The sequence below is a fragment of the Malaclemys terrapin genome, chromosome 5 (genome assembly GCF_027887155.1).
Source record: "Malaclemys terrapin pileata isolate rMalTer1 chromosome 5, rMalTer1.hap1, whole genome shotgun sequence".
NCBI classification, from domain to species: domain Eukaryota; kingdom Metazoa; phylum Chordata; order Testudines; family Emydidae; genus Malaclemys; species Malaclemys terrapin.
In genome coordinates this window covers 63,171,086-63,308,681 of record NC_071509.1, presented here as the reverse complement: position 1 = coordinate 63,308,681, position 137,596 = coordinate 63,171,086, and the positions used below count along the sequence as shown (strand labels likewise).

At 40.4% G+C, this 137,596-nt stretch overlaps 3 protein-coding genes across 12 annotated transcripts; 1 reads left to right on the top strand and 2 right to left on the bottom strand.

Annotated features, from left to right (window-relative positions):
* Nucleotides 1–50,217: 50,217 nt before the first annotated feature.
* Nucleotides 50,218–77,438, bottom strand: LOC128837670 (uncharacterized). Of its 5 annotated transcripts, none has more exons than XM_054028967.1 (9): nucleotides 70,551–71,009; nucleotides 70,351–70,464; nucleotides 69,954–70,044; nucleotides 66,619–68,768; nucleotides 65,925–66,364; nucleotides 65,058–65,212; nucleotides 61,193–61,332; nucleotides 60,203–60,316; nucleotides 50,218–51,287 (listed from the first exon to the last, which is right to left on the bottom strand). In XM_054028967.1, exons 4-7 carry the CDS (start codon nucleotides 66,883–66,885, stop codon nucleotides 61,319–61,321), a joined length of 876 nt encoding a protein of 291 aa, XP_053884942.1. In that variant the 5' UTR covers nucleotides 66,886–68,768; nucleotides 69,954–70,044; nucleotides 70,351–70,464; nucleotides 70,551–71,009; the 3' UTR covers nucleotides 50,218–51,287; nucleotides 60,203–60,316; nucleotides 61,193–61,318. The 5 variants fall into 5 exon arrangements, 1 of the variants encoding a protein (XP_053884942.1); XR_008445013.1 differs by lacking the exons at nucleotides 50,218–51,287; nucleotides 60,203–60,316; nucleotides 61,193–61,332; nucleotides 65,058–65,212; nucleotides 65,925–66,364 and adding exons at nucleotides 71,018–71,125; nucleotides 71,351–71,470; nucleotides 73,676–73,736; nucleotides 76,092–76,228; nucleotides 77,359–77,438 and having other exon boundaries at nucleotides 67,607–68,768; nucleotides 70,551–70,628; XR_008445014.1 differs by lacking the exons at nucleotides 50,218–51,287; nucleotides 60,203–60,316; nucleotides 61,193–61,332; nucleotides 65,058–65,212; nucleotides 65,925–66,364 and adding exons at nucleotides 71,018–71,125; nucleotides 71,351–71,467; nucleotides 73,676–73,736; nucleotides 76,092–76,228; nucleotides 77,359–77,438 and having other exon boundaries at nucleotides 67,607–68,768; nucleotides 70,551–70,628.
* Nucleotides 77,439–81,715: 4,277 nt separating this feature from the next.
* RWDD4 (RWD domain containing 4) lies at nucleotides 81,716–93,166 on the bottom strand. 2 transcript variants are annotated; one of them, XM_054030547.1, is made up of 7 exons: nucleotides 93,014–93,166; nucleotides 91,841–91,921; nucleotides 89,699–89,808; nucleotides 89,450–89,594; nucleotides 85,209–85,326; nucleotides 84,552–84,759; nucleotides 81,716–83,314 (listed from the first exon to the last, which is right to left on the bottom strand). In XM_054030547.1, exons 1-6 carry the CDS (start codon nucleotides 93,035–93,037, stop codon nucleotides 84,701–84,703), a joined length of 537 nt encoding a protein of 178 aa, XP_053886522.1. In that variant the 5' UTR covers nucleotides 93,038–93,166; the 3' UTR covers nucleotides 81,716–83,314; nucleotides 84,552–84,700. The 2 variants fall into 2 exon arrangements, with proteins under 2 accessions (XP_053886522.1, XP_053886523.1); XM_054030548.1 differs by lacking the exon at nucleotides 93,014–93,166 and adding an exon at nucleotides 92,514–93,001.
* A 222-nt stretch (nucleotides 93,167–93,388) lies between these two features.
* Nucleotides 93,389–134,318, top strand: TRAPPC11 (trafficking protein particle complex subunit 11). 5 transcript variants are annotated; one of them, XM_054029945.1, is made up of 30 exons: nucleotides 93,389–93,451; nucleotides 94,647–94,870; nucleotides 95,769–95,938; nucleotides 96,394–96,464; nucleotides 97,607–97,721; nucleotides 99,131–99,230; nucleotides 100,257–100,330; nucleotides 101,807–101,903; nucleotides 102,943–103,076; nucleotides 103,947–104,094; nucleotides 108,185–108,278; nucleotides 109,852–109,931; nucleotides 110,024–110,102; nucleotides 110,193–110,247; nucleotides 113,179–113,324; nucleotides 114,513–114,574; nucleotides 114,667–114,799; nucleotides 115,521–115,651; nucleotides 117,713–117,868; nucleotides 118,344–118,531; nucleotides 119,240–119,388; nucleotides 120,785–120,906; nucleotides 123,953–124,072; nucleotides 124,345–124,410; nucleotides 124,518–124,674; nucleotides 129,105–129,216; nucleotides 129,834–129,925; nucleotides 130,482–130,615; nucleotides 131,575–131,742; nucleotides 133,359–134,318. In XM_054029945.1, the coding sequence occupies exons 2-30, from the start codon at nucleotides 94,667–94,669 to the stop codon at nucleotides 133,401–133,403; spliced, it is 3,402 nt and encodes a 1,133-aa protein (XP_053885920.1). In that variant the 5' UTR covers nucleotides 93,389–93,451; nucleotides 94,647–94,666; the 3' UTR covers nucleotides 133,404–134,318. The 5 variants fall into 5 exon arrangements, with proteins under 5 accessions (XP_053885920.1, XP_053885922.1, XP_053885919.1 ...); XM_054029947.1 differs by having other exon boundaries at nucleotides 93,422–93,490; XM_054029944.1 differs by having other exon boundaries at nucleotides 93,431–93,487.
* The last annotated feature ends 3,278 nt before the right edge of the window (nucleotides 134,319–137,596 follow it).

The following is a 137,596-nucleotide window of genomic DNA, read 5'->3' as shown; positions in this document are numbered from 1 at the left end:
GACACATTGCAGTTTAAAACTTTAACTCTTATTGAAGGCCAGCCTTCTGATGCTTGGGCAATCATCTGGGGTGGAGTGACTGGGTGGCCGGAGGGGCCCCCCCCCACCGTGTTCTTGGGCGTCTGGGCGAGGAGGCTATGGAACTTGGGGAGGAGGGCTGTTGGTTACACAGGGGCTGTAGCGGCGGTCTCTGCTCCTGTTGCCTTTCCTGCAGCTCAGCCATATGCTGGAGCATATCAGTTTGATGCTCCAGCAGCCGGAGCATCGACTCTTGCCTTCTGTCTGCAAGCTGCCGCCACCTATCATCTTCAGCCCGCCACTTGCTCTGTTCATCCTGCGATTCAGCCCGCCACCTCTCCTCTCGTTCATACTGTGCTTTTCTGTAGTCTGATATTGACTGCCTCCACGCATTCTGCTGTGCTCTGTCACCGTGGGAGGACAGCTGGAGCTCTGAGAACATATCATCCCGAGTCCGCCGTTTTCTCCTTCTAATCTTTGCTAGTCTCTGTGAAGGAGAAACATTTGCAGCTGGTGGTGGAGAAGGGAGAGGTGGTCAAAAAAGACACATTTTAGAGAATGGGTACACTCTTTCACGTTAAATTTTGCTGTTCACATTACACAGCACGTGCTTTCGTTACAAGATCGCATTTTTCCTCTTATATTGAGGGCCTGCCGGTTTGGTGTGAGAGATCACTCACGCAGTGCCAGGCAACAGATTTCAGCTTGCAGGCAGCCATGGTAAACCACAGTCTTTTGGCTTTTTTAACCTTCTTAACATATGGGAATGGTTTCAAACAGTAGCGCCCTCATTTCCCATACCAAGCACCCCTTGGGTTGGCCATTTAAAATGGGTTTGCAATGTAAAAGGAGGGGCTGTAGTTTCCGGGTTAACATGCAGCACAAACCCAACTATTCCCCCCTCCCCCCACACACACACACCCAATTCTCTGGGATGATCACTTCACCCCTCCCCCCTACTGCGTGGCTAACAGCGGGGAACATTTCTGTTCAGCTGAGCAGGAACAGGCACCTCTGAATGTCCCCTTAATAAAATCACCCCATTTCAACCAGGTGACCGTGAATGATATCACCCTCCTGAGGATAACAAAGAGAGATAAGGAATGGATGTTGTCTGCTTGCCAGCAAACACCGGGACCATACGCTACCATGCTTTGTTATGCAATGATTCCAGACTACGTGCTACTGGCCTGGTGTGGTAAAGTGTCCTACCATGGCGGACGGGATAAGGCAGCCCTCCCCAGAAACCTTTTGCAAAGGCTTTGGGAGTACATGAAGGAGAGCTTTCTGGAGATGTCCCTGGAGGATTTCCGCTCCATCCCCATACACGTTAACAGACTTTTCCAGTAGCTGTACTGGCCGCGATTGCCAGGGCAAATTAATCATTAATCATTAAACATGCTTGCTTTTAAACCATGTGTAATATTTAGAAAGGTACACTCACCAGAGATCCCCTGTGTGCCCTCAGGGTCTGGGAGCACACCTTGGGTGTGTTCGGGGGTTACTGGTTCCAGGTCCAGGGTGATAAACATATCCTGGCTGTTGGGGAAACCGGTTTCTCCGCTTCCTTGCTGCTGTGAGCTATCTACATTATCTTCATCCTCATCTTCCTCGGTCCCTAGTCTGTAGCAGTGCATGGGATTCTTCCATCCGAAGTGCAGGACTCTGCACTTGTCCTTGTTGAACCACATCAGATTTATTTTGGCCCAATTCTTTAATTTGTCTAGGTCCCTCTGTATCCTACCCCTACCCTCCAGCGTATCTACCACTCCCAGATCATTAATGAAGATATTGTACAAAACCGGGCTCAGGACCGACACTTGGGGCCGTTTGATACCGGCTGCCAACTAGACATGGAGCTATTGATCACTACCTGTTGAGCCCAATGATCTAGCCAGCTTTCTATCCACCTTCTAGTCCATTCATCCAGCCCATACTTCTTTAACTTGGTGGCAAGAATACTGTGGGAGACCATATCAAAAGCTTTGCTAAAGTCAAGGAATAACACGTCTACTGCTTTCCCCTCATCTACAGAGCCAGTTATCTCATCATAGAAGTCAATTAGGTAGTCAGGCATGACTTGCCCTTGGTGAATCCATGCTGACTTTTCCTGATCACTTTCCTCTAAGTGCTTCAGAATTGATTCCGTGAGGACCTGCTCCATGATTTTTCCAGTGACTGAGGTAAGGCTGACTGGCCTGTAGTTCCCCAGATCATCCTCCTTCCCTTTTTTAAAGATAGGCACTACATTTGCCTTTTTCCAGTCATATAATTAATACATGCTACTTTCTAGATAAACATCATGACAGCAGTTTGTGAGGGGCAGTGAGTATGTCAGACCTGACAAGCGCTGACACAGTAGTAAACCACCAATGGGCCTCTCTGTCATCCTTACTCACAGGAGTAATTCTCTTTATTTCAGATATTGTCACATGTCTAAGGATTAATGGAGTGGGATATGTGTGACTACTATTGTTATGCAAGAATACATGAAACATTTGCTGAAGTGTGAAAGCCAGATGCATCCCTGGTGTAACTACCTACTTCAATTGACTGGTTTTAAAATGATGTGCATTGTACATAATTGGGGCAGCAACAACTTGTGGTCATTAGATGAATGTGGTTAAGTGTTGCATTATTAGTCTCAAAGGCAAAGACAAATTGGTTGAAATCCTGGCTCTACTAACCTCAGTGGAGCCAGGATTACACCCATTCTATGGGTGTAGATACCTCAGATATACTAAATCGGGGTGGCCAACCTGTGGCTCCAGAGCCACATGCAGATTTTCAGAAGTTAATATGCAGCTCCTTGTATAGGCACCAACTCCGGGGCTTGAGCTACAGGCACCAGCTTCCCAATGTGCGGGGGGGTGCTCACTGCTCAATCCCTGGCTCTGACACAGGCCCTGCCCCCACTCCACCCCTCCCCTGAACCTGCTATGCCCTCGTTCCTCCACCTCCGAGCCTCCTGCATGCCACAAAACAGCTGATTGGGAGGTGCGGCGAGGGAGGGGGAGGCGCTGATCGTCGGGGCTGCCGGTGGGTGGGAGAGCTCGTGGGGGTTGCTGATGTATTATTGTGGCTCTTTATCAATATACATTGGTAAATTCTGGCTCCTCAGACTCAGGTTGGCCACCCCTGTACTAAATGTTTAAGTATCAATATCTCTAGATTCCTTAATCGTTTGATATTCTCTAGTTTCCTTCAGATTCTTCTTCACTGCTAGTAGATTCTTCTCCAAATAAGTCTCTATCAGTAGAATTCACAGTGACTTTGGCACTTGATTTTTTCAAGATGATAAGAGCAGGGCTGTCACTCATACCTACAAGAATTGTCTTCCTGTCCAGCGCTACTGTTAGGCAGGAGATATTGCTATCAGGTGTAAAGACTGACATAACTGAACAGCTGTCCAAGTCCCACAGACTTACTTCACCTAAAAGAAATAAAGACGTCAGACCACTGTACATAATTTGTCCTAATTAAACCAAATGGACTGTTTCTGGCTGGACAGATATTGGTGGCTTCAAAACAAGCAGTTTTGATATTTGCATCGTGACTCTTGCTAGACTGCAGAGTTCATTAAGACTCTTATCTGAATACAGAATTCCACTAGAACTAGACAAACTCAATTCTGATTTGCAAAAACTTCTGCATAACAAAACCAAAACCTTGAGAATTTTTTCACAAAACTGAGTTGTCAAAACATCAGCTTTTAAATTAAAATGGTCATGTTTCTGAGCTTTGCAACCCTTGACCTGTCACCTGGATTGGCTGAAACTGATGTCTTCCCAAAACATTTTGGTTTTGACCAAAAAAAAATTTTTTTTTTTTTTTTTTAAATAAAAGTAAGGTCAAATTTTGTGCTTAGTCTTAAATTCCCCCTCTTCCTTCCTAGGAAGGGCAATTCCGTAAGGTCCTAGTCAGAGGGTACGTCCAGACTACCCGCCGATTCGGGGGGTAGTAATCGATCTATTGGGGATCGATATATTTCGTCTCATCTAGACATGATGTATCAATCCCTGAACGCGCTCCCGTCGATTCCGGAACTCCACCAGGGTGAGCGGCGGTAGCGGAGTCGACGGGGGAGCCGTGACTGTCGATTCCACACCATGAGGACCCGAGGTAAGTTGAAATAAGATATGTCAACTTCAGCTACGCTATTCCCGTAGCTGAAGTTGCGTATCTTACATAGACACACCCCCACCCCCCAGTGTAGACCATCCCAAAGATGCAAGTCTGCCTGTGAGCTCACAGTAAATATTTTCACATTGTGCTGCAAATGCCTAGGGTAAGCTGTCCTATTCATAACAACAGTGATGGCTGAACCATTACAGTACTCCCAAATGAGGCAGAACCTTTGAACAGCAGGTTGAAATCACTTATTTCCTACCTCCCTATCTTCTGAATCACAGGTTGAGAAAGAGGGGGAAAAATATATTTACAACTAACAACCTCCTCCTGTAATCTTATGGCTCAGACCAGACTCTTACTATTTTAGCTACTGGACTAGTTACATTAGTTGGTAGCAGAAGGCTGTGCTTTTTCTAGAGTAGGGGATGGATTGCTGGGTTGGGGTTAGTTTGGAAGGCGGGGGGGAGCCCAGTCTGGCTCTCATCTGGCCCAAGGGTGGGAAGTTCCTGTCTTGTTACCTTGAGAAGGGGGGATTGGCCATTGGCACCATGTTCACAGACCACCCCCCTTCCACCTGCTTCATGTGTCCCCCCCGGGGGAGGTGTAAAACGGGTTACTAGAGCCACATGCTGGGTTCAGGGGCTTACAATGGCCCTGCTCCCTTTTTACAACTCAGACCTCTCGTAATCTCACTAGCTTTACAAGAAGTTTTTGGCTTTAATACCACTAGAACAAATACAATTAAAGAGTTACAGTAAAGTCTCTCTTCATATTTATTATTCAGTCTTGATAGTACTTTTTGGAACAGGATGGAGAATAGAATTGTAGAAGGTTTAACTGCAGAATAGTAAGTTTCACAAACCGGCAGGTAGTACTGCTTTTGCCCCTCCTAATATATGCAGTTTGCTGTTTATAGTGAGTTGAAGACTTTCATAACCTGGAATAATCTTGTGCCTATGATGAAATGTATCCCAAACTTTAATCCTAGGAACGATCAACCCAAAAATATACTTGGTCAATTTTGTAAGAAAAGCCACTCATGAAATACAAGTGACAGTTTTCCAGTGACCTGATGTTACCAGGTGGGGAACACTTGCAGCTCCTATTGAAGTCAGTGACCAACAAGAGTTAGGCAGCACAGCTCAGTTACCAAATACAGGTTACTCCTCTTATCAAAATGGGTTGTGGGGCATCTCTGAAAATTGGAAAACTGAAATTTTGATTTTGGGGGGTTTCTGAATTTCAGAGATCCCAGAATTTAGATAACTGTGATTTCTCTGTATCTAGAGAGAACTGTTCATGATCATTCTATCTTTAAGATTGTAATGAGAAATAGAAATCTGAGAAATTCACAATCCATTCAGGACATTCTGTAAACAGATTAAATTTGGACATATTTGGTTTAATTTATTCCCTCATCTTCAATTGTCACCCACATGAAAGAGCAACTACATTTAGTTAGTGTTGACTGTATAAAAATAGTTTATTAAACATTAACTATTTTGAGGCTTTCCCCCGTAGTAACTAAACCACCCAACTCTTGCATTACAAATTTAATGACCTCTGGGAGATTATTGGTAAAGAACATAACACATCTTTGGTAAAACTGTATTTAGTAATTGTCATATTGTTGAATAATGGGACAGAACTGAGATCCCTCTGCTCTGAATGCTTCAGCTAAAAGAATCTATGTTAGCTGTCATGGCTCTGAATCATAAGGCCCATAAGTGATTCTGTCCAGCAAAGGGCAGGGTTACCAGGCACACAGCTAGTTTGTTACAAAAATAAGGAATTTAAAAATAGCTTTTCAAACCTCCTCCCTTCTGCCTTACTATGAATGTGCTACAGACTTTTGAAGCTTGCTTAGAAGATGAAATCTGACGCTTCAAAAGCGACACTTCAAGTGTTTCAGTTTCTCTGCAGATTAATTCAGAAGTGTTCTATTGCATACCTGTGGCTGCTGTCATGGAAACAATACCAGCTCAGGGAATTCAGGTCAGACAAAAGTCTATTAAATGATTCTAAAAGCTATCTGACCTGTTGTTAATGATCTGTCATTTGTGCTTGTTGGCATGAGCTATAGGGACAGTAGTGAGAACACGAGTAGATTTCTAAAGCTCTGCTCTGCAAAGAGCAAGAGAGTACAGTATTTGAACTACTGCTTTATTAACGCTTACTTTAAAAGGCTATTGAAATTTGCAGTGTTCATTAAACTGAAAACCTTTCCTAATCTAAGTCTCGCCATTCAACAAAAAAGGAACCTACTGAACATAGATAGTTTACTGAGGAAGGGATCTCTCGCCCCTTCCTGGCAAAGTTTGGGGTAATGCAGGATAACAAGACTGATGTTTTCAGATACATCCTTTATGTAGAAACTTCTACAGTAAAGTATTGATTGAGGAGTGAAACTACTGTTTGTATAATAATAGGACCTACAAGCCCCAATTAAGATCAGGCAGTATATAAACATATGATAAGACAGTCTCTGTCCCTAATATCTTACAACCTAAATAGATCAGTAGCGGCTAGTGTCACAGTAGTAACAGAGTCAGACCCAGGTCTCCAGTGACCAGGCCACCTCTAACTAAACAAATCACAGATTCTGAAATGGAATCATCTAGTAAAGAAGAAATTGACAGACATGCTTTCCTCAAACTGTATTCTCCCTAGAGACTGGTGGCACTGTTAAGTTTCCTACTTTCCTTTTTGATATAATCACAACTAGCTTCTTCTGATAATTTCAACTCTTTCCCCAGATTACTGCACAGACTTTGTTCCCTTCTTTTTCCTTGCTCTAGTGGCTTCATTAGGCACATCACTGAGTGCTCTATTTGTTGTTCATCATAGGTGGTTAAGACTGTGCTGTAACTAAATTTTAAATTAATTATATTTTGCCACAATTAGCTGTTTCTGCAGTATAGCTACTGGACATTAATATCTGCTTTTACTTAACAGCTAGCTTTATATTTAAAATTTTAATTCTAAAAACCCTCCACAAATAATCTTGTCCTGGATCCCCAAAGATACTTTGGCATTGCTGTGCCTAACCTTTAGGCACCTTGAAAAAATCACAGGAACATCACTGTGATCAACAAGGACTGAGTTAGGCACCTAGGCTCCCTATCCAATAAATGGGAAGATATCGTCCCCTCAAAATGCAATGGGCAAAAGCTAGCACCCTACCTTCAGCAACTCCCTAAACAATGGGGTATGCTAATGACAGGTGTGTGCTAACCCTGACCCCTCTTGGAGACAGGGGTCTATCTCTGCTTAGTGATCCACAAAGGGGAACCTGTCTCCTTAGGTGCCTAAGACGTTTCTTGCAGAAATTAGTTAGGTATCTGCCTTGCTCCATGCAAAATGGCCAGAGGAAGATAACTTTTAACCCTGTATGTAGAGCACTCCCCTGGGATATGGGAGACCAAGGTTCAATTCCTTCCTCCTCAGGCAGAAGGGGAGAGAAGGTTTGAACTGGGGTCTCCCAGTGCCCTAACCACTGAGAGATGGGCTATTCTGAGGAGGGGGCTTCCTCAGAGAACATAACAATGACGCTGTAGTGCAATGATTAGGGCACCCACCTGGGAGGTGCGCATAGGGTTGCTAACCCTCCAGGAATTAAAGATTTAATCTTTTTAATTAAAGAGTTCGTCATGTGACGAAACCTCCAGGAATATATCCAATCAAAACTGGCAACCCTAGGTGGAAGACCCAGGGTCTGGTCTCCCTGCTCCACTCACTCTTTCAATATTTATCCACAGTGGAATAGCTTCCACAGGAGAGACTGAGGAAGCCCCACATTAGAATAACCCATAACTCAGTGGTCAGAGCACTCCTGAGAGGTGGGAGACCCTTGCTCCTCTGCTCATAGACTCATAGACTTTAAGGTCAGAAGGGACCATTATGATCATCTAGTCTGACCTCCCGCATGATGCAGGCCACAAAAGCTGACCCACCCCCTTTCCCTTGACTCAGCTGTTGAAGTCCCCAAATCCTGTGATTTAAAGACTTCAAGTTGCAGAGAATCCTCCAGCTAGCGACCCCCGCCCCATGCTGCGGAGGAAGGCGAAAAACCTCCAGGGCCTCTGCCAATCTACCCTAGAGGAAAATTCCTTCCCGACCCCAAATATGGCGATCAGTAGAACCCCGAGCATGCAGGCAAGATTCTCCAGCCAGACCCTCATTGACCATTGATACTATTTACCAGCGATGGCACGCTGTTGATTAATTGACTAAAATCACGTTATCCCATCAAACCATTCCCTCCATAAACTTATCTAGCTTAATCTTAAAGCCAGAGAGGTCTTTCGCCCCCACTGTTTCCCTTGTTATACCAATAGAATAAAAACCAGCAGGATCTTATTAAGAGGGATAAGGCAAAGATGCCACATTTATTGTAAATATACTGATAAAGCAAAAGATAAAAGTAAACAACGTTGTTTGACTACTTATTTCTTATACATACACACATACATACATATATATATATAGAGAGAGAGAGATTCATTCACACAATCATTCATTCAAGTTCTGTATAGGTGTTATAGTTACCAGCCTAGAAGTTGCTCATGCCAAGTTACTGGCCAGGTATCTTGGTCATGAGGATGGAGCCGAGTCTGTGTCAGGTGCACCTGATGCTCCTGGAGGTTGGCAGCAGAACCAGAGACTCAAAGTCATCAGTCTTTAGAGTCCCTTCTTATAGGAATTAATTCCTATGTTAGTCTATGGGAGCTGTTTCATCCTGCTGTTGCTGACTCAATCAGCAGATGGCACACATTCCTGTCCAAAGTGGCACATTCCTGGTGTCTCCACACTGTCCAAAGTTTGTGTTTCTCATCCTTCCAGGTGATGGGGTGGGTCCCAGTTTACCCTCCGGGGGTTTCTGGTCATCCACTTGACACATTCTTCGGCCGATGGATACTCCTTTTCTAGGCTGGCACCTCCCTAACCATCCATGTATATCAAGCATTCATCAGCATACATTCCATCCCTTAACCATATTTTAATTTACTGTCTCCACCACTTTCAGAGTGTGTGCTAATTCATTTGAGACTCCCGGCCCTTTAATCACAGAGGGTGGGGGTCTGTCCTAGGAGCCATTGAATGAAGTGAAAGTCACTTAACAGCTTCTAGTGTTTGTTTACATTGTATAACAAAGTCAGTTAACTTGTTTGTAAGTTTTACATAGTAGTCACAGGATAGATATAATCAATGGTTTCTACAGACAGTAGCTTACAAGTTTTAACAGAAGACCCAAGAGATTTTTGTACTTGGTGAAACTGTTGGATTTTAAAGTGTGAGGGCCAAATTATGAGGGGGTCACTGTCTCTTGGGGGAATCACTGTTAGTACCTTCTTTAATATCCCTACACCCTTGGAAGGCTGTTCCAAAATTTCACCCCTCTGATGGTTAGAAACCTTCGTCTAATTTCAAGCCTAAACTTCCCCACGGCCAGTTTATATCCATTCGTTTTCATGTCCACATTAGTACTGAGCTGAAATAATCTCTCCCTCCCTGGTATTTATCCCTCTGATATATTTAAAGAGAGCAATCATATCCCCCCTCAGCCTTCTTTTGGTTAGGGTAAACAAACCGAGCTCCTCGAGTCTCCTTTCAAACGACAGGTTTTCCATTCCTCTGATCATCTTAGTGGCCCTTCTCTGTACCCGTTCCAGTTTGAGTTCATCCTTTTTAAACATGGAAGACCAGAACTGCACACAGTACTCCAAATGAAGTCTCACCAGTGCCTGGTATAACGGAAGCAGCACCTCCTTATCCCTACTAGATATACCTCGCCTAATGCATCCCAAGACCGCATTAGCTTTTTTCACGGCCACGTCACATTGCCGACTCATAGTCATCCTGCGGTCAACCAGGACTCCGAGGTCTTTCTCCTCCTCTGTTACTTCCAACCGATGCGTCCCCAGCTTATAACTAAAATTCTTGTTAGTCATCCCTAAATGCATCACCTTACACTTTTCACTATTAAATTTCATCCTATTTCTATTACTCCAATTTACAAGGTCATCTAAGTCTCCCTGTAGAATATCCCGATCCTTCTCCAAATTGGCAATACCTCCCAACTTTGTGTCATCCGCAAACTTTATCAGCCCACTCCTACATTTGGTTCTGAGGTCAGTAATAAATAGATTAAATAAAATGGGACCCTAAACCGAACCTTGAGGAACTCCACTGGTGACCTCCCTCCAACCTGACAGTTCACCTTTTAGTATGACCCGCTGCAGTCTCCCCTTTAACCAGTTCCTTATCCACTCTGGATTTTTATATCGATCCCCATCTTTTCCAATTTAACCAATAATTCCTTGTGCGGTACCGTATCAAACGCTTTACTGAAATCGAGGTATATTAGGTCCACCGCATTTCCCTTATCTAAAAAGTCTGTTACTTTCTCAAAGAAGGAGATCAGGTTGGTTTGGCACGATCTGCCTTTCGTAAAACCATGTTGTAATTTGTCACAATTGCCATTGACCTCAAGGTCCTTAACTACTTTCTCCTTCAAAATTTTTTCCAGGACCTTGCATACTACAGATGTTAAACTAACAGGCCTGTAGTTACCCAGGTCACTTTTTTTCCCTTTCTTGAAAATAGGAACCACATTAGCTATTCTCCAGTCCGATGGTACCACCCCCGAGTTTATAGATTCATTAAAAATTATCGCTAACGGGCTTGTGATTTCTCACGCCAGTTCCTTCAATATTCTCGGTTGAAGATCATCCGGTACGCCCGATTTAGTCCCGTTAAGGTGTTCAAGTTTGGCTTCTACCTCGGATACTGCTGCCTGAGAGGGGAATTGAACCTGGTTCTATCACAGTCCAAGTGAGTGCCCTAACCATTGGGCTAAAAGCTATAAAGGGGGTAGCATCACCTCCTGCTCCAGCCAGATTCTGAATGGGATCCAATCTGGTAGGTGCCCTTTGAGCATGCCAACTGGATCCAGCCCTACATGCGACTTAGGTGGCTGAATGCCTATCCTTCTCCTCTCCCCCGCACCTTTAACCTGGTTTGTGAATCACTCTGGGGCTTAGGTGGGAGATATGCACCCAGATGCCTAGAATGGGGCAACAGTGCACATGCCCAAAGGCAGAAACATTGGCGCCTAGGGAACTTTTTGCTTTGCCAAGTGAGTTTAGATGCCCACAGAATTTCACAATGGCCTGCAGGATCAGGCTGCTGGATTCTGAACAGCTGGAACCCTTTGCCAGGTCTCCTTATTTTATTCCTATTTTCTTGTCAGTGTTTCAAGTAGTGATGAACAGGAAGCAATTGAAGTGCTCATTACTGCTCTTTCCCAACAAAGATTTTCACCAGACAGTGCATTTCAGCTGAGTGCACGACTACTATAAACAAATCCAGACACTTTTGGATAGCAGATCTCTCCATTGAAATACAGCCTGCCAAATAAGCTTTTGGTTTGTGTGCTATGTTGAGACAAAAATACAAGCACTGGTTTTAATTTAAAATTTTTTAAAAACTAGAGCTGGAACTATTTGCTGCCACTTGTGAGGGGGGAAAAAAGAACAAAGTCGCATGTAGTAAAGCAGAATTCCCTTAACCAGGCACCGTGATAAACAAGAAGTGAGATGGTTGCACTGATGTTTTCCTCAGCAATGCATTTCACTTACTCTAAACAATCAAATGGCATACTTCGCTCTGTCTGAAAATCTATTCAAATGTAGGTTTCAGAGTAGCAGCCGTGTTAGTCTGTATCCGCAAAAAGAAGAACAGGAGTACTTGTGGCACCTTAGAGACTAACAAATTTATTAGAGCATAAGCTTTCGTGGACTACAGCCCACTTCTTCGGATGCATATAGAATGGAACATATATTGAGGAGATATATATACACACATACAGAGAGCATAAACAGGTGGGAGTTGAGCTCTCAGAACTGGATACTCTCATAAGAAACCAACCTTCCACACAAACTTCCTCATGGATAGACTTTACAAAAACTAGACAAGCCATTTACAAGACAAACTTTGCCTCTCTACAAAGGAAAAAGGACACTAAACTATCTAAACTGCTACATGCCACAAGCAGCCACAACAGTAGATCCCTTAACCCACCCAGGAATATTGTTAATCTTTCCAGCTATACTCTTAGCCCAGCAGAAGAGTCTGTCCTATCTCGGGGCCTCTCCTTTTGTCCCTCCAGACCCATGAATATGATACAGTTCTGCAGTGACCTAGAATCCTACTTTCGACGTCTCTGACTCAAAGAATATTTCCAACATACCTCTGAACAGCATACTAACCCACAGAATCCTCCCTACCAGCACTACAAAAAAAAGGATTCTGCGTGGACTCCTCCGGATGGTCGAAACAACAGACTGGATTTCTACATAGATTGCTTTCGTCGACGTGCAAAGGCTGAAATTGTGGAAAAGCAACATCACTTGCCACATAACCTCAGCCATGCAGAACACAACGCCATCTACAGCCTCAGAAACAACCCTGACATCATAATCAAAGAGGCTGACAAAGGAGGTGCTGTCGTCATCATGAATAAATTGGAATATGACCAGGAGGCTGCTAGACAGCTCTCTAACACCACATTCTACAGGCCATTATCCTCTGATCCCACTGAGGATTACCTAAAGAAACTACACCATCTGCTAAAAAAACTCCCTGACAAAGCACAGGAACAAATCTGTACAGACACATGCCTAGAACCCCGACCAGGGGTATTCTATTTGCTACCCAAGATCCATAAACCTGGATATTCTGGACGCCCCATCATCTCAGGCATTGGCACCCTAACATCAGGCTTGTCTGGTTATGTAGACTCTCTCCTCAGACCCTACGCTACCAGCACTCCCAGCTATCTTCGAGACACCACTGACTTCCTGAGGAAACTACAATCCATCGGTGATCTTCCAGAAAACACCATCCTGGCCACTATGGACGTAGAAGCCCTCTACACCAATATTCCACACAAAGATGGACTACAAGCTATCAGGAACAGTATCCCCGATAATGTCACAGCTAACCTGGTGGCTGAACTTTGTGATTTTGTCCTCACCCACAACTATTTCACATTTGGGGACAATATATACCTTCAAGTCAGCGGCACTGCTATGGGTATCCGCATGGCCCCACAATATGCCAACATTTTTATGGCTGACTTAGAACAACCGCTTCCTTAGCTCTCGTCCCCTAACGCCCCTACTCGCGCTACATTGATGACATCTTCATCATCTGGACCCATGGAAAAGAAGCCCTTGAGGAATTTCACCATGATTTCAATAATTTCCATCCCACCATCAACCTCAGCCTAGATCAATCCACACAAGCGGTCCATTTCCTGGATACTACTGTGCTAATAAGCGATGGTCACATAAATACCACCCTATACTGGAAACCTACTGACCGCTACACTTACCTACATGCCTCCAGCTTCCATCCAAGACACACCACACGATCCATTGTCTACAGCCAAGCTCTAAGATATAACCGCATTTGCTCCAATCCCTCGGATAGAGACAAGCACCTACAAGATCTCTATCAAGCATTCTTAAAACTACAATACCCACCTGCTGAAGTGAAAAAACAGATTGACAGAGCCAGACGAGTACCCAGAAGTCACCTCCTACAAGACAGGCCCAACAAAGAAAATAACAGAACACCACTAGCTGTCACCTTCAGCCCCCAACTAAAACCTCTCCAGCGCATCATCAGAGATCTACAACCTATCCTGAAAGATGATCCTTTACTCTCACAAATCTTGGGAGACAGACCTGTCCTCGCTTACAGACAACCCCCCAACCTAAAGCAAATACTCACCAGCAACCACACATCACTGAACAAAACCACTAACCCAGGAACCTATCCTTGTAACAAACCCCGATGCCAACTCTGTCCACATATCTATTCAAGTGACATCATCATAGGACCTAATCACATCAGCCATACCATCAGGGGCTCGTTCACCTGCACATCTACCAATGTGATATATGCCATCATGTGCCAGCAATGCCCCTCTGCCATGTACATTGGCCAAACCGGACAGTCTCTACGCAAAAGAATTAATGGACACAAATCTGACATCAGGAATCAAAATACTCAAAAACCAGTGGGAGAACACTTTAACCTGTCTGGTCATTCAGTGACAGACCTGCGGGTGGCTATATTACAACAGAAAAACTTCAAAAACAGACTCCAAAGAGAGACTGCTGAGCTAGAATTGATATGCAAACTAGACACAATCAACTCCGGTTTGAATAAGGACTGGGAATGGCTGAGCCATTACAAACATTGAATCTATCTCCCCTTGTAAGTATTCTCACACTTCTTATCAAACTGTCTGTAATGGGCTAGCTTGATTATCACTTAGTTTTTTTTCTCTTAATTAATTGGCCTCTCAGAGTTGGTAAGACAACTCCCACCTGTTTATGCTCTCTGTATGTGTATATATATATCTCCTCAATATATGTTCCATTCTATATGCATCCGAAGAAATGGGCTGTAGTCCACGAAAGCTTATGCTCTAATAAATTTGTTAGTCTCTAAGGTGCCACAAATACTCCTGTTCTTCTTTATTCAAATGTAATTTACTCCTCCTTAAAACTTTGACATTCCCCAGAGAAGAATATAAATAAATATAATGAGGGAGTTTTGTTCTCAGTGTTTTTTTTTTTTTTTTTGTGATTGTGGTCATAAATATTTGCACAGGAAGCTTGATTTGATCAGTTATGCTTATTCAATTAAGCAGAAACATGCCCTGTTACCGTTGTCTAATCCAACCAGCTTGAATATTGAATCATCACAATGCACACTGTTTATGGAAACTTGTGAACATCATAGAATGTGTTACTATTTATGTGCCCAATTCTATTATATAAAATAACTATCTGCATCAAGCCACTGCTTTAACCACTGAAAGGTTTCTGACATCTGTCTTATCACAAGGTACCTCTAAGCCTTGAGCATTGCTAAGGAATCAAATATAGAAATCCTGAAATTGGAAGAATACTGTTTGTATGACCAAACAAACAAATCACATGACAAATTAACTCTTCTCACTTGCTTATTACACAGTGATAATCTCCATCAAGAATGCCAACATAATATTCAGACTTGAAATGTTAGAGAGCCATAATTTTTTATTTTATAAAAAAGACCAGCTTCTCTCCTTGGAGAAATCATTCCATTTACTTTGATGTGATTAACATATTAGCCCACATATTAGCCCACTGAAATGTTACACTAATGGCTAAAGTAAAGTGGTTCTAACCTATTGCAATTTAACATCATCCCTGTCATTTTTATGGTATTCTAAGAATAGTAAGGTGAAAACATTGATTCGCAAGTCAAATTTAAGTGTACTACCATTTCAAGATTAGTAAGGAAATTTGTAATGGCAGATTTGTGAAACTAGTATCTACCATGGAACCACATTAAACAGGACATAATAAGTGATGCATGTGAGAACAGACTTCACTCCAGAACTAAATCAGCATCCTGTGTGCTGGTTATTTGTGATTAAATTCAATCTGAAATGTATTAAAAACGTTCATGATGATTAATTAGAGTAGGGTTACCATACGTCCTCTTTTTCCCGGACATGTCCGACTTTTTGGCACTCAACCCCCCGTCCGGGGGGAATTGCCAAAAAGCTGAACATGTCCGGGAAAATGCCGGCCGCATATAGGGTTACCATATCTAACAAATAAAAAAAGAGGACCCTCCATGGGCCCTGGCCCTGCCCATTTCCCCACCCCGGCCCCGCCCCTTCCCCGCCCTAACTCCGCCCCCTCCTCCCTTCCACCCCCAGACCCTGCGCCCCTGGCCGGTGCTTCCCAAGTGCAGCTGGAGCCCGGGAGGGGAAGCGCCCAGCCGGGGGCGCAGGGGCTGGAGGCTGCCCGGCAAACTGTGAACCCGGTAGCGCTTGGGCTTCGGGCAGCCCCCTTGCCTCCGGACCCTGCGCCCCCAGCCGGGCACTTCCCCTCCCGGGCTCCGGTAGCGCTCGGCTCTTAAACAGAGCCGAAGAGTCGGGGAGGAGCAGAGCCTCCACGGCCGGAGGCTCTGCTCCTCCCCTGACTCTTCGGCTCTGTTTAAAAGCCGGGCTGCCCGAGCGCTACCGGCTTCGGGCAGCCCCCATGCCTCCGGACCCTGTGCCGCCGGAGCCCAGGAGGGGAAGTGCCTGGCCGGCGGCTGGGGTCCGGAGGCAAGGGGGCTGCCCGAAGCCCATAGCGCTCGGGCAGCTCGGCTCTTAAACAGAGCTGAAGAGTCAGGGGAGGAGCAGAGCCGCCGCGGGAGGGGAAGTGCCTGGCCGGCATTTTCCCGGACATGTTCGGCTTTTTGGCAATTCCCCCCGGACGGGGGTTTGAGTGCCAAAAAGCCGGACATGTCCGGGAAAAAGTATGGTAACCCTAAGATATGGTAACCCTAAATTAGAGTATCATAGTATTGCAAACTCTTGCAATTTTATCATGAGACTTGAAATATTTGGTGGTTTTCTTACAGCCCCAGCTCTTGGAACTGAGTGAATAGAAAAGAATCTCCGCTTACATTTAAAAAAAATATATATATATAGCCCCTGTGATTGCAAAGAAAAATTTAAATGCATGAGCTGAGTATGGCCCAAGAGTTTAAAAACCAGAAGGCAAATAAAAAGGAAGCCATTTATTTAAAAAAAAAAATGATTTTGGGGAGCCTGACTTCTGATTTTTATTTATTTTTTTGAATGCCTTGGCTTGGCAATATTGCCATTGTCAGCATTTTTTCTTGGCGAGGAAGTTGTGATTTCTAGTGCATGATGCCAGCCCCACCAGCATTATCCATGCCTTTGTAACCTTCACATTGGATTACTGCAGTGGGGTTACAATGGAAGACCACTCAAAGTTTTAGGTAGTATAAAATACAGCTGGCTATATAGCTGTGTTTCATGATGTAGCATAATACACCTTTATTGCAGAGAATAGAGTGGTCTTATTAGTTTCCAGCTGCAATTCAAAGCATTGGCTGCCTGATTTTTTTTTAATAGTTTGGGGTCCTGTATATCTTTGAGGCCAACTTTCTCTGTGGTGTAGCTCAAACAAGTAAGCTCAGCTGAGACACTTGAACTGACTATGCCTAGAATTCAGCAGGGTGTTCTCATTTAAGACCGTTAAGTACTGGAAATTCCTTGGTCCAACAGCACTGGAATTTGATGCTGCAGGCATACTATGAAGCCTATATAATAAGCTTTTTCGGGAGGGAAGTGAGGACGTTGAAGAAGCAGAGGATTGTAGGATGGGGAGCCGTTTTAATGTTCTTCTTTACATTTTGTTAATTATCAGTTACTATTGTTCCATATCTGTTTGTTCTTTGAAGACACATTTTTTGGATGTGGACCTAGAGATGTAATAGGCACAACTATACAAGAACATTTTTTTTGAAGGGAGCTATTTACAAACTATGCAAATTGGACTTGTTTCAGGCGTTAAGTTTTTAATCATTAGTAATGTTGATTTGTAGTCACTGGGTATTAGAGGCTATAGGAGCTAAATGGCATTTAATAAACCTTTCTATTTCTACTGTCAGTTCAACAAGACTATTGAGATGTCCTATTGCAAATAGAAAATGCACTTTGTGTTTTTTCAGTTTGTGGTATCCTACTCCAGGATAATGAGAATGAAGAAATGGGTTTGATTTGGGATCTGCACACCAACTTCTATCACTGTAGACAGGGCCGGCTATACCTTTTTTGCCGCCCGAAGCAGCAAAAAAACGTGCCGCCCCGCCCTGCCGAACCCCCCCCCCACCGAGTGCTGCGCCGCCAAAACCCCCCTGGGCCAAGCCCCGCCCCGCCAAACCTCTCCCCCTCCCCCCCCCCGTGGAGCTCCGCACTGCTGAAGCCCCCCGCGCGGAGCGCCATGCTGCCGAACCCCTCCCCGTGGAGCGCCGTGCTGCCGAATACCCCCGCTGAGCGCCGCGCTGCCCCCCCCCCACCACAAGATTGGCCGCCCCTTACCGGGTGCCGCCCCAAGCACGAGCTTGGTTGGCTGGTGCCTGGAGCCGGCCCTGACTGCAGATCTTTGTAGGCAGAGGGCCTCCAGTAGCAGAGTCAGCCCAGCAGGGAGCTGTGGTAGTGAAAAATATCCGCAGACTCCTCTGGTACAGAAGAGTGGCAGGGGCCATCACAGTCACGCAAAGTAGGCATTATTGGGTGTGAAGGGATCATTGCAAGCAGCTAGGCCAACGGTCTGATTCAGCACATCCCTGCTGAACTATCTGCCCATTGGGATCCCACCAACGTGACAGATAAGATCTGCCTTCTTTTAGTGGATACTTAAAGAGTGGGTGAGGCACTGTCTGCCCTCCTCTAATAATGAACTTCCCCTAGGTGCAGTGGCACTGGCTAGTGTTTGGAGGTACACTTTGCACCTTTCTCTTTATAGAGAAATAGAGGCTGAATCTGACTCACCAAAGCCATTTGAGGCTGTGTGTTGGCTGTATCACTAAAGACTTTCTATTTTTTAATTAGAGAGGAATGATCATCTCTCCCAGCTGGGGATACTTGCAAATAAATCCTATCACAATCTTTTGGGTTTGGTAGATATTACTCATTTCAGCCAGGTAGAAAGGAAGCACAGATCTGATGAAACAGTGTGAAAAAGATAGACAATGCTAACATACTTTTCAGTTCACAATGTGTGACCCATGATGATGGAACACCACAGAGCATACCATAATTCTTAATAGGACACCCAACTCACAATGAATGGGAAACATCTCATGACTCTCATACTTAGAAGATCTGCATAGTGTGAGTAGAGGATTTGCTGAACATTTGAGCAGCGCTTCCCCGTAATTTTTCATTCTGAGGTAACCATAATCTGTTATTTGGTCACATTTTCTCACAAGCATCTCTTAATATACAAGAAACCCAGGCATCAAACACACAACACTGTTTTGGCTTTTGTGGGTAGGAGAAAGTAGTATGTAAGAGGCATTTTGTTTGAAAGGAGACTTCAAAGTACTTATTGTAGACATGCAGTCATTGTCAGTTTACCAGTCCATGCACAAAATCTATTCCCTTATCCTTTGCTCTCCACTAGGTGGCTTGATCAGCATCAGCCCAAATAATCAGGGAGTTGTATTAGGGTTAGCATATCTATTAAATAAAAAAGAGGACCCTCCAGGGGCCCTGACCCCGCCCATTTCCCCACCCCCAGCCCCGCCCCAACTCCCTCCCTTCCCCGCCCTAACTCCGCTCCCTCCTCCCTCCCACTCCCAGCCACGGGGAAAGGGCTGCCCCAGCACTACCGGCTTCACGGTTTGCCGGGCAGCCCCCAGACCCTGCGCCCCCAGCCGGCGCTTGCCCAGCGCAGCTGGAGCCCGGGAGGGGAAACGCCCAGCTGGGGGCGCAGGGGCTGGAGGCTGCCCGGCAAACCGTGAAGCTGGTAGCACTTGGGCTTCGGGCAGCCCCCTTGCCTCTGGACCCTGCGCCCCCAGCCGGGCACTTCCCCTCCCGGGCTCCAGCGGCGCAGGGTCCGGAGGCATGGGGGCTGCCCGAAGCCGGTAGCGCTCGGGCAGCCCGGCTCTGTTTAAGAGCCGAAGAGTCAGGGGAGGAGCAGAGCCGCCATTTTCCCGGACATGTTCGGCTTTTTGGCAATTCCCCCCCAGACGGGGGTTTGAGTGCCGAAAAGCCGGACATGTCCAGGAAAAAGAGGACGTATGGTAACCCTAGTTGTATCCAATTCTCCTGTGCTGAGCAGATCTTGGCACAGGAAAAATTTGGTCTAATATCTCGACAGTGCACTATAGGTATAAAGAGGCATTAATATGTTCAGGAGTTTCCTTTACCTGTTTTCCATCATGACACCAAAAATAATTCGACTGGCATCATCTGTAATGGCCGCACAACACACATTTGGCTCATTTTTTAATCGCTTCGTAACCTACAAATTTAGAAAAACATGCACTTTTAGTATCTGCCACACATAAGATAAATGAAATGAGTGGCAAAGTCATATGTTTCTAATGAGTATTTAAGAGAATCGGGTATGAAAAAATATCAAACATTCCATTTTACATGGTTTAATAATATTTCTGCTCATAGAAAGATCTGATGTGCATTAAGGTATTAAGCAGCTTTTTGGAGTAAACTTAAACACTGCTATAGATTTTAACTGTTATAACAAGATCTCAAAGACTAGTTCATATTATCTTTTTCAGCAAGTTTCACATTTTCTTCTGTTTGCATACTGTTCATGTTGGCAAAACTGATAGTATTTTTTTAGAAATATTTTGGTTGTAAAAGTGGCTTTTTTTTTTTTTAGCAACCACTTTCTCGCATGAAATTGCATTTAAAGTTGCAAAAAAAAGGTTACCTTTCCAGCTTCTAAGTTCCACAATGTTATGTAGCTGATTTTCTCATCATCACAGTAGTTGGAAAGCACCAGGTGGCTTCCAGTATAGGTCAAAGCAGCATTGTATAAGAAGAGCATGGACGTTCTACTTTCAAGAGTGTGGAGATGGGACAGGGTTTGCAAACTGAACACAGAATGATAGTGTGCATAGTATGAACACACTGTTACCTAGGAGAAGAAGACCTCTGCCGTTTCAGTCACAAGTTTAAGTACTCATCTGCATTCAGATTTCTTTCATTTCTTTTCTCTCTCTTTTTAACTTCTTTAGATTTAACCAAACAAGATTTTATGAAACACAGAAACTTCCAGAGAAACTCATCTTTCTGTTTCTTTAGAAATAATTCTTACTGCATTTTGACCCCAAAAGCAATTAGTAGTATTGGTGTTGGTCAAAAAACAATGGACTCTAGAAGCTAAGTGCCTCTAATGACTTGTTGTAGAGTTCTGTAGCTTAAACATAAACCTTTGCATATGGCTGCACCTATGGACTTATCTCAATGACCACATTCTCTGAAGAAAAGATTACAGTCAACCTCTCTGTTGGCTCAGTGCTATAATGACAGAACACTATTAACACACTTGGAGAGGATGGGTATTGCAAACCAGACTGGGAAATTTTTAAAAACTAAAACCATTAACGGTACACAGGAAATGTGTGATGTACACAGAGTCAAAAAAGGCTGCATAACAACCTGGCTATTTATACAGACTTTAAAGAAAGAAATTCAGACTGCAGTACTCCAGAACTGCAAACATTTTGCTACAAGTTAAAAATTTGTTCTTAGGATTCCCAAATGGAGAAAAAAAATTGCCAATTAATTATCCTTACATTTTAACCCTTAGCAACTAGTGACACCCCACTGCCCATGCAAAATCGAGTTTTTGCTTAGTCATGAACATTATTATGTTCTCCCCTGAAAACTCTTATCTATTTCAAGCTCTTCTTGAGAAGCAGATCATGATGGAACCAATGGAGTGAACATAACATAGAAGGGGCATATAAGAAAAATGAAAATGCAAAGCAAGACAAAGGCATTTGTTCAAATGTTTGCGGTGACATATAACCCGCTCATGAGTATTAAAAAATGCATGTCAGTAGCCAGAACCAAATTTTGGTGGTTAAGAAAAATTATGTTGTAAATATAGGATTGTATTGTCACGTAACTCTACATTACATCAAATGATGAAATCATTTGTGCTGCACCATGGTATGCCATTTTTTATTAATTTGCATGAGGACAAAATTGATTATTTGTATACTAGTCCCCACAATGTGTAAGACACCATGCAAACATATGAAGACACAATCCCACCCCAAAGAGTTTAAAGTTCTAGGCCCCAATTCTACAAATACTTACCTAACCACAATGGAACAATTCATGTGCGTACTGTTACCTATACACATGTTTAGCAGATTGCGGTCTACAGTGTAGCCTCTCAGCATTCCTGGAAGGGTAATTGTGAGGTTTAATTAATGCACGCTTGTAAAGCGCTTTGAGAGTCTCAGATGAAATGCATTATATAAATGCAAAGTATTAACATTACAATAGAAAATATAATGTACTTATGCTATTATTCCTCACCTTTTCATCTCCACTGAGCAGGTACTGATCAGTAGCATTGTACTTCTCATTAGCAAGTTGTTGTAGCTTCTCCAGCTCCTGTTTTACCTCATTCTCCAGCCTCCTTTTCTTTGCAGTCTTACTTTCATTACGTCTTTCCCAGGGCCTCTGAAGTACTAAAATAACAGGATTGATGGGAGGAGCAGGGCTAGGGCTTCTATGGGAGACATCTTATTAAAACAAAAGGTAAGTCTGCTGTCTGTTTGCTGTATTACTGAAGCAAAATCCCACACAGGGAACGCAGCACAACTCAGTAACATGGAGTCACTATAGCCTTAAGGCTTCTATCTAATTTAGTCTATGCTCATCACTACGGTAATTTAAGTAGGTTTTAGCAATTTGGGTCTTAAGTAATTCCCATGAACTAGCCATGGCGGATTCAAGATTACACCTCTGCATTCACTTAGAAGTCAAAACAGAAACGTTTGGATTTTATGATTACTCTTCATCTCTTTGACTGAAAAATCTTTTGGTTAGGGAAAAACTGCATGGAGAAGTGCATGTAGCTGAGAGGTAATATCTTTTATGGGACCAACTTCTGGTGGTGAGAGAGACATAAGCTGAAGAAGAGTTCTATGAAAGCTCAAAAGAGTGTCTCTCTTAGAAGTTGGTCCCATAAAAGATATTACCTCACCCATCTTTTCTTTGAGATGTGCACGTATTTTAAAATTATTTTTTCTAGCTGAACAACATATAGATAGCCAAGGAAGCACCATGCCACTCTAGCAACAGATCACTTAGACATCCTTGGTGTCATTCCCAGAAACCCAACTATGAACCATGTGATGCCACTGACTGTAGCTGCAATGGGCCACCTTGAGTAGCTTCATCAATATCGCTGTCAGGGCTTCCTAGCGAAGCTGTTGCAGATGCTGTCTGACTTAGTAACCAAGTTCACAAGTCTCATTGTGTTGGGATAGATCAACATCCATTCAGACAATGTCTGATTCCATGACACAAACTCTATCTGAGCTCTCTACCTCAGGCACCCACCCACACATCAGTAATCCGGCAGGTTAATTTTGCCTGAACAGAGCCTTCAAGTTTCAAACTATCTCAAGTTGGAGTGAATAATAGGCTCCAGTTCTTATTTACTGATGCAGCCTAGGAAGATCTCCATTTAGGAGCATTATAGATGCATGCATTATAACTAGGGCTGTCGATTAATTGCAGTTAACTCGCGCAATTAACTCAAAAATATTAATCGCGATTAATTGGAATTTTAATCACACTGTTAAACAATAGAATGCCAAAGAAGTGTATTAAATATTTTTTGATGTTTTTCTACATTTTCAGATAGATTGTATTCTGCGTTGTAATTGAAATCAAAGTGTATTGTGCTCACTTCATATTATTTTTATTACAAATAGTTGCATTATAAAAACGATAAACAAAAGAAATAATATTTTTCAATTCACCTCATACAAGTATTGTAGTGCAATCTATTTATCGTGAAAATGCAAATTACAAATGTAGATTTTTTTTGTTACATAACTACACGCAAAAACAAAACTATGTAAAACTTAGAGCAAGTCCACTCAGTCCTACTTCTTGTTCAGCCAATCACTAGAAAAACAAGTTTGTTTTTATTTACAGGAGATATGCTGCCTGCTTCTTATTTACAATGTCACCTGAAAGTGAGAACAGGCATTTGCATGGCACTTTTGTAGCAGGATTGCAAGATATTTACATGCCAGATATGTTAAATATGCGTATGCCCCTTTATGCTTCGGCCACCATTCCAGAGGACATTATTCCATGCTGATGATACTCGTTAAAAAAATAATGTGTTAAATAATTTGTGACTGAACTCCTTGGGGGAGAATTGTATGTCTCCTTCGGTTTTGCCTTCATTCTACCATATATTTCATGTTATAGCAGTCTTGGACGATGACCCAGCACATGTTCATTTTAAAAACACTTTCACTGCAGATTTGACAAAACGCAAAGAAGATACCAATGTGAGATTTCTAAAGATAGCTACAGTACTTGACCCAAGGTTTAAGAATCTGAAGTGCCTTCTAAAATCTGAGAGCGATGAGGTGTGGAACATGCTTTCAGAAGTCTTAAAAGAGCAATATTCCGATGGGGAAACTAAAGCACCAAAAAGAAAATCAGCCTTCTGCTGGTGGCATCTGACTCAGATGATGAAAATGAACATGTGTCAGATCACACTGCTTTGGATCGTTATCAAGCAGAACTCATCATCAGCACAGCTGGCACATAAATATCTTGCGACACTAGCTACAACAGTGACATAAGAACACCAGTTCTCACTTTCAGATGACATTGTAAATAAGAAGTGGACAGCATTATATCCTGCAAATGTAAACAAACTCGTTTGTCTTAGCGATTGGCTGAACAAGAAGTAGGACTGAGTGGACTTGTAGGTTCTAAAGTTTTACATTGTTTTGTTTTTGAATGCAGTTATTTTTTGTACACAATTCTACATTTGTAAGTTAAACTTTCATGATAAAGAGATTGCACTACAGTACTTAGGTGAATTGAAAGATACTATTTCTTTTTTAAAGTGTAAATATTTGTAATAAAAAATAAAGTGAGCACTGTACACTTTGTATTTCATGCTGTAATTGAAATAAATATATTTGAAAATGTAGAAAACATCCAAAATATTTAAATAAATGGTATTCTATTATTTAACAGTACGATTAATCGCATGATTAATCACGATTAATTTTTTTAATCGCTTGACAGCCCTAATTATAACACTATAGGTGAAAAATCCCTGAGGAAAATATCTTTATGTATAGAAATAAATTTTACATGGCCATTTAAAGTCTGGAGTTTGCGCCAATATAATAATAGTAAATCATGTAACCAATATTACATTCAAATAACATTAAGAGCTACACTGTAGCATTAAGGGATAATTATACATTGTGGGCAGTGCTAAGCCACTCCGTCCACCAGGCAGTGTTGATCGGCCCTATGTCTCAAGGTCTTGGGGACAGCCACCACTGCACCAATCTGGAAGAAGAGACAGTGTGCACTCCCTTCTGTGGCTGTCTGGTGCAGAAATGGGGGGTAGCTACTGCTGCTTCTCCTCATCTCTCCTTTGACAGCTACTGGTACTTGTTCTTGTGATCAGGGGAACACAAGGGCTGCAAGTGCAGCCAGTCCTTGCCTGGGTGCAGAGGCTCTTTGCTCCCTCTCCTCCTTATGCTCTTAGGGTGTGGCTACACTGCAACTAGACACCTGTGGCTGAGCCACCTTGCAGGGTCCTAGAGCCCAAACTCCAGGACAAGCCTGAACATCTGTATTACAATTAAACAGCCCCTTAGCCCAAGCCCTATGAGCCCGAGTCAGCTGGCATGGGCCAGACACAGGTTTTTAATTGCAGTGTAGACATACCTTAGGCAGGGGCTAGTCACAGCCTAGCCCTAAACGTATTAGCCAAACCAAGAAATTTGCATGTGAAGGTTATGACTTTATATGAATAATCCAAATTTCAGTGCCAAATGCGTGACTCTAGACAATGGTCATTTCAATTGTCACTCTACAGCCTTAAGTTAAAATGAGGCATTTGTAACCTGTTGTTCCCTTCCCTCTTTTCCTTTTGGACAGAATATCCTTGTACAAGGTCCTGGTGTCCTTAGACATGAGATGGCCAAGCAGAATGGGTTGCGGGGCAGCCCTTGTCTTTGTACTCTCGTTTTAGCCGATCCTTTACAAATCCAGTTTCCATATTCCAAATGAAAAAATGGTCTCTGAAAATATCAGAATATGCTTTTACCCGCATGATCCAGCAGTAACTGAGCTTAGCAGAACAGTTTTCTCTGGCCTCACAAAGACTAGAAGGGCCTGAATTAGCCAAACAGGCAGAGGGAAGTGTAAGTTGTACTTCTCTGCTCCACTGAGGACCCTGGTACTGCAACAGGAATTTACCTCAAGAGAGGTGTTGCCTTTCATTTGGGGCTCCATAGCAGCCCTGCTGGTGAGGCTGCCGAGGAGATGTGTGGATTCAACCTCCAGGTGCCGTAACACCCCCCCAACACAAAAGAGGTTATGACCACTTTCTGTCCCTTCTTTGGCCTGCAGTCATCCCCTCTGCTCCCCCAACACAAAAGAGGTTATGACCACTTTCTGTCCCTTCAATCTACTCCCCTGCAGATTACCTGCCTCAGGGGCCCTCTGTCAGTGTTTACACTGGCCAAGATATACAATTCACCTTAAGGAATCTTTTCAACTGATGTTGGCTGGCATCACAAAGATGGGGTACAATCCTGTTCAAACTGAGGTAAATGGGAGTTTTGTCACTGTGTATTATGGAACCACATTTCCACCTCAGATGCAGTATATATGCAAAGAATTGTTCATGTTCAGTTTTCAGCTTTACTTTGAGGCACATTCCACTAGACTTTCACTTTTTCCCCCCTCAAATCAATGTTGGCCCTTTATTTTTCTGGGGGAGCAACTTTAGCCAGTTTTGATGTGTTCTAGGTAGTAGAATAAAGCAGTTTCAGACGAAGAGGACGGAAACCTCCAAGCTCCCTGGATTCTCTCCAGATACCATGGGGGATGGGTCTTTATACAGAATACATTTTGAATTTGTTAGCTCAGCAAGGCAGGAAGTTTTCCAGATTTTTTTTTAAAACAACTGGAAAAAGACAGCAAAATCAACAGGGCTAAATTCTGCCATCTGTTAAACCCTGCAGTCTCACTGATGTCAATGAGACAGTACAGGTTTCAATGAGGACAGAAACAAGTATGCCTAGGTCAGATATCAATGAGTCCAAGCTTCTAGTGATTTTTAAGAAGATGTGTATTAATGCCCTATGCCAGCAGTTTTCAAACTTTAATAACCCAAGGACCCCCATTTTGATTTAAAATTCTGCCGCGGACGCCCAAGCACCCTGCTCAGCCCCAGGCCCCGCCCCCACTCCACCTCTTCCCACAAGTCCCCACCCCCACCACACCTCTTCCTGCTCTCACTCCACCCCTGCCCCTCCTCTTCCCCATCTCTTTCCACCTGCTCCTCCAAACGCCCCGGTCAACTCTGGGGAACGGCTGTTCTGCGGCATGCAAGAGACATTGGGAGGAAGCGGGAGGAGTTCATCAGCAGAGCCGGTGGCCCCGGACATGATTTTGCCCCCTCCCCGAAGTGAGCCCCGTCCCTGCTCCTCCCTCTCCCTCCCAGTGCCTCCTGCATGCCGGGGAACAGCTGTTCTGTGGGGTGCAGGAGCTGCTGGGAGGGAGAGGGAGGAGTTGATCAGTGGGGCCTATGGACCCCCATCTGCAGAACCCAGTTTGAGAAAAGCTGCCCTATGCTAATGAGAATATTTCATAATTGCATCTTACAAAAAAAGCAGGAGAGTTGACTGAACTATGAAACCCACAATCATTGTATTAATGTGTAGTTAACTATACAGAACATGAACTTATGATTTTGTTATTTTATATGTACCAGTTTAGATCTTCATGTATTAGCTGTTCAGTAATAGAAATGAACTCTTACCTATTCTCGGAGAGGCCGAATAACGGACCTCCCTCAAGAATCTTGTACTCGTTATTTTGGCAAGAAATAATGTAAATTCCTGTCTTTTTCTTTATATACTTTTTTTTCAGAAGATCATAAGTTAACAGGGTCTGGAAAATCAAAAAAGAAACTATATTGTCTGCTTTGTATGATGATTAATACATGTAAATATTTTCTTGTGCATGTTAGCATCAGGTTTAATACAAATAACTGAAAGAGGTGCATGTGCACTTACTCCAACACATTGTGATGCGGCGCCTGTAGGGTTAATAGAGCCCTAGGGAGGCTGTGCAGGAAGGAGCCAATCAGAGAAGGGCTGAGGGGAGCAGCCAATTAGGGCCTGACAGGCCCTATAAGAAGAGCTTCAGGGCAGAATAGCTTCAGACACTCCCTGTAGCTTGTGGAGCAAGGAGAACTGGCTGCCTTGCAGGCTGAAGGCAATATGCACCCTGACGGAGCATTGCTACAGGCAGGGACCTAACTGCTAAAGGCAGCTCCTGGTGGGCTGCAGGGATCTGCAGGCTGAGGCCCTGAGGCAAGGGCAAAGAGGGTGCTGGGGTTGCAGAGAAGTGGCCCAGGGAAATCTACTGAGGAGTTGGAGAGGGTGCTGCAAGCAATGGCCTTCTACAGGGTCCCTGGTCTGGGACCTGGAATAGTGGGTGGGCCCGGATTTCCCCCACCCCCTTGCTACTGGGGAAGTGGCTAGATAGTAGACTGCAGTTGCCACTGAGAGAAGTGGCTGGACAGGGATTGCAGAGATTTCCCCCAGAAGGGGGGAAACACAGAGTGTGGCATATTTGTAGGGCTGAGTCACTGAAGAGAACACCGTGGTCCTTGGAGGGAGGAAGTGGTGATGGGTGGAGCACCACCAGAGCAGGGCGCACTGGCTGCTAGAGATAATTCCTGTATTGGCTGGAGGAGGTGCCGCAGTGGTGAGTGAACCCCTGTTCACGTTATTTTTTCTGAATAAATCTGCATTTAGTACCTGAAAAATTGGTCTTGAAGCCTCTGTAAAGGAAGCCATCCCTTTGTCGGTAAGTTCAAAGAGTTTCATGTCTCTAACCAGCACAACGTCTGTGTTCTCCACCAGTCTTCTCTCCACTGTTACTGCCTTGCTTTTGCACTTTGATTTCACTATGATCCACACTAATGACTCCAGAATTCAGACTTCTGCATACAACATACCTTTAAAACAACATTAATAATAAATGTGTGGTTCATAAACATCAACCTACAGAGCAGAGCCTTCAATCATTTAGCCAAGCATATAGCAGATATTCACCAGCAGGGAATTCCTGGCCTCACTGAACTCAACTGGGAGTTTTAGCATTGACGTCAGTGGGACCCAGGATCTCACCCTAGATGCTCTGATTACAGGTTTGGGGGCATTACTAGGTGCAACTTGGTTTGCACAGAGTTGTGGCTCATGATGTTGCTTCATGTTGTGATCTCGCATAATCAGTAGTGACATAAATAGCGATAATTTAGAATGGGTGGCAGTCTTTGCACGCAAAAAGCCTGTATAGGGACCAAATGAGAATTCAGGTGGAGAATCTGGGCAGTCATCCCAGATCACAGCTGAAACCATGTTTTTAACAACACAGTGTAATCAAAACCTCTCCACACTGCTGTAAATGAAAACTTAAGTAATTGCAATATTCAGTCTTAATTGGTGGACTAGTTAGGAGAACATAAAAAATGAGATCAGTTAGTAGCTCCATTTTTGGTAGAGACAATATTAAACAGGAATTATAGTAGAGCTCTCCTTTGTACATAATGGGGACCCTCCCCTGCCCTTCCAGACTACTGGTTCTGAGATTGATCCTGCATTCTTTTGGGAGAGAAGATATTAAAGTCTGGAAGATTTGTTAAAGAGACTTTGGGTTACAACCTCTTTAAATAAAGAGAGTTTACTGCTTATGAAAGGAACTGGATTCAACCTAAAAGAGTCAAGTTCTCTGTTTATCTACAGAACAGAGATCGCATAGGTGGCAGCAGTGAAAGCTCCACATTGCTCTGCCAGCGTGTCCCAGACCTGACCTGGAGGGACCACCTCTAGAAGGAAGAGGATAGTTTGGTTTTCATGCCCATAATTTATCTAAGGCTGTCGATAACAGTGGGAACTAGATTGGGACCAGCAATTTATTTCACCTAGGGCACAAAACAGTTGTCAGATGAGAATATACAGTAACTGATTTGGACTGACAAGCCTGTTATGAGAACAAAAAAGTTATGCTACCTAAAGGTATTGTGAGCTCAAGGCACATTTGTGGAAGTCTTCGGTGAGGAAGCAGTTGGGTATTGATTGATACACTTTTTTTTTTTTCATTAAAAGCCTCAGTATGCTCAGCATTGTACAAATATAGAGGCAGGCGTGATCCCTGCCCCAAGTCATGTATAATCTAAATCAGACCATGCAATTCAGACACAAATGATACATAGGTTCAACCTCAAAGTAGCACAGAGATTTTGGGGGCATGGAGAGGGGTGGAATCTCTTTTAAAATGCTTCACCAGTGGCTTGCCAAATCCAACACCCTTCTTTAAATGTTGGCTGCCTGATCTAAAACAGTGGAAGAGTGCTTTAAATCAAAGAACGGTCTTATTTGCACTTGCCTGGGATAGTTTTGCATAGTCACAATCTCCTGAATTCTATTTGTTTAATTTTCCTTTGTTTGCAGTAGCAGTCAAAGATTGGTCATTGATCTTGGAAGCCAAGTTCCATGATCAAAGGTAGTTCTCTCCATTGCAAAATGCTAAGCAGTAGTGAAGGTCAGAGCAAACGCCTACACATTTAAGATTAAATTTGAAAAAAACCATTTGTAGCATGGGAATAGAATATGATGTAGGTTATATAGGGTGTCAACTGCGGTCTATATGGGGCTAACCTTGAAGGCCGCTTAGATGGTCTAGCTGAATTTAGTTGCCCACATTTTAGTGAAAACTGGTCAAATACAACATATTACACGTGTGTTCTCCTCTGCACTGGCTGTCAGTTCATCTTCTAGGTGAAATGCAATGTGTTGATTACCATTTATAAAGTCCTAAATAGTTTGTGCCATCATTGATACCTTGGAAACTAGCTCTCTCCCTCTGCTTGCTTTATCATGACAAATGAGCTCAAAAGGAATACTTTGACTTTCTGTCTCTATGGTAAGGTTGATGGGATTTGGGGACTGGACATTCTTGGTAAAAGCCCTTACATTTGATGGGATCAGAGTCAAGGGCATTTTGGGACCCCACGCTGGCCTCATGTACAACAAAAGTTAACATCTATCCTTTTTGTCCACTCTACTAACTGAGGGCCTGACATGTACTATATTGGCTGCTGTCTCTTGTCTTATGTTCTTGCAGGGAAGCTGATGTGAGCAGAAGAGAGAGACAGACAGCTGTTGTTTTAATGTCATATTGTAAACACCCAAGTTAAGAAAACTCAAAACTAGATCTTCATTAACATTAATTTTACTGGCAAAGTGGAAACTATAGCAAGCCTGAATTTAGTACAAAATAAATACAGACAATGTGAAATTCAGATTTTCCCCGAGTTTGGATTTGGGATTGTTAGAACACTTTAGAGACTAAGGGTCAGTCATTCAATTTGCATCTCGTTCCAAATTTCCACCAAGTTTGGGAGTGTTCAGCCTGAGCTTTTGATTCATGCCCCTCTCTATTTCTGACAAGGAGGGGAAGCATTTGCACAGCATTTAAATCATGCAACAAAAGGGAATATTTTTATTTCACAGCCCTCAGTCATCCTTCTACCATAGGCTGTAAAGTTTTGTAGTGCAGTCTTTGTTACATATATTCTAAGTAATATGCAGCCACATAACACATCATGGGGTTTCTAACAAAAAGCAGACTACAAATCTAGCAGCTACAATAGCTTAGTGTGGTAATAAGGAGCAAGGATGATAGTGACAGTTGAGACTTCTGATTTACACAATTTCTGTATAACACAATCTAACCATAAAATAATACTATTTCTTTATAAGAAGCATCAGTAGAAATGGAGCCACTCACCTCCAACAGGGACTGAAGATAGTTTGGCCAGATGTTTATGATCCTCAGACTCCAGATTCCACAGTACTATCTCAGTGGTGTTGGTGTTGGGAATGGGGCTGAATGCCACCAGATGAGAGGTCAGATGATTAATAAAGAAGGTGGAAATAAAGTCATTGCAGCAACCCTTCAGAGTGTGTGTATAGATAAAGGTACGAACACCGAAGAGCTCTCTATATGTAGAATATCCCGCTGTCTCATGAAGGGACACCTACAGTAAATGGAGGAGTTACACATCACACTGTGTGCACAACAAATACTAAAAAATACACCCGAGTCCTACGCTCAGAAAAGTTGTTTTAAAAAAGAAGAAAAATCACAATATGTAAATGAAAAAAATAGTGTGACCTCTCTGAAAAAAGTTTGGGTCCAAAATCATCCTAGTGTAAAATAGGTGCAACTCAAATGGGGTTGGGTTAACATAAGGCTGAATTAGGCCCTTAAGCTCTCCTTAGACATAAGGGTATGTACAATCCGAGTTTGACTATTTAGACACCTAAATATCTTCTAAAATCTGCCCTGAATTCCTTCTCTGGAGCATAGTTTGTTTTTTTTTTCTAAATATTCTCTACCTGACTGTCACAAGGAAGTACTCCTTCATGACAGCTACTCCTTGAATCTCAACTACTAGCTCTTGGCCTGTCAGTTTAGCAACAACTTTTCCCTTTCTGGCACTGAACACCATGGCTTCTTTTCCATTCCTGTAAAAGAGAAGAAGAAATGAAACTAGAAAAGTTATGTCAGCAGCCTCACTCTGCCATACCATAAAGCAAAGCCCACAAAAACGATGTTTACATAGGAGCATATTCTGTCCACAGATGTCCACAAGCAACATAGAGGGAGGTGCAAACAGGTATATGAGAGAAGAACTGGGCCCATACTTTGAGAACCAACTAGATCAGTGATACTCAGACTTCAGTGGTTCAGGAGCCAAATTAGTGATCAACATTACCCAAAAGAGAGACAGAAGTGTGAATTCATTGTTTCATTTACTGTAGTACTATATGTTTATATTTAGTATATATATATATATATATATATATATATATATATATATATATATGTAATATTATCCTCACAGCAAAATGACTGACCAAGTATTATTTTATCAACTACAATTGGTTAGTAACATAGTGAAATGATTATGTAATAATTAAATCACAGTGTTTTAATATCATGTGCTGCAAAGAGACATGAGAGACATTAAAGAGCCGCTTGCAAGCCTCAGTCTGAGTATCACTGAACTAGATGAAAAGGTACAGAACAAAACCTGAAAGCTCTGAGGCATGTTGATCTGGATTTTTTCCAATACTAATTATGCTAGGAAGCATGTATTGGGAGAGAAGGGGAGGAACGCAATCTTGCTGCTGAAAAATGCCTTTTCACCACCCTGAGGAGGATCAGCCGATGGCAATCCTGGGTTATGTAACTGACAGATATATCAGAGATGTGCAGATCAAACATCCATTCCACATTTTTGGGCTTGAAAATGACTGACATGCAAGCTATTAAGGTTTTACTGTGCTTTACTTTTGCTTGCATTTAAATACTATTGCCGCTATCTCCAAATGCAGCTGAATTCTTTTGAATCTGGTTGCATTGCACTTCACTGTTTATTGTGCTTCCAATGTCACTACCATCTGCACATCTTGCTTTTTAACACCCTCAGCCAAATAACTGATAAAAATTATGACTAATTCAGGTCCTCAAACTCAAATTGCCCTTTAGGGTATTCTATTTGTAATCTCTTTATTCATAGCCAGCATGTACAGTAACTCCTCACCTAACGTCATCCCGGTTAACATTGCTTTGTTGTTACGTCGCTGATCTATTAGAGAACATACTTGTTTAAAGTTGCCCAATGTTCTGTTATAACGTTGTTTGGCTGCCACCTGCTAGTAGAGTACTTTGTCCACTACTTGCGGGATTCTCTGGAAGAGCAGCCTGTCAGTGCTAGTGGGAGGGGGCTTGAAACCAGGGTGGGCCGGCAGCCCCCCTATCAGCTCCCCTCTACCACTCCCAGCGCCTCCCATCTGCTAGTGGGCACAGCGGATCAGCACCTCCCCCTCACTTCCCGCTCACTGCAATCAGCTGTTTTGCAGCGTTCAGGAGGCTGGGGGGAGGAGCGAGGACATGGCATGCTCGGAGGAGAGGGTAGAAAAGAGGCAGAGTGGGGACTTGGGGGAAGAGGTGCAGTGGGAACAGGCCGAGGGTTGAGCAACCTCCTGGCCCTTTGGAATGTTGGTGCCTGCGCAGCCATGCAGCAAGACATTCCCTGGGAAATATCCCACCTGATTCCAACACGGTTGCTTTAGGAGAAGCTCAGGGAGCTCATGAGCTGGTCTCCAGACAATCCTCTGGTTAGAACTTGTTTAAAACTTATACTGTTTATGTATCTAATCTCTTTTGTTTGGCAAAAAAACATTTCTCTGGAACCTAGCCCCGCCATTTACATTAATTCTTATTGCAAAATTGGATTCACTTAACATCATTTCACTTAGTTGCATTTTTAAAGAACATAACTACAATGTTAAGCAAGGAGTTACTGTATCCCCTAGTCTTAAACCAGTCTTCTGCTTAACACCTTATTTTACTCCACGTTGTATGACTGTACCTTAGCCTTAAGTCTTTGATGTAGAATATTTTCCAATGCTGTTTAAAAATCTAAGTAGGTGGCATTCACTGGCTTTCTCCTATACTTCATGACTACTCTATTGTCAAAGAATGCCCTCAGATTAGCTAACTATGGCTTTCCCTGCCTGAGTCTGTGCTGTCTCATTTGAGTTTTAATATGGGTATATGTTTGAGAAGTGCACTGAAGCATGCTTGGGAAACCTATCATTTTTCAGTGAATACATCAAATAAATGAGTACAATATTTACATGGAACATTTGTTATGCAACTTCTAACTGGCAAGAAAGCGTCCGTCCCGCTTTAGCACAAATCCTGCTCTCAGATGTATGCGCTCTATTCCAGGTTTTCAGCTTGGCAGTCTAGCTGACCCAGGCAACTGTAAGAAGCTGCATGCTATACTGGGATACTGAAACCAGAAGAAAGTGCATCCTCACATACTGAAGCACTTCAATTTTTTTTTGGAGGGGGTCCTTACAACAGCTACTTAGTGGAGGAATATACACTTCAAATCATTGGGGATGACAGTGTGCAAGATGAGAGGCCATACCTATAAAAGGCTCCTGTTCATTTAATTCCCAATACAATTCAAACTATTTAATGACAATAAAAACAAGTATAGAGAGAGCCAGAGCAGACAGGACTGAAACAGAAATGTAGTGATGGAAGGCAGGCAAGAGCACTGAATTTTGAGGAGGAATTTCAGTCAGTCGTGTTCATGTGCTAAGATACTTTCTTACTAACTTATAAGCAAAGAGAACATAATCTTTCACTGAATTCCTTGATACCAAAATGGAGTGATCCTTGTGTATAGGAATATCCGCTGAAGAAATGTGCACTTGATGGAGCAGCTGGCATGAGTCAGTCAGATCAAAAACCTGAAATAATATGACAGGTGTATAATCAAACACACAAATGAACACATCTCCCTAGCGTCCTGCTATTCTCCTTTCCTCTTCCCAGCCTCAGAACATAAAACAACTGAAGTTCTGAGAGGGTTGGGAGGATGTAAAAGGAGAAAAATAGGAACCCTGCAATAGGACCCCAAAAAGTGAGAGGGGAGAAGGAACTTCAAACAATAAATAGAAAGAAACTGGAGGGGAAAAAAGGGAAGGGGGCAGAAAGAGATTGAAATGAAAATGGAGGAGAAATCCATGGTCAGAAGAGAAGTGAAAAACTGGCTGAAATAATTAGGAAGGGAGAAAAAAGTAACACAAAATTCATAGTGAGAGAGATGGTCTCGTAGTTTTGTTAGTTAACTGGTAGCTAAGAGAAATTCAAATATAATCTAATTCCCCTTTCAAAAAATTATGTGGTCCACTTTTTCTCCTTGTTTCATTTCCCTTTATTAAACAATACTACCGTACATTACAGAAATTGTTCAGAACATGGCAATATTGCTATTATTATTTATTTAACACCAACTGGTTGCTAAGTGCTATTGTAAACTTTTTGATTGTAGGTATTTTTTAAATTTTTCTAAATAAGGCTTCCCTCCCCACCACAACCTTTCTGCATTTTGTACATTTCTCTTTCTCACCACTATAGCTGGAAGACCATTTTCCATTTAAACACTTTTGCTGAAAATTTTCCACAAAGAAAAAAAAAATAGACAAGTTCTATTGACTATTCATTGCCCCTTTACTTAACTGGGGCTGTTAACTTGATTGATAAACTAAATTTAGAAATAAATCTTCCTGCCTAAAATTTTGAAATATTGACACTGAGAACATCCATAGGATTCCATTAGATAGGATAAAACATTTATAAGGGATATTTAAACCTCTTGCTTCAGGACATAAAACAATTACTAACTGATGGGAGTTAGGAAGGAACTTCATCTATGAGCAAGTTATTCCATTATGGGGATTTCTGCACCTTCCTCTGAAGCATCTGTAACCAGCTGCTGTCAGAGAGATGATACTGGATTAGATTGGTCACTGGTCTGGAACATAGGATTGAAAAGGTCCTCCTGGGTCATTGAGTCCAGACAACCCCATCATATACTCCTTTTCATAAACTATGGCAATGATGGTGTTCTCATGCACAGGGAGTCAAACAAACATGTGGACAAGTGTCTTGCGTCTGACGAAGTGGGTATTCACCCACGAAAGCTTATGCTCCAAAACATTTGTTAGTCTATAAGGTGCCACAGGACTCTTTGTTGCTTTTTATGTGGACAAGTGTGTTCCAGGTGATCTAGTGTACTTGGGCTTTCAGAAAGCCTTTGATAAGCTCCCTCACCAAAGACTCTTAAGCAAAGTAAGCAGTCAAGAGGGAAGTTCCTCTCATGGATCAGTAACTGGTTAAAAGATAAGAAACAAAGGGCAGGAATAAATGGTCAGTTTTCACAGTGGAGAGAGGTAATAGTGGTGTCCCCAAGGATCTGCACTGGGACCAGTGCTGTTCAACATATTTCATAAATGATCTGGAAATCGGGGTAAACAATGAGGTGGCAAAGTTTGCAGACAATACAAAATTACTCAAGATAGTTAAGTCCAAAGCTGACTATAAAGAGTTACAGAGGGGTCTTGCAAAATTGAGCGACTGGACAACAAAATGGCAGATGAAATACAATGTTGATAAATGCAAGGTAATGCACACTGGAAAACCTAATCCCAATTATATATATAAAATGATGGGGTCTCAATTAGCTGTTACCACTCAAGAAAGAGATCTTGGAGTTATCATGGATAGTTCTCTAAAAACAGCTGCTCAATGTGCATCAGCAGTCAAAAAAGCGAACAGAATGTTAGGAACCATTAGGAAAGGAATAGATAGTAAGACAGAAAATATCATAATGCCACTATATAAATACTTAGTACGCCCACACCTTGAATACTGCGTGCAGTTCTGGTTGCCCCATCTAAAAAAATGATATATTAGAATTGGGAAAAGTACGGACAAGGAGAACAAAAATGATTATGGGTATGGAACAGCTTCCATATGAGAAGAAATTAAAAAGACAAACTTGATCTTAGAAAAGAGACAGCTAAAGGGGAATATGATCAAAAATCATGAATGGTGTGAAAAAAGTGAATAAGGAAGTGTTATTCATCCCTTCCCATAACAAAAAATACCTGGGGTCACTCAACAAAATTAATAGGCAGCAGGTTTAAAACACACAAAAGGAAGTACTACTTCACAAAACACACAGTCAGCTGGTAGAACTAGTTATCAGGGGATGTTGTGAAGGCGAGAAGTATAACTGGGTTCAAAAAAGAACTAGATAAGTTCATGGAGAATAGGTCCATCAATGGCTATTAGCCAAGATGGTCTGAGACGCAACACCATGCTCTGGGTATCCCTAAGCCTCTGACTGCCAGAAGGTGGGACTGGATGACAGGGGACGGATCCCTTGACAAATTACCCTGTTCTGTCACTCCCTCTGATGCACCTGGCACTGGCCACTGTTGGAAGACAGGATACTGTGCTAGTTGGACCATTGGTCTGACCCAGTATGGCCCTTCTTATGTTCTTATGTAGGGATTTTGAATTATATTATAAATATTGCAAGTTTGTTCAGATAGTTCTTTTCCTATGATCAGGGTTATTGTAGCAAGTATATGTAGGGTCAAGTCACTAAACTTCTCTACCTCAACTTTCCTCCACTTCACAGGAATATTAAGAAGATTAATTTAGCTAATAATTTAAAGTGTGTTGAAGATGAACAGTGCCATAATAGTGATGAGGTATTATTACACTGTCACTCTAACATTTACCTACGCCTGTCAAGGGCTACCTCAGAGAACCTATCAGCACAGACTCCTGCACCTCTCAAATTTACATTTTGTCTGAATTACAGTGGCTTACAGTTTCTTTCCATTAAGATTATCTAACTGTCCATCCATCTTCAAGTCCATATGCTATATGTCTATTTTATTCAAATCTACTTTTAACTCTAGTTGAGAAGCATCCCAACACTTACAGGAGAGACTAAATTTTAAAAATATGTACACTCTGTCATCAACTCATTCACACTTTCCATTGACTTGTAAGTTCTGAATAAATATTGTAACTACTCTGAATGCCTACAAGTTTTCAAGAGGATCTCCAAAATGCCTTCCAAATCATTTCAAGGAGCTCTCACTTTCTAGAACACATAGAGCCATATAAAGCTGAAAGTTTGGTATACGTATTTTTAGCTTTTCTTTTTAAAAAAAACTATAGTTCATTTATTATAGGCATTCAGATTTTTCATTCTGTGGACCACTTAATAAGAAAAAGATGGTCTCATGCTCATACCAGTTACAGATATGCCAATCTTTCACCACTCTCAAAATGTTTAATTCTCTGGACCACCATGAAAGGATCATCTAGATGACTTGTGGTCCACAGACAACAGCTGGAAAATCTTTGGTATGTTATTAAAAAATGTTAATGTTCTTTGTTACTGCCTGAACAAATACTTTTCATAAAATGCCTAAGGAATGTCTGTTAAGTGTTCCTGAAATACAAGCTGTCATCTTTCATTCAAAGAACATTCAAAAAAAATCTCACCTTGACTAACTGGCTGCCGTCAAAAAAAAACTAAAAGGAGTTGCCCATTCATTGTAGATGTCAGTACTGGCGTGTCCAGAAAATCACCAGCTGTATAGATCACTTTTTCCAAGGAAAGGTCCCAGACTGTAAAGGACTTGTTTTCAGTTACTGCCACCAGCCTATTGTCCAGGCATACAGCAATGGAGTCAATATTCTTCCCAACACCATGCAGAGTAAAGGTGGCTTTTCTAGCACTCAAATCCCAGAATTTCAAAGTACCATCCTGAGCCACTGTCACAATTGTAAGATCCTTTTATGTTTCTGCAACTGCTGTGATTTTGTCCATGTGACCTAGAAGTTCATGGCAGTACAGGTTCAAAATGATTTAATTAGTAGTATAAATTCCAATGGGTCAAAATTATTATTTTATTAATAACTATAGCTCATTTTGTATTTGCAGCATGTTAGGTCATGATGAGGTTGCTATTCTTAACTATGTTTGTGTTCCCTCATGAATTTTTACTAAAATATATGAATATTATCAGCAAAAAACTAGCATCAATTCAACATTGGGATTGAGAAATCAACAGCTCAGAATTCAGGAAATGCAGAGTTAAGTCTGAAAAATTCAATAATAACGGCCATATTGGGTCAGACCAATGGTCTGTCTAGCCCAGTATCCCGGGTTCTGACGGTGGCTGGTACCAGCGAACCCTGGTTCTTGTGTTATGGGAAAGGGTGAATTAGACTTCCTTATGCACTTTCTCCATGCCAATCATGCTTTTAGAGCCCTCAATCATATGCCCCTTAGCTGTCTTTTTTTCAAAGCTGAATAGTCCTTGTCTTTTTAATCTCTCCTTATCTGGAAGCAGTTCCTTCCTAATAATTTTTCTTCCCCATCTCTTTACTTTTTCCAATTCTAATATATCTCTTTTGAAATGGGGTGACCAGGACTTCATGCAGTATTCAAGATGTGGGCGTTCCATAGATTTATATTGTGGCATTAAGACATTTTGTGTCTTATTACCTATCCCTTTCCTAATGGTTCCTAACATTGTTAGCTTTTTTGACTGCCTCTACACATTGAGCAGATGTTTTCAGAGAATTATCTACCACAATGACTCCAAGATCTCTTTCTTGAGTAGTAACAGTTAATTTAATCCCCATCATTTTGTATGTATAGTTGGTATTATTTTCCAGTGTGCTTTACCTTGCCCTTTTATTGCCAAGTCACCCAGTTTTGTGAGATTCCTTTGTAACTCTTCAGAGTCTACTTTGGACTTAACTATCCAAACTATCTTTCTCACCAACAGAACTTGATCCAATAAATGATATTACCTCACCCACCTTGTCTCTTAATATCCTGAGATCAACATGCCTACAACACAGCATTAACTATCTTGAATAATTTTGCATTGTCTGCACACTTTGCCATCTCACTGTTTCCCCTTTCTCCAGATCATTTATGAATATGTTAAACAGTTTTAGTATAGATCCTTGGGGGACCTCGCTATTTACCTCTCCCCACTGTGAAAACTGATAATTTATTCCTAACTAGGGCTGTCAAGCGATTAAAAAAATTAATCGTGATTAACTGTGCGATTAATCGCACTGTCAATAATAGAATACCATTTATTTAAATATTTTTGGATGTTTTCTACATTTTCAAATATACTGATTTCAATTACAGCACAGAATACAGAGTTTACAGTGCTCACTTTATTTTTGATTACAAGTGTTTGCACTGTAAAAAGACAAAAGAAATAGTATTTTTCAATTCACCTAAGTACTGTAGTGCAATCTCTTTATCATGAAAGTTGAACTTACAAATATAGAATGATGTACAAACAACTGCATTCAAAAATAGAACAATATAAAATTTTAGAGCTTGCAAGCCCACTCCGTCCTACTTCTTGTTCAGCCAATCGCTCAGACAAACAAGTTTGTTTATATTTGCAGGAGATAATGCTCCCCGCATTCTTGTTTATGTCACCTGAAAGTGAGAACAGACGTTCGCATGGCACTGCAGTAGCCGGTGTCACAAGATATTTACGTGCCAAATACGCTAAAGATTCATATGTCCCTTCATGCTTCAACCACCATTCCAGGGGACATGCATCCATGCTGATGACGGGTTCTCCTCGAAAACCATCCAAAGCAGTGTAGACCGACGTGTGTTCATTTTCATCATCTGAGTCAGATGCCACCAGCAGAAGGTTGATTTTCTTTTTTGGTGGTTTGGGTTCTGTAGTTTCTGCATTGGAGTGTTGCTCTTTTAAGACTTCTGAAAGCATGCTCCACACCTCATCCCTCTCAGATTTTGGAAGGCACTTCAGATTCTTAAATCTTGGGTCGAGTGCTATAGCTATCTTTACAAGTCTCACATTGGAACCTTCTTTGTGTTTTGTCAAATCTGCAGTAAAAGTGTTCTTAAAACGAAAAACAACATGTGCTAGGTCATCATCCAAGACTGCCATAACATGAAATATATGGCAGAATGCAGGTAAAACAGAGCAGTGGACATACAATTCTCCAGCAGGAGTTCAGTCACAAATGTAATTAACGCATTATTTTTTAATGAGCGTCGTCAGCATGGAAGCATGTCGTCTGGAATGGTGGCTGAAGCATGAAGGGGCATATGAATGTTTAGCATATTTGGAACATAAATACCTTGCAATGCTGGCTACAAAAGTGCCATGCAAATGCCTGTTCTCACTTTCTGGTGACATTGTAAATAAGAAGAGGACAGCATTATCTCCTGTAAATGTAAACAAATTTATTTGTCTAGCAATTGGCTGAACAAGAATTAGGACTGAGTGGACTCGTAGGCTCTGAAGTTTTACATTGTTTTGTTTTTTGAGTACAGTTATGTAACAAAAAAATTACATTTGTAAGTTGCATTTTCAGGACAAAGAGATTGCACTACAGTACTTGTATTAGGTGAATTGAAAAATACTATTTCTTCTATTTATTATTTTTACAGTGCAAATATTTGTAATTAAAATATACACTTTGATTTCAATTACAACACAGAATACAAGATATATATGAAACTGTAGAAAAACATCCAAACTATTTAATACATTTCAATTGGTATTCTCTTGTTTAACAGTGCAATTAAAACTGCGATTAATTTTTTTTAGTTAATTGCGTGAGTTAACTGCGATTAATCGACAGCCCTATTCCTAACCTTTGTTTCCTATCTTTAAACTAGTTACTGATCCATGAAAGGACCTTTTCTCTTATCCCATGACAGCTTACTTTTCTTAAGAGCCTTTGGTGATAGACCTTATCAAAGGCTTTCTGAAAGTCCAAATTCACTATACCAACTGGATCACCCTTGTTCACATGCTTCTGACACCCTCAAAGAATTCTTATAGATTGGTGAGGAATGATTTTCCTTTACAAAAGCCATGTTGACTTTCCCCCAATATATTTTGTTCATCTATGAATCTGATCATTCTGTTTTTACTTTAATATCAATTTTTTGCCCGCAACTGAAGCTCAGCTTACTAGCCTAATAATACTTTGATACTTGACTCGCCAGAGTTTATGCTCCATTCTGTTTTCTTCAGTAGGATTTGACTTCCAATTTTTAAAGGATGCCTTTTTGTCTCTAACCGCCATTTCTCTGTTGTTTAGCTATGGTGGCATGTTTTGGTTCTCTTACTGCTTTTTTTTTATTTGGGGTACACACTTAGTTTGAGCCTCTATTATGGTGTTTTTATAAAGTTTCCATGCAGCTTGCAGGCATTTCATTCTTGTGACTTTTTAATTCCATTTAACTAGATTCTTCATTTTTGTGTAGTTCCCCTTTTGGAAGTTAAATGCTACTGTGGTGTGTTTCTTTGGTATTCTCCTCCCATCTCCCCCCAAGAATGTTAAATTTAATTACATTATGGTTGCTATTACTGAGCAGTCCAGGTATATTCCCCTCTTGGACCAGATCCTGTGCACCACTTAGGACTAAATCAAGAATTGCCTCTCCTCTTGTGGGGTCCAGGATTAGCTTCTAAAAGAAACAGTCATTAATGGTGTCTAGAAATTTTATCTGTGCATCCCATCCTGAGGTGACATATTCAGGCAACATGGGGGTAGTTGAAATCACCCATTATTATTGAATTTCCTGTTTTTGTAGTCTCTCTAATCTCCCTCAGCATTTCACAATTACTGTCACCATCCTAGTCAGGTTGTCGTTAGTATATTCCTACTGCTACACTCTTTTTATTCAAGCATGGAATTTCTATCCTTAGAAATTCTACGGTACACTGTGATTCATTTAAGATTTTTACTATATTTGACTCTATGCTTTCTTTCACATATAATTCCACAACTCCAGCAGCACAACCTACTCAATCACCTCTATATATTTTCATGTGGTATTACCATTTCCCATTGTTTATCATCATTCTACTAAGTTTTTGTGATTCCTGTTCTATCAATATCCTCATTTAATACCAGGCACTCAACTTCATGCATCTAAATATTGACACATTTTATAAGTGGTTGTATTCAAATGCTAGACGTCTAAATACAAAGGTGCATGCTGGCTTTCCCCAGTCTTTTGTTTAAAAAAATCTTCTATGACCTTTTTAATTTTACATGCCAGCTGTCTGGCTCCATTTTGGTTTAGGTGGAGCCTATTCTTCCTGTACAGGCTCCTCCTTTCCCAAACAGTTCCCCAGTTTTTAATACATCTAAATCCCTTCTCCAAACACCATCATCTCAGCCATGAATTGAGACCCTGCAGTTCTGCCTGTTTAACTGGCAACGCGTGTGGAACTGGAAGCATTTCAGAGAATGCTACCATGGAGATCCTGGAGTTTAATCTCTTACTTAGCAGCCTAAATTTAGCCTCCAGGATCTCTCTCCTATCTTTCCTTATGTCATTGGAACCACAATCATCAGCTCCTCCCTAGCACTGCACATAAGTCTATGTAGATATCTTGAGAGATCCGCAACCTTCGCACCTGGCAGGCAACTCACCCTGTGGCTCTCCCAGTCATCACAAACCAAACTACCTATATTTCTAGTAATCTAATCCCCCATTACTATTACCTGTCTCGTCCTAATAAATGGGGTCCACTCCCCTAGAGGCGTATCCTCATTGCAAGAGGATACCATGACATCATCTGGAAGGATGATTATGTATTTGTCAACCATTACCATAAATACATAAAATGGCTAACACAAACTGGAAAGACTGATACAGCCATGCATATAGTAAGTTACCAATTGAAAAAAACTAGTTAACTTCAAACTATGGGCTGCCTCAAATTCCTGCTTAATCAAAATTCTACTATTACTCCTCAAATTTTAAAATTTAAACAATCATAACTTCAAAATTACTCAAACATCATTCTTCAAACCAGGCTCATTACTTAGCATTCAAGACGATGCACAAAATAGTGATGTGATATGAACTTTCTAGCTTCAGCAGTACGGTTTCTGACGGTAACGTAAAGTGTACCCTTCCCTCACCCCCTCCCCCAACCTCATGTTCATAACACTGAATTGGATCAATGATTTTGCTCAAACTTTTCAAAAGAAATCACCTCTGTTCTGTGACCAAGCACAGCAAATTTCAACCCAAAGAAACTTGTTTAAGAAAGTTATGAGCAACTGAAAAAAGATCAGAACATAAGTTTTTATACAACTTAGATATTTTAATCATGGTCAAGACACATATACTGGAGTAAATCAATAGTTAATAGGCAGATTTACCCCAGTATACTTTGGAGCAAAATAGGGTCCATTACTTTAGCTTACAAAATTACAATTAATTATTGGTCTGACATCAGGTCTCATGGAAACAGCAAAGAAAACCCATTAGCTCTGCTCAATATATGAACTCCCTTTCATCTGCTCTAGAAATTCCTCTGTTAAAGTTTCATTTTACTTATTCATCCCTCACATCATTCAGTTCAATATGTGATGGCTTAGTGGGGCCATTAAAGTGTGCTTGCAAGCTTTATACCTTTTGGGACCTATTTTCTCATTCATGTGGAAAAAATGTACATGAGTAATAGTGCTAATGGGAGCTAAAGGCATAAATCCTCCATGCATCCTTTGGAGAATTAGACCCCTTTATACTTCCGTAATTAAACAGACTTGTTTATTGATGGGACTTCTCAGGCTCTTAGCCAACTCAATTTAGCATGGAAAATTACAGTTTTAAAACATTCCATAGACCTTTATTTTGTTCCAAATAATTAAAAAAATAGCTTGAGCTTTAACAGCCTTTTGTTGATTAGTTCAAAAAGGGCTCATGATCCTACTTGAAAACATAAAAACCCTAACATAATTGTAATAAGCTGAGCTGAGTGAAAATTGGAATTTACATCCTGTGGGAAATTCTGGTATTTCAGCATTTGTTTTCATCCCAAATTGGGACAAAAAAAACCAAAATACCATTTTTTTTGCCTTAGATTTAGATATGTCAAAATATTTTGTTTGAACATTTTTAGTCAAAACATTTTGTTTGAATATTCCCAAATTCAAACATTTCATTTTAATGAAGTGAACTGGATCAAAATTTCCATTTTGCAGGAACTGCATTTTCCATAAAAAAATTTCCTGATCAGCTTGTAGTGCTCAATAAAAGATCTGTTTTAAAGGTGTAACAGAAATAACCCTTAGTGTGTATCCTCTAATATGAGGAGAACAGGATAGACTACCCTCTCTTCCTATTATCTGTCCCTTGTTTTGTTTTTTGTTTTTTTTCTAGGAACATCACACATTTTGGTCCCAAATTCACCTACCTTCTACACAATTCTAGTGTCCCCTCATTTTTAAGGTTAAAAATTATTTACATCAGAAACACAGAATTGTGAAACAGATTATAGAAAAAGTTATTTGGAATGACTCCCAGAGTGTGTTAAGTTTCCTGTGTAAATATTTTTTGTTAGTCTCATTTTGGATTTTTGTCCCCCAACCTTTGGGCCTTGGACAGGTTGAGATATGATCCCCACTATTCAGTGGCTGTTTTCTAGGTTCTCTTTTTCATCTTCCCCAAGCTTTTTTGTCCTTGCTTGCCTCACAGTCTGTAAGCTGTTTGTCCGTGAAGGGCTCAACAGGCAGAGATTAGGGTGACCAGATGTCCCGATTTTATAGGGACAGTCCCGATTTGGAGGGCTTTTTCTTATATAGGCACATATTACCCCCACCCCCATCCCAATTTTTTATACTTGCTATCTGGTCACCCTAGCAGAGATGGTCATTTTGTTTTATTACTACCCAGTAAAACAGAGCTATTGGCAAATGTATTTCTTTTTATCTCAACACATAACATGAAAAAGGAAATTGTTGATGTTGATAGCATAGAGGTAACTCATGAATATCCAAAGTAGAGACTTGTCCTGTTGGATTTACTATCTTTTATCAAACAGCAAACAAAATGAAACTTGTTTTGTAAAAAGTCAAAGTCTAAATATATCACATTTCTTTGTTCATAATCCTCATTTTGAGCAATAGGATCCTTTTGCTAAATTGGGAAAGAGGGGCTGGTGGGGAAAGATTTCAGTTAGATTATTTTAAACTATAACATGTGATGTTATGTGTGGGAGTGCACAGCCTGTAACCATTTTCAGATCCTCAGATTACTGACAAGGGTCTCAATTCTACAGCTTTTACTCTTACTGAAGTCAGGCCATTGAATAAGGACTGTGGATTTTAGCCCGAAAGTCTTTACAAAGTTTTTTACAAAGGTTGTTCCCTCCTACCTGACAATAGGTCACAGAGAAGGCCACCAGTGACTAGTATGCAAGATGTTGAAGGCAAAAGAACAGGGATGGAAGACTCTTGGCACTGGGACAGCAGGACTGGCAGGCGAAGGTATTTTTTAGGATCACCTTAATTAACAAAAAAAAATTGTTTCTATAGAGCACGGTTTTATATTACATACCATTAAAAACAATGGAAATATCAATGTCTGGTTTCTCATGCTGCAATGTATATTAGAAGCTATATTGCTGAGAATGAGTCAAGTATTCTAGTATACTGGGTTTCCTAACATCTTTCAATAATATACTCTCAGTGAGACAATAACCAGTAGCTCACTGGTTCTGTTATAATAACAATAACTTTTTATCACCACCTCTAGAACTCCAGATGAGTGGTTATGCAAGATAATATTTAGCAACATTGTATGTTTTTATACTGTTAATCTTAGGGTACGTCTATACTTACCTCCGGGTTCGGTGGTAAGCAATCTATCTTCTGGGATCGATTTATCGCATCTTGTCTAGACGCAATAAATCAATCCCGGAAGTGCTCGCCGTCAACGCCGGTACTCCTGCTCTGTGAGAGGAGTACGCGCTGTCAACGGTGGAGCCTGCCTGCCGCGTATGGACCCGCGGTAAGTACCTTGTATTTCGAACTAAGGTACTTCGACTTCAGCTATGTTAGTCACGTAGCTGAAGTTGCGTATCTTAGTTCGAACTGGGGGGTTAGTGTGGACCAGCCCTCAATTTGTACAAAAATGTCCTTATTGACTGGAAGTTACTTTGTTTATTTTTTTTTAAATTCAGTATTTTTAAACTTGTGTTTAAAATATAAGCAGTTTAAAATCCACTTCCTCAACAGAGAATACCAGATTCAGATTCAATAGTCATGAAAGTTAAACCGAAAATTAATAATATAGATACATATATGGTACCTGGTGCCACTGGCTTATCTGCAGCTACAATTTGATGTAGACGGCCTATAAGCTGTGAAGCCAGCTGGCAAGGGTCCTTCAGCAAAACTTTCTTGGATAACTTGAGAGCTTCACTTAATAGATTCAAATAAAATATTGTCATGTGGATGAAAAACCTATCAAATACCATATTGCTTTTATATATAAAGTCAGTAGAGGGCCTGGGCACTTCTAGTGTTTCATTTAAAAAGGTCAGTTTTCATTGTTTTCCATTCTTGCTGTTTGTTGGGAATAAAGTTGGACTGAGGCTGAAAGACCCATTCTTAGGGTGTCAAAGCTCCACTCAGCTTTGCAGTTCTTTTGACAACATCGTAAGAAAAGAGGGCAACACTTCTATAAATGCAAATGGGATGAATAATTATTTTTGCTATCTAACCAAGTACCCAACAGAGATCATGATTAAATTAAATAAATAATGAATACATACAACTTTAAAAAAAACCCACAACCAAATCAGAGAACATTTATGTTGGAAGTCCTTCAAATAAAGTTTATGCTAAAATCATAAGGTACAGAAATTAATGCACACAAAACCAAACTGTGATAGTCTTGCTCACACTGAGTACTGCCATCTGCCTTACTTCACAAACAGCCCCACTGGAATCAATGGACCACTCAGGGAGTAAGGTGCCACTTAATATGAGTAAGGATATAACAATCTGGCCCTTAGAGCTAGATACTGATTTCAGTGGGTTTACCCAAGGAGTAAGGTACTACTCAGGGTAAGGTCTCAGAATCTGGCCTTTATTATGTATTAACTACAACTATGTGAGTAATGACTTACTTATAGAGCTGGTCAGAATTCTTTTTTCTGTGGAAAATTTTAACTTTATGGCAAAAAATAAATAAAACCAAGTTAAAAATAAAACTGGCAACTTTTGACTGAAAACTGAAAATTTCAGCTGCGAAATGCCACTGCATTTTCTCAAAGGAGTTGTTGTTTGAGTGCCTCATGTCCATGTTCTCCTCTATGGGCCAGGCTCCCTGGGACTGTATCTTCCATGATGCACCAGTCTCCCTTTTCCTGAGTCTCTAAAGTGGATCATGGGAGATGTGATAACCTATAGATGAAAGCAGGGCCCAAGGCACACAAACTACAGCAAAGCCCTGTGGTGCCATTTCTGATTCAAAATTTTTTTATGTTTGCACAAACTTTTTAGTTTTAGGGTTTGGTTGTTGTTTTGAATGAAAAGTTGAAACTTTCAGCAAAAAGAAGATACTTTTCATACAAAAAAATTCTGTCAAAATGACAATTTTCCATAGAAAAGCAATCTTGACTGAAAATTTTCAATCATACCTACTTATTTGGAATCGTATGGGCCCCCACAATAAACTGAAATAAGGACCTCAAACCATCTTGAAGATCATGAAAATTATAGCCATTATAAGCCCCACTTTCATAGAGGAGAGGTCCTGGAAATGAAAAGTGGGGTGTAGGTAATACTGGTACCCATGGTTAACCCAGATGAGTGCACCTTATCCCTTTGCTGTGACTCAGTAACTAAAGAGTGTAACACAATGTCCTTCCAGCCATTTGCCTGCTGGTCTGGAGGTTCAAGGGGCTAGAAAGCCTAATAAAGAACATAATCCAACAGATCACTTTCACTTTTCACTGTAACAATGTGTTTAACATAGTAACAATTCCAGTCTAACTCCTTTATTTAAGGCAGTGCATTGGCACAATTCCTTCAAACCAGGTAGATTTGGAGAGACATTCCGTTGTTGGGTATTTTGAAACTAGGTGTCAGAAGAAATGGCTTTATCTGAAAAAAAATTTTTTTGTTCCTTTTAGCTTTCTAGTTCTGAATTTCAGTGTGATCAGTTTGGGGGAAGGGTGGAGAGGGAAATCCCTATCAATCTAGTCTCACAGTACCGTGATAGCTTTCTTTATTGGCTTTAGCTTTTCTGTACAATAGATTTCAGAGGCACATTATGCAGGCAGCAGCCTTGGTAACTCTACTCATCCAAGACAAATAATTTTTTTATGGGTGAGTAAGATGGTATTTTTTTCATTACCATCAATCACCATGGCAAAGTGGGCAAGTAGATTTTTGAGCCTCGGATAAGTAATTTTTCATGACAAATGTCAGGCCGGCATATAATATGGTACAATTTTTATTCATCCCACTTGTAGTATTACATACTCAAATATCCTCTCTTTTTATAAATAACTAGAGCATACATATATGAAAGGATCTGAACAATGAGATCTTACAAACTGCCTACTACGTGAAGATATTGGAGATCCCATGTGTTAAGTAAGTGGTAAATGTCATTGGCCAAAATATTTCCTCCCCAATGATGTGCAGTGTTGCTCTGCACCCACTAGTTGTCTCCCTAGAGATAGTTTCTGAAATGCTTTGAGATGACAGGTGCTAAATAAATATTAATTATTACCTGTACATATTTTAAAAAACTGCTAACTGGAAAAGTAGGTTGTAAAACAAATCTAGAGCTACTGGAATACTTAGTGTGTTACCAGAATTTCCAATTGTGAAGGTCTAGTTATAGTGATTAAAAATGAATTTGTCCAAGTGAAATAGACTGGTCCTTGCTAACGTGTCACATTGTTGTTCAGACGTACTAGATGTGATGCTGGAATCATGGAGGGGGATGGAGGAGAAAAGAGGCTCAGGATTCAGTAGCTTTCCAGATCCATGATTATTGCTTTTATTAGGTATTACTATGAACTCACCTCCCAGCACTGGTAGCTGCTTTTAAATCCTCTTCTATGTTGATAACTGATGAAGCCCATACTTTATGCAAGAGACATTCATAATTAAACAGACATTCTGTTATTAGCAGAATGGGGAATATTGTTAGATCTGATCAGGTGATATGAAGTTCCAAAAAGTTTACGAAGATTGAAAACATAATTGACTTTGAATTCTTTCTTCAAAACCCAGGCCAGAGGCTGGGAAGTGATCACTTCTCCGTACTTCCCAAGACCATGAGGAAGCCTGCGCCCTAGGTAGTAATCAGCAAAGGGGGGAGGGATAGCTCAGTAGTTTGAGCATTGGCCTACTAAACCCAGGGTTGTGAGTTCAGTCCTTGAGGGGGCCACCTAGGGATCTGGGGCAAAATTGGTACTTGGTCCTGCTAGTGAAGGCAGGGGGCTGGACCTTTCAAGGTCCCTTCCAGTTCTAGGAGATAGGATATCTCCATTAATTTAATTTAATATTTAAAGGCAGCATGAAAAGACAGCTGTGAATCATACACTTTCAGATATCTCTCCATACAGATATGCTTCAGAAATGAATGAGCCCAGTTGAAAACATAAGTGTTATCAGTTCTTTGTTCTATCAGATGTTCTCCAAGATCATCCTGAAGTTTCATCCATAACACTAGGGGGAACACTGAAATGGACACCTTTTGGTATTTTGTTATTTCCTGAATTACTGCATCATCCAGAGACAAAAAATCTAGTAGTTCTTCCAGTGCTATACTGCTTCTTGACAGGGTGATGTAAGCTGCCATTCTTTTGACAACTTGCTCCCCATGTTTTTTTTCCATTCTGTTCAGTAACTGTGAGTACATTTTAGAAAGATTTGGCAGGAGATACACCTCTGTCTCTGGACTGAAGGATGCCCACACATATGACTCTTTAAAGGCACAAAACACATAGAGTGGCAATGGGCAGGCTGCACAAGCCTCCATTAAAAGTTGCTGTTGGTAACTTGAGAGTCTTCGATGGTCCCTTTCCAACCAGTAAGTGATCATTTCATTTATTTCTGTAGGTGTAAGATGAGGTATTTGTAGAACGTTTTGTTCCACTGTAATTTGCTGCAGAAATGAAATAATTCTTAATTAATTAAAACAAAACAGGTTGCGTGAGAGAGATTTCAATGGTGATGTCCTCTCAAAAACGGACCATAATTAGGTGGTTTCACTCTTTCATAATTGCCATCCCTTACACAATGCTGTGCCTAGCACCATAATCTAGCTCAAATTTATGTACAGGTCTGTCGCATCTTACGCAGGGTTGCGTTCCGCAGTCAGTGCGTAAAGCGAAAATCGCGTATAGTCAAAATTATATTGAGTGTAATGGCGGGCGGAATCGCCCGCACTACAGGTACAGTATTAAAATTGTTATTTTTATCTTTTGTTTTTGTTTTTGCCATCTGCGTAAAGCTGAAATCATGCATGTTAAATGCGCGTAAGATGCAACAGACCTGTACTACGCCCCCACCAAATTGACTATGAAAGAGAATTAAGCACCAAAACAAATTTCAACTAACCCTGCAATAATCCTTTTGGTATTTCTAGCTTCACTGACAATATTCCATAAGGCATAATTCTATGACATTACACATATTGTGGTTTCAATTAATTACTAAGACTTATGTATTTATAATTAGTAAGACTACTGGTATTTGTGATGTGACATTCTGGATATCTTCTGTAAACCGTGAAAACCAAGATATTTTCACAGAGGGCTTTTTTTTTTTTTAAACAGTAGTTAAGTTGAAACTTCTATGCTGAATGTCAACCACAATCTAATTTGGGATGGCAGGCAGTCTGTGCTTAACTCCACTTTCATTTTTGCTTTGCAGTTCACCTTCAATAAGAAGCAAAACCATGTATTTGGTTTGTATACTCTGTGTCTAACCAAAATACCAAAGATGAACTTGATTTGCAACATCTGCACTGCAGCTCTGACATGGCATACAATAGACATACACTACATTTATTCTAGTTATTGTTCTGATTTGTTCGCTGATACACATTGAACATGTTTATAGAGCATAATAATAAAAAATCTGCATTGCATTTTAATATTTTTATATCACATCTATTTCTAGTATATCCAAAACCTAAAATTCCACAAAAATGCCTATTAAAATTGGTTTGTAATGGTCATAAATTGGTATTACCTGTTTAACAACCTAGATAACTAACAGAATATTGTGTGTGTGTGTGTGTGTGTGTGTGTGTGTGTGTGTGTGTGTGGAGTTAAAAATTACAAATCAAATATATTTTTAAAAAAGCTGTTTAAAGTCATTGTCTCTTTCAGTTGAGAACTGAGGCCCCCACAATTCTGGGCCTCTCTTGCTATAGTTGTGACAACACTAATGCCTGTTGTTCCAGTCCTGCAATAGGTCTTTTCTGGCAGGCCTGTGGGCCCAATACATCTCCACTAACTCCAGTGGAGCTCTGAACAATGCAGGGGATCTGATGACATGGATCTGATTCCAGTACTGGGGCCTAAATCACTAGGAGTTGAGGACTCTCAGGACATTGCAGGATTGGATCTTTACAGATTAAGGACATGATCCAGCAAAAACTTGTTTACAAGCATAGGCGGCAGCCACCTCCAACCCCCCGCTGGACACTTCGGCTGTGGTGGTCCCGCTTGTGTTCTGCCTCTTCCCCTCCCTGCTCTGCCCCTTCCCCGAGGCACCTACTGCTGCCATGTGAGTCCCTCATCTCCTCCACTGCACCCCCACCCTCTGGAGGTCCCCGCCGCTCTCCGTATCCCTACTCTCCTCCATCCCCCCTCCCCCCGTGAGGCCATTCCCGCCCGCCACTCGCAGCTCAGCACGTCCCTGCGGGCAGTGGGGGCCTCATGGGGGAGGAGGAGAGGAGGAAGATGGCGAGTGGTGGCAGGGGTCTGAGCAGGGAGCGGGCCGAGTGGGAGCAGGGGCGGGGTGGAGTGTGGGCAGGGCTGTGGGCAGAAGTGGGACAGGGTGCTAGCCTTCCCCAGGGGAAGCCTATGTTTACAGGCTTAATTCCACTGAAGCCAATGGAACTAGTCTTGTGAGTAAAGATTACTCACATGAGCAAGGACTACAGGCTTTAGCCCTAATTTTTAAGCACAATGTTGTTCAAATAATTGGAATGATTTCTTTAGTGGTGTGGGGATCAGAATAGAAATGGTTCTTGCTTGTGTTATAGAAAGTTAGTATAGTATCTCTTTTTCCTTTTTTTTTATTGTTTGTGTTTTGATTATAATTGTTTGAAACTTTTCTAACCACATCCACTTATTCCCTTAATAAAAAAAAATACTTAAAACAAAAATGTAAAAAAGTCATATCACATGCTAAATATTAACACCATTAAATTCATTATTAGATGCGTTACTTTACTTTCAGTGTTTTCAAGGATGAGCAATTCGATTCTGTAGATGTAGAAACAATAAAATAGACATTTTCAGGTAGCTCAGTGGGTATCCAGGAAAAGTCAGCTCCCTACTCCTCTGACAACTCATCTACACCATCCAGACTTAGCAACAGTGCTTTCTCCTCTGCAGCGAATTCCAGCAACAGGGCAAACTCCTTAATCAGTGCTTCAAAATCCTTATTTTTAAAATAAGAGTACGGTAATTTTATCCACAAGAAAATAGTTTCCCATAAGCTATTTGTTGTATTTTGTACTTATTTATAGTGCATTATTTATTAGTATAATATAAAAGTAAAGAATAAGAGTTTGTTTACGGAAAGTGATTCAGCAGAAACAGTGAAAGCCAAGAAAGGTTCTTGTGGAGAAAACCAGAATAAGTAACCACCACTGAAAGACTCTGGTTCCCATGGGAGGTTTTGGGACCTGATGGGGAGAGATCCAAAGCATGAAGAAGGCAAATCCTATACAGGTGTCTGCTAGACAAATGCTGTGCTGGTCAGTGCAAGGCAGCCTAGTACATTCAGACACTTGTTAAAACTTCAGTGTTATACTCGTGGTATGGCTTGGTTCTGCTTTCAAAATATATTGGCAGTCCCAGATCTTGTTCTGACACAAAGCCTGCACTCAATTAGACTACAAACTTTAACAAGTACTGAAAGAAGTGGTTGGATTATGTTCAGAACTCAGAGTTATTCAGGGAGGACAAAGGTGAACATTTTTGTTGCTGTTTGCTACCGTTGGCTATCATGTTTTCCATGTTGGAAGCCAACTGAATATCAAAAGCCCAACGGTCACAGAACTGGTTGCAGCACAGTTTCTCTACATTTGTTAAAGGATAGTCATGAATGGTTTTTAGAACTAAATATAAATAGATTTTGAGCTAAATCCAGCCCTGCCTACTGTAGCAAGGAGAAACAGATATGCTGCTGCCCATGGCATCCTCTGCAAAATATCTCCTGCTAGCCAGCACAGATTGCTAATAGCAGCTGGTCTGAGCTGTTGAGTGCATTTTGCTGCTTCTCTGAGTAGCAGTAAAGTATGTCTCTACCTGTTACTGCTCAGAGCTTGATGCGGACACAATAAACCTATTTTAGGGGGTTTCTGAAGCTCCCATCACTGTAGTATCTAAGGCAGGGGTTGGCAATGTTTGGCACGCGGCTCGCCAGGGTAAGCACCCCAGCAGGCCGGGCCAGTTTATTTACCTGCTGACGCGGCAGGTTTGGCCAATCGCGGCCCCCACTGGCCATGGTGCGCCGTCCCGGGCCAATGGGGGCGGCGGGAAGCCGCGGCCAGCACATCCCTTGCCCGCGCCACTTCCCGCCGCCCCCATTGGTCCAGGACGGCAAACCGCGGCCAGTGGGGGCCGCGATCGACCGAACCTGCCGCGTCAGCAGGTAAATAAATTGGCCCGGCTCGCCAGGGTCCTTACCCTGGCGAGCCGTGTGCCAAACGACCCCTGATCTAAGGGCTAATCAGAAAAGTTAGATCAGCATAGCAAGGTCCTTAGTAGGTTTCAAAAACACCGTTAATCTTCTCCCATGCCTACTTGAAGACATGGGGCCTGATCCAAAGCTCACTGAAATCAAAGGGAGTCTTCACTGCTGGGGCTTGGATCAGCCCTCTTTCCCAATGTTGTGAGCATTATGGAGAGACTCTGGCATGGATTCCTACATCCTCTTCCTGGAGACTGCAGAGTAACAGCATAATTTAGCCCTTTCATGTTAAAGGATAAACAAGTCCAGAACTTGTTTAAAGGCAGTTTTCTTTCACATTTCCACCATTCAGAAAGAGATTTAAAAAGTAATGTTTTTTTCCTTCCCAATGTTGGCGTTTTCTATTGGAGAAATATTGATTTCCCTTTCCATGTTTCTAACTGAGCATGAAATTGACATATCAGTTTAGATTTATGTACATGATCACAGTGATCCCTTCTGGTCTTAGACTCTATGAATCCCTATTTGTGTGCCACCATCGCCTCCCGAAAAGACTTTTTGGCCTCTGTCCTGCAAGCTATCCAAACACATAAGCCAATAAGAGTTCTGCTGCAGAACACGCAGGGGGAGCTGAAATTGACTATTAAGTACAAAAGAGTCATCCAGAAAGTCCCTCATGTTACTCAGTGATTTACCTCTCTGCCGGCTGCCCTGAGCACCTGAAACATACTGCTGGGGAGGGTCGCGTGACAACTCTTGTGGCTTCCCTTTGCTTCCCTATCAAAGTCATTTTTCTGCGGGGAAGCAAAGAAATCTGTGGGGAACATAAATTCTGTGCATGTGCAGTGGCGCAGAATTCCCCCAGGAGTACTCATGTGCACAGATCCCATTGAAGTCAATAAGAGTTCTGCATGTGGTGGACTTGCAGGATTAGCCTGTTTGTTTAGTACTTGATTTCAGCTTCCCCTACTGGTTACACAGCAGCACACCACAGAAAACAGCACGTACTAATCAAGTGTCTTTAAAAAAATACTGAAACTGAATTTTTTTAAGAAGTACATACCTAAAATTCAAAAACTATTCTCAGAATGTAGGAATTCTAATTTTGATCAAATTTTTGTCAAACTTTTTGACAGAGACCCTTTAAAAAGTAAAGATGGGCCTGAGCTGCAAAGTTCGGGTGCAGATCTGAACTTCCCCAAAATTCAGGAGCAGGTATTCAGAGCTGGGCTTTTGGTTCAAGCTCATCTCTATTTACAACACTTGGCATTGGCTAAAACAAAATATAAAGAACTAGTTAAACAATATTTCTTTTAAGAGAAAGCAACTTTTCCATTCTTAACATATGTATTGAAGTCTGAAGTTCGATGTTTCTTCTTAATGCATTTTTGCAGCATTAAGAAAATTTCTTCATTCCAGAAATACATACCACAAAGATTTCTTGTTTGTAACAGGTATTTCTATTCATTCTTCTGGATTTTAAGCTCTTCAGGGAAGGGGCATTGCTTTATATTTAGCAGGTTGTTTTGTGAAGTGCAGTTGCAGCACATTATGAAAATATTAGTATTAACAATAAAAAATAATCTGGCATGCCCATTTGCCTGGTACATTTTCCTGATGGATTTTAAAAAACCGATACAATGAATGGTAACAAGTTGCTGGACACCAAAAACAGAAGAAACGTACTTGCAGTGGAGAAATAAAATAAAACTTCTAAATCTCTCCTCTTCTATTTATAAGATTGTAGTGCGGTGGATTGGCCACCCAGAGATCCGGAGGGGGAGGAGCCCCTCATTGAATCCTGGTGGGCAGAGCCATGCCACACTCAACCTTCCCACTGGAAGTTAGTGGGCGGGACCAGAAGTACAAAAGGCAGGCTGGAGAACTCAGTAGGGAGGCAGCTACCAGAGGAGCTAGACGCCTCCTGTGAGCTCCCGAGCTGGGAGGCTGCTGCAGACCCTGAGGGAGCAGAGGACTGGCCAGAAGCGCCAGGGCCATTTGCAGACCCAAGCACGGAGGAGCTGCAAGTGCTGACAGACGCCTTCTTCCCCGACGACCAGTACAACCCTCTACAGAGCCAGGTACACCCTGAGGGGGAGTTGGGAAGTTGCCCGGGGTAGCTGACCCCTATCTGGCTGCAACGCTGACAGCAAGTGGGTCAGCGTGTTGTGGTCAGGATCCCCGCTGACCCAGTGGCAGACTGATCTGCCACGGCTAGGGCCCTAGGCTGGGATGCAGTGGAGTGGGTGGGCCTGCATCCCCCCAACCTGCCATCCCAATCTGTGGGTGGCAATCTCCCCCTCACTTAGGCAATAAGCTTGTGCTTGTCGGCCCTCCGCTAGAGCTAGGAGGCCGGACTGTTTGCTGCCCAGTCTGAGTATAGGCCTGAGCCAGAGACCCTTTGCTGTCCCATCCCGACCAGGAGCTGGGGCTCCATAACTGTGTTTGCTGTTCAGCCCTGATCACAGGCCTGAGCTCACATCTCCCACCACCCCGCTGATTCCCCATGTCAGGCGACCCCTGGAGACGTAGTGGGGCGGATTGGCCACCCATCAGACCTGGAGGGGGAGGAGCCACTCCCCCCAATGAACTACAAAGCTGCACATCTGTACAGGATTGTCCATAAAAAGAGGATTGTGAAAATTAAGGAATGCTTCATATTCAGCTGATTTAGCACAAAAATCCATTGCTCCCCCAGGAATAATATTGTACACAGTCATGTGTTACACTTTAATTGTGCAGTACCTGTGTGATTTGGTGGTGATAGTGTGGGGCCACCATATAGATAATTATAATCTAAAGTTATATCAAGATAATTGATCCCTGAACTGAAAAAGGAGAACTGAGATTTATTTTTGTTACCTCAGATAAATTGATGCTGACATTGTAAATATCAGCAATCTGGTAGCAGAGGCTTAAGAGAATCAATCGGATATTTCTGCTTTCACCAGTGACACCAACAAATCGAATAATAACTCTGAGGTCTCTGTGATTAAAGAAATAATTGAAATACTTTTTTTGCTGAGCTTACTTGATCTCAAGTAGGAGCTGGTAATTGGTTTGTTGGCAGAATGACAACATTCTCTTTCCAAAATAGTGATCATTTCTAGATAGTATTTCATTAATGGTGTTCCATTAATGTCTGTAAACTGAAGTTTAAGTTGATGCCTTCCAACCCAGGTCTGCAGAGCCTGGGACAGTCGATGTTCCCACAGTGCTACCAGGAGGCCATACAGAGCCATGCCCAGGAGCACTGTGGAGACTAGGTGCCACAGGAAGTACTGCCCAAGAGACCCAAAGTGACAGTACCTTGAGGCCCTCTGATTGGCCAACCCCCCTATTTAACCCTGTAGGGTGCCCCAGAAGTTGTCTGGGCAACCACACAGACTTCACCTGATCTCCGTCCTCTGATCCTAGCTGATTCTGACCCTGACTCTTGCCTCCTAATTCTAGCCTGTTACTACCTATGATCCCCAGTCTCTGATTCCAGCCTGGTACTATCTCTGATCTCCAGTCTCTGACCCTGGCTTGACTTTTATCCTGACTCTTGCTTACTGAACCTGGCTCTAGCAATTCCTCTGACCTTAGCTCACCAACTAACGTCCCTGACATGTGGTTCCCAGACCAGCTATGACCACTAGGCCAGACTGCCTACACCCCAGTTCCTTACAATACAGCACTTTTATGTGTAGGTCTCAAAGTGCCTTACCAGAGTGTACATACTATTATCCTAATTTTATAGATGGGGAAGTGGAGGCACAAACTGGTTAAAGGTCTCTAGCCCAAGGTCACTCAGTGAGCCCAGAGTGGAGAGAGGAATAGAACTCCAGGTGCTGTGTTATAATCACTACACTCACTAACTCCCAAACATACATATGAAATGCAACAATGACAAGAAACTTTCTGGCATCCACTTTGACAGAACCCATGAAAGATTCCGAGTTTGCTAGAACTGTGCTATCAGATACAGTTGTGCCCTCATCCCTTCTCATCCTAAGGCTGGGTCTACACTACCCGCCGGAATCGGCAGGTAGAAATCGACCTCTCGGGGATCGATTTATCGCATCTGGTTGGGACGCGACAATCGATCCCCGAATCAACACTCTTACTCCACCAGCGGAGGTGGGAGTAAGCGCCGTCGACGGGAAGCCGCAGAGGTCGATTTTGCCGCCGTCCCTACAGCGGGGTAAGTCGGCTGCGATATGTCGAATTCAGCTACGCTATTTGCGTATCTTAAATCGACCCCCCACCCCGTAGTGTAGATGTAGCCTAAGGTTCTACTACCTAATGAATAGTGTATTACTGGTTATAGAGACCCTGTGGCAGAGATAAGTCAACCCTCTTCCTATCTCCTACCTCTACCTTGTTGTTTCTTTTCTAAATTAATTTTTATACTGCAGTCCTTCCCAGTTTATTCACATACTATTGCAACCATAATTCTGGCCCCTTGTGTGCATTTATTATAACCCACTCTTTCATTACTTGATCCTGTGTTATTTCTGGAATAATTAAATGATACCATAGTTTCTTCTGAGACCCTAGATACTAATGTGTATCTAAGTTAATGCATGATCATGAATTTACACTGGATCATAATGCACATTATCATGCTTCAGAAAAGACCTGGTCCTGACTTACCAGCGTCAGAGCTTTTTCTCCTCCTCCATTCCATTCCCTCCCCCACAAATGGCTGATCTTGGGTGATCCATCCTTGCTCCCAGAAGACGATGCTCCCCTATACTAGATCCTGAGAAGGAGGATGCCAAAGGTAAACCTTAGCCACAGTAAGTCCCAGGATTTGTAGCCTGGGAGCTCATTTTACAGGCCTTTCAGTTCATCCAAACAGTGTCCTGGTGTGCTCTGCCTCATCTGGAAAATGGAGACAGGTGGGGATAGGGAAGGGAGCGAGAATTTGATCTAAAATTTTACTGGTATCTATTTAAAAAAAGAAGCAGTCCAGATTAGGGTGTTACTGTAGAAACCTTTTATGTGGCTGGAGAGAAAATAAGGCAATACCCACACTTGAAAGGAAAAACCTCAGCAACAATTAAATCAGGTGAACTATTCTAAGTCATCTTCACCACACTATGTGCTATTTGTCTTTGTCTAGAAGCATGAATTATGTAAATTAATTGCTCAACTCACAGTGCTTGACAATGCTGGACGTGCTCCAGAATCTCTTCATCACTATAACCTCTATACACTTGCTTTCTTTTCCTTGCATCCAGCCCCCCAGGGAAATTCTGTGAACAGGTCATTCTAGTAAAGGAAGAGCAGAAAAAAAGCCTTTGGTAGAGTTAAACAAAGGGTTCTTTTTTTTGTTTTTGTTTGTTTGTTTGTTTGTTGTCATGAAAAGATACCAGAAGTCTTATTAACAGGAAATGAATAGTTTTCCTTTAAAGGTGAATTGTTTTTGCTTCATGAAGATGTATAAAGAACGCTTGAAAGTTTTGTTTGAAAATTGTCTCCTAAACATAGCTGACTGATCTGCATATTTTGAGAAATAGAAGAGGCAGGCCTTCCTAAGGGTGTGCAAAACTTAGAATGATCTTCAGTTTGAAATAGCCAACTCCATGGCACTTCTGAAAAAAACTCTATGCTTTCGCATATGCAATTTTATATGCTTAAGTCCCTAACACTACATTTAACCCAGACTTCATTTGGTATGTATGTTTTACAGTGCAGGATAAGGTTTTTACACGTGTCACATGAAGACAGTGGTTCTGCAGAATTATCACTGAGGGCAGAATGTAGCCTGAAGTCCTTGTATCCTCAAAATCTTGTATTCTGTTGAACTGCATTATTTCCACATTCGTTTGGAATTGGTTTAGATCAGAACATTTATTAATGCATCAAAGAACTCGATGTATTTGCAGCTCTGACATGCTAAGTAATGTGCAAACTTTGAACAAAAGTAATCTGCCAACTATCGAGAAACTCATCTGCTTTATCCCAATTTGCTCCAGCTTTTGTTAACGAAAGCCTGGTTTGGGACTAACCCCAACACAAGAGGATTCTTCACTGTAACTTTTCAATGCAGCTGGAGCCCAGAATAATGGCAGTAGCTCTTACTCTGTGCTACTTATTTCTTCCCTCTTATGGGGTCATCTTCATAGACATCACTATGTAACTGACCTGTTGAAGAGCGTGATGACAATTTTCTGAAAGTCACTGCACAGGTGTTCAAAGTAGCAGGCATGGGATCTGTTGCTGATGGGGTTGATTCCATCCTTTCCCCAGCTAACACTTGTCTCATAGATATTAGTGTGACGAAGCTGTAAAGAAAGAACAGAGCTATAATTGGTGTATACATAGCCACTAGTTAGCTTACTTAACAAATCTTGGAAAGAATCCCAGGATGACTGTACTCATAATAAAATCATTTCTGGATTATAAACTGTAACATAACATTGTCATTGGGTGTGACTTTTTGCCACAAGATATTGCAAGGTTTAAGCTATAACAACCCTGTAGGATAGTTTGTACTTTTTCTTTTTTGGTAATGTTTTTACATTACAGTTTTAGGCTTGTAGAAAGAAAAGAGACCAATGAAAGAGTGGCTAAAGATAAGGGAAACGGGGAGGAAGATGCCAGAAGGTGGAAGAAGGGAAATCATCAAGAGAAAGAGTTGAAGGATTAGACAGATAGATAAAATGGTCAGACTGAAATGAAGGAGTGGAGGTAGAGAGCTAGTGGTGGATAAGGGAAGAACACAGCATGTTACTGTCTGATAATGTTAATTTTGTTTTTAAAATTTGCACAATTCTGTGCAGAGATGGATGTAGAGGAGGAGGCTGGAAAAAGGGCTTAAGGAGAAAATAAAGATAAGCCAAAAAATAATTATGTGATTGTAATGTTTGTGTTTGCATTTTATGTTTTGACAGATGAATACAAATTGCTTGGTCTGAGAGTTAACTGGCCCCAAAACAAAAATAAATTAGAATTAGTCAGCGTGGTTCTTATGCTACAATTACATGAAGATGGGTTGCCATAGGCCAGATTTTAATACTTCATGGGATTCTTTTTTGGCCCTCCTGGCATGCTTTGAGTGCTTTTAGTACAAGAAAGTGAGAACAATAAATGACCATATACTGTTAATTAAATATTAATTAACCATTAATACTAGTATTAAACATAAAGGTTCAGATTCTCAACTCACAATGAGCAGCATATTACTCCATGATTAGGCCCACTGAATTCAATAGGACTAGTTCTGGATGAGGTGAAATCAAGGTAAATTAAGGGTGGCATAATTTGAGATTTATATAGAATCATAATTTTGCACTTTAAGGACTGTAAAAAAGATATGACCTCTCCCAGAGAGCCTGCCATGAATACTGAACATAAAGAGAACAGGCAAAGCAAGAGATTAGGGAATAGCGGGACAAAAGTTAAAATAAATGGGAGTAATATTAAATAGTGAGTAAATCTTAGAAGACTGAGATGGGGTAAAAAAGAAGTAAATAACACAGGAATGAAGGTCAGTGTGGGATAAGCAAGATGAAAGAAGTGGCTTTGGAGAAGGGATGTGAAGGAAGAGAGGACACTTGGCTTTCAGGAACAGGGATGTTGTTGCAGATGTAAGGAGCAATATAAAAAGGCACAAATGGTGAAGGAAAGGAAAGATGAAAAAGCTCTATGGTTTTCTTCATCTTTCCCTGGCCACTTGACTAATGCATGATGTAAAGAGGTCCTTTGACATGGTGATAAAAACCAAAATAATGGAAAGGGACTATTAGTGTACCCTGGCATGGATGAGGTCTATGAACTTCTGGTGTGCTTCATACAGTCTTGTATTGACCACCAGTCTCAGTTGGTGGATATCAATATATTTTAAAGCCTGTTTGCTTGACAGGTAGCATTGTATGTCATTGAAGTTTCTCTTGAAGCAATGACAGTGATCTTCTGGAGAGCCCTGGACCTGGAATCCTTGATCAACCTCTTACTGCAAAACTTACAAAGGGAAAATACATTCTGATTCTTAATGCATTTTTTAACTTACTCTTAGAACACTTATAAGAATAAATAGCATGCTATAAGAATGGCTTAGAGAATATGATAGGTACTAGCACAGCAATAAAGATATGAGCATTGCATTTTGTCAGCATCACAAACTCTGTAGATTCCAATGAGATCTAGTAAACTGTGCTGAATTTCACATAATTGTTTTATTTTATGAATTTTCTGTAAATTGCATGGTTAACATAGCAAATGGCAGGGAGAAATCTATAAGACAGTAAGGCCTGGTCCACACTAACCCCCCATTTCGAACTAAGGTTCGCAAATTCAGCTCCGTTAATAACGGAGCTGAATTCGAAGTACCTTAGTTCGAACTTACCGCGGGTCCAGACGCGGCAGGCAGGCTCCCCCGTCGATGCCGCGTACTCCTCTCGCCGAGCTGGAGTACCGGCGTCGACGGCGAGCACTTCCAGGATCGATCCCAGAAGATCGATTGCTTACCGCCGGACCCGGAGGTAAGTGTAGACCTACCCTAACACTATGAAAAAGACCTAGAAGTGATAGTGGACAGCAAATCATCCAAGAATTTGCAAAGGGATATGGATGTAATAAAAGGCCCATGCAGTTTTGGGTTGCAAGCTCAAAGGGCCCTTCTTATGGAACAAGGCAGTAACAGCCTGGCTCCATGTGGTTCTGGTGTGACCATACCTGGAATACTGCAACCAATTCTAGAACATTAACAGAAAGATATTGACAAACAAGAGGAAGTTCAAAGAAGAGCAACAAAACAGAATTGGGGATTGGAAGGATTGACATGGGAGGAATGATGATGAACTTAATGCATACAACTTGTCTAAACAATAACCTACAGGAGACATGATAATAGTCTGCAAATATATCAAAGGATATTAATGCCAAAGATTTAGAAGATTTCAGTGTGGTAAATGGGGAATAATTAAGAGTATCAAGATGGTGAACATTTACGCTGAATATAAGGGAACACTTCCTGACCTGTGATAGCAAGTAAAAATGCTCTTGCCAGGGCTTTGATGATGGTAAGTAAGGTATAATTTCTCCCAAAACACACTTACGCCTGTGGATAACCTCTATTTTAGCCTCTGTTAACTTTAGGGTTTATTTAAATGGAGGAAGCAGCTACATACCAGAGATTTTAACTGTGATCCTTTATTCTATAAATCCAGCGTTGTTTGAAGAGAGAAAATCTTCAAGAAAGACTCATGAAGCATGAGACACTAAAATCCCTAGTCAGAAGAAAGAATACCAGCCATAGGATGAGATCTCATTTTCCTCATCAGTGTCAGGGCCTGACTCTCTTTGTTGGATTGTATTCTAACTACATTATATTCTTTCTAAATGAGTCAACTGTTCATTAACATACTATTTTGTGGAGAGGCTACCAGACTGAGAATTAGAGTGTTGGGGTGTATTCTGAGCCTGGAGGAGTCACTTAACCTCCTTGTGTTTCTCCATCTGAAAAATAGGGATATCCATTATTTCCCTACCTTTGAAAAGAACTTTTTGATCTACCAGTGAAAAGTGCTGCATTAGTGCTAAATTATTCTTACACTAATCCTGCAGCAAAAGTCAGCTCATCATTTTGTACTTTGCACTTAGTGTTATTAACAGTATTTCACATTGCATATTTTATTTTGTCTGTCCAAAACCCAGGCTGCTTGCTCCTCTAGTAAAGCCCAAATAATAAGCTTGCAGACTGCAGAAGGCGTTACATATGCTAAATGGACCAATTCAACCATACATTGAAGAAAGACAGGCTCTTAGGGTTATTGAGGGAAAGTAATTTCTTCTCTTAGGTATTTATGGTGCTCTAATAATCCTAAGTATCCAGGCACTTACAGGCTTCTGAACCATGCTAGGCATGTAGATGTCTGCAGCTGCCACAATCGATTTGTCCATCCCTACCTACTGGAACAAACTGTTTAATTTGCTTCTCCTAAAAACAGTGCATCGTTGATCGCTCCAATTAACTGACACGTTTTCCACTTCTGGATTCCGGTCTCACCTGTTTTAAGTAGTGTGGTGGTGGTCTCTTGGCCGAGAGCAACTAGAGCATATTCCTGAAATATCTTATGCAGTTTCTGGAAAGAGCTCAGCCATTTACTCTTAGCTTGTTGTTTGCGTACAGGATCCTTGCGGAAAATATCCTGGTAAAAGGTGCTGTGTGGAAGAATGAGAGACCCACAAACATGTGAGAGAAGATGTGTGAAAATGAAGAAGCTGCTCTAAAAGCTCAAAATGTGATTAGAGAAACAAGCTAATTAACTTCAGGCAAGGACAGCAGGGGCCTAGTGAATTGAGCATGCAGCTAGGAGTCAGGAGACATCAATTCCAGTCCTGATTCTGCCACTGACTTCCTGACTGGGTCTCACTGAACTCAGTTACCCCACGTCTGAAACAGGGGATAACAAAGTAACTATCTGCCTTCAAGATCTGCAGATGTCAGAATTATTAGCATCATTATTAAGCAACACCTTCTGCTGGTTCATTTTGTACTATTAAAGGGAAAAGTGTTGTTCATTTAAACACTGATAACTTTAGTTCGTAGATGATAGTGTAGAATGGAACTGCCTTGATCACTGAGTCCACCCTCCTCTGCAACTCTACAGGCTGAAATGTTTCTTCTATATAGCTGTTTAGAAATGACCTTTTCATTGATTTCCGCCCCCCCCCCCCCTGATTCCATTTTAAATGAATGGAGAACAAATGAATCTCTCAAATGGTTTGGAATCTTCTTCTTAACATATGCACAAAGTGCCTCAGGTGGCACGTGACCAGGATTCATCACCAAATTTGGTCTGCTGGTTTGGAATGAAAAACATTTATATTCCTTAACCAAAGGACTTCCAAACAGAAGTGATAAAACACGAACCTGATAGGTAGAAGCCTGTAAACACTTGGGTCAAAATTTTCATCCAGTTTGTACCACTGATTAAGAAGCTGCAGTTCTTTCTCATATTCGACCACAAGTTTATGTTGTGTGAGTGGAGACGCATTAGGCAAATCCTGCTCATCTGAAATATTTGATTCTGGTTCTTTATTGGGGTGGGTCTCAACTGTCTTTTCTTTTGATGACTTGTCAGTTCCCAGAAAATTTTGGGTAACACCAGTCTGATTATCATCTACCTGTTCTGTTTTCTCAGTCAGAACTGCCTCTTTTGAGCCACCATATAGTAAGCTACTTGGCATATTCTGCTTTAGCTTTATTGCAACCAGCTTTATACTTTCAATTGTGTCTTTAATTGCGTTTAAGTTTTTCTTTGATATGATTTCTGGGATGACAGGATTGTCATGCTTTTGCCCAGTGAAAACCTGAAAACAGAACAATGAGAAAATAGAGTAAAAAGCCATACAAAGGGGACACAATACAGCCCTGGCATACACTTTGTGCAAAAATCAAGTCATTAAGTTTCCACAGGGTGTAACTCAGTGGAGTACTTACCAATTACCTCTATTCTTCAATACACTAGATCTGTAAGATGTGCATTGTTCAGAAAATAAAATAAATAAACAATCCCTAGAAAATATACTAGAAATCAATCACAGAAAATTAAACCCAAACTTACAAAGAATGTTTGGTGTCCCAACTCCTGGCACTTCTTCAGCATTTTCAAGTGAAGTAAAACCATGTGGTGATTGTTGCTGACACCATCTTTTAGCTCCCATCTTAGGTCCAGCATCCGGAAGTTGTAACCTCTTTCTTTACAGTCATTGTACAGACAAGGGTATGACTTTTCCATGAATGCATTTCTATCTGCCTTTGAATCTGGCTCAAAAAACAAGCATACTGAAGCTAAATGGTTATATTGGTATAAAATACAGCTTTGCAGCATTTCATGCTAACACAAAGATTTCAATGAGTCAAAATATTTCCCAAATAAAAGACAAGTTTAGAGATTATTTCATGGTTTGATGTGCTTTTTCATTCATGACCAGATGGTACTACATATAATAGTCACCTAAGGTGCACAGTTTATGATCACCATGTGCACACATCTTCCCAATCACATTCTAGCCGTTTTGCTCATAGGGTGTACATTGTAACTAAAGATTTAAACACTCACAACCCTTTGGATGTTCACAATCCAGATGCAAATGTTGTGAGTGGCTCCTTTCTCAAAAATAGGACAGCCAAATTCCAAGACTATTGCACCCTTAAATGTTGGGATGAAAATCTGAAGGCAAATTTTGGGAGTCCATCTCTTTACATGCTGGGAACTGCACTTGCCTGAGGCACACAAACCTCACAGCAGATTTGTTCCTGTGTGCAATCTTTGTAGGGTGGTTTCCCCTCCCATCTTTACATCAATTTTATTATTAGCATCTTTAAAAACTATTTTGTCATCTTTTAAATGTATTAGGTATAAATACTGAAATGCAGCATGCTTGACAACTGTATTTTTAAAGGGACATGGGAGAATTCCCACCTTTTATACAGATAGCCTGAATGTACAGTTACTGGAACCTCCACACCACTGTTAGGAAAAAGGAAATGTACCCAGACTTTTTCTGAAGGGTCGGGTATGGCAGATTGGGAGTATTTTAGTGCTGACATCATGTGAAAATTTTATTGTTTCTTTTTTTAATAGACTGACTTGTTCATACTCGTTTGACGTTTCACACGCTAGGGTCCTGGAACTCTTATTTAAATGTAAAAAAAGTCTAGTGCTGACTGCCATTTCTACTAACACACACTTTTTTTGCCTAAATGATGTCTATTTAAAGGCAAGCTTTTCAGGGCAGGTACCTGTCTTTCTCCTCCCCCTCCCCCCCACACACTTTACATGTGAATAGCACTTCATATGTTTAGAGCACTGTACAAACAATATATTAACCCCAGGTGGTAGATAGGTAGGTACATATTATTATTCTTACTTTACAGATGGAGAAACTGAGACAATAAATGAAACAACTTGCTGTAGGCCAAACAGTGAGTCAAGGGCAGTCAGACTTAGAACAACAACCTCCTGACTCCCAGTCTTATGCTCTTTCCCTGAAACTAGACTGCCTAGCAAACCTTTTTTGGGCACTATATAGTGAATAATAATAATGAGCCCAGATGTGATACATAATAGTCCAGGAATCTCAAGGTGTGGGAGTGTCTGTGGTGGGAATGGGGCTGGTTTCCAATTGCTATACTTTGATAACCTCCACAAATGTAGACCATAAAGACTTTCTTTCTGACTGAATATGGTATATTGATGTGTCCCCTAATTATAGTCCTGTCTCTGTCACTATCAGGAGGGTCCCGTTGTTTATCTTCTCCCAGATTAGCAGGCACCTCCCAGCTCCTCAGTAACAAAGGAGTAGAAGACTTTGTTTTTTCAGCCCTGCTTGCAGACTGGGGCTCCAGCTGAGCGTACTTTGTGATGAGGATTCACTGTAGACAGGTCTGTCTGCTCCATTATCCTGACTGGAATGCTCATTTTCAGCTAAAGCAACAGTTTCTAACAAAGCACTTTTCAATGAGTCTGTCATCACTCTGTTGTTTCCCTTGTCATCACTAATCTCCAGGCTCTTCAAGTGAGGTATTTCATCTGTTCTCTGGGTTGGCAGGACCCAATTATTTAAATTTACTCCTCTCTGCATTGCTGTCGTGTGCCTTTTGAAGAATAACTTCTGATAAACAGGTTTTATCCTTCTGTTGAGATCTATCTGAAAATGCATTGGAATTTGCATGGTGACTTCTGGCCTGATCTGTAGTTTTTTCTTTGGACTGAAGAGAAATAAAATTTTCACATAAGAAACCTTACTGCAGCACCATGTCAAAATATATACAGACTAGGGCCAAATACTGCAATGCAAATGCGCGCACACACAATTGTCATCAACTTCAGTGGGAGTTACATATCTGTATGGACTGCAGGGGGTGAACTAGCAGCCTAATTTGAGTCTTCGTCTCTTGTGAGAGTGGTGCAGACAGCACATCAAACCTATGTGGCAATGGGAGGGCCCTGTGTTGCTAAATGGAAAACCCTCTAGAGTCTAGACTCTCTCATTTTATTTCTTGTCTCTTACTACATCAAATGTCAGCTCCTGTTCCTCATCTGCAGGGTTCTACATAATCTTGCCCCCACCAGAATAGTTGTTTTCATTTCCTTCTGCTTCCCATGTCATTTCCTACACTTTTCCCCAATCCCTTTGCCTTTCTTTCCTGAGACCAGGGCAGTAGAGTTTGAACTGATGACCAGAGTGGCTAGAACAGGCATTGTGGGATACTGCCGAATAATTCTGAGGCTATTCACAGTGCATTGGGCGGCCACACTGGCGCCACAGCGCTGCAGCGGCAGCGCAATACTTGCTATTCCTCTTGGGGACGTGGAGTACATGCAGCACTGCAACCACAGAGATACAGCACTGCAAATGCCTTGTCAGTGCGGACAGGGAGTGAGTTATAGCGCTGGGGGCGTCTTTACACCGCTGTAACTTGCAAGTGTAGCCAAGGCCTTAGAGTCATAGAGTTTAAGACCAGAAGGCCTCCTGTGTGACCACCTATATATCTCAGGCCACCAATATCTCCCAGAACCTGCATGCTAAACCCAACAACAGAAATTAGACTAAATTGTTACAGCCCACAGGAGACTGAACTATTACGTGCCACAGATACAGCCTGGCAGACATGCCAACTCTTGCGAATTGATCTTGAGAGACACGATTTCTAAGTAAAATTAAGTCTGACTCATGATCTTGTGATAGAACTCTGAAATGTCAGGATTAGGGCTGTCAAACTATTAAAATAATTAATTGTGATTAATCGCACTATTAAACAATAATAGAAAATCAATTTACATTTATTACAATAATAGAATATCAATTTACATTACATTTGTGGATGTTTTTCTACATTTTCAAATATATTGATTTCAATTACAACACAGAATACACAGTGTAGAGTGCTCACTTTATATTATTATTTTTGATTATTTTGTGCTTTCTCCTCTTCCACATCTCTTTTCCATACTCGCTGGTATTAATCCTGTTAATCCCTCCTTCTATGGAAGAACACAATGATGTCAATAATTTGCCCACAAAGGGTGGGAGGGAAGAAAAAGATACTGAGGAAACGCCCTACCCAAGGACCTGTTGGAAAACTCCCTTCACTACATGGGATGGGGGAGATCAAAGGAACCGCAGCTGATGACCTCACTCCCTGCACACACTTTTTGGGCTCCCATCATTCCCCAACATAATCAGATGCATGTCTTCATTTGAAACCTTACTGACACACATTTTAAGTAGAGCTCTACTTGTAAGTCCATGGCTGGACAACTGGTCTGATATTTTTCACTGATTCTTACCCTCAGAGTAAAAGCCTCTGTATTTCCCAAGGCAGCTAGACTTTCATCCTCAAGTGCTGCCTGACGTCCAACTGGCTGCTTCAGCCTTCGAGCAAGGCGATGCTCCATATGATGCTAGAAACATGAGTAAGAGATGAATTAGCAAACTTTAATTTTCAGCTATTCCAAGCAATCTGAAAACAAGGGAAGTTACCACATACCTTTAAATGGGACTTCACTTGTATGTCAGTTTCTCCACTTATTTTTGTACTAGATACATGCTAATGCCAATATTGTCTCTAGATATCACAAACAAAAATTAAGAGGTTCCTTAACAGTACATTTACACTTAATCCAGAAAGTTTTGTTGTTGTTTGTTTGTTTGTTTTTTTAAGAAAAAACTTGAAATGGCATATCCAAAAAACCAAACCAAAAAAACAGCTAAAACCAAAAAAATTGTCAATGAGTTAAATTCAACCGCTAGTTCAAGCCTCCTTCTGAAGAGTCACAATGTAAAGGTAATTTCTGAAGATTTGTAATAAGGTATCAGCTTTGACAAATGATCTTAAAATCATGATAACTGAGCCATTCTTGAGAAACCCATTTCTCAGATAGGTACCTCTAGCAGTCCTGTATATTCTTAATAACTAACACATATTTAAGGCCAAATCCTGATGGTCTTACTTACATAAATAGTTCCACTGAAGTCAATATAAACACTAGCATGAATAAGTGAACTACAGTATGGCTCACACTTCCTCTTGGGCTCACAATCCCCAGACTGAGAACTCTCGATCTACAGTAATGGAAATAGTTACATGAGTAAAGCAAGCAAGACTGTGCCCTAACTATACTTTCTATTGCTTAATTGTGTATTAGTTAGTACATTTCTTGAAATTCTACTGTTTTAAATTGAGCAAGGAAGAAAACATTCTTGCAGTTAAAATGTTTTCAGTGTCTTTATTTGCTATTTTTCGGAAATACTTTACATTTGTTTCCATAACTCAAGAAGTTAACTCACCCCAGCCCACTTAGAGCTGACAGCTTTGTACAGAGATTGCTGGGAACATGAAATCTGTGGGGAGAGGAACAGTTCCTGAAGGGTTTTGGATGATCTCTGGCTGTTCAAATTACTGTGCTGCTGAAAATACAGAGAAACTTTTTATTAAAAATTTAAAATTTTCCTCCAGACCTAAATTTTAGGGACATGATTTGGTTCATTGAGTCTGAATAAACTGTTACTATGGACCTTCTACTAAAGTAATAATTTCAGAGAAAACACAGTTTGTCTTTACAGTTTTTATAGTATCAAAATGTGAGGTGTATATACCAAAGCAACATGCATTTATGAACAACAGGGAGGGGTTAAACTGATGGAGAAAAAGTACTCTTCAAAGCTCTATCTTCAACCAAACTCTACCTACCAAAGATACTACAGTGTGACACCACAATGAAACAAATGGAAAAGTGAGTTATTGTTATATCATCTTTCTCATTTATTTGTAAAGGAAAGCAGCTTTGTAATGTCTGATTATATATATTAGGAATGGCCAAACTTACTGACTTTCCGAACTGCATATGATAATCTTCATAAGTTAGAGAGCTGGGCGCACTTGCTGGGGCTCGGGGCTTCAGCCCTGTGGGGCACACTTGCTGGGGCTTGGGGCTTCAGCACTGCTCCTGCTGAAGCCCCAAGCTCCAGCAGATGCCTCCCGCAGGGCTGAAGGCCCAAGACCCGCCCCCCACCCAAGGCAGAAGCCCCTAGCCCCACCACAGGGCAGAAGCCTTGAACTCCCCTCCCACCCCAGTCTGGTAGGTAGAAAATGGGAGGGGAAGAGGGGGATCTGAGAGCCGCACTTCAAGTGTAAAAGAGCTGTTTGTGGTTCGTGAACTGCAATTTGGCCACCCCTGACATATATGATGGGGTGTAGAAGGCCCAGAATAGGATTAATGACAGCCTGTACACTCAATCAGCTACACCTGCAGGAGGTGTCAAGCTTGGAGGGAGGAATTAAAAGGGCTGAACAGGGGTCAGCTGGTGGCTAGTCAGGAAGAAGAGCAGATGGCTGGTGCTCTCTCTCTGTGAGAGACGCCTGGCTGGAGTCAGGGAGCTGAGTTGGATGGCTAGCAGACAGAATCTCCCTGAAGGAAAGGTAAGCCTGCAACAGGGAGCACCAGACAGTTGTAAAGCAAAACTGGGGAGCGTCTACCCAGGGTCTCTGTGCTGGCAGAGAGGCCTTCAGGGAGCAGGAAGATTTCTGCAGGTTCAGTGACTGCCCTATGAAGGGAGTGAATGGCTGAATGTGCCAAGGAGCTCTGCAGTGAGCCTGGAGAAGCAGACTGTGAGAAAGGCCTACAGCAAGGTAGGAAGTATAGGGGTCCAGGGAGGCAGCAATGGGTCTGTGCAGACAAGCCTCGACTGCCTATTCAAGGGTCCCTGGACCAGAACCCAAAGATGAGGAAGGGGTGGGATCATATGGGTATGTCTACACTTCAGCTGGGTGTGAGCCTCCCAGCCCAGGTCAGCAGACACATGGTAGTATGTGTGGGGCTCAAATTAGTGCACCGAAAATAGCAGGGTGGACATTCTGTCTTGGTCCCTCTAGCCTAGGGGGTTGGTCGGCTTGACTGCCCAAGCTGCAATGTCCACAGTGCTATTATTATCACACAGGCTTGAGCCCCATGTACACTAGTGTGAGTTTGCCTACCTGGGCTGGGATGCTCACTCCCAGGTGCAGTGTATACATAACCAAAGTGACCTGGCCAGTGAGGCACAAGAAAAAGCAGACCACCGCAGGGGGCACCAACAAAGGTGAGCTTGTTATGCCTACCTAGCCACAAGGGGGCATAGCAACTGGTGAGTAACACATTTTACACAGGCTGCTAATTTGGATCTTGGGTGATCTTGGGTTCAACTCCCGCTTCCCCATAGATTGCCTGTATGGGCAAGTCACTTAACCTCTCAGTGCCTCAGCTCTCCATTTGAAAAATGAGGCTAACAGTACTTCCTTACCTCACAGGGACATCATGAGGATAAATACATTAAATACTATGAGACACTCCGATACTATGGTGACGGGGGACATAAGTACCTATGACAGATTTTAACTGAATAGGCCAAATTTCTTACTCAAGGAAAATACACAGCTCCCTTTCAAATCAGCTGTAGTCATCTGAGAATGTATTAAAGCAAACCTTGGTCCAAAGAGTCAGACAACTTTTTCCTTGTGTTAATTTTAGTTATGCTTTAGTACCTGTGCATAAAATTATGTTCTGGTTTATAGCCCTTGTAGGAGCATCACAAACTGCTTTTGGAGAGAGCCTGACAAATACTTCAAATACTTACTTTTTGTGTTTTCCAGAGACTTCTTGGAAATTGAAGGGAAAGCAGTTGTTTCTTTATATCCCTGAAGGAAAACAATACAATCTAAAATGTTATATCCCAACCTTGCAACATCGTATTCACCTGAGGCAAGTAAACTATTTTTTTCCTCATCACTTTGATACAGCTGGGCAAGCAGATTTTGTGCCTGGTTTGGAAAACATGCATGTCCTTTTAACAAGCCTGATTTAACCATACTGATAGAATTTGTTCTTTTCTTAACTCTTGAGCAATAATGGGCTCGCCTACTTTAGACTTTTAGCATAAATGTGAACACATACATACAATAAAACAGTTACACTGTGACAGTGAAAAGAAAGTCCTTAGCTAAGGCCCCTCCACTCAATGACTGATATAAGAATGAAGGTTTCCGCATGTTAGAATTAATAAGAAGCATAAGCTGAAAACATAATTAAAATTTAAGTGATCAAGTGTTCATATGAAAGCTGCTCAAATATTGCTTACTCTGTGCTGAGGTTTCTGAGGAAAAATCCCCTTTGGATAGGCTGCCCACATGATGTATTTGCACAGATTTTTCAATACATTAACCCAACTAAATTATGAAAAAGAGGGTGATGATTCACTTCTTTTTGTATTGCCAGTTTCACTAGCTATTTTCAACTAGGAAACCACGTGGTTCCAGGCAAAACACTCTTCTGAGCAGCTTCTTAAACACCTTCCAAGAAAATAAAATTAGTAACAGGGTAATAGTAAAGACAGCTGACAAAACATATTCAAGGTCCTCTCATTTAAATGAATGAATGTCAGCATATTACAGCCTTTCAATGTTCCACATTCCTGAATTTTGCCCAGAAAACAGGAGCAGCAGCACTTATTTTCAAAATGTCCATAAAATGAGGAGGTGGTGTTGCCCTCTCATAGATTCTCCTCAACCAGCAAGGGGAAAATATTCATCCATTTCTCCTCAAGTCCTTCTGACCCTTTAGGAGGTTGAGTTTACTGGCTCCTAAGTAGCTCTAGTCCATAGCAGCATCCTCTTGCTCTACCTGTTTTGGTGGTTTGTGCCTTCCACACACATGGAGTTTCTCTGCTAATTATATCCACCCTTTCAACATACTCAGCTTATATGCAAACATTACTGCTGTCAGGATTCATAACAAACCATTCAACAGGAAAAAAACTTCTGAGTTATTTCTCCAGATGGGGAGAGGCAGTAGAAGACCAATATTTTTTTATTTTACAACTCAATTCCACAAGTCCCCTTTCCCTCTGTGAGAGAGAATTTTTTGTTTAAGAGCTTGTGTATTTTGTTTTTCTGATAAAACATCTACTTTTTTGAGGACAATCTGTCTCTACTAGGTACATATAAGGTGCCTGTCACCTCAGTATCTCAGCATCAAAACAACTACAAATGTTTTGTGCAACTGTTTCACAGAATCATAATTAAAATGTAAAAAGAAGCAGAGTTTTTGTTCTTACTCCAACTTTTAGAATACAGTACAGTCACCTCAGCCCACTAGTCAGCAAAGGCTCCATCATCCTAAATGAGCTCTGTATCTGCAGACATTAGTCTGCTCTAAGAGGGGAACAACAATGTAAGCCAGAATTTAGCCTTATGACCATGGGCAGCACATGACTCCTGCATTTAGAGAGGCTGGACATGAGTGCTGGAAGCTCCCTAGAAGAGTGGGGGATGGGGGGGGGGAAAGGAATCAGTGCCTGGATTGTGGCCCCACCCCCTACCCTAAGGCTCTGCCCATGCTCCACCCCCACTCCACCCCAGGCCCGCCACTCATGCCTCTCTGCCCTCTCCCTGAGTACCCCCACCCACTGCTCATGCCTCTCCACCCCCTCCCTTGAGGACCCCTCACCCGTTGCTTGCACCTCTCCACCCTTTCTGCCAAGGCCCCTCCCGTGCCCACCACTTCTCTAAATTTAAAGTGATTACTGGGATCTCATTAAACCAGCACAATGAGACTCTATATTGAAGTACATAACTACAAGCATCACTTGTGATTGTATTGCTTGAGTATCCTCTGGCACTGGCCAGATTACCGTTCCAGAATGCACTGGGCTCTGGGTAAAACATAGTCCTATATTAGGACACAGACTAACTGGAAACAGTACCTTTTCTACTTGTTCCAAAATCCTTGTCAAAAACCCATCCCAAGATATTGTATACTGTATCAACTGAGAAGACGTCTCCCAAATTAAGCTCTTAAATTGGCCTATTTGAGCATTCACACAAGTATATACCCAAATTAGGTATTTGTCTGCTCATATCACAAGCAGCTCTCCTTGATACTGAATATTTTTAAACCTTAAAATAAAGAAAATATGATCTTGGAATTGCCAACAATCAAAAATGTACAGAAGTATAAGAAACACAAACACAATGTTGCTGATTTTAAAACAATACCTTTTTAACTCTTCCAGACCATTTGTAATTTCTGCTGATCAGGCCATTCCAGCACTTTTGAAAAACATGTGTTTTGATTTCTCTCCCTCCATTTCTTGGAATAGACTCCATATGCTGAACTGTCCTTCAGCCAGTATCTTTCAATGAGAAGTAAAGAGGTCACATGAATTCATTAATTTATTAGAATCTGTGTCAGTATTTACAAAACATGCACATTAATTACAAAAATTTAGTCATGTGTTCTGGGATATGTGACAACTTGCAGTGTGTTTGTTGTTAGAAAATCTGAACTATTTTGGAAAAATGTTTTTTAAAAAGTGCATTTAGTATTTGTAAAATGTGTTAACCTGCTTCTCAATGAGGTACTTGCCCTAAAGAACTATATTCACCCCAGTCCTGTAAACAACCTCATTCGCTGCATGGCGCTAGTTCATTTGCCTAGCACCATCCATCCTGAGCACTGTATGAGGCGGGAATCCTCGGGGGGAGGGGGAGTAGTATGTGATCATGTAATTAGAGACTATCACAGTGTACATGCACAAGAGGGCAACCTTCATTCTGGCATTTCCTCACTTTTGAGTGATTGACTTTGCAACCTTAGCACTAGGTTTTTTTATGTGAGATTATATGGGCTATTATAAGGAAAAGATATGGGGGGGGGAGGGGGGAGATGCAAACAAAACCATGGTGTATATCAGCAGTTTAGCTAAAAACTTATAATACTCTTGTGACAATATTCATTGGAGAAAAAAAATAAAACTGATACTACATCATCTTGAGTTAGCTACAGAGTCCATGTACTTAGCCCACTGATGAAAATCTGATATGTTATAATAGCAAAGGGGGGAACATCTTTTCCAGGTCAAGGGACCAACAATCTTCCAATTAGTAGAGACCAAACAGCTCCCTATGCTGGAGATTGTATCTCACTAGATTAAAATGTTTTTCATTCTTATTTTCCTGACAAGAAATCATAAAATACTTATTTCATTTAAACTAAAAGTCTACTCTTAAAAGTGAGTCTATATAAGATGCATCATAGAGTTTCGTCTCTCAATGACACCATAACAGATACTTGGATTATGAGAAAAATATCTATTCTGAATGATACTCTGCAAACTCACCGTGAAAGTCATTGTTGAACTCTGTCACAGATAATTATCAGAAATAGAGGCTGCAGACAAAATTATGCCCTCAGACACCTGCACAACCCTATTAGTCTCCAATAAAGTGATGGTTATAATTTGGCCTGCTGTCTCTGCCATACCTTCTAATGCTGTGACCTTATCAGCTCTCACAACCTAGACAGCTTGGGATCCACATCCAGATGAGAGAGAGATCCAGATCTGTCAGAAATTTGGGGAATGGGACAAATTTATGTATCAAGCACTTGAAATCACACATGCTGCCAACATGGGTGCTCCCATACTATGGTGATGTGCAGCACCAGCGTATAACCTCTAAGGTACATGGGGGTTGGAGGAAGCCCTTTGAGTTCTACAATGACTGTCTGAGCCAAACAGTGATTGGATTTAGACTGTCATGTGACCTGTTTTGGGGTCATTCCTCACTCACTCTGGGCACTGGTACACAGTGGATGCAGTCTATTGTTTCTGTCACCTTCATTAAATCTCTTAACATGCCTCAGCCAAAATAAATACTCCCTATAGCTGTTCTTATGGGGCTTACGGAGCATGTTGGTGAGTGTGAGAGACTAGATTTTCAAACTGAAAAACTGACAGCTAGGACAGTCTATTTTGGTGTGGTCAGGGAAGCTAGCACAGGAGCATTTATAACGGTGGGAAGAGCAGTGTAAAGGGTCCCTCTGCAGCTATGCAACACCCAGACCTCCCTTCACCACAAATCCTCTCCCATATCAAAATAAATCTGGACCCATGATATATAGAAAAGGAATATGTTAGAATGGTAGGAAACCGTATCTATGCTTCAATCTTTTGTCCTATCCCAACATCATCACTGAATTTTCAGCTCTGTAGCTGGAGGCCCAGCTTTTATTTTAAGATTCTGGAGCAATGCAGATTGATTGTCCTCGTTCCTTCTGAGTTTTGTGCTATATTCTGTGCATTTGTCTTTTGCTCATTTTCTACTCTAATCTCCTCTAATGCTCCCTTTTTCCATCCCCAATTCTCACCCTTTATAATATTTAGTTACTTAACTTTATACTTTACATGCTGTACAAACATTTCCTCCTCACTCTCTCTGCTGTTCCTATTCACTCTCTCATTTGGTTTCAGGCCTGGTCTACACTTGAAATTTAGATTGACGTAGTTACATGGCTCAGAGGTGTACAAATCTCACATGTCTTAGTGCTGTAGCTATGCCAAACTAATTCCTGCTGTAGACACAGCTAGATAGAGAAAAGAATGGTTCTGTTGACCTAGTGACCACGACTGGGAGGAAGTGTCTATGCTATGGCACTGCACTGGTGTAGCTGTGCCCCTGTAGTGCAGACATAGCCTCAGTCCTTTCCTCAGCAGGCTTCCTATTGTTTCCTCCTATGTCTCTCCAAATGCTAATGTGAGAAGCATGGGCACAATCACTGCCTGAATGTGGTGGTGATGCAGCTGAGTTCCTACAGGCTTGCCAGCAAAACTACGACTGCCTGAAATCAGAGTAAGTCTCTGAATTTGACTAAGGGGGGGGGGAGGGGCAGAGAGGGGGAAGAGGGGAGTAGTAACACGTGACAGGTCTTCTGGTGATGGCAATAGTTTCTGCAAGGCATACATGCACTTAGTCATGGTGCTGTCCATGTTTTCCCAATTCTGCTTCTTCGCAGCTAGTGCATCCTGGCTATAGAGTTCACAAAAACCCAGGACAAACATTGCTTGTATAACTGATAAGAACATCCAGACAGCTCCTGACAAAGCGGATGTTCTGGGTTTGTCAAGACACAATCCCCCCCAAAGCAAAGGATATACATGAACTGTGTTGCTACCATGGAGAGGCTGGGAAGTGCACTACCTGGCAACGTGGCAAGGGATGAAGGGAAAGGAACGTAGCAGAGAAGGGAAAAAAATGTGACCTGATGCTGAGATGTTTTATTTATTTTTCTAGATAGAAAATGAAGTAAGTTTTAACGTATAAAATTTGAAGAGAGTTGTAGTGTGCCTGAGCTAAACTAACTTCACATAGTACTAGGGGATAAATGGAATTATTCTAAAAGTTTACCATGGACAAAGGTGGTTCACTAAGCAAGCTACTAGAATAGGGATGCATTTTAGTGTTCAGAAAACAATTTTCATTTGAAGTATTTTTTCCTCTAACACACAAATATGGTACTCAAAAAACAAACAAAAAAAACCCCAACCTTCCACCCAAGAGACTGAATCTATCAATTTTCTGCTCTTCAAAGCATTATAAAATTAAGAGGAATCAGAATTTGGTTTAAGGTGTGGCTGTGGCATTACATATCTTGTCTAAAAGAGTAAAAACAACTATCCTGCATAGTTTCTATTAAGGAAAGTACTGGTAAAAGAAATATGTATGAGGGTCCAAGTAAGTGCTGTTTATAGCCCATACTTCACTAAGTTTTAAAGACTCTTTTTAATATTGCTTTCAACTGTGCTCTGGTAGAACGCATCAGGATGTCTGTATGATAAAGAACTACATAAATCCACTTTCCTCTTCATTCCATCCAATAAAACCCTCATCTGAGCTTTTGATCATTCTGCACATTGGATGTTGCAACTTCTTTTCTCTGGCATTCCTCACTCATCCTCCTCCATCATTCCACTGTAAAAAAACCCCACTCCAACTTTACCAGATATCATGGCCCTACACTCAAGAAACCATTACCCCAGCAAATTCACAGGTTGCCTGACCACCCTATTCCTGCTGCCAGTAATGCTACTGGTTTACCAAGCGTCTTAAAGGTCCTCTTCCTTCAACATGGTTTTAGTTCAGCTGCCAGTAGCAGAGATCCCTTACTTTCAATGAATGTCTTTCCAGCATAAAGTACTGGAGCTTCTTTTTCAGTTATAAGAGTTTAGCTCTTGTATAATATCAAATGCTTAATTCCAAATGCATTTTCCTTCCCCCTCCCTCCAAACCCCATGATAAACCATTTTCTATTAGAACAAATAACATTACCTTTCCAGCTCCCCGAGAAACCAGCAAGTGTATAGGGCTGAATTGTTCCTTCTCCAGACTACTGTCTTGGAGACAAGCTTGCTACATCTACTAAATTAGTAGAAAGAACAGAGCTGGAAGATAGGTTGTTTTGCAGTCGCAGATCTCCTTGGGGTATAAAGTGCCAGGATAACTTCAGAACAGCCCATACTCTAGAAGCCAGCCCAGGCAGCTGATGATTAAGCACACAACTGATCTATTCAGAAAATTGTCATGGTTACTAAATTCATAAACCAAGGAAACCAAAAGAGCACTCAGGAGCTTTTGAATAAAAAAGCCAAATCCTTTCTGAACCTGGGAGAGAGTAAAGTTGAAGTGGTGGTTTTTTTGTTTGTTTGTTTTCCTCTCCTCTGAAATACACCAGCCCACCTAAGGGACTTTCTCCTAAGGTGTTATTGCGTTACTGGTGTTCTTATCTTGATTTCTTATACAAAAGTACTTTTAGTTTAAGTTTAAGCCAACAAATATATTTGCAGCCATAAGTATTTAGTTTGTCAGTCATTTAACTTTCTCCAGATGTAATCTTATCTAGTCTATTTTAATTTTTGATAATTGTGGTTCAAAACTAAAAAACTATATTTTCTGATGATTAAAATTCCATCAGAACTAATGTTTGGTGGTTCCTTTATTAAAAGAACCTGCACGTTCAAATCCCGTTCACTTTTGGTTTGCACTGACCTATACATCATTCCAATACAAAGTGCAACACCTTAAATCATTATTTGAACAGAGGTGTGTCAGATCCCACTGTTTTATAGGTCTCCTGGACCTCCCTCTCTCTTGTCGGAATTTGCAACTGCATTCATGTTTGCAGTTTATAAGCCCTCTAGTGGTACACTGCTACCCCGATAAAACGCTGTTCTTGGGAGCCAAAAAAATCTTACCGCATTATAGGTGAAACCGCGTTATAATCGAATTTGCTTTGATCCGCCGGAGCGTGCAGCCCCGCCCGGATCACTGCTTTACTGTTATATCATAATTCGTGTTTTATCGGGGTAGGTGTATATCAATAACCTATACCGTCCAATAATCAAACAAGCCCATTGGCTGAAAATGTAAAGTTAAATTACGCTACTGTCTTTACGGGGGACCTCTCTAGTACTTGGCTGCTCAGAGGCATGACTCAGCCTAAGTCTTCTAGAGGTACTCAGTCTGCATCCTTAACACTAAATGTTGTGATTATTACATGCAACAGGGTGCACTTTTTAAATGAACTGTGGTTGCTGCATGCACACTTTGGCATGACATACAGCTCAGCAAATGTGTATCTGATTGCTGCACACCCAAAAGTGTGACAGACAGTCCCAAATAAGGGAACTGCAACAATTATCCTGAAAAGTATACAATTCACATACTGAAGAAAAAAGGATTCTTAAAGTTGTCAAGAGAATCTCTTATAATGGGAGGTATTTGATGCAAACCTAAATATACAAATATATGCACAATAGGCATTATGCAAGAAGCCTCACACCATGGCAGTTAAATAGGCATTTATTAAGATCAAAATCTCAAATATTAAATGACATTAAGGCATTTAGTATTCAGTTACCATTTATACAGTAAAGAGGATTTTTTTCTTTGATACAAGACAACAAACCTGTACAAAAAATGTTTCCCATCATGGGAGAGTGGTTATTTTTCCCCCCCCCCAGTGTCCTGTAATTCAGGAAATAAAATCCTCATGGTAAACCACTGATTATCCAATGGAAAAAGCCACCAAATTGTAACATTCAGAAATTCACTATCAGTAGGACAGCTCCACGCAAACACCCTGACCTCCTCTAAAGATATACGTGAGGAGGACTACAACACGTGCACACTGGGCTGAACTGACAACACACACTGGTATTGTAACCACTCATTCTTTCACTTTGAATTTGTCTAGACTAGGGTGTGTGGTCCTTTTTGCACTAGCATTTACAAGTGTCACATGTTGCTACTTTCTCTACCCTTGTCTAGCTGAAACTTTGAGCTAGTCAGTCAAAATCACAGAGCCAGAAACTTACTCTGATTTCAGGCAATAGTGTTACTGGCAAGTCTATAGAAACTCAGTTGCATCACCACCATATGCAGGCTGTTTTAACTGGAGTTAAACCAGGACCAAAAACTTCAGGCTTTGTCTACACTAGCACTTCTGCTGGTAAAACTTTTGTTGGTCAGAGGTGTGGGGGGAAAAAACCAAACCCCTGACTGACATAAGTTTCACCAACAAAAGCGCCAGTGTGGACAGTGCTAGGTCTGTGGGAGACTCTCCCACCAACATAGCTACCACTGCTCATTGGGGGTGGTTTAATTATGCCAGCAGGAGAGCTCTCTCCCATAGTCAGAGTGGCTAGATTGGAGACCTTACAGCAGCGTAGCAGCAGTGGTACAGCTGTGCCGCTGTAAGGTCGGTAGTGTAGACAGAGCTCTCTCCTGGCAACAAAGAGCGGCTACACTGCGCACCTTACAACAGCGCAGCTGTAGCCGCACCGTTGTAAGGTGTGCAATGTAGACAGCCTAGACCTAGACAAATCATTTGATATAATTGTGTTGTGTTCCCTTTCTGCATTTGTAGAGGAACAAATCAAGAAGGCTTTGTTTAAAGGGAGTTTATTTTAAATGAACTATGCTGTCAAGTGATTAATCACTTTTAATATTTTTATTCCATTGGAATGAGAACTTCAGGAAATGGTCACAATATCAGAGGATTCACTAACAGAATTTTACTATATTCTTACTACAGAGTAAAACAATATAAATTAACACTGCATATTTCACTATTCTTTTCAGCATTTGACAGTTAGAAACCAAATAGGCTTTCTAAAAGTTCAATATAAAAATGTCGCACTTATCTTCCCTTTAAGGCAAGTTTTTGTTTGTGAAGAAAAATGTAATAACAGAATAATCTCTGGATAAACATCTGTACTCAGGTTTAATAGTTAGGAAATTGTCCTTTTATAAAATGTTCCACTCTGACAAGAGAAAAAAGCTATTAAGAGAAAGATGTTGACCCAAATTGCACTGTATTAAAAGGTGAAGTTTCCTTGTATCAAATTCCATTATTCATCATCTTTAGAACCAGTTTTGCTTAACTATAAAAGACAAAGAAAAAATGTTCAGACATATTGCATTTATGAGGAACTATATTTCTACTTTACACTACATACAGGCATATTAGGTTGATGAGTTTGTACTAACAACTGAACACATCAAAAAGTTCAAATGACTCAAAACTAATCTTTTATAGCTTATACATTTGACTCATTGTCCTCTGAACTTAAAACTCTGCTTTCCCATATTTTTATGAACTATTTTACATCCAAAACATATTCTACAGTTAATCTTAGAACCAGTTTAAACTTCGTTAAAGACATTAGCTGAAGTTACTAATGTTTCCATTTAATAAGAAAAGGCTGATACCAGTCAACAAACATTTTGGAAAGTCAAACAGATGCAGTTCTTAAAAGCATCCCACACATTTCTGCAACAATTGTCATGAGTGGATTTAGAGTTTAAAAACCTTGATAGTGCCCATTTGCTGCAGTTTCAACACTATGCTCGGAGGTATGCTGACAATAGGTTATACCAATGTTAAATCAAATATGTTTTGTTATAGAGTAGAACTTGTTAAAAATAGCAATGTTAGTTTATATTCCAGCAGCAGAAGTAATGGGGTGGAAATGGCAAATGGAGGAACTCACAGACCAATATTGTCTGTTTCCTTGTACTCCCCATTCTGTCTGTATCCATCTGTCTCTTGTCTTATAGTTAGATTGTAAGCTCTTTGGGGCAGTGACTATCTTTTTTTGTTCTGTTAGTACTTCCCCTAGCACAGTGGGATCCTGATCCTAGATGCTACAGTAGTACAAATCAGTAATTAATAAGTGGGACGGGGTAGAGTTCTTTGTGGGGAGACTAAGGCAGAGGGTGCAGGCATGCAGGAGACTATGTGGGGCTGCTGCTTAGGAGAAAAACAACTGAAGTGGCTCCTTGCTTCTACTTATCCAGGGCCCTATAAATCCTGGCTGCATCCCTGTTAGTTGCCCATGTGAAGACAGCACATTCTGGAATTCACAGCTAAATTACATACTGAAAGTTCTTGCCTCAAAACTTCATTTGAAATGCTCAAAAGATAAAACCTGAGTTTAAAGGAGGAATGTAAGACAGTTAATGCTTTCACATTGGATATATCTTGCGTTTCAGAAGAAATGTGTATTTTTAAAGCCTTGTAAGGGATTATCCTTAGGCTCTATAGAGAAATGGGTAACCACAGTCACTAATTCTTGCAGATTTTTTTAAAAACGATTTCTAAAACTTGAAAATACTTACATGCTGGATGTATACAGAAATTAATGCGAGACCACAGTCAAATCCAAATGTTGTTAGGAAGAAAAGCAAAAAGACAGATTAAATATAATTTATCATTACATCTGCAGAAAAACAAATGTTCTTATGCAATAGTTTCACAGTTGTAACAGTCATGTTACCTTAATTACATCCACCCAGTTCCATCCTCGAGGAAGCTCCCCTTTGTGATCTATAGAAGAAGCAGTGTTTATTTTCAGCTCTGACTCTAGCAAGATGTCATATCTTTAAAAGCTGAACTCTCATATTACTGATCTTGCCAACACAATATCCAACAAGCAAATGCATGGAAAGCAAGGAACTCACAGTACTAGCTTGAGGAAGGTGTAGTGTGCAAGTCTGTGCAAACTTCCCCATTCAGGAATTGAGGTGAATAAGCAGACCTAACTGCCATATCACTGCTATGCCAGTCAGTTTCTGCTTCAGGCTGTTGTCACTGGTGAAAAATTGTTTGGTAGCTTTATGAGCAAAGCAAATGGAGACTGGGATGAGACCCAATTCATTCTCACTCATGACTCAAGGTGTATCTGAATCTGTCTTTGAAGGTAGAAAACTATCCTGAACACACTGCACCATTTTCCTCAAGTCTGGAAAAGGAGGAGTAGACTATATTGCACAAACCTGTTTTGTCTGCTAGCTTTCGTTTCTGGGTTTTGGACAACTGCTCCTTTTTGTCTCTTTTCTTACTTGATGGGGCTATTTCATGAGTTCCAATTGCGATGTTATTGCCTACAGATGTCTGAGAAAAATAAAAAGTATAATTTAAATGTGTCTCCAACGGTGACTGAACTGGCAATTGATATCTAGGTATCACCCTGATGGGTAAACTACAAATAATGTTTGATTATGTCTGATTTCTTAAGACATCCCAAATGTTTTAAATTACATTAATACTGAAAGATGCTTGTGTTTTATCACACAACCACCATGATGACCATTCTTAGCAGTTAGTTTAAAAGTAGTACTAATTTCTAATGTGCTTGTGACCGGTTAGATCACAGAACTCCCCTTGAGAGCTGCCACCTGATGTGCCAAGACTACCTCTGCCCCTGCTTTCCCTGCCAGCTCGGGACCCCAGCACCCCGTCTTGCTGAGCCAGACACACCCGTCTGCTCCAACACAGACCCAGGGTCTGCATTACTTGCCCCAAACAGCTGCAGGTTTAACTGAAAGCAGCTTACAGAAGTGTTCTGGTCTTTAACACTCAGATGCCCAACTCCCAATGGGATCTAAAACCCAAATAAATTCATTTTACCCTATATAAAGCTTATACAAGGTAAACTCAAATTGTTCGCCCTCTATAACACTGATAGAGAGAGATGCACAGCTGTTTGCCCCCCCCCCCCAGGTATTAATACATATTCTGGGTTAATTAATAAGTAAAAAGTGATTATTAAATACAGAAAGTAGGATTTAAGTGGCTCCAAGTAGTAACAGACAGAACAAAGTGAATTACTAGGTAAAATAAAATAAAACATGCAAATCTAAACCTAATACAGTAATACAACTGAATACAGGTAAAATCTCACCCTTAGAATCATTTCAATAAGTTTCTTTTCTCAGACTGGACACCTTCCCAGTCTAGGCACAATCCTCTCCTGATACAGCTCTTGTTCCAGCTCAGGTGGTAGCTAGGGGATTCCTCACGATGGCTGCCCCTTTGTTCCTTTCCACCACTTATATATTTTTGCATAAGGTGGGAATCCTTTGTCCCTCTGGGTTCCTACCCCTCCTCACTGGAAAAGCACTAGGTTAAAGATGGATTCTAGTTCAAGTGACATGATTACATGTCACTGTAAGACCACAAGCCTTCATTCCTCCCAGCCTGGCTCACAGGAAGGCTTGCCTGTAAACAAAGCCATCCACAATCAATCGTCCTGGTTGATGGGAGCCATCAAGATTCCAAACCACCATTAATTGCCCATCCTTGCATAATTACAATAGGCCCTCAGAGTTATTTCATATTTCTAGTTTTAGATACACAAGTGATACATTTATAGAAATAGGATGAACACACTCAGACTAAGGTATCATTACAAAGCTTAGAGACCTTTTGCATGAACCATATTCGTTACATTATATTCACTCATTAGCATATTTTTATAAAATCAGAGTGCAACATCAGTGCTTACAGTGGTAGCTTGAATAATTACTTCCATAACCCCTGCAATTGCATATGTTCTGACTACTGCTTAGTGGGGATAGAAGTGGTTCCCTATCAGTGTTGCCAGTACAACTAACCAGTTTAAAAGATCCGTGAAATGAGTTGGAACTGTGGATCGGACTCCCTACATGCTCATACAATTCTTTATTCACAGCACAAATATACAATGCCATAAGGGCTATTTATAATGCTGCTTGTACAGTAGTGCCAAAAGGCAGAGCCAAAATGGAAAGGCTGAGAGAGTCCACAGAAGGAACCTGTGTGATCTAGCACTGAAAGACAGTATGATTGTACAATCATTTCCAAGGAAGGTTTCAGTAATGTGTTTGAGACAAACACTATCACTTTAAAAAGAGTTAAAATTCCAGTTTCAAAGTCAAACATGAACCAACTCTGCAAAAATTAAATTTTTCAATTAACTTGGTCAGTTTATTTTCAAACCAAGGGCAGGTCTACACTTAAAAAAACTGCATTGGCACAGCTACACTGATGCAGCACTTTAATGAAGATGTTCTATGGTGACAGGAGAGAGCTCTTCCATCTGCATAGTAAACCTACCTTCCCAAGAGGTGATAGCTGTGTTGATGGGAGAAGCTCTTTCTCGGACACAGCACTGTCTACCTCGGAGGTTAGGTCGATATAACTGTCACTCTTGAGTGTGGATTTTTCATACCCTTGAGTGACTTAGTAATACCAATGTAAGGCTTTGTCTACACTGGCACCCCGTTGGACAAAAGTTGTAACAACGAAAAGCACCGGTGTAGACAGCACTTCATCGGAGGGAGCCGCACTCCCAGCAATGAAGCTACCACCCCTCGTTGGAGGGTGGTTTTATTTTGTGGGTGACTACACAATGCACCTTACAATCCTGCGGCTGCAGCGGCATAGCCCAGCCCTGCCCCGCCGTTGTAAGGTGAGCAGTGTAGACATAGCCTAAGGGCTTGTCTACACTTGAGCAGTGTAGACATAGCCTAAGGGCTTGTCTACACTATTGGCTGGATCAATGGGAAGTGATAAATCAACCCCTGCTGGATTGATCGTGTCTAGTATAGACATGATAAATCAACCGCCGATGGCTCTAGCATCAACTCCAGTACTCCACCTCAACGAGAAGCGCAAGGGGAATAGACGGGAAGACACCGCGGTAAGTAGATCTAAGTATGTCAACTTCAACATTATTCATGTAGCTGAAGTTGCTTAACTTAGCTCAATCCCCACCCCTGTAGTGTAGACTTTAGAGTTTGAACTCTGTTAAATTTAAGGCTCTTAGGATGCCTGAAAACAAAGGCCCTTTGTTTTCAAAAAAGAGTACATTTACTGCTCATCAAGAAGGAAATAGACTGATAGTCATGGAGTGTGAACTCTTATTAACACACACAAAAACCCCTCAGGTACAGTACACCTCTAAGGTCAAAAGCACCATTTAGTTCTCATGCCCATTTGATCCTTGGTCTCTTTAGTAAGGTGGATAAAAGATCTGAATTACTTCCAGAAGGTGGTAGTTGTATTTCCAATATTGACACTTGTTCTATAGGAACCAGCATGAGACCACCAATTCACTATCTTCTGGCCACTACTAAAGTATGCGGATTTAAATCTAGTCATCTAGCAGCTAAGGTTCAATATTTTAACCAATACCATTAGCCACTCATCCCAGTCTCTAATCTTTCCTACCTACATTTAGCTTCTTGCTTTCCCAGGCTCTCTACAGGGAAAAACTACATCAACAGGGGCCCAAGCCTAGAGGCTTCTCTAATACAAAAGAATAACCGCGAGCATGGAAAATTTGAATAGGAGGCTGGATAATATGAAGGATAAAGCTTCAAATTTTCCTGGCTCAAGTGGAAGCTCAGGAGTTCTCATAGGTGTTCTCAGGAGTCAGAACACCTATGATAGGATAATTCTAACCTTGTTCTGAACAAAATTATAGATGAAGCAAATAAAAATTGGTGCATATGTGCTTTCTAGAAACAGAAAGTTGTTAAGTTTCCCACTCCAGGTGAAATACTGCTTTAACAGATCAGGTTAGAAGTGAAGGTCTCCACTCAAGCCAGCTTGATGAAATCACTTTGAGCAGAGTTAATGTGCCTGGCATGTCTTCATGTTCTAGACTACTGAGCCTTTAAAGTAGAATCAAGAAGTGTCATCTAACAAAATGTAATATTTTTATTTCAGTCAGCTAAATTTTTACATTGGTTGCTTCTGCTATTCCTTCCCTCACTCTTGTCAAATATTTAATTGTTCAGACCACCCAGCCCACAAGCATAGCTCATCCATTCTAGAGACTTTCTTCACACTGCAAGTCAAAACCCAGATTGGCACTCATTAACTGTGTCTTGCACTAGTTCTGTAGTCACCATTGGATATCAGTTGGCTGTGTTAGATTAGGGAGTGTTTCTAGTCACTGCTTCTCTCTCACTTCTCTTCCAGAAATTTTGGTAAGGTGGCTGAATACCAAATAAACATCCAGGTTACAACCACAGAGCAGTGCTACACTTCCTTTCATCTACTTTTTTTCTAGTCACTATATTAGGGACATAGTATACTGGCTTGCACCTCATAGACATGCTCCAGAAGTTTTCTGTGGCAATGTGAGATGTTTAAATGTAGAGTAACTAAACATTCTATTCCTTTTGTTGTATTAAAAAAAGTTCATTTATAAAACTAAAATGGATCAAAATGCAAGTTATACACTTACCACAATATGAACAGGTTGATTTTCCATGAACAATTCTTTATTATCTTTGGCATATTCAAAAAGTGTGTATGTCATGGCCGTTCCAAGATTAACTTCAACTTCTTCCATTAATTTATCCAATATACTTTGTTTTATAGCTGAAGATCTAGAAGAGACCATAAAATCCAATTACAGGCCCAAAAGAATTCAAGAATATTGTAAGAGAGAGACCACATGTAAAACAAAAGAGGAAGTAACTGAAATACTTACATGGTGTTGTTGAAGAAAGCATTCATGGATATGTTTGGAGCTGTCTGGGGGTATGTTTCTGGCCATGAAATTTCTATTAGGAAGGCTTTGGGATCGCCATTTTCACCTATCTGAAAGGAGATGAAACACTTTAAAATGGGAAGCCTCAGTCTGTTATCAAACCTTAGAGACAAGGTGGGTGAGGTAATCTCTTTTATTGCACCAACTTCTGTTGATGAGAGAGACAAGCTTTCAACTTACACAGAAGCTCTTCCTCTCAGAACTGAGAGAGAGCTTCTGCGTAGGTCAAAAGCATCTCTGCAGACAATAGCTCATCTTAATTAATTAGCCTCTTAGAGTTGGTAGGGGAACTCCCACCTTTTCATGTTCTCGGTGTGTGGAGATTATTTCCTCACTATGTTCCATTCTATGCATCCGATGAAGTGGGCTGCAGCCCACAAAAGCTTATGCTCAAATAAATGTTAGTCTCTAAGGTGCCACAAATACTCCTGTTCTTTTTGCGGATACAGACTAACATGGCTGCTACTCTGAAACCTGTCATTACTGATAATCATTTTAAATTTAGATACACAATAGTATAATCTATACTCAAACTTTTTACAAAACTCAATAGATATGTTTAAAATTTCTATAAAAAGGCTTGTGCAATTTAAACATTTTCTGTCAGTATCTGTAATCCAAATATTCTAACATTCTACATGAGAACCAGAAAATGAAGTTTGCTTTCTCTTCATTGTCTAATCTAAATACAAACCAAGCAGCATAATGCTGCGGGGGGAAAAAAAAAACATATGTTTTAGCTACCTTTGATCTCAAAAGTAATGGGTAAGATTTTTAAGACTTATTAAATTGCAATAATTGTCTCTAGGGGATGGGAGGCAATGAAGACCAACTAACAAGTCAGCTCATAAAAATTGTTCACCTAAGCCCATCATACCCAGAGAAAGCCTTGTCCACATGAAAAGCTTGCATCTAAAGGTGTCGTTATAAACAGATTTAATTAAACCTGCATAAATCCTTCTGTGGCCACTTATTTCAGTTTCTGTGGTGTATTCCTATCCATGCCCCCACAGGGGTTTTCACTGGCCTAACTATATTGATTTTAAAAGCATCAAGTAAAAGTGTGAAAATTTTCCTTGTGGACGAGGCCTATTCTTTGCAGGGCATATGCTGCAAGGCTAACTCTGGCTTTGTTGGATCTATGTGGAAGGAGCAAGAGAAGGGACACCAAAGATTATGTAAAGATGATTGTGAGCAGTAGGAACCTAATATACTCAATATATAGATTTACATTGATTCAAAGTTTCAAATGTCTTTATAGTAAGCTTTTCGGGAATAGCATGTTGCATTTTGCCATTATTTGAGAAATCTTTGTCATGTCTTCTTTTGGTCTTATTTTATAATTAACTGTAATCAATGTGCTGTGCAGTACACTAACTATATTCAGGAGAATGGCAGACTAATCCTTTCAACTCTATTCCACTGACTTTCTACCTAATGAAAAGTACATATTGCCAGATCTGATGCTACCATATTATTCTTCCGTTTACAATAGATTGGTTTTCTTTGCCTTTCAGTAAAGATTCAGCAACATTATTGCATTCACTTGACACTTTCGGTTTTGAAAGTTACGATGCTATTCAGATTTTGTTTTTAAATATCATGATCTATTTTCAACATACCTTGTGTGTCTGTAGGTCCCAAACCTGCAAACACTTACAGACATACTTAACTTTACTCTTGTGAGAAAAGTCAGCAGTACTATTCATGTTAGCAAAATGAAGGAAATCTGTGTTTGCAGGACTGGAGCACAAGTTATTTACTTAGTCTCTCAGTATTAGTTCCCTACAAGTTCAATTACAGTTGCTCATGTTTTTTCATGACAAGTTATACTTTACTTGTTCCTCTAACTGTGATAATTGCTATTGTAATGTTTGCTTTTGTTCAAAAAGGTAACTTTCATTACATTTAAGTTTGTCATGGCAAGTTATTTTGAAATTATGTAAAACGGCACTTAATGCCTTTATTGCTAAATAGGTGAATATCCATCTGTTTCAAGAAAATGCTTTGTAATGGAAAATGTGCAGAATAATTTTAAATGAATGATATATTACATCTAATTAAAGCTTAATGTGGTCTTACCCTAAACTGAAAGGAAACAGGACTAAGTTCTTTGAAACACTCATCTCCTTCATAAATAGAACGTAATGCTTCTAGCTCCATCTGAAAAGAACAGATGGAGAAAAAGGTTACCAATTTCAATTGGATACTGAACAGATATAAACAGATGAGTGTCAGCATAATATACAGAAATCCACATATTCTGTTTTTCATTTAAAAAAATAAACAAGTTAAGTTTTAGGCAATAATTAGTCTAGATATCTGGTCTGATACTTCTGTAATCCTATGTTAGGTTAGTGGAATGTGAGTTCAACAAACCTGGCATGCTAGTCTGAATTAAATTTACTTTCTACAAACCCACTGCCCATCCTAGCACATTTTACTGAACTCTAGAAGACCACTTTTTTAAAAAACAAAAGCTTTATTCTTAACTTCCCCAAGAAAATACCAAACATCTGTTTCAAGAACATTTCCATCCTTCCCGTATTACTTTCTACAAAACTACAAGAAAGGGATTTCATAAGTGAGTAGGGACCAGAATATCTATTAACCCCCCAGTACCTATCAGAGAATGACTTTCTGCATGGTATTTACAGTTAATAAAATCTAACATGCCGTTGGTTGAATTAATACAATCACATATGATGTGTACATGGATCATATACAGTGTATTAAAATATTTTAAAGAATTTACCAAGTACAAAGATAAGTATATAGGACTATGCCACCTAAGAAACAATATGATTGATGTAGCATTCAATTAAAAGTGAAAATCCTCTGCAGCTGACGGAGGTCTCTCGGAGAGGAGTACGGGGAAAGCGCCTGCCGAACTCTGTCGGTTCCTAGCACAGGACACCGCTGGCGGACTCTTTGTGCAGCTGGTTAGCTAAACTTCGGCAGTAGTCAGGCGTGGTTGCTGCTAACGTTACTGGCTTATTTTTGCATCACTTTCCAAGTTACGTTTATTTGGATTTAAAAAAAATCCGTGATCCCGGGGGGGTGGGGGGGAAGAGGAGCGGTCGGCGCCGCGAGTGGCCGAGCAGGGCGGGCCGGAGACCTCGGCGCCCGGGATCACGGAGCGAGGTAGCCTCCGTCCCCGGGCCAGGCAGGGCGGGCAGCAGCCCCAGAGACCCGCCGAGCGCGGTGCGGCTGAGCGGCAGCTGCCGCCGCGGGGAGGCGGGGTCGGTGTCTCACCTCCTGGTCCTCGTTCGCCGCCATCGCCCCGGGCCGGGAGCCCCCGCCTCAGCCCAGGGACTCTCACACAGCGCAGCAACCGGTACCCGAACACAGCGCGCATGCGCTGCCGACCGTCCCCACAACCCCCAACTGGTTCCCCAAGCCACGCCAGGGCTGCTGTGTTGACTCCTATTTCGAGCTATGAGTTATGATTGGGCTCGTCTTCCATAGTATCACCAATCCCGCACGACAATTGGCTAAATCTTGTGGCCACGCCTCTTTTCTCTTTCTCTCATTGGTTCCTACGACGGTTCTCGAGACCCAATGGTTGACTTTGTCGTTGAGCAGGCAACGCTGATTGGTGGAATGGACTGTCACTCTTATCCCCTTGCTGTGGCTTCCGGAGGCGATTCTCCATCTCTGTTGCTGCCCAGTGGCAGCTTGCGGGCGGCGCCGGTGGGTAGGAGTCTGCGGAGAGCTCACTTCCTGGAGGTGGTAGGACGGAGCTGCTGCTGGCCGCGCCGGCGGCTGTTTACTGTGTGGCTGCCCCGTGCGGCGGGGAAAGGTCCGCGGCCGGGTGGGGAAGGCGGTTGCCGTGGCTCGGGCGCTGGCGGTGGGTCAGAGGCGGTGCGGGGCTGGCCGTGGCGGGGGACTTGCTGTAGGGGCTGAGCCTGGCGGGTTAGCCCTGGGTGACTCTCCCGCCGGGAGCTGCTCCTGGTCATCCTGCTCGTCACTTGCTCTATGCGCCTTTGGCCCATAGTGTTAAAGAAACCCTTTGTCCCCCCCGCCTATGTCCGTTACTGGCAGGTTGGGCTATGTCTGTGGTCAAGCTGCACTGACAAAAACACACTTTGCCTTTAGTGAAAACAGAAATGACCCCTTAATGTAATTTTATAAATTAAACAACAGTCCGCACTGTTGTTCTACCTCTGTTTTTCTCAGTGCACCATGTCTATAGACATCATGCTTTTCAGAGCAGGGACCATCTTTGTATAGTATACTGCATCAAACGTGAGATTGGTGCTAAAAATGACAATGCCACCGTGAGGAAGAACATGCTTGTTATATACGGTACCTGGCCGATGTAAACCTTATTTAAGCAGACTGTTTCTTATAGTGATAACAGATATAAGCCCTAGCCTGCAATTGACTCTGCCTGAGTAGAACCTGGGCTCTGCAAGCTCATAGGTTTGTTTATGTAGATCCAACTGCAGGATTGGGACCATCAGAGTTCTCAGGCCAGCCCCTAACCTGCCTCCTCAACTTCCAGTGGCCCTTTGGCTCACAACTTTGCTAATAGTGCCAGTGTCTGAGCAATATGAATAAAATCAGAAAAGTTTGATCTTGCCTGAGATGCAATGATTGTCGTCCCCCCCCCCAACACCACCACCACCCATTTTCTGGTTCTTCTCACCCTCCAAAAAACATTATCGACTGATTCTTATCTGAGTTTTTTTTTTTTTTAAATCCCTGCATCTTAAAATTGTTTGTATTCCTTGCATTTTAAGTTGAGTGAGCAGACTGTATTTAACTTGCGTCTTAAGTAAAAAGACTAGTTTAATGCATTTTTCTTAATGAGATATCGTTTGTATCTAATCAGAAATTGCATGTTTGAAAAGGATTTGAGATATGGGGTATTTTTGTTTTTCAGGCATTCTTTAAAACTTCAAGATGAGCCCAACACAATGGGACTTCCCTGTGGAACTATGTTGTCGGCCTATGGCCTTTGTAACCCTCACTGGCTTGGATGTAGTATATAATGCTGTTCATCGTGCAGTTTGGGATGCCTTTTGTGCAAACAGGAGAGCTGACCGAGTACCAATTTCTTTCAAAGTTCTTCCTGGTGACCATGAGTATCCCAAATGCAGAACAAAGGTATATAGTCTGTGGGGTTTTCTTATAAAGACTTAAAATACATTTAACATATTATGCAAACTATAAAATGACGTACTGTAAAGTGTTTGCTGTTTGTGATTATTCTGTGTAAATCTTCAGTCGGAATAAATTAGCTATTAGAAAGTTAATTGAAATCTGGAAACATTGCATGCTAAGAGAGCATCAGTCTTGCATCAATAATTTGGACACTTTTCATTTCAAATATCAATTTTTAGATGTTCTGGAAAATTTTTAAAACAGCTGTTTGGGTGAGACCGAGTAAAATACAGTATGTGCGGTGTACCTGAATCTCTGCAGTGAAACTGAGACATATCAACTAGTGTGACACTTGATAAGCAGCATAGTCCAGTGATTACTTATTACAGTGAAGAGTTGGAAATAAAGAAACCTGGAGTCTATTCCCTAATTTTGTTTTTAATTGTGATTTAGGACAAGTAACTTGCATCTTTGTCAGTTTCCCTCTCTGTAAAATGCGGGTAATACTTACTTAACTCTATAAAGCATGTTGTGATCTTTGCATGACAGGTACTATGTAAGTTCAAAGTATTTTATATTTCCTGAAGTTGACTTTTCTTTAGTGTCAGAATCTCTCCTTCCGACACTCCTTCTCCTCCCCCCCCCATGTAAATCTATTTTTGATGATGTTTCAGTGGCATACTTCTGGCTCTTGAGCCAACAATGGGGTGTGATGGTTTAAAAAAAAAAAATCCTACCACACCTTCTCCATTAGGAAGCAGACACTTGAGAGCAAGATTGATAGAGGAAAGATCAAGTCCTCAGGACTGATCATGGACACGTGGAATTCCCCATGCACATACCACAGCGAAAAAAAACAGGGTTGGTAGCTCGTTTTAATAAGTTAAATTAATATTTTCAGAGAACATCCTATGAGTGGTACATTCCAAAAGGGATATTGAAGACTGGCTGGATGAATAAACATCTGAATCTGGTGCCAGCTCTTGTTGTGGTGTTCTATGAACTGGACTGGGATGAGCAACAGTGGAAAGAAAAACAGTCAGAATGTGCTACCAGAGTTGAAATTGTCAGGTACAGTTGTTTCAGTTGGGTTATAAGTATTAACTTGTATTTGTATTAAGTGTAGGTTGTAAAGTATTTGTATGTACCGTAAAGCAGTTTCATCTTATTTTTTGTTTTAAAAAATATAATTTTGTGTTAGGTTGATGGGGCTCTTTCTAGATTAATCATTATTGAAATTTTGTTTTGAATATTAGATATATATTTAAGGGGATTTAAAGATGTCTTATTTTAGAATGTAAATTGGCAAAGTTGCTTGGGAGCCACCTTTACTTCCTGTTTTCTAAAATCAGTGAAATTAAGAATGCTGTTGTTACAATCGATCTGAGAAAAGGAGAGAGAATATGTATCTCGTGGATGGTGCATGTGCCTTTTATATGCAATTTTTTAATGACTTTAAAAGTAGACTGAAAGTCATTGTATAAACATGAAATATTGAGCTTGTCATTGCAACTCTTCTATTTCAGACAAAGTTTGCAGGGAAGAAACACAAAAGTTGCTGTGGTTTTGATTCAAAAGAAAACACCCTTACCTCCAGGTACTAAAAGGCTAATCAAACTGCAGTGTATGCAAATATGAGGACCACATTTTCAAAGGGACTTTACCCTGGTCATCATTTGTGCACTTTGCATGCTGTTCTCATGCACGATTTGTGTGTACAAAAATTCACTTGCCACTACACACACATACACAATGGAAAATTTGCTCTGAAAAATTGGCCCTAAAGTCCAGGTGCTTTTTCATTACCTTCTTTTGTTTTTTTTAACCAATTTCAATTCCTCAAAAAAAATCATTAGTTCTATGTCCAGCTTCTGATACTGTGTATCAAACCTATTGCAAATATGACTGTAACCTATCCTACAAAGCAGTTGTCCCTTAATGCTTACCTGAGATCAATTAAAAATAAACTGTAATTACAGCTGATTTAAAAGCTGCTCTGAAGCATTTGGTAACTGCATAAGCATTTTAGTGTAATAATATTCAATTGTCATTATGAATATTTCCTTATTAAAATGTCAGATTGGAACAGACACAAGGCTTAAGGCTCTTCATTAAGCCCATGCATTTTACCATTCTCAGTACTTATTTCTGCCCAATCAAACTGTTATGAGAGCCCCATTTTGAATGGGGGTGAGAGGTGTTTGTTATGAAGTGTACACAGTACATTTTTACCCCCATTGCCAAACTTCGTCAAGGGATAAATTCGTCACTGTCTGACTGAATGTCAGTCATTCAGGAAAGAAATTTGAAGAGATTGCATCCTAAATCAATCTATCCCAAGCTGTAACTACATGAAATCATGGAAGAAGGAGCTTGTTTGTTTTTACTTGTTACATCTCTAAAAGTCACTGGTGCAGAACTACAGAAGTGTGAGGTTTTTTTTCTCTCTCAGTGGTTGTTTTTTTGGATTTTTTTTAAATCACATGACTAGTACCATAAATTCATCTATAAAGTGCTTTGTGAGTACCCTGCTTGTTCCTCAGGTCTTCTGGGGGTTATTCAGCCACAACGATATTCTGCTAATCAAAGCCTCAGTGTTTCAGATGACCTGAGAGAGAGTCTATCTTTTTAGGTATATCACCTGTTCCATAGCTTGAGATAGTCAAGCTTTGAGAAGAGTGCAATTTGACACTGCTCTGCCAATTGATGCTTGTTTGCATGCTCTTTTGATTTCATTAGGGGAAGATGTTATTGCTTCAGAAAGAGCAGCAGCTTTATGTAATGCTTGTGACCTTTCTGGAAAATCCTTGTTTGTGCTGCCACACACTGATCATCTGGTTGGTTACATTATAAGGTAAGTGATTTGGTAAAAGTCTCTTCCTGCAGTGCCTTTTTTCCAGTCTATTAAGGGACATATGATATGTAGATATCAACTCTCCTGTACGTCAGCTTTAGAGCAATTGTAAACTTACATTACTCATATTTTATTCCTTCGTTGAAACACTTCACATCATACTGAGTCCTGATTATTCCAATAAGTTTTTTTAACCTTTGTCCTTTTTCCATAAAGTCATGTTATGATTGGCACCTTCCCTCTAAGTAGGCCATAAAACCTGCTACTAAATAGACTTCTGAGAGATAGTGTCAGGAAACCCAAAGACTGCCTTTGGTTCACTCTTGGTCTTTTTATACACTTGTATAGTACGCCTAGCCCTATTGGTTAAGGGAGATTGAAGCTACTGCTAGGCAAGTGTTTGCTTTTTCCTTGTCTGCCTTCATTAGGTGTCTTCATTGTTTTTCTGTATATGCCAACTACAGTACAAGCTGTTTTATCTGGCATGTTGAGGGAACAGGGGATGCTGGTAAGTGAAAAATGCTGGTTAACTAATTTAGGTCGACCTACAACCACTGCAGTAAGTCGATTGGCTGTAGTTGGCCAGGAGCACTTGCACTGACTGAAGTGGGGCACGGACAGCTGTGCAGGGCTCACAGCAGGAGCCCCCAACCCACCCGGGATGACAGCCGGAGTTGTGAGCCCAGTCTGGGCTCAGTTTCACAGCAGGCAGAATACCAGCACTGAAATTGACATTCTTGTCCGTTTCATGGCTTCAGCTGTGAGCCCCCTGCTTCTGCTTTGAGCCAGAAGCAGCCATGAAACTGACAAGAATGTTAGCCAACTGCTGATGTCAGTAACAGTGTCTGTTAAGACACTGTGATGCCCTAACTCCACCAACTTAAGTCTCTCGTGGAGGTAGAGTTATTGTGTCGGTGTAACAGGCCACTTACTTCGTCAGCAACAGCATTCTAATGTAGAAACTGACATAATTAGGTTGACATAAACTGCCTTATGTTGACCTAACTCTTTGGTGTAAACCAAGCCTGAGTACCTTTCCCAACCTGAAGAGCTCTGTGTAGCTCAAAAGCAAGTCTCTCTCACCAACAGAAGTTGGTCCAATAAAAGATATTACCTCGCCCACCTTGTCTCAAAAATATTCTAGGCAGATAATGTAGGTTAAAACAAATATCATAAAAACTTTTAATTTAGTGCTTTCCTAAATTGGTACCTGTATTGGTACCAGTAACTTAAGTTTTTATGTTTTGGGTTTTGGTTTTTTTGTTTTTGTGTTGTTTTTTTTGCCAGCTTACAGTGATTGTAGAAGGAATAGTGTTAAAAAGAGCCTAAATTAAAGTACTTTAGATCCTGTATATACTGAAAGAACTTCTTTATTTGCTTAAAAAGTGATGAGCAATTCTCTCTTACAGATTAGAGAATGCTTTTTATGAGCATGCACAGACCTACTACTATACAGAAATAAGAAGGGTAAAATCTCATAAAGAATTCTTGAATAAAACAACACATCAGGTAATGCTACTCCTTTTTAAATAAGATAATTCTAAAAATATAGATGACTTATAATATATCCTGTGTATCATATATAGGATGTATTTTTTTTTTAAATATAAGAATGCTAAAACAAAACAAAATTATTTTCACACTTTTTTCTTTTTCACTTTTATCCTAGATATGGTCCTTTTTCTTACCTTACATCAACTAAAGTGAAATTCACCTTTTAAAGGTGAACTGCAAATAAAAAATGACAGTGGAATTAAATCCAGAGTTACATACTGAAAACTCCCACTTTGTCAGACTTGTGGTAGTAGTGTTTTTCAGCATAGAAACAAGTTTTCAACTCACTTCTTGAAAATAAAATTTCTGTGCTGAAATTCTTTTGGTACCTTAAGTCAGCCTGAATTATTCCAGAAAACAACGCACCAAATTCCAAGTGTCTTGCTGCAATCTCTGATATTTGGGATATCCTGGATCGATGTATTTTGGGATATCCTCTCTGATACAGGAAGTGTCAAGCAGATTTTTAAAACTTTGCAAAAGGGGAGAAATTATAAGGAAGTTTTGTTTTTCTGTGCAGTGCTCTAGCTCAGGCTGTAGAGGGCACTTACTACAGACTTCTGGGCTTAACTTGGTAATCATTTTGTTTCTTTTCAATTCACCAAATACTGGTTTTGACACACGAACTTGTGTTGCAACCACCAGCTATCCTCTATTTTGGAAAACAGGACAAGATTGCCTTCAGAGCCACGATGTGTCCTTAAGGTGTCTATTCAAGGTCACTGATGGACGGTACAAGGCTGTCCCTTTCTTTTGGGGTTGGAGCAATAAATTAGGTTCAGCAAAAGAGCTCTGTGTGTCGTGCTATTAAACAACTACTCATTATTGTTTTCTGTGATATCTATACACTTCCTTATATTCTGCATACTTCCAGCTAAGTTATCTGTGATTTCTCTGAATATTAAATATATTCCAATTTTGTAAATGTTTGTACTACATTTAGATTATTGGTACCAATAAAATATTGGTTGTGTTTTGCAGCTTTTATTTGTGAGACATCAGTTCAAAATAGCATTTTTCAGTGAGCTGAAACAGGATACACAGAATGCTCTAAAGTAAGTAAACTTTCTTTTTTCTCAGTGACTTCTGTTACTATTTTGATAGTTTCAAGGTTAGTGAAATGTAAAACTTAAATTTATATTTGGGCAGTTGTAAAAAATCAAGCAATCAATATTTTGAGCTCATTCTACAGTGTAATGAATTATGCGTTTGTTAGTCTGTTTTGTTCAGAATAAATATTGATACGAAGAATTTTCTTGAGTTTGTGTTCAACTTCTTCATACTTCAAATATGTTTCTAAATTTACATTGATATAAAATAACTTTTAGAAGTACAAAGGTTAAGGTTCCAACTTCAACACTAACTGATGTGTTGTACATCCTGTATTTCTTACGGAGTACATTAAGACCTAAATAGCAATGAATTAAACTCTACCTTTAAAACAAAGGGCATAGAAAATACTCTACACGCATACGCATGCACATGCTCCCTCCTTCCCCCACACAATTGCTCTTGGAGCCTTAACTGTTGCATTTTCTTAATGATGTGCAGCTGTGCAACTTAATGTTGCCTTTAAATGATTTTTGCATCTAATTCCTTGTTTATTTGTTACTTTCTTTAATGAAAATTTGGAGAGGCATGTATTTGCCTATTCTTAATGTCAGCATTTAAATGGTCTCAATTGGGCTTTAAAGGTCACATTTCTATTAAGGTAAATGGAATATAGGAAAAGTAAGCTCCCAACCTTTACTATCATTATTTGTCAGCATCTTTCTAATAAAAAAAGATAACAAACAAGTCAATTGGTGGACTACTCATGTTTTAAAGTTGAGTGTGTACTTAATTGCTTTTGTTGGATAGACTTCATAGTCAGTTGCATGCTTAGAGCTGACCCTCAGGTGGCATTACTTAGCGTATCTTGCTAAGGAAAAGCATTCCATGGATACTTTCTGTGAAGATTTCTGAATTTCACTTCTGGATATTTTTAGATGTATCTCTGAAACCAAACGCTGTAACTAAATCCAGACTTCACAATATTCTAATTTACTATTTTGTTGGTTAACAAAAAAATAGCTAGCTTCTGACTTCTGTGCTACATCTCTGAATATGTGCTACTGTTTATCAAATCTGAAGATTTACTAGTATTTCAGAAATGTTTTTAACGTACATTTAGGAACGTGTAATCCTAGTGTTCGTTTGACTATTGCAGTTTGTGTTCAGTCTGCCTGTTGGTAGAGATTAATGAAGCAAAAAAGTACAGGGTTTGGGTTTGTTTTTTTTCTTTTCTTTTTACATCATTCCTAAACTGCTGATTGGAAAAAGGCAGGAAAGTTTTTGTCATGACCAATAAATAGAAATAGAAAGTTTGCTTGAGGGTGTTGTGAATGCAGAGTCAGTTGTATGTGTTACTGTTATCCATGAGCTTTTCACCAGAAAAATTATTTTCATTGAATGCAGATTCTTTCTGTTTGAATAGGTTTTGTTTTGTTTTGGTATACCAACCAACCTAACTTGTAAACATTCATATTTAGAAATTACAGAACTGCATATAATCTTGTACATGAATTGAGGGCACATGAAACGAATATGTTGGAAATCAAGACCATGGCAGGATTTATAAACTACAAGGTAACAAATTGGTTGTAACCTTTAGCAAACCTGTACATTTTAAAATACGAAGGTAGCTGAAGGACTCAGAATCTGTAAAGATTTAATTTTAAAAATACCTCTCCTATATTATTGCTTTTAGAGCACTATCTAGCTCTAAGGTACTACCTGGCTGCAGTCCCCCTAAATTCCAGCTTGTGGAGGTTACTTCAAATTCCAAGGAGAAAATATCTCCTCCGTAGAAGTTGGGTTCAGGTGTTTAGTATTGTGTGTTGTTTTTTAAAGGGCTAGAGCTTACATGAAGCTCCATCCCATGAAGAGTTTAGCACCTCCTCAATTCCCATTTGAAGTCAGTGGGAATGAACAGCACTTTACAGAAACAAGTTCATGTAGCCTATAGATTAATGACACCCCACCCCCCCCCCGTTTTAAAAGGTGGAGAAGGAATAGTAATCCTGAGGAAAGGATGGCTCTTCCTTTGGAAGAACAGATTTTAGAGGACCTTGGGTCAGCAAAGTGTCTTTCTACCTACCAATTTAAAAAAAAAACGTTACTGGAGCTGGTCCTTGACCAGGCCCTTGAAAGGGATATCCAGCAGGTTTGGATTACTGCAGACTTCATAGCCTTTGTGGGGAAGATCACTGCCTCCAAAGGATATCTGGCGCTGTGCATCCCTCCTCTTCCAAATAGTCCAGCAGTTCCATGCTGGATCTGGGAGTGTGTGTGGTGGTCACGCTCTTCTGAGGTGAGTGTGATCTGTGCCTTTTGATTCTCCCCCCCCCCCCCCCCCCCCCCGGAGAGGACTAATCATTCAGTTCTTGCCATAATTTATATGGAGGGCCATGTGGATATGTGGCATGGAACCCTGTTTGCTTCATATAAAACGCTATCAGGTGTTGTATCCGACCTTCATTTTTATATTGTTTTTGCTTCTAAATTGTTTGGGATCTTACCATTTACCTACTACATTTCTAATGTTAGATTTACTTTTAGAAATTTGAACTTTGATTAGACCGTTGATAAAGATTTTAAAGTCTTCCTTTTATTTTGATTCCTGTAGATTTGTCGCCTCTGTTTTCAGCATAACACCCCATTGGATGCAATTGCTCAGTTCAGGAAGCACATTGACTTGTGCAAGAAAAAAATAGGCAGTGCAGAGTTGGCTTTTGAGCATGCTGCCTGGATGTCTAAACAGTATGTTTTTGCTAAGTAATACTTCCATTGTAGCTCATGAATAAGCATTTCACAAAGTTAATTGTTTTATGTCTAGAGAAGCAGTGAAATTCTGAATTTTTCCTTCATGAAAGAGTTGCAATAGATATTAAAAGGTATAATATACTTACACATTTATTAGTTTAATTGTCCTGTGTCAGTGTGCTTTGCATTAATAACTGACAGTAATTCATAACTGGTGGGACTCAACATGTGGTACCTACTGTGAGATATAGAGTCTGATTCTACAGTTATTAGAAGCTTTGTCTAACTGACTTCAGTAGGAATTTAAAACTTCATAATGTATGCCAACCTCACAAAGATATCATAACATTATACTGTGTTTTAAACATACAGTAGACAGCAGGCCATAGCTGTAAAGATTCCCGTCCTCTGAGGGAGCGGGCGGGAGGGTTCTGCGTATTGGGATTGCCTCAAGTTAGTGGGGAGGAGTTAGGAGGCTTTCATTGTCATTGCCCAGTCTTTATTTGTTCTGCATGTAAAGGGAGGACTTCAGTCTCCAGGGCTGTCAGTCAGCATCAGTCATGAGCACTGAATGCATATGGAAATTAAAACCCTACACATTTTACAAAACGTAGTACAATTATTTCAAAATAGCTGGGCCCTGACCCTGGCAGTTTTGCTCCCACATGAATGCAGTTGTAAGATAGGTCATTGAGGTTCAAAAACCTATGAAAGCCTTGGATGAACTGGACCTTTAATTTACAATGACACTTTAGTTCAAATCCATTGTGTATTGTACTTAACCATAGCCACATATATCACACAGTTAAAACTTAATCTTACATTTTATAGTAAATATTCAGGTAAAAAATGTTGTTGTTTTTAAAGATTTCAGGCCTTTGGAGACTTGTTTGATGAGGCTATCAAACTAGGTTTGACAGCAATTCAGACTCAGAATCCAGGTTTCTATTACCAGCAGGCAGCATACTATGCACAGGAACGGAAGCAACTAGCCAACGTACTCTGTAACCATGACGTAAGTTGCAAACTGTTTGCCAATCAGAACTTTTTGTTCTAAATGTTTGTTTATTAAAGCTTCACTCTAGTATGGATGAAGCTAAATCCAACAATATGCCTTTATTAGCAACCTACGAACAGAAATACCTAGTACAGTATTTGGAAGAATTGACCATTAGTAAATAAATTAATCATCACTTTATCCCAAATGACCTCAACTGTAAAAACCAATTTTTAGTTATGTAGCAGATTTTATGTAAAATATTTTCTAAATGCTTCTAAATTGTTCAGCACTTATCTGGCAGAAAAAGTCTGAAAAAGGAGCCAATTTGTATTCCGCTATGAACACTTATGTATAATTATTCCAAACTATACTTTCACACTGACGTGTCAGTCATTTAAAATATGATGCTGAATTCCTACTGATGCTACTTACCTGTCACTGCTGGGCAATCTTGTTAGGAACTGGCTAAAAAAAAAAATAAACAAAACTGCTTATAACTGTGCAGACTTTAAAAGGAAAAGTAATTAGTTTACACCAATTACAAGTTATGCTAAAAACAAACAAAAGTAAATAGGCTGTGGTATTAGACTGAATTGAGAATGTAAGAATGGTTTGACCCAGTACAGCCAATGGTGCATCTAGTCCAGTATCCTGTCTTCTGACAGTGGCTAGTGGCAGATGCTTCAGAGGGAATGAACACAACAGGACAATTCCAGCCTATTGTCCAGTCCCAGCTTCTGGCAGTCAGAGGCTTAGGTACTCCCAGAGCATGTGATTGCATCCCTGACCATATTGGCTAATAGCCGTTGATGGACCTATTCTCCATGAACTTATCTAATTCGTTTTTGAACCCATTTATACTTTTGGTCTTCATAACATCCCTGACAATGCGTTCCACAGGTTGACTGTGTATTGTGTGAAGAAGTACTTCTTTATGTTTGTTTTAAACCTGCTGCCTATTAATGTCATTGAGTGACCCCTCATTCTTGTATTATGAGAAGGGGTAAATAGCACTTCCTTATTCACTTTCTCCACACCATTCATTGTTTTGTGGTGTCATCTCTCTCCCTTAATCATCTGTTTTCTAAATTAAACAGTTCCAGTCATTTTAATCTCTCCTCATATAAAAGGTGTTCCATACCAGTCATCATTTTTGGTTGCCATTTTCTGTACCTTTTCCAATTCTAATATATCTTTTTTTGAGATGGGGTGATGAGAACTGCATGCAGGGTTCAAGGTGTGGGTGTACCATGGATTTATATAGTGGCATTATTATATTTTCTATCTTATTATCTATCCCTTTTCTAATGGTTTCTAATAATCTGTTAGCTATTTTGACTGCCACTACACATTGAGCAGATGTTTTCAGAGTACTATTCACAATGACTCCAAGATACCTCTTGAGTGGTAACAGCTAATTTAGACCCCATTCATTTATTTATTTATATATATAGAGAGAGAGCTGGGATTATGTTTTTCAATGTGCATTTCTTTGCATATACCAACATTGAATTTTATCTGTCATTTTGTTGCCCAGCCACCCAGTTTTGTGAGATCCTTTTGTAACTCTTCACAGTCAGCTTTGGACTTAACTATCTTGAGTAATTTTGTATCGTATCATCTGCCATCTTTGCCCCTCACTGTTCACCCCTTTTTCCAGATAATTTATGAATATGTTGAACAACACTGGTTCCAGTACAGATCCTTGCAAGACCCTATTATTTACTTCTCTCCATTGTGAAAACTGACCATTTATTCCTAACCTTTGTTTCCTACCTTTTAACCAGTTACTGATCCATAAGAGGACCTTCCCTTTTATCCCATGACTGCTTAGTTTGCTTAAGATTCTTTGATGAGGAAACTTGTCAAAGACTTTCTGAAAGTATAGTACACTCTATCAGCTGGATCACCTTTGTCCACCTGCTTGATGACACCCTCAGAGAATTCTAATAGATTGGTGAGGCATAATTTCCCTTTACAAAAGCATTGTTGACTCTTCCCCAGTGTATTGTGTTTGTTTGGTAATTCTGTTCTTTACTATGGTTTCAACCAGTTTGCGTGTTACTGAAATTAGGCTTACTGGCCTGTAATTGTCAAGAGTGCCTCTGCCAATTTTTAAAAAAGGCTCCATTATATTAGCTATTCTCCTATCATCTGGCGCAGAGGCTGACTTAAGCAATAGGTTTCATACCACAGTTAATATTAATTTGTTCCAAAACTTTCTCTATTTATACCTCAATCTGAGGCAGTTCCTTAGATTTATCACCTAAAAAGAATGACACAGGTGAAGGAATCTCATTCACATCCTTTGCAGTGAAGATTGATGTGAATAATTCATTTAGCTTTTCTGCAACGGCCTTGTCTTCCTTGAGTGCTCCTTTAGCATTTGGTTTGTCCAGTGGCCCCACTGATTGCTTGGCAGCCTTTCTGCTTTTGATGTACTGAAAAAAAATTGCTGTTAGTTTTTGTCTTTTAGTTGTTGCTCTTCAAATTCTTGTTGTGACCCACCTAATTATACTTTTACGGTTGACTTGCCAGAGTTTATGCTTCTGTTTTCCTCAGTGGGATTTGACTTCCTATTTATAAAGATGCCTTTTTGCCTCTAACCATCTCTTTTACCATAGTGGCATTTTCTTGGTTTTGGTCATTACTGGGGGTTTTTAATTTGGAATATACATTTAGTTTGAGCCTCTATTATGATGATTTAAATAGTTTTACATGCTGCTTGCAGGCATTTCATTTCACTCTTGTGACTGTTCCTTTTAATTTTTGTTTAACTAGCTTCCTCATTTTTGTGTCATTCCCACCACAGTAGCATTTAAAAAGGGGTTTCTTTAGTATTTTCCTCTCTACAAGGATATTAAATTGAATTACATTATGGTTGCTATTACTTAGTGCTTCAGCTATATTCACCTCTTCGTCCAGTTCTGTGCGCCACTTAGGACTAAATCAAGAATTGCTTCTCCCCTTATGGGCTTCAGAACTAGCTGCTCCAATAAGCAGTCATTAATTGTGTCTAGAAATTTTATCTCTGCGTCCCATCCTGAGGTGACGTAGCCAGTCATTATGGGGGTAGTTGAAATCCTCCATTATTATTGGGTTTTCTCTGTTTTTGTAGCCTCTCTGAGCATTTCACTGTGGTCAGTAATATATTCCTACTGCTACACTCATTATTCAAGCTTGGAATTTCTATCCATAAAGATTCTGAAAGTTTGAGTCATTTAAGATTTTTACTATATTTGACTCTACTTACTTTCATATATAGTGCCGCTCCCCCACTAGCACAATCTACTCTGTCATTCCTATATATTTTGCACCCTGGTAGTACCATAGTCTATTGATTATCATTGTTGTACCAAGTTTCTGTGATGCCTACTATATCAGTATCCTCATTTAATACCAGGCTCTCAAGTTCACACATCATAGTATTTAGCCTTCTAGCATTTGAATACAACCACTTAAATAAATGTGTCTGCCTTCATGTGATGTAATTGAATGGGACTCTTTTTTCATTTGAAAAATCAACGAGGAATCCTTGTGGCATCTTAGAGACTAACATTTATTTGGGCATAAGCTTTCGTGGGCCATGAAAGCTTATGCCCAAATAAATTTGTTAGTCTCTAAGGTACCACACGGACTCCTTGTTGTTTTTGCTGCTTCAGACTAACACGGCTACCACTCTGAAACCTTTTTCATATGACTGTTTCTCTTTAGTTTCTTTTAGTTTCTAGTACTTTATCAACTTCTATCATCTTCTGTTTGCTAGGATATAGAGAAAGCCCTTTAATAAATCCTCCCCAAGGGATGTCTCTATTCACACTATGTGCTACTCAATACCTGTCAGCTTTCCCCTACCCCTTACTCTAAAAACTCCTCTATGACCATTTCAATTGTATATGCCAGTATTACACTTTTCAATTGCTTATCTGGTTTCCTAGTAAGAAGTAGTTTACACAAATGGTTGAAAAAGTTAAATACATTAAGAACTGATATTCCTCTTTTTGCTCTAAATGTGTATGTTTTTGCTTATTTACTTCAACACCGTTATCTTTCATATGTTTGAAATATGAACCCTTTTTAAAGGCTATATTTGCTGAATTTACAGTCTTCTGTCATCTATCCCAATCCGGATCCACTGGAAACTCAAACTGGAGTGCTTGACTTTTATGGACAGAGATCATGGCGTCAGGGAATACTAAGTAAATAATTTTTCTGTTTTTAATTCCTACAGAGGTCAAACAAAGGGATTGAGGTCCTGATCCTGTAATTAGCTCTGGATTGGCAGATTCCCTGCACCTGTTTACAGCCAACTGACTTCAGTGAGACTGAATAGGTGCAGTGGTCTGCCCTGCAGAACCAATTACAGGACTAAGTCCTTAATTTGTCCATTTACTTGGCAGTGTAAATCTCAAGTGTAATTCAGGAAGGTGTACATCTAGAATCTTATTTCTGTAAGTTTTCTCCTTCTGTGTAGATGAATATATCTTGTACCTAACTAGAGAGGTGTTTAAACTAGTTACTGGTGTAATACAAAATAAGTGGTACACAAAATAATGATCGTTCTACAGATCATTTTAGTCTGCTGGTTGTGGTTATGCATATGTTGATGTTTTTTGTTTTGTTGTTAATGTCTTTTCTAAAACTGTGGCAAATATAATGGGCCTATCTAGACGTGAGAGAGTGAAGTTCCCATAATATCCCCAGAAATTCTCTTGGACTAAAAGTAAGAATCAATAAGAAGTTAGACAAGAGAGTGAGAACCAAAAACGGGGGGCAGAGAGAGACACAAGAAAGACAGAGGGGCCAGAGTGTCATAAGGAGGCCTTAATGTTAACGAGAATCAGGCCTGCAAACTCATCCCATTGTAAATAGCACCTCACTGTGGCAGACAAAAACTGCCATTTTCAGCAACACCTTTTCAGGTATCAAAATAGATTTAAAGGGAAAAACTGAATCACTAGCTGTAAAGTTGGGAAGGCTATATATTATATTTTCACCATCAGTGGAATATTGAGTTTATGCGCTTTGACTTTGAAATGCTCACACTGTCAAATTCAACATTTTTCTCTCATTGATCACCTGGATACACCTTTAGGCATAGCAACTTTTGATGTCCTTAGTACAGACTCCTTCTGGTGTTACCAGTCATAATACAGTGATACCATTTTGAGAATATAATTGGTGTGATTTAAAACCTGGAGTTTTGAATCAAAATTATAAATACCAGTGGAGTTTAAAAGTGAATAAAACTTTTTGTTTCCTACTAAGATGTGCATTCAGGGTTCTGTCTTCCTGCAGCAGTTGACAGCCTCATAAATGCATAAAATAAACAGGGCGCAGCATTCCTTACATTGCTTTAAGTGTTGATGTTGTCAACTATTGGTAGAAAAACACAACTGTGAAGTCATTACTTAGAAGCCAGCAAATAGTTTCTTATACTAAAATTTTACAAATATATTCTATTCTATCCAGTAATCTGGGCATCTTTGAAAAGTCCGTTTTTAAAACATCTAAGTTCACTTTTAAATTAATAATAATGTGCTGGTTAGAAAGAATGTTTGTTCCAAAATTATCTTTATAGAACAGAGAATATAGCAGAGTTCTCCAAACATAAACATTCTTTCTCCTAAGAGATGGCAATGTGAAGAATCTAAATATGCCTGAGTTAGAACTCTCTTTACGTACACTTATCTTGTTGTTGTGAAAAAATAGTAATTCCTTTTGGGACTAGACAAAATTCCAATTTAATGGACTTTTCATTATCATTTGCAGGCTTTGATCTTTCTGATCCAGAAAAAGAGAAGGTGGGAATTCTAGCCCTGCAACTAAAAGAGAAAAATGTTCCTCACTCTGTAAGTTTATCTTAGAAGTAATTTCTATATTTTTCTAACACTTTTTTGAAGTATAAATATTGCCATATCACTACTGCTAATTTGTCTGTTAGGAGCTAATAATCACTTTGCTGAGTAATGCTGTAGCACAGTTCAAGAAATACAAATGTCCAAGGATGAAGAGTCACTTAAGTAAGTATCAATTACCGAACAAATCTTTGAAAATCTTTGCAACAATATTTTAAGTATTGCATTGTAGACATATGACTTTGTTCTTTTCAGTGGTTCAGATGGGTGAAGAATATTATTATGCTAAAGATTACACCAAAGCTCTGAAGTAAGTATTATTTATGAATGATTCCTTAGTGCATTATTTTTCTCATCTGGAACATAGACCTTATCAATTGTGAGATGGTGTTGGAAATTCATTTAAGAGACTTCGGTTACCTTGATGTGATGCCCATGGAGTTCTGGAAGTGAATCTGAGATTGCTAATTCCCGCTTACTGACCCATTGTATGGTCCACTTCAGAAGTTACTCCTGAAAAAGAGAGTAATTCTCAGCCAATGGTCCACAAATAAAAGATTACCCAGTGGGACAAATAAGAGCAGCCTAAAATTTGGAATATACTGTGTGATAGTTGCAGAGAGAATTTAATTACTCATACTCCTCTCAGATTCTTTAGCATTCAAGACCTAAGAAAAGAAAATTAAATCTAAAGCTTAAAAGAAAATTTCAGACTGTTTTGCCTATACTTACTTAAATAATTAGGGAAGGTAGTTATATCTATTTAATAGGACTGTCAAGTGATTAAAAATTAATCACAATTAATTGCGCTATTTAAACAATAATAGAATACCATTTATTTAAATATTTTTGGATGTTTTCTACACAAATATATTGATTTCAATTTCAACACAGAATAAAAAGTGTACAGTGCTCACTTTATATTTATTTTTTATTACAAATATTTGCACTGTAAAAAACAAAAGAAATAGTATCCTTCAATTCACCTAATACAAGTATTGTAGTGCAGTCTCTTTATCAACTTTACAAATGTAGAACTATGTACAAAAAATTAACTGTGTTCAAAAATAAAATGTAAAACTTTAGAGCCTAAAAGTCCACACACTCCTACTTCAGCCAATTGCTTAGACAAACAAGTTTGGTTACAATTTGCAGGAGATAATGCTGCCTGCTTTTTCTTTACAATGTCACCTGAAAGTGAAAACAGGTGTTCGTGTGGCACTGATGTTTAAGTGCTGTATGTGCTAAAGATTCATATGTACCCTCATGCTTCAACCACCATTCCAGAGGACATGCATCAATGCTGATGGCGGGTTCTGCTTGATAATGATCCAAAGCACAGCAGACAGACACATGTTCGTTTTCATCATCTGAGTCAAATCCCACCAGCAGAAGGTTGATTTTCTTTTTTGGTGGTTCAGGTTCTGTAGTTTCAGCATCTGAGTGTTGCTCTTTTAAGACTTTTTTTTTTTAACAAGCGTCATCAGCATGGAAGCATGTACTCTGGAATGGTGGCGGAAGCATGAAGGAGCATACGAATGTTTATCACATCTGGCATGTAAATACCTTGCAAGGCCGGCTACAAAAGTGCCATGCAAATGCCTTTTCTCACTTGCTGGTGACATTGTAAATACACCTCTACCCTGATATAACATGAATTCAGATATAATGCAGTAAAACAGCGCTCCGGGGGGGCGGGATTGCGCACTCCGGCAGATCAAAGCAAGTTCGATTATAACGCAGTTTCACCTATAACGCGGTAAGATTTTTTGGCTCCCGAGAACAGCGTTATATCAGGGTAGAGGCGTAATAAACGGGCAGCATGATCTCATGTAAATGTAAACAAACTTGTTTTTCTTGGTGATTGGCTGAACAAGAAGTAGGCTCTGAAGTTTTACATTGTTTTGTTTTTGAGTGCAGTTATGTAACAAAAAAAATCTACATTTGTAAGTTACACTTTCACGATAAGAGATTACACTACAGTACTTGTATGAGGTGAATTGAAAAATACTGTTTCTTTTATTATTTTTACAGTGCAAATATTTGTAATAAAAATAATATAAAGTGAGTACTGTACACTTTGTATTCTGTGTTGTAATAGAAATCAATATATTTGGAAAATGTAGAAAAACATCCAAAAATATTTAATAAATTTCAATTGGTATAATATTGTTTAACAGTGTGATTAATTCATGATTAATTTTTTTGAGTTAATAGTGTGAGTTAACTGTGATTAATTGTCAGCCCTACTATTTAATATTAAAAGGTAAAAAATGCTGTTTTTTATTTATTAAAAATAAAACTTGTTAATTTAAAGTTTAAGGTTACACAGGTAACAATTTAAAATCCATGAAACACTAAAGCTGTTGGAAGTTTAGGAGTTCTGGGTGTGCTAAAGTCATAAATTTAACTTTAATCTTGCATGAAATCAGTGTTGTGCATTCAGCTTCTTAATTTTGTTTCTAAGTGGAAGGGGTTAATGCCTGTGCTACTTAATGTTAAGCATTTTAATACTCTCAGTTAAAAGTTATCAATACAACAGAATGTGATCTTCCAAGAGTGTGTGGGTCGGGTGGGAGTGAGTTTGTCCTATCTTTGCTGTTGCTGCTTAGCTGGAAACAATTTTCTGTAAGGCCTTGTCTACACAAGAGAGTTTTTTACAAGTTATACTGGTACAATTAATTTCTGTCCAGCTGCTGTTTTTAATTCTGTACTTAATGTTAAGGGAGGCAATTTGGGAACTTTTACGGTTGGTTGGTTGGTTTCCTTCCTGATAACTGAGATTGGAAAATCTCTTGTTCGAAGTGTTTGCTTCATTCTAGCAAGACACTTACTGCACAAACTTAAACCAATAGAGAAATATGTAAGTGCCATTTAAAAAAACCAAAACAATACTACCTGCAGGTATTACATTTAACATAACATTTACCATTTTGTGTCTATACAAAGATAAATACAGTGAAATAAACATCCTTTTTTTAAAATGGTGCTCGCTGTCCAATGGAGATGATGCATCTATTTTACAGAAGGTTCTTGATCAGCTATAAATAAAATAAAAATAAGGGGGGGGGGGGAAGCTTTGAGTCTCTATTGGTAAATCTGTAATTGATTAAGCTTTTCGGGGGGAGGGAAAGGTGGGTTTGAGTTGGCTTCAGTATTGTTCACAATGTAAGAGGGTATCAAGTACATAAGCCATAACTTTACTTAATTATACATTTGTCCCACTTTTTTCCTCTTCCAGGCTGTTAGATTATGTCATGTGTGAATACCGTAGTGAAGGATGGTGGACTCTCCTTACTTCCATATTGACCACAGCTCTCAAATGTTCTTACCTCATGGCACACTTAAAAGATTACATTACTTACTCTCTAGAGCTGTTGGGTAGAGGTATCCTTTAAAGAAGTGTATCTCATGCCTGCTAGTTATTATAGTATTTGAGTCTTCAACCTTGTCACAAATCATTGTGCCGATCAAATGCATGCCAGTGTATTGACTTTGGAGTTGAACCATCTTATGCCAGAGCTGAATTTGGTCCCTTATTTCTAACATAGAATTTGCACATCTTGCTCTTCAGTTTAATGCACTGTAAGGTTTAGGAGTGAACTGGAGCGCACTGTAAAGTTTAAGAGTGAATTGGGGTTAGAGAAGATGTAATGCATATAACATTATTAAAATGAGGCCAAAAACTGCGTAACTAGAATAGTGTATAGAATACAATGTCAGAAAGATGTTAACCAGTTGAAAATAAACTTAGTAAAACATAACCAGAGAGAGAGACTTATTCCCTTTGTGATAGCCTAGCTAAGACTACTTACCTGACTCATTTTGTACAAAAACAAGACAGCACAACCTCCTCCAGGAGGGGTAAGTGAGAGCTTTAATATTTAAATAAAGAGTATCGATAACAAAATATATAAATGTCACTTTTTAACTCCTAGCCAACTACTGCATGGTGGCTACACTGGAATAATCCAAACTCTGTTGTGTAGTTTTAGTCTCTTGGATTCATATTAACTTGATCTCATTCACTGTACCCTATCTTTTCCTCTACTTCAAGGGACAATGTCCTTTTGCTGTCAATACATTTGTTTTATATCTCTTCTCAGCTGCCATTTTTAGTCTTATCAGAATCTGTTGCTTCCACTACTCCGAACCATTCTGCTTGTACTTATAAGCAGAAACTACATGAGACCATTGGCAATGCTTGGAGAGGAAATTGCTCCCTTCATAGAATATTGCGTTATTCTCTTTGGAATTTTTCCTTCTTGTAAGCTATAAAATACTTCATGTAGCCAGAGTTTGGAAACAGAAGTTTATTTTGCCACAATTGAGTGTTTTCCTATTGGCTGAGGTGAGAATAAGAGGAAAGGCTTAAAATGGATAGAAAATATTAAGTAATGGAATTTGTATTTGGAAATACCAAAGTTCTCCTGGAAAGTGTTGCATGAAAGTGGTAGATTTCTGAAGATTAATGCTTTAGGTGTCTTAGTTCAGGGATTAACTTTCTTTTAATACTGATGAAAGATTGGGATTCTCCTGGTTTTGTAGTTTGCTTTCCTTAATTCTGTTCATTAGCATCCACTTTAAAAGAGGACCAGAAGTCTCGGATAGAAAAGAACCTGATTAAAGTTCTTATGGTAAGCAAGTAGAATTTAGCTTGCTTGAAATGTATTCAAAAGATTTTTCAATATCGGATTAAATCTTTATTTTATAACCTATCTGGGTATAGAATGAGAGCCCAGATCCAGAACCTGATTGTGATGCTTCTGCTGTGAAAGCTTCACAGAAGCTGTGGACTGACCGCGTTTCCCTAGCAGGCAGCAATATTTTTACAATAGAAGTTCAAGATTTTGTACCTTTTGGTAAGTAACAAAGCTTTTAAACCATAGTTTTGTCCTGATAAATTATGCTTTGGTGTTGTAAATTGCACTCATTTGCTGAAGATGCCACTGAGGAGGAATAAATATGCAAAACACGTTCTAACTGCCAGCGTATAGAGCTTGTGGCAACAAATCCATTTCTTCTTTATCTACATCACTGAGGTGGGAGGATGGTGAGAAAATCCAAATTATATCTTTTCCCTTTCTCCTTCTCCCAGATGTGATGTGGATAAATGTAGTTGGTACAAAAACAGTTTGAGAGACCTGTCTCAGGAAGAATCCTCTGAGCTGCAACTGGCCCACTGAAGGCCTAACATACAGTGGAAGAGAGAGAAAGTTCTGCTGAGAGAGGATGCTGTACCTCTGAAACAGAACTTCCCAGGGACGGAAATAAGGATATGTACTAGCTTAAACCCCACAAATACAAGAGAATATGGGGGAGGCGTTAGCAGCTGCATAATTGCAGTGAAAGTGTGCTATGTTCTGCTGAACTTCTTTGCCCTTGTGTTTAGGTCCCGAATATTACCTAGCTTCATGTAGGAGGGCAGTATTTTAACCTTGGTATATTTATGAATAGGTGGAACTAAAAGATTGTTCTGTGTAGATGTGTCATGTACAAGGTGTGGGAGTTTATGGTGGAGTTCAGTTTTCCAGCTTCACAGTCTTATCAACTTAACAAAGACCTTTTTGTTTTAAATTCTAGTGCAATGCAAAGCAAAGTTTCTTGCTCCAAGTTTTCACGTTGATGTTCCTGTTGAGTTCGATATTTACTTGAAAGCTGATTGTCCTCATCCAATCAGGTTTTCTAAACTATGTGTCGGCTTCAATAACCAGGTAACTATGTTTTATATGTGTGATCATCTGTTAGGGGAAGGTTAATTTCTCATAACGAGTCTTATTATAACCTTGCAGCTTCATTATACTTTTTCCAATTTATTGAAAAAGGGACACTTTCACCTTTTATTTTTCTGTTAAAGTGTTTTCTTCTCTGTCACTCTTCTACTGAGGACTGTACTGATTTAATAAAAACATCAGTGATTTAGTAGAGACAACAATACAGCTTTTTGTCTCCTTGTGGTACTCATAAAACAACACTTTTGAAATTAAGTATCAGAGGGGTAGCCGTGTTAGTCTGGATCTGTAAAAAAGCAACAGAGTCCTGTGGCACCTGTAAGACTAACAGAAGTATTGGAGCATAAGCTTTCACGGGTGAATACCCACTTCGTCAGACGCAAGACAAGGTTGACGTGCGTCTGACGAAGTGGGTATTCACCAACGAAAGCTTATGTTCCAATATATCTGTTAGTCTTAAAGGTGCCACAAGACTCTGTTGCTTTTTGAAATTAAACATTATATTTTAAAATCATCTAGAATTAAAAATAAGACTTTCTATATGTTACATTAACTAAGATAATTGCACTTTAATTACTGCAAAGTGCAATTATGCAGTACTATTGAGACTACTGGTTAGAGGAAACTTTTTATCCTAAATAAACTTGTATCTATCAGTTGCCTAAATAAATTAGATTTATGATCCATAACACTAATTGTTCACTGGTATGACTAGCAGAGACAGGGCCGGCTTTAGGCCGATTCGGCCGATTCCCCTGAATGGGGCCCCGCGCCCCTAGAGAGCCCCACGCAGCTGTCCATCCGGCCCACGGCCCACTTACTCCTCCTCCCCTGAACGCTCCACCCACCTTCTCCTCCCCGCGAATCAGATGTTCGCGGGAAGCCTGAAACAAGCAGCAGGCAGAAGGTAAGCAGGGGGGTGGAGGAGAGTTCCAGGGGGGCTCAGTGTGGCCCAGGTCGAGCGCGCGGCTCCCTCCGGTCTGGCCCCGGCCGAACACCCCCAGCCCAGTCCCGGCCAAGTGGCTCTGGCCCGGCCTGGCTCGGGCCCTGCGGCGCCGGCCCGGCTCCAGCGGCTCCGGCCTGGCCCCGGCCCGGACGTGGACTTGGCCGAGCGGCTCTAGCCCAGCTCAGCTCGGGCCCTGCGGCACCGGCCCCAGCCAAGTGGCACCGGCCCGGCCCGAGAGGCTCCGGCCCGGCCCCGGCCCGGACGTGGACCTGGCCGAGTGGCTCTGGCCCGGCTCACCTGGGGCCTTGCGGCGCCGGCACCAGCGCGGACCGAGCGGACCCGGCCCAGGCCCAGACCGAGCAGACCCGGCCCGGGCCGAGCGGACCCAGCCCGGACCGAGCAGACCCGGACCCGGCCGAGCGGCTCCAGGCAGCGCGGTTAGGGGGCAGGGAGCAGGTGTTGGAAGAGGACAGGGGAGTTCAGAGGGTTGTGGGGGGGTGGATAGGGGTTGGGGCGGTCAGAAGGCAGGGAACAGGGGGATTGAATGGGGGCAAGGGTCCTGGGGGGGCAGTCAGGAAGGAGCAGGGGTTGGGTTGGGCGGTGGGGGGCAGTCAGGGGCAGAGGTTCCAGGGGCAGTCGGGGACAGAGAGAAGGGGTGGTTGGATGGGGCAGGGGTCCCAGTGGGCCATCAGGAATGAGAGGAAGGGTTGGATGGGGTGGCAGGGGACAGTAGGGGACAGGGAAGTGGGGTGGATGGGGCAGGGGTCCCGGGGTGTGTGTCAATAACTTTAGGTAGGCTTAGCATGCATCCACATACATTTAATTTTATTATTTATATAGTTATGGAAAGTAAATAATACATGGAAGAAATGAGAGGGGTTTTTTACGTGTTTTTTTTTTTTTTTTTTTTTAAGTAATCCCTGTCGGGGCCCCGCCGAAAATGTTCGAATTGGGCCCCGCACTTCCTAAAGCCGGCCCTGAGCAGAGAGCTCTAACAGGATTTCAACTTTAGTCCAGTAACACAGATTGTCAACATTCATTATATAGATAATATATTCTCAGCAATAGGATAACTTATTTTTTCTCACTTGCTGTAGGAATACAATCAGTACTGTGTGGTAGAAGAAGCATATCAGAAAAGTGACATTCTGGAATATTCATCCCAGGGACCAGTGTGCCTAGTCCCTGGTAAAACAAGAAAGTTCACTTTCAAATTTGTTGCAAAAAGTGAAGATGTGGGAAAGAAGGTTGAGGTTAGTTATCTAGATTCACAGGTTTGGCTCTTCAAGCTCAAAATTGCAAGGTTGACTGACTGTAATTCTTTACTAGTTAGCAATGTCACCATATTGTGTATATAATTTGTTTTGTAAATAGCATTACAAGATTGGCACCCACTTCAAAAAACTGAGTAGAAAAATGGACAGGAGGGAGTGAAAAATACCAAGAGCTTCATATTAAAGGGGAGTGTGTGTGTGTGTGTGTGTGTGTGTGTGTGTGCACAGAAATCTATGTCTGCACACATGCATCCCCATACTACCACAGTTGCTTAAGTGAAACTGCCTGGACTGTAGAGTGTGTTGAGATTTTAATCTCCTGTGCTGAAAGCAGTTTTAGGGGTATGTATGTATGTTATATATAAAGCAAGTGTGTGTGTGTGTGTGTGTGTGTGTACTGCAAAATGACTGGAGGAAGGGGGGGGAAAGTTTTATCTGAATAAACATGTTTCAGATCACCTCTGTGGATTTAATCCTGGGCACCGAAACTGGCAGATGCGTGATTCTGAATTGGCGTGGAGGAGGAGGGGATGCTGCTTCATCTCAAGAAGCGTTGCAGGCAGTTCGCTCCTTCAAACGGCAACCTAAACTTCCAGATAATGAGGTTCATTGGGACAGCCTGACTATTCAGGCAAACACTATGTAGGTAAACGTTTAAAATGTGTAATGGTGAACATCAAAAATATCTTCTATATGTATTGGATCTTTGTAAAAGAAATAAAAAGAAAAATAAGTAGCTCTTAAGGATTTATTTTCTGACTTACCTGCTTCCCACCCCCCAGTCAATAATCTTCATCATCATTATTATTATTTTTTGTTAAAGAACAGAGCTAGAGCTTATGGAAGAGGTTGATCTCAATATCTCATTTGACATGGCCCAAAGATAGACCAAACAGGCTTTAGTCTCCTTTTATTCATCCTCTCCAATTGTTTTTCCAGGTAAAACAAACAAGGAAGAGTTATTTACAGCAGTATATAAATACACAAAGAGGCCTGAAATTGCTATACAAGGAAATAATTTTTATTCTATTTACTAACTGGACATTTTCAGAAGAATTAAATCCTCACTTTCAGAACATTTGCTGTTTAATGTGGGATTCTGTATCTCTGGTTACAGAAATGTGAGCTCCCAACTCCTACTGGGCCCCCAGTCATTTTTAATAAGATATGTGCCAGTGTTCTGTGCCACTGATTTTCAGGCATTTCAGAGACTAGTGAAACAGGATATATCTCCCCTGGAGTTCTCATTTGAGCAATAGGCAACTTTAATCCTAACTAAAATGAACTAAAAATTGAGCCATCGAAGAAATGTGGAGTAACTAACCAGTTTTTTTCTTTTTTTGATTAAAGGATCATTTCTAGAGTGCCAAATATTTCTGTTCTTCTCCAGCATGAACCTCCTGCCCTGACTAATGAAATGTATTGTTTGATTGTGACAGTCCAGTCACATGAGAAGACAGTTGCCAAAGATGTGAAGCTCACGGCAGGTTTAAAACCAGGTATTTATTTCTGCCATGGTAGCATCTTAAGGGTCTTGTTGTCCTAGTTATTGTACAAAGAGTTAACACAGAGCCACAGAGAGCACACACTCTAAATCTAGGATTTACACAAATCATGATAGGTCAATTAACAGCTAAACAGGATGGGGGTTAGGTGGACAGGACTATAGTGGAAACAGAGGTGTATGAAGAAATGAGTGGTAACAAAGGTCTCATTTGCAGGCGGTTGCCAGCTTAACCAATACTAGACTGTACTGTGTTGTGGGCATCAACAAAAAAGTCAGGTTTTAAGGAGGGATTTAAAAGAGAATTTTCTCGTGATCTAACAATACTGTAAAGTTACTTTTGACAACAAACAGATGGTAGATTTTTCTAGCTGAGCTGCTAGCAAGTTTCAGTTACAGAATTAGATTTAAAAGTAATGTTTCAAATACACTTGTATTTTTCTGTTGGACAACATGGGACCAATCCTGTCCCATTTGAAATTATGGGACAGGGTAAAAGTTACATTCCAGGTAGCTTCACATAGTTACATGCTGTTAGTTTGGATTTTGAATTCTTGATGTTATACCTATTGATGACAGTAGTGGTTGAGAAATACACTTTGCTTTGTATGGATAACTGCTAAAATGCATTTGTCTATATATTATTATACACGATCATGCAGAGTCTAATCCAAAGGCCATAGAAATGGGATCCTTCCCACTGATCAACTTCATTGAAGTTTTTCGATCAGATTCATAATGGAGTGTCTGACACCATATCTATGTTCCCCCTTACTCAGAGTCTGATAATTTGATACACGAGGTCTTTATGGGCTTGCTGATTACTTAAAAAGAACCATCAAAATTTAACACTTCTGTTATAGGAAAGACTGTTTTCCATGTGACAAGGCATCCATGACGTGTGACAGGATGTGACTTCTGAGATTTTTTCATAACAAGTCATGGTCTTTGTAAACCCAGGCAACCCATAATTGAGCAAGACTCCCATGAATTTTTACAAATTGGGTCTTACATATGTTCAGTGTTTTTAAAGTATGGAAGACCTTGTTCATTTAAAATAAATAAAGGATATCTTGTTCACAATTTGACCTCTATAACTATGAATTGTACATTTCCCACCAACCCCCTTCACCCATTGGCATAGGTTGCTGAAAGGCCATCAATCTGTGTACAAAAAAAAAAAAAATTCTTCTGTGATGCATCCATGTTGTAGTTTTGTGTCTTGCTGTTGTTGCTCATTTGGTTGAGGTATATGTCTGGTAGCAGTGGTGGTGGTTTTTTGTGATGCATACCTTAATATGCATAAATAGTGCCTGCTTGTCACGGTGATAAACAACATATAAATTAACAGAAAATTATGTGGGTATAAAAACAGTACATTTGTATTCTAGGGCAAGATGCCAATCTGACTCAGAAAACTCATGTGACCCTTAATGGAACAGAAATCTGTGACGATTCTTATCCTGCATTACTTCCTGATATCCCTGTAGGAGATTTACAGCCAGGAGAAAAGGTGAATTTAATTACTGCCCCCACTCCAATTAGGAAAATGTTTAATAGCTAACTGAAAATGAACATTGGCTAGTAAAAACACTTTCATACAGATATCAGGACCACAATTTAGTTTCAGATGTGATGATGCCTAGTATCTGGGCTTCTATTTAATGCAGCAGTTGTTTTATTCAAGGGATGAGCCTTTGACTTCGTTACATTTTTAGTTCTATGGGCTAGTTCAATGGAATGGGGTGGGGGGCTGTGTGTGATACTAAGAGTGAAGCAATCTAATTAATATAATCCAAGGAGGCTGATCTGAACTGTGAACCCTTTAACACAAAGTTATCTCAACTGTGTATTTGACAGACAGAAGATTTTATTACTGCCTTAGTGTTAAGTTTAGGTACCGGAGCGTGCTGAAGAGTCTCACAGAATTAAGGTGGTTGGCACAGAGTGGACATTAGAGGGATTTCATATTGTGATATAAAGCTAAAGAGAAGGAAGGGGATAAAGGAAATGCTCAATTTTCATTCCCCACTTTGAAAGAGGAGAATGAGTTCAGGATGCACTAGCTCTTCTGGTTGTGGGTTGAATTTGATGTGCTACATATCATTTAGGAGATGGCAAATACTAAAGAATCACACTATTTTCTATAAGTGCACACTGGAAGCTTTGTAGGCTGTACTGATAATTTAACAGCCTGAGTGCTAAATCTTATAAGAATACAGAGTTGAGTGACACACTGCTTTTTTTTTTTTTTTAATGGTGGTGATGGTAGGAAGGGAGAAGGATTGGGTTCATTAAATGGACAGCAATTAATGTCTGCTGCTAAGAGTAATTGTCTTCCTACATCTTCTCCACAGAGTAATACTGTAAAACTCATGCGGTTTGAACTAGAGCTGTCAAGCGATTTAAAAAAATTAATCGCAATTAATTGAGCAATTAAACAAATAATAGAATATCATTTAAATATTTTTAGATGTTTTCTACATTTTCAAATATATTGATTTCAATTACAACACAATACAACGTGTACAGTGCTCACTTTTTATTTATTTTTGATTACAAGTATTTGCACTATAAAAAAAAGAATAGTATTTTTCAATTCACCTAATACAAGTACTGTAGTGCAATCTCTTTATCATGAAAGTTGAACTTACAAATGTAGAATTATGTACCAAAAAACAACTGCATTAAAAAATAAAACAATGAAAATTTTAAGAGCCTGCAAGTCCACTCAGTCCTACTTTTTGTCCAGCCAATCGCTCAGACAAACAAGTTTCTTTACATTTGCAGGAGATACTGCTGCCCACTTCTTCATTACAATGTCACCTGAAAGTGAAAAAAGGCATTCTCATGGCACTGTTGTAGCCAGCGTTGCAAGATATTTACATGCCAGATGCATTCATGTGTCCCTTCATGCTTCAACCACCATTCCAGGGGACATGCGTCCATGCTGCTTACAGGTTCTGCTCGATAACGATCCAAAGCAGTGCGTACTGACGCATGTTCATTTTCATTATCTGAGTCAGATGCCGCCAGCAGAAGGTTGATTTTCTTTTTTGGTGGTTCGGGTTCTGTAGTTTCTGCATTGGAGTGTTACTCTTCTAAGACTTCTGAAAGCATCCACCACACCTCATCCCTCTCAGATTTTGGAAGGCACTTCAGATTCTTAAACCTTGCGTCGAGTGCTGTAGCTATCTTTAGAAATCTGATATTGGAACCTTCTTTGTGTTTTGTCAAATCTGCCGTGAAAGTGTTCTTAAAACAACATGTGCTGGGTCATCACCCGAGACTGCTATAACATGACATATATGGCAGAATGCAGGTAAAACAGACCAGGGGACATAAAATTCTCCCCTAAGGAGTTCAGTCACAAATTTAATAAACGCATTAAATGAGCCTCATCGGCATGGAAGGATGTCCTCTGGAATGGTGGCCGAAGCATGAAAGAGCATATGAATGTTTAGCATATCTGGCAGGTAAATACCTTGCAATGCCAGCTACAAAAGTGCCTTGCAAATGCCTTCTCACTTTCTGGTGAGGTTGTAAATAATAAGCGGGCAGCATTATCTCCTGTAAATGTAAACAAACTTATTTGTCTTAGCGATTGGCTGAACAAGAAGTAGACTGAGTGAACTTGTAGGCTGTGAAGTTTTACATTGTTTTGTTTTTTGAGTGCAGTTATGTAACAAAAAAATTGCATCTTCACGACAGAGATTGCACTACAGTACTTGTATGAGGTGAATTGAAAAACACTATTTTGTTTATCACTTTTACAGTGCAAATATTTGTAATAAAAATAATGTACAGTTTGATTTCAATTACAACACAGAATACAGTATATATGAAAATATAGAAAAACATCAAAAATATTTAATAAATTTAAATTGGTATTCTGCTGTTTAACAGTACAATTAAAACTGCGATTAATCATGATTAATTTTTTTAAGTTAATCACATGAGTTAACAGCAATTAATTGACAGCTGTAGTTTGTAATAGCTACAAGCTTCCATAAGCTTGACACCAATGTCAGCAAATGACACCTAGTACTGGCTCCAGCCTATTAGTGTAAGTAGCAGGAGAACATCTAGTAGAATTGCCAGAGCTGTGCTACTCTTGTATTGGTGTCACACTTTATGCTGCCAGTAGCCAGTGCTGAAGATAAGCAGTTGTTGTTCATTGTGGTTCCCCTAGTCTGTGTTAACTGATTTCAGAGTAACAGCCGTGTTAGTCTGTATTCGCAAAAAGAAGAACAGGAGTACTTGTGGCACCTTAGAGACCTCTCAGAGTTGGTAAGACAACTCCCACCTGTTTATGCTCTCTGTATGTGTGTGTATATATCTCCTCAATATATGTTCCATTCTATATGCATCCGAAGAAGTGGGCTGTAGTCCACGAAAGCTTATGCTCTAATAAATTTGTTAGTCTCTAAGGTGCCACAAGTACTCCTGTTCTTCTTTTTGTGTTAACTGAGGTACACTAAATGAATGAAAGGGCAGCTTTGGACTTGCTGGTTGCATTTTGAGTAGTATTTAACTAATTTCATCTTTATATTTTACAGCTGGAAAAAGCAGTATACATTCGTTGTGGAACAGTTGGTACCAGGATGTTTCTGGTCTATGTTTCCTATTTAATCAGTGCTACTGTTGAAGACAAAGAGATAATCTGCAGGTGTCACAGGGTATGATCTGTTGAGTTCAGCAATTTGGAATGACTCTTCAATTCATGTTAGTTTATATATGAAATGATTAAGGGATTTGGATTACTTGTGTATGATTTTAAGAACGAGCCTAATTTCAATGATGCCCACAGTCTGCCCATCGTTCAGTGGAGGGCCAAAGCAGATGATGCCCTGGAGAGAGCTGGGGCAGGTGGTGATGAATTCAGTCCCCTGTAACCTGATGTCAATATCTAGATTTGAAATTTAATACAATCTTTTCCCCCTCCATGCAGGATGAAACTGTAACTATAGAAACTGTATTGCCCTTTGATGTTGCTGTTAAATTTGTTTCTTCAAAGGTATGTGTTTTGAAAATTGATTGACATGTCTTAGAATCACAAAAATCTGAGTAAACCAAACATGACCACTAAAATATTGATGCATTCTTTGTTTCTTCTCTTGGTAGTTTGAACACTTAGACAGAGTCTTTGCAGACATACCCTTTTTACTGATGACAGACATTCTGAGTGCTTCACCTTGGGCTCTCACTATTATAACTAGCCAGCTACAACTTTCAGCTTCCATGGTACCAGTAGACCAATTGGAGTCTTATGTGGAGAATGGTGAGAATTTAGATTATTATTGCTTCTTAAATAAGATTTTTTGAGGAGAATGGAGTGGGAATTGGGAAGAAATACATTTTAATACCTTATTGACACATTCATTTGGAGTTTCTCTAAATTATTTGAAGTAATGTTAGCACTTTGAGCTGAACTCACAAAGGGGAAAAAAAATTGAAGTTAAAGGTGAAACTTTGTTTGTACCCTGTTCAGCTGTTCCTGGTTATTTGGCATGGAGAAGCATGGAAAAATCTACTTTAGACAGTGGCAAATCTGAATTGGAATAGAGACCAATACAGAGTGTGATTGAGTTAGGTAGAATTTTGCTTAGCACAGCTTTCTGAAAGTGGTTGTGGTGACTGACTTCTCACTACTATATAAATTCTAAAATTTTATATGAAAGTCTCTAAAACTGCTGGCAATTTCTTAATAATCTTTTAAAAAACATTATTTGTTGAAAGGTAACATTAATATGGGAAATATAAAGCAGTTTCTTCAAAGATGAGTATTGCTATATGGAGCCACCCTCAAGTTTTGTACAGCTGTCATTCTCGGTACATGAGCCAAATGAATTGACTGACCAACGCTCTTTGTGTTCAGGAGCTATTTACAAAGAGAGAGAAAGAACTGCCTCTGGTTCTGTTGAATATCTCAGGCATGAACTAAATAGGCTTATTTTAAAATGAGCTAAAAATATCTATCAAAAAAATCCAAATAAACTTCTTTCCCCTCTCTAAATTTTAGTAAAATAGAAATAAAAGGTCAGTAGCCAAAATCCTAAACATCATATCTCAAGTGAAGCACCAGAGAGAACAGCCTCTTAATCAGCCATTCATGAGAAAAGGCATTTGACAATTTTTGGCTTTCATGTACTACATATGCCCTTTGAAATGTGCATACTGTACCTCTATAGAATGAAATTTTAAACAAGTCCATACATAGGACACACACAGACATGAAATAGTGTGTGAATCTATTCTGACTAGCCTTAGAAGAACATGCAAGAAGTTTCTCCATCCTGTATTGAATACTGCCTTATTAGTTAGAATATCTTGTAGTTAAACAATAATGTTCTCCATCCTTCTGAGATAGATAAATTTGAGGACTGTGCAGTAGAGCAGTCAAAAACTTTGACTGCAGTTGTTGGTTGATTTCATGGAATCTGTGTGTTCCACAAGAACGTGCCAGTTCTGTTGAAACTTTCACCAGAATCCAGGCTGGCATGGCAGCCCACCTGCCAACTAGTTTCCTAGGCTCCCTGCACAGCCACTTGGCTGGCTGCTGGAGAGCAGTGGCTTCCATGGTTCACAGCTCAGCCAGGACTCCCTGTCTGGCTCCCTTTCCTGGGCTCTCTGGCTCCCAAGGTAGTTCAGGGAGCCAGCTTCCCTGGAAGCCTGGCAGCCCTGGCTCCTGTGGCTTTTTATTTTATTTTAAAATTATATACTCTAAGTAGCTGCAGTTGTTAGTACCCCCGAATGATGGCTGTCTTTGAACAAGAAAATACAATAAGCGCTCTAAATAGCAGCAGCTGTTAATCATTTTAAAAATAAAACTGAACTACATTTTTTAAAATGGTTTAAAAATAACACATGAAAAAACCATTTTTTTTTTTTTTTTGTTTGGTTAGAAACTTCCAAAACAAACAGATTTGGTTTTTTTCCCCCAAAACGATTTACTTTCTGCAGCAAATGTCAAAATTTTTACTTTAGGTTCTGAAACCGAATAAAAACATTTCAAATGTTTGGAATTTACAACAGAAGGGAATTCCTGAGTCTGAATCAGCTGTACTGTGCAGTTTACTCTTTTGAATGTGACTTGGAGATTCTGTCTGCTCTGTGTGGATATTGGATATTCCATGGTTCTGTTCAGAAGGTTCTCTATCATCTGTCAAATCATCATATTTCTATGGCCCTGTCACAGGGCAGGGCTTCTCCCCAGCTTCCAAGCACATACTGCCATGCCCAGTCTCCTTTAAGATGGTTTATTTTCTTAAAACAAACAAAACAGTCTTTTTACTCACTCCTTTGCTTCAAACTTCAGGGTCACTCATCCCAGGGACTTCTGGTGCTCCTGGCAGCTTCCCAATCTTAGGCCATGTCTGTACTACAAACTTACGTTGACACAAGTTACGTCAGTATAAAGCTCCTGCAGTTAGTGTGTTGCTTGTGTGTATGTATGCTTGGCTTGTTGTGTCAGCGGTGCGCGTACTCACCAGGTGTTCTTGTATCAATGCACAGTGTAGTGCATCATGGATAGGTATCCTCGTATGCAACCTGCAACCCTCTAGCACGCAGTCTTTTGGGAAGTCTTCTCAATGCATGGTGGGGCCGAAAGGAGTTGCACTGGGGAGACTGGGAGCATGGGGTCAAATTCCCAGTTTGCAACTGTCTCCATCCCCCTATTGTCGTCTGTATCCCATAATTTTAATAGTTTTTTTGTTTTGTTTTTTCAAAATCCCACACACCCGTCGGGCCCCCCTCGCTCTCTATTGCCAACAGAAGCATGGAGCTTACACGGCTCTTCACTATTGTCATGAGCATTGAAACACAGGGCACGTGATCCTGCAGTATTTGCAGAGCTGCAAGAAGAACTGAATCAGTGGGGAACATAATGATTTCTTGTAGGACAGATTGCTGTAGGACATAGCAAGAACCAACTCAAGGTTGTTGGTGGCATTCACAGAGAAGTTGCAGATAATGAAACGCCACTTCTGGGCCTCAGAAACAAGCACTGACTAGTGAGATTGCATCGTCATGTAGGCTTGGGATGACGAGCAATGGCTGCAGAAATTTCGGATGCTTACGGCAACATTCATGGATCTATGGGCTGAGCTTGCCTCACCCCTCCAGGGGAGGGACCGAAAATAAGGATCTGTGCTGACAGTGGAGAAGCGAGTGGTGATTTTGCACTGTGGAAACTTGAAACACCAGATTGATTCTAGACTGACCAGTAGCAATTTGGAGTCGGGAAATCCACTGTGGGTGCCACTGTCATGCAAGTGTGCAGGGCCAGTAATCACCTCCTACATGGGACTGTGATCCTCAGCAATGTAAAGGACACAGTGGATAGATTTGCAGCAGTTGGGTTCACAAACTGCGGTGGAGCAATATATGGCATATCTCTATTTTGGCACAAAATTACCTTGCCACAGAATATATCAATATACAGGGCTACTTTTCTATGGTTATGCAAGCATTGGTGGATCTCCAGAGACACTTCACCACATCCGTGTGGGCTGGTCTGGTGCATGAGGCTCACATCTTTAAGAACACAGGACTGTTCAGAAAGCTGCAAGGAGGAACTTTTTCTCAACTGGCAGATTACTGCTGGGAATGTTGAAATGCCAATAGTGATCCTGGCATTTCAACATTCCCAACAGTAATCTGTAGCCTACCTGTTGCTCATCTGGCTTGTAAAGCCATACACCAACCACCTTGACAGCACCAAGGAACAATTCAACTACCAGCTCAGCAGGTGCAGAATGACAGTTGAATGTTCTTTTGGACGACTGATGGGATGCTGGCATTGTTTATGCACGAGATTGGACCTCAGGGAGAAAAATATCCCAATCATAATAGCCGCCTGCTGTGTCCTGCATAATATTTGTGAAGCCAAGGGGGAAACCTTTCCACGGGTTGAAGGTTTCTTGGGCAGTAGAGTTCACAATGGTGACAAAGCAGTCAGCGTGGGGCATGGTGGGAAAGCTGCTGGAGGACTCTTAGGGTCGACATAGGTAATGCAGTGTCTGTGTGCTGTGTTGACCTCTGTACGTTAACCTTGGCGCAATGCTGCTCGGGGAGGTTGTGTTACTATGTTGGCATAAGAGGCCACTTACCTCAGTGGGAGACAAATTTAAGTGTAGACACATGCACAAGTAGGTTGATGCAAGGCAGCTTACCTCATCCTAAGTTTGTAGAATAGACCAGGCTTTAGTTAGCTCTGCTCCCTTCCTGGAGCTTTCCAGAATACCTGGCCTCTTGCACCAGGGACCCACCACCAGAGTTACCTCCACTCCACTGTGGCTTCCCTTTTCCAGGCACAGCCTGTCTCCGTCACTCTTTCCTCCCCCTCTCATTTCCTGCCTTTCATAGGTCCAGGTGTAACCCAGCCCCTTTTAATTGGCTGGATTGTGCTCACTAGCTCTACACAGGGGCACTGGGCCCAGCTCTACTCACAGTGCCCAGGGACCATGTGACAGGCCCCGTTACTGTGCTGACTGAGCACCTCATTATCTCTAATGTTTTCATGTACAGTTTGTGAATTAATTGGGGATCCCTCAGACTGTATATATTGCATATATACAACACCTTTATTCCTAAAATTTATATATAATCTGTATGTATTACTAACTTTAGTTTTTTAGATCTGGATGGTTTCTGTGCTAATATTCAGTGTGTCTTTTACTTTAAAATTAAACAGAATATTGCTGATAGTTGTTTTGCAGACAGGCGAGAGTGCTAGTGAATGCTTTTGCCTTCGGTGTCCATCAGTTACTAATGTTCAAGGTGGAGTGGCTACCGGACGTTATGTAATCTCCTGGAAGAGGTAGGGATTCCTTGTTTGGTTTTTAAAGCAGTTCATGGCTTTTCTTAGGGTCTGGGTGGTCGGGAGGATATATTTTGCTTTTTCTTCTTCCCTTACTAATCCTCACAGTGGAATCATCTTGGTTGAAAGCGGTAGGAACCATTTTTTAAAATGTGTGTACTGCTGAAATTGCATCCAAATGGTGATATTTACATTTTTATTAAGTTTTCAACTGTCTGATCTCCTACACTAATTCTTAAGTTTTCTAAAGCCAAAGAGTACTTCACATGTGGGGAGGAAGAAAGACAAGTTAAAGAACACTTCCGCTGTATAAAAAGTACTGTTTTAAATGGTCAAACCAAAAAAAAATAAATGAACCTAATATTTTTTCCATCTCAATGACAGCTTTTTGTATGTGGGTTTGTTTTTAGAGCAGACATTGTAAAGTACATCTGTCTTCTCTAGATGTTAACATGTTTTTACAAGATTATTGTAATAAAAACATTCATATAACACTTTTCTCCTTTTTGAACTGTTGGGATTGCTGTAAATATTGCTTGTTTGCTGCTTGATCCCAATATTCTGTTGGCGTAGTCAAGAATATAAATGCAGTCTACATGTGGTGTTTTCTTTGATAGGAATTCAGCTGTGGAAAGTGTACCTGTTGTTTGTACTGTGATCACTCTACCACATGTGATTGTAGAGAGCATCCCACTCCATGTTAATGCAGGTAATATTAACATGCATGAAATGTTTAGCCCTGGGCTGCATGCATGGAGTGTTCACTCAAGGCTGTGAAACCCCATAAGTATGTCTCAGAGCAGAATTTGGTCCGTAGGCACATTTTTGTCCTTATTGCCACAGACCTGGGATGACCATATTTCTCCTGTAAGAACAGGGCTGGAGGGGAAAGCCCTGCCCATGCAGTACCTGCCCGTTCTCTAGTCATTCTAATCCATGCTTGTACTGCTTCTTCGCCCCCTCAATTAGTGCAGATAAGTAATATTGTGATACATAGATCTAGTCTTGTAACAGTAATTTCTGATATCTTTCAATGCTTTCTAATGTTAGAGCTGATTCTGTTAAATTTGAAAACTTACAACATATTTTCATGATTTGTTCCAGAAACATCTGATCAGATGTACTATAGATAATGAGTTTTGTGCCACTTTTTGCAAACCTTTCTACTTTTATTGAGTGAGACTTGGTTTTTGTATGTGAAACCAAGACATTTATTTAAATATCAGATTATGTAACCTTTATATTCAATCCCTTTGTCTCCAAAGATCTGCCATCATTTGGTCGAGTAAGAGAATCCTTACCTGTCAGATATCACCTGCAAAACAAGACCGGTTTAGTCCAGGATGTGGAAATATCAGTGGAGCCAAGCGATGCCTTCATGTTTTCTGGTCTTAAACAGGTACAGATTGTCCTCTTTGTCACTACTGCATGATGATACTTTTTACACCACTGTTAAACTATTCTAATAGACTTCAACATACTCTTTAGATTAGTGGCTTTCAACCTTTTTTCATTTGTGGACCCCTAAAACAAAATTCTCATGGAAGTGTGGATCCCTTTGGAAATCTTAGACATAGTCTTTGGACCCCAAGTTTTGGAAACCACTCTTCTATGGTAACAACAACCTTTTGCAGAGCCCCCACAGTCCACAGACCACATGTTGAAAACCACTGCTTTAGATTATATAAATGGTATTTAAAAATGAAATGTTTTTAATGTAACTTTACTGTAAAATAGGAAAAGAAATATTAAAAACAAATTAATTGTAACTGTATTCAGAACAAATCTGACTCCCAGCTCAGTTAAATTTCTGTCTATCAAAACAAGGCTTGTGAAATTTACATCTTCTTTTTTTTTTTTTCCCTCCCCTCTCACTTTGAATCAAAGAGAAACACAGTACACTGTAACAAATACGGGCTACCCTAAGTGAATGGTAGACTCTCAAATATTACCTTGTGATAGCCTATTAGCTTACTATCAACTCTGCTATAGTCTGATCAAATTACCTTAGAGTTATTTAGTAAATACTCATCCTTAAGACATGGTGAACTGAAGACTGAGCAATATATCTGGAGGAACATGCACATCCAAAGCTTTTTTTTTTTTTTTAATCTTAGGACTGAAAATAAGTCCTCTTAGAGGTGTCTAATTATGACTTTCTGGATAGGCTGAGGAAATTCATATTGATCATATGATACAGTGTGTGCAGTTGGGTAGAAAAGAGAGAGTTGTAATATTTTGAATATTTAGTCAAACCGATTAAAGAGAATATTTAAGAGAATCATTTTTAATTTTGGAGTGTGCAAATGTTCACTTATATTAAACAGCTTTCTTTCCTGGAATTATTCATGATTTTAGATACGATTGCGAATCCTTCCTGGCACGCAGCAGGAAATGTTATACAACTTCTACCCTCTCATGGCTGGATATCAGCAGTTACCATCTCTTAATATCATCTTGCTGCGGATTCCAAACTTCACTAATCAGTTGCTCAGACGATTCATACCAACGCACATTTTTGTAAAGGTAAGGTTCTAATGGAGGCTTTTGGCCTCTTTATAACTAACTAATTCTTTCAGAATTTACTTGGGATTTATTTTGCTTTTGAGAACTGCAACCCCAGCTCTACTCTTAGCAGATTAACTGAATGGACAGTTAACTAGAGAGCAGGCTTGTCTTGCTTTAAGCTGCACAGACACAACGCTGTGTGTACATGGAGACCATGGACTTCACTGGGACTCTGTGTGGGCTCTGTGTTGCTATATGAGCAACAGGCACTTTGCTCTTAAAACCATCCAGAATTACTTTACTGAATTACTGTTATCCTCCTGGTCACAGGATATTATCCATTTTCAGAACATTTGGATAATATCTTGTGACTAGAAGGATAATAGTCATTCAATTTAAAGCTTCAGTTAAAATTCTGTCTGCATTTGAGTATTGGTGGAACTACATTTGGTTAGAATATTTCCAAGTTTTAATTTATTATCTGCCACCCCATCTTATATTTTATATTACTCAAGTGAGAATTGATTGCAGAAAGTGAAGTGTGAGTATTCATCATGTGATGGGTTTTGTGGGGTTCCAGAATATTTCTGAATCTAAGTTACTATTAGAGATGATAAGATCTAAGCGCAAATGAAATTTATTATACTAGACTTTTTCTACAATGTTGCAGCTACTCAGATATTATGAAAACCTGATGATTGAAAATTGCATTTCATCCCATCATGCCAAACAGGTTTCATGCAATCTTTCTAGCCCTTTCCCACTTATTTTAAAGCCTTTTACCCAAAACAGTGCTTGCTAGCTAGCTAGCCTTGAGTCTTTCCTTTACAGAATCTTGTGTTACTGCTTATGCTCCAATAGGAAAGGTTGAGTGAGAGGCCTGAAGTGTTCCTTTGTATCTCTGAGAAAGGCTTGTTCGAACATCTATAATCCTCTCTCTGTTCCCTGCAAACAGTCTTTGCATTCCTCCAATTTTACTGCAGCTAAGAGGGCTGGGTGGAATTTATTATTTATACACCCTGTCAATCAATGTCTCTCCTAGATCAGTCATCGAGACTTGCTGTTAGGTCAACACAAAGGTCTGCTCCCCCAGGGAAAGGAGTTCTGAGCATTTACAAGAGAACCTCCCTAGGTTTTTAATTCCTTTCTTCTCTTCTTTGGGCTCATCAGAATCCCAATGTTCTTTCTTGTATGCTCCTGTGCACATCCATGCTTTTCCTCTTAAAATATTCCTTTTCCCAAGGGACCCCACTTCAAACTTATCCTAGAACCTTCTGGGGCTGTTCCTGCTTCATGCATGTATTTATCATCAGCATCATTAGCAATATAACATTTGTATTGCAGTAGTACCCAGAAAGTCCAATCAAGGTCAGGTCCTATGCTAGGTGCTATACAAACATATATAAAGATATGGCTCCAGCCCTGAAGAGCTTATGGAGGCAGTTGGGAAAGTTAGAAGACTTGAATGTAGATAACATCACAATATTTTTTGTGCTGCCATTAGAAATACTTTGAAGCTAGGAAAGATACAGCACTGATTAGACATTGTAACATCCTGTTCATTTATGATAATGTTGCTAGATAAATTTCATAACTATATATAATCTTTATACTGACTCTTCTTTTCTTTAAAGCCACAAGGTCGACAAGCTGATGATACTTCTATCGCAGCTGCGTAACTGCAGACATGGACTTGTGCACTAGAAGGAAATGGGATGTTGCACAGAATATATAAAATTTTGCTCTTTGAACCATAGCTTTGATCAAACTTTACGAATTCAACTTTTATTTTTAAATTACAATTATGACCGCTATCAGCAGAACTAATGTTTAAACATTTAGTTTTTCATAAACTTTCACTAATGAATAAATATATGGAATAAGTTGGTGCTCTGTTTAACATGAACATTCTTTCTCTTCAAGTTAATTTCATGACTCTTAAATGCTTTTAAGAAGTAGTATTATATGGAATGTCTTCAGAATGAAAATGAAGAAAACCAGGTGCACTTGCCCAAAAAAGAGAAGTGCCACTTTCTTCATTAATGATGGCTTGAGGTGCAATGTCTGTACTTTTTGTTATCAGGATTTACAGCATTGAAAGTGATCGTATCTGATAGAAACTTATTTTTTTGCCATTTATATTCAGAGGGTAGAACAGTATGCAGCAGCCTGGACTCTCAGATCTATAAATGACTTATTACTACAAATGGATCTGTTGTCCCTGAGTGGCTTCCTAATGCTTTAAGCAGAGTCATTAATTTAAAAGGCTCTTTGTACCAGGTGAGCTGTACTTCAAAATGTTTCACTCAGCAGTGACTAGTCAGTAAAATATGGAGTCTTTGGAAATAGCTTCATTAATTACAGTTGTACCATCCAACATTAACCTGAAAGGTTTGAATTGTTAAAAATGCACTGCTTCCAGGACAAAGAAACGTTTTGGCAGTATTCTGGTATGTCCGTTTAGAGGTACGTCCTTGTGTAGCTTCACAAGCTGGTATTTAAAATATTCACAGTAAATCATGTAAATAAAAATTGTTGTGAAATCTTCCATTGTTTAACTTTCTAAATAGTTAGATTAAACAACTGAATTTTGATCTCCTGGAAATTATCGTATTTATTGTCCAAGTGAAGTTATATTAAATGACTTATTGTAACTGAATATTTGTGAAACTGAGTTGAATGTGTTCATTTCCCAATTATATTGATTTGTATGTAATGGATAACTGTCCAGTGTGGGCCAGTGGCTTAGTGGATAAGATTCTGGACTTGATTCTCTTTTATGTCTGCCTTCAGCATCCTTTAGGGCAGAGGTTCCTAAACTTTTCTTATTGCATACCCCCTCCAGAGCTATGAGCTGCCTGCATCTCCCTACCCCTTTCATTACTGATATTGTGTGTTCTTCTTAACACTACCTGTCTTTAGCCATCTGTCCATATTTCACTGTTGTGTACAGATATAGTTATAGTGTGACCTATACAACTGGGGGAGGGGACCCTGACATAGTTCTGAGTTCAATTAGGCTTGACAGTTCCTGGGCAACTGAACCCGCACTGTACAATGATAGGAGGTAAGGGCTCTGTACGTCAGTGCTCTGTGCATCAGTGTTCTCATTGCTACGTCTTGAAGTAAATTAACTACCGTATCTTAGAGAACGAGTTCCCGCACAGCTGTAAAGCTCGTCTGAGTAGACTATTATGAAAATGCAATACAGAAAGTAAGTACAGTAACTCCTCACTTAACGTTGTAGTAAAGTTGCATTTTTCAGGAACATAAAGTGAAATGATATTAAGCAAATCCAATTTCCCCATAAGAATTAATGTAAATGGGGGGGGGGTTAGGTTCCAGGGAATTTTTTTTTTTTTGCCAGACAAAAGGCATTATATACATTTTTAAACAATTTTAAACAAGCAATTTAATACTACGCTGGGGGTGAGTAGTGTGCACGTGCTATGTGTTTACAAACATACTGTACATACAGTACGGTACTATAGTTGGGAGGTGCCCCTGCCTTACCCCACACAGGCACAGCCCACTGGCACTGGGGATGAGGCAGGCAAGGAGGCTGAAGGTGCTGTAGGTTAGGAGAAGCACATTGCGCAGCAACGGCAGCAGCTTCCCCATCTCTGCAAGCAGCGGGGGGGGAGGGGAGGGACTGAACCCTCAGCCCGCCCACTCCCCCCCATCTCCCAAACCCCCATCCTTGACCTGCCTCTTCTCCCCCCCCCACCTCCTCCCCCTTTACTTCCCATGCTGTGTTATTGCTCCTCCCCCCTCCCTTCTAAACTCCTAACCCCCTAAACACTGCAAGCCAGCTGATTGCTACCGGCAGGAGGCAGGGGAGGGAGGGGGAGCCTGCATGCTGAGTCCTCATTCCTCCCTCCTGCCTGGGGCAATCAGCTGGCTTGCAGTGTTTAGGGGGCAGGAGGGAGGAGCGAGGACTCGGTGCGCAGGCTCCCCCTTCCTGCCCCCCGCCTCCTGCCCAGGGCAATCGGCTGGCTTGCAGCATTCGGGAGGCAGGGGAGGGAAGGGGAGCCTGCAGGCTGAGTCCTCGCTCCTCCCCTCTCCCTCCTGCCCCCGAAACACCGCAAGCCAGCTGATTGCCATGGGGGGGAGGTGGCACTGATCCGTGGGGTCTGCCAGCTGTGGAGAAAGCAGGCAGCCAAACAACGCAAGACTGGAGCATTGCACAACTTTAAATGGGCATGTTCCCTAATCGATCAGCAACGAAACAACGGTAACCGGGATGACTTAAAGTGAGGAGTTACTGTAATAAATAAAAGCCACCATAATTTCTCCCTCATACCACCCCTCCCCCCAAAATGTCTCGCATACCCCCAGGGGTATGAGTACCACAGTTTGGGAACCCCTGCATTATTAAGACAAAAATTATAGTGAAGTGGGTAAAAGTTTTTACTTGTAAGGACTTCAGGATCTAGCCCTAGTTGGCTGATTTTTAGAGTGGCAGTAGGTTCTTGAAGGAAGTTGTATACCACCCACTTGTCAGAGCTGATATAGCATTTCCGTGTCACATGCAGCTGGAGGGAGGTTGCTAGTTATTGGCATGAAGGAAAAGAGGGCTGCAAACCCTATTGCTGTCTTTCATTCTTCTCTCCCTGATGCTTTCAGTTGCGTTTTATCCTGTAGTCAAATAGGGAGAGTTAAAACGCCTATTCAGGTGGCTGGTATCCAGCATTTGCCCCCAGACGTGCACCTTTCAACACTTCTTAAAATAGAAGTTAAACGTATTTTCCCCTCTTGGATTGTCCTTGGTTTCCAACAACATTGTTTGTTCAAACTGCAGTTCAGTCTGAAAGAAACTTCACTGAGGCTTCTATGCTATGCGACTTTTTCTGAAAGTGTTTATACAGCTATAAAATAGAGAACTGAGATACCCATGTTCCCATGTACCATTCTAATAGTAAATTATGATGACTTGTATCCTTTCAAAAGGATACAGGGTGTTTAAACACCTCTCAATTCCAACACCTCGAAACATGTCTAGGCAAAGAGCAGATTACCATCTCTTATAAAATCACATAAATTAGGAAGGGTGTATTGAAGATCAAAAGTACAATTTCTAATTAACATTATATAGTTAACAGTAATAAACTAACCAGACATGTGAACTTGTAATATACACTGTGTAGGAAAAACTACCCAAGAATTGTATTTCCCTACCCATTGTTCATATTTTTTATTCTCTTTTCTCTCTGCCCCCTCTTCTTCTTCCCTTCCCCAAAGTTATCATTTTGGTTTCAGTTTGATTCTATTCAGACTAAACACCACAAAACAAGGATCTTGTTTTATTTGCCTGTAGTGCTACAAAAATAAGAGCAAACAAAATTATTCAGCATGGGAGAACAGCCACAGTAAGGATACCTAAATGATTAAAGGTGACTGTTACTGGGTTATAGGACTCTACAATGCTGAAGGATGTGTGGGGGGGGGGAGGGGGGAGGGAATTATATACACCCATGCCCCATAGGAACCTTTGAGAATTAATGTATACATAAGGTTTCATCGTCATAGCCCTGGTCTACACTACGAGTTTGTCGAATTGCAGCATTAGATCGATTTAACCCTGTACCTGTCCACACTAGGAAGCCATTTTTTGTTGACTTAAGAGCCATTTAAAATCAATTTCTGTACTCCTCCCTAATGAGGGGATTAGCACTGAAATCAACCCTGCTGGGTTGAATTTGGAGTAGTGTGGACGCAATTTGATGGTATTAGCCTCCGGGAGCTATCCCAGAGTGCTCTATTGTGACTGCTCTGGACAGCACTCTCAACTCAGATGCACTGGCCAGGTAGGCAGGAAGAGCCCTGGGAACTTTTGAATTTAATTTTCTGTTTGGCCAGCGTGGCAAGCTGA

What these genes read in the sequence shown, in the direction of transcription:
- LOC128837670 (XM_054028967.1), bottom strand. Translation starts at nt 66,885, where the DNA reads ATGCTGCAAAGCTGTATTTTATACCAATATAACCATTTAGCTTCAGTA. An exon ending in TGGGACACCAAACATTCTTT is followed by an intron (nt 66,365 to 66,618) that starts GTAAGTTTGGGT and finishes TTCTGTTTTCAG; the next exon opens with GTTTTCACTGGGCAAAAGCA. An exon ending in TACAGGCTTCTACCTATCAG is followed by an intron (nt 65,213 to 65,924) that starts GTTCGTGTTTTA and finishes TCTTCCACACAG; the next exon opens with CACCTTTTACCAGGATATTT.
- TRAPPC11 (XM_054029945.1), top strand. Translation starts at nt 94,667, where the DNA reads ATGAGCCCAACACAATGGGACTTCCCTGTGGAACTATGTTGTCGGCCT. An exon ending in GAAAACACCCTTACCTCCAG is followed by an intron (nt 96,465 to 97,606) that starts GTACTAAAAGGC and finishes TGATTTCATTAG; the next exon opens with GGGAAGATGTTATTGCTTCA. An exon ending in CACGGCAGGTTTAAAACCAG is followed by an intron (nt 119,389 to 120,784) that starts GTATTTATTTCT and finishes TTTGTATTCTAG; the next exon opens with GGCAAGATGCCAATCTGACT.
- RWDD4 (XM_054030547.1), bottom strand. Translation starts at nt 93,037, where the DNA reads ATGGCGGCGAACGAGGACCAGGAG. An exon ending in GCTTTCTTCAACAACACCAT is followed by an intron (nt 89,595 to 89,698) that starts GTAAGTATTTCA and finishes GGTCTCTTCTAG; the next exon opens with ATCTTCAGCTATAAAACAAA. An exon ending in AAAGCTAGCAGACAAAACAG is followed by an intron (nt 84,760 to 85,208) that starts GTTTGTGCAATA and finishes CTTCTTCTATAG; the next exon opens with ATCACAAAGGGGAGCTTCCT.